Raw genomic sequence first — 114,666 nt, forward strand, 5'->3', positions numbered from 1 at the left:
TCAGGTCCTCTCCCGTTAGTTAAATTTTCACCTAATTGAAACTAAGCACAATAGAGCTTGAGGTATGATGGTTGGCGAATTGGGTGACATGTACAGTGTGTGTTTTTGTCCAGTGTGTGTGTGTTTAGGCAGAGTGGGGGTATCACAGAGAGGAGGTCACACTGGTTTCCATCTTTTACCTCAGCCAAAATACAGCTTACACCCATCAAAGATTCTAATACTCCTAGTTCTATTTGAGTCCACTCTTGCCTCACCTCAAAGACAATAACTCTGATTCTGATGCAGTATCTCTGACTACACTGAGTCAAGAAACTAAGCTATGCACTGATTTGAGAATATCGCATAATAAATATCGAGTACGTTCTTCTTAATACAGCATTGGCCCCAAACCAATTCCACATGGCTGAAGATATATTATAGCACCATAAAAGTGAAAATCCAAATCATACTTAAGTTATACTGTAATAGTTTAGATTTTTGAAGGTTTGCCCGACCTCTCAAACAGCAATTGTGTTACATTCATTTCACTATTGTGTAAAAATCAACTCAAACTTCACTGTATTACTACACTGCAACAATGTAACTGACTGATCTAGGACCATGATACAACATATCACAATCCTGCATCACTATCTCCTGGAACATGGACATTTCAGTCACTGAGTGGCTCATAAAATTTGTAAAGGAAGGAGTAAAAAAAAAGTTGGGTGCAAAGATAAAAGAAAACATAAATTTAATAATTTAATACAAATCATGTAAAAAATATCAATTTCTATATCTAATACATCAATATCTAATTTGAATTCTGATTTTTTCCACTTGTTGAACAGAAGCTATGTAAGGGAGAATGCCATTTTATTCTGCCACCAGTGATAGCACTGAGCTCACTGCTGAGCAGCACGGTTGGTTTTATATTGACTGTAATGGAAGACGCCTTTCTCTGTGAGGGCAAATCATATTAATCTAACCAAGAAAGGTTATGACGTTAAGAAAATTGCCCACCATCCAATAAGTTTGTATTTTTTACCAGAAATGTCCATGTTCCAGATGACAGTGATGAAGGTCCATGTAAGTAGTATCATGAGCATGCATCAGTACTACCATGTTTCAAGTCAGTGCATGTTGATTTTCACACTGTGTGAAATTAATAGAAACCAGCAACTTCTTAAAAGGTAAATACACATTCAAAAACCTGACACCATGCGGCATATTTTAGAAAATGGTCAGCAGTAAAGTTTGTGATCTGTAGTTCAAGGTCAGGCTTCAAAAAGAGCTGACTATGAGTGCAGGAACAGTCAGGGAGGGGCATAAAGTGAATTACCATCCAGCCCAACACTGTGTGTGTAAACCTTTTCTTGTCAAATGCCATTTGCTCTTTTAAAATCAAAGTATATGACTACAGCCATAGAGCTTCAAAAGCTTTAGCAGAAAAAATAAAGGGAAAATGTGGGCCCATCATGGCTTTCAAAGGAGCCAATCAGAAATCTGGAAAATTAAGGTGCCTGTCAAATGAGTTTTTGCCCCATGTTGCATAGTGAAAGACGTTTGTGTTGTAGGTAAGAGGGTGCATCCATTTACAGTATAAGACAAGAGTCAACAGAGAACCGTGAAATCGTCTACATTGGTAGATAAAGAAGGAAAGAAGAAGAGTGGTGTTTATAGGTTCAAATGATGGAAAGGGGGAAAAGGAAAGTGTACATTTGGGGAACAGCTGAGGGGTATATAGGGCAATATTTGCCAAGTCTGTATTCTGGACAGCCCCCAGACAAAAGATACTTATCTACTGACAGTTACAAATACTATCTGGCATAGCTGAGTCATTATTCACCCCACTGAAAGCAATCCAAGCCAAAAACAAATACATAAAAACCAGCATTCATAGCCTGAGGTGCAGGTGTGGAAAAGAAAGAAAAGCATATTAAAAAAAGCTTTTGTGTCCGGACAAAGACAATCAGCCAGAGCATGTACTTGTTATTAGGCTACACTGTGAAGGTATAATAGGTACTGTAAGGCACACACAGACACAGGGAATACGGTATCATGTGTGCTGAACTGGTAGGATTTCAGATACGCTGTTAGCCAAAAGTTAAAAGTAATGAAATAAATTTGCTGCCAGCTCAGATCAAATGAGATAATCAACATCAATTGTGAATCCAGTACAGAGGTATGGATATATTTGGGACTAGCTTGCTGTGTAACTACATATAACGGGTAAATAAACACTTCCTGGAAGATGTATTTTCAGTTTTACGGACCAACTCGGAATCATTCATATTGTAATTATAAGCTTCTGAGAGGGAAGAACTGATCATGTAAGCCTCCAAGTTGTAATTACAAGTGAAATGTATCAGGAATTCTGACAGCTACCATATCTCCCACCTAACAGATAGAACTACAAACTGATAGCAAAATGGCTGCAAAGCCACCATCATTGCCAGTTGCATCTAAATAAAATCCAATATCAATCCAGTGAATTAAAATGGAGCTATTAACTTTGCTAACAAACCGCTTCAAAAGTGGAACACAATAAAAATAGCTGGGGTTTTATATAGTGTGACTACAAGACAACTTATTTTGGAATAATGTGTGAAGGTTTTCCCGTTCCTCCCATTCTGTTGACACTGCATGAATGCAGCATAAACTAGCAGTTTCTCCATGCTTGCAGTGTTTGTGCTAAGCTAGACTTCACACACACTAGACCTGTCTTTGAACTGGACACCCAGTTGAAACTGATACTCATCTTAAGGTAAGATGTAAAACAAGCATATTTCTTAAACTTTAAGTCTATACCTTTAACTTTGATTTCAACTTAACTCTAACATTAGGTGCAGTCTAAACAAAGTGATCTGTTCTATCAGTCAAAACTATGTCATGATGCTAATAGTCAATCTGATTTTGGTTACTGACTCATTCCAGGTTGAATGAGGTGTGTCATGTTCCCTGAGTTTGGTGCAGTGCCATGAACAAGCCTTCACATAACCTGAATACATTCAGTCTGTGTTGCCGGACAAACCTCTGCAGATCGCTTCAGAGGCACAAGAGGGTGCTACATTGTTATTGTACCAGTATAACTGAAGTCAGCAATGATGGTGAGTCACAGTGGTCTTGAATCACTTCCTCTTTCTGCTAGTGAGTGAAAATTGGGATACTGAGTCATGTTGTTTTTCTACTTTACTTCAGATCACATGGTTTGTTGAGTAAATTCCTAATTTCATGATATGGTTACTCATCTCAAAAAACTGCTGAATTGTTTTCATTAGTTTTAAGAAAAAGATATATACTGATTTAAACTGATTAAAGGATTTAATCGCCCAAAACTATCAGTGTCCCTGCGAAGTGATCATCTTTTAGTAAGCTAATAGTCATACAGCAGTCTAGTTCAATGTCCAAACATGTTACAAAAATTAGGCTGCAAAAATAGCCCGCAAGAGTTGAGATCTTATGTTGCATGAGAACTGAATTTGGCATGGTGGCGCATGACCAAAAAGAATCAATTTTCAAATTATTGTGAGATTCATACCCTGCTTCAAAAAGCAGCTCATTTCATATTTGAAATTGTAACCAGTATAGCTGGTAGGGATTTGTATCTTACTCAAAGACACTTGCAGTTAAAAAAAATCTCTCAACTCACTATGTCACCCTGTTATATCAGGGACAGCAACTGACAGGTGATATGCTGGATAATTTTGGCTGGTTGAGGATTTCTTTTTAATAGTCAATCTATTTTTCTAATGTAAGTTATGCCTACGTTAAGTTATGCCTTTAATAGTTGATATACTTGAGGCAGGTCCAAATAAGGAGAAATGAAGAGAAAGCAACTTCATACTATTTAGAGACACCCCAGAGCTAACTCTAAGTCATATCACTTCTTTGTACAATGACTTTACTATGGGATTCAGCTGATTCTACACTGGTCATATGCCATGTTTGAGTGCTCTCCGCCTTCCTTCCTCCTTCTCATTCGTTCTTCTTTGTCACAACCTTCCATGAAGCCTGCACCTCTGTGAAGTCAATTTTTCATGTGGAAGGATAAGGAGTCTGCAGTATAAGAGCATCCAAATGTGAACATGCATAGCTGAGTACATGGCAACCTCTGGGTGGTGCTAGAGATGAACAAAATATGCTAAAGGTTGAACTGATGATGGTAACAACCCTGGACAAGAGATGAAGAACACTACTCACTGAGGTGCACTTATGGATTGCTTTTGGAAAGCAGTGCCCACCATGACAGAAAATATTCAATGCATACCAGTGACTGGTCAGTCATTCCTCATCCACGGTTGTCTCGTCATACAAGCTGTGTGTGTCTTGTGTAAGATTAGAGAGTGAAAGCTGAAACAATAAAGGAGTCAGTATGCTTCAAGTCTCTGTTGGATTGACGAGCAACATCTCAAATACCCTCCCCTCATACCTTTCCAAAGAAGGAACTGAAAAAATCCAATTTTTTTGTATCCGACAATGCAACAAGCATTCCAGCTTCACGCAGAGATTGGTCAGGTATGTGGAGGTGTAAAAGATTCCAGACTATCTCTGTTTTTGTTCTTCACAACTTCTACTGTCACTAGGGCAATGAATGCCTTTGAGGAGAAGGCATGCTGAACATGTGTGCTGTTATCCCCATTTCTTCAACTCCGTCTATGATGACAGGCTTTTATCTCTGCCATAGAGCATGGCCATTCATAACAGGTATAAACACCTTTGCGTTCAGACATGTTTGGATGAGACTTTGTACGACCTAGTTCATTTGAAGCATACTCATCCCTTAAGCATCCAAGTATTTCATCAACAAAGAAGAATCCTTGCGCTGAAAGATATTTGGTTTACAGTGTTCGTGTATACAGTATATGAGACTCACTACCATTTAAAACACAGTGGATATTACACTGAATATAGAGGGTATTTATTGTGTCATGGCACTCATTCGTACCTGTGAAAAGTGTCCGCCAAGTGTCCAGTCAATGTCTGAATGCCTCTGTGTTTTAATCGCTTCATGCATGTGTGGTCTCAACCTGAAGAACCTAAATGCTAAAAACTCTCATTAAAAAGTCTCTATTAACGTCCTCCTGGACCAATCAGCAGTCTCAGAATAAAAGCAAGGCGGGGCCGCTTGTGCTCCTTATGTCAAATCCCTGAGCAAAGTCACTGAACATTCAGAACCCATTGGCCAAAGCTTAGGCACAGGAAAACAGGAAATGGGAAAAAGGAAACCACTCTGTCCTCCTCTCTGTGAGCCCCCATTTTCTCAGGTGACGGAAAGAGAGGGATGATGGGAGTTGCAGTTTTATTGTCAATAAGGAGCCTGGTGGAACAATAAAGGTTTTAGGCTGTCAGTGTCGGGGCCGGTAGGAACTGTAGTATCTGGGGTAGAGGGGAGTGTAGTGGCTGGAGTGGCTGTAGGAGGTGGAGGTGCCTGAGGTGAGGTAGGAGCTAGAGGGGGTAAAAGCGGGAGAGGAGCTGTAGTAGGCAGATGAATAGCTGTGGGAGGAGGAAGAAGAGTGGGAGGAGGAGTAAGGGGAGGATGAGGAAGGGGTGTGGAGGACTGAGGAGCGTGTCAGGCTGGACAGGGGCCGAGTTCGGGGTGAGGGGCTCCACAGGGAGCGCCTGAGTCCCAGAATAGGGGAACGGTAGGGAGAGGAGGGGCCAGATCCTGGCTGGGCAGACCTGGTGGTGGTGGTGGTGGTAGAGGTTGACAGGGGAGAGGGTTGAGAGTCTGGGGTGTAGTGCCTGGAGAGTCCCGAGCTACGGGGCAGAGCGGGAGAGATATTGACACTGAAACTTTGGGAGTCAACCATAAACGTCCGCACCCCCAGGGTCCACTGGGAGTGAGCCAGCCTCAGAGGGGTTGAAGGCGGGGTCTGGGATGAGGAAGAGGAGGGGGCCTCCAGAGATGGGGGGCTCTCTGGCGCCACAGGGCCAACCGATGAGGTGACTGCTGATGATGACGGACTGCGAGGGGGTATATGTCTGGTAGGGGAGGTGAGAGCTGAGGCCAGAGCTGCAGCAGCTGCACTGACCATGGATGGGCTAAGGGGGACAGAGGGATCATCAGAAAATATTGATGTAGGACTAGTAAGGCTGGGAGGGGGGAGGCTACAGGGGGCCAAAGCTGAAGTGGAGCCATGGGCAAGGTTGGAGGCCGAAGCAGAGACTGGGGGACTTACTTTGGGGGTGCTGGTCTTCCCGCGGGTCAGCCTGCTCCCGCGGGTCCGGTGGGTCTGCTCTTGATCAAAGGCCAAATCCTCCAGGCGCTGGGTTAGGGCCAGTTTCTGCTGGATGGCCATCCGCAGGAGGGAGTTCAGCGTCTTCTTCTCATCCTCAGCTGCAGCCAGCTGCCTTTGCATCTCATCCAGCTGGGTCACATACTCATCACACCTGAAGAAAGCAACATTTCAGCAGATTAATACCAAATGAAAGAGGGATGGAAAGGACCAGGAACAAATGTGGAAGTGATCAAAAGCAAGGTGAAAAAAAGAGATCATGAAGCTAGAAATATTCAACATTTTTTGGAAAAACGCTCACTTTATTGCCAAGAGTTAGCAAAGAAGAACTATACTGTTTCCATTTTTTGGCTTGAGCTTTTGAATGGACTAAACAAACGAGGTGTAACATGTTAATCAGTGAACTTTGGAGATGTTAGTAGGCAGATTTTGTTACCTTCGGACAGGCTAACTGTTTTCCCATTTCCAGTCTTTGTGCTAAGCTAACCTTGATGGTGGCTGGCGGTAGCTTTATTGTCTCCGCCAGGTGTAAGCCTGGAGGGGATCATGCGTTTGGTTGTGTGTGTGTGTGTGTGTGTGTGTGTGTGTGTGTGCATATCTGTCCACAGCTACTCGCATACTACTGGACCCATCAGATTAATATTTTTGGTGCATAATTTATGATTGTATGCTTAAGGACCTCTTGTGGTTGTGGTGATTCACAATTTTTGAAAAAACTATTTTATAATGCCATTGACTTCTCTGTTTTATACTGCCATTGACAGACTCCTCACTCCTCTTAACCAGCCGGTAGGGGTCGCAAGTAAATCAACAACTGCTTCAGTTTGGAATCTTGTTTCCGATACGGACAATCAATTATGCCTTTTTGCCACATTAGATCAATCGGTGCCAAATTTCAGTACGTTAAGAGCGGCTTGTGTTGTGAATTCAAATACATATTGATAAGATTCCTTATGAGCCTATCGTTAAGCTTAGACTTTCGTCTTTTCAGTAACGCTTGCCATTTTACGATATGCGTTATGACATAGCCAAAGGCATTTCCAGCAATCAACTAGGCTTAAAACAAGGCTTACCTAATCTATTGCAGGCCACATTTTGGCCTTTGTTGTGGCTCAAAGACTGATATCCATAGATTCATATTGAACCGTGTATCAATGCAGATCAATTCCATACCCAACAGGGCTCCAACATTGGGAAGGCCTTCAAAGTTTGTTTTTTCTGCAGTTTTAAAATGATACATTATCAGCATTATAAGTAAGTTATTACTGTTGGCTGAACAAATTGTTTGATAGGTTACCACCATCTTCTTGTTACTGAGGATGTGAGACATGGTCATAAAGTAGATCCTAAAAGTCAATTCAAACTGTCATTTGGAACAGTTTACACTGTAACAAGATTTGAAACACTAACATTAAGTCATTGTTGATTTATAAGTATTATACAATTTTATAATAAGTATAATATTTTACAGTCTTAAGGTGCTTGTAATGTACAGTGTTTCCCAACTAATAACTTTTGAAATATGATCAGTTTTATGACTGTGTTTACAGACATTACTGATGCAATTAAATCTCTAGTAGCACCAGAAAAGACTTAGACTTCATAATTTTAACTTAGACTTAATAATTTTGAGTTATTATTTAACATTACTCCCTGTATTAAGACCAGTCAATCAGTTTGAGAGTGATGGCAGGTTCTAATCCTCCAATCCTAATCTAATCCCCAATACTGGGGACAATACTTTTTCTCAATATTTGGATTGTGCCTTTAAGTTTTTTTAATCTACTTTTATGTTGCAACAGACTGGGCTAACACTTGGAGACTAATGCAGCTTAATTCTACAAATAAACATGATTCCAGGGAAATCTTATTCTATTGTCTTTTATTGCAAAATATAGTCAGACAATCATTTCTCGAAATTAAATGGCTTTCCACTTTTGTCTTATGCCCAATTAATGAAGACATAAAAAAACATAATGGAAATAATGTTCTCTAATGTTCTGAAACCTTATGGTGAAAACTTCACACAGTAATTGCGACAAGGCTGAAATATGCTTAAACATGCAGACTTTATTTAATGTGTTATAAACACTTCATTATTGATTACCCTAATAGCCACCAGAGATGCATGTGTTTATGTGTGGCGTTGCTATGGTTTGCTTGTGGCAAACAGTCTGGCAAACAGGAGCAGATCGCCCAAGTGCCATCATTCCATGTGGTATGTGGGCCAGAAGAGGATATGGAATGTGGGCCCGATAAGGGCCAGACAAAAAATGAACTGTTGTCCAGATATGGGCCAGATCTGGTTTATTTTTTTAGTTTTTGGTTTACATGTGGCATTGCTATGGTTTGCTTGTGGCCCGGATCTGGCAAACAGGAGCGGACCGCCCAAGTGCCATCATTCCATGTGGTATGTGGCCCACATGAAAGTGTCGGGTGTGGGCCAGATATGGGCCACAGCAGTTTTGCCATCTGGGCTGTGTCGTATATTTGCCAGACCTCGCCTAGATATGTTTAAGATAAACGGGCCACATTTGCTGTATCATATGTGGGCCATTTCAGGCTCACATTCAGATAAGCCAGTACCAATTGTGCCACATCTTTACCTAAAGTGGCCCGCTAATGTTCAGCAATATTTGGGCCATATTTACTATTACAAATGTGGGCCACATTAGGCTCACACTATGACAGTCGGTGCTGACTGTGCCATACAATTGCCAAAAGTGGATTTGTTGTATAGTATTTAGGCCATATTTGCCATATCATATGTTGGCCACTTTAGGCTCACATCAAGTCAAGCCAGTGCTTACTGTGCCGTATCTTTGTCAGAACTGGCCTCGGTATGTTTTAAGATAAGATTATCGACTGGGCCAGATCTTTGCCAAAGGTGGCCCACATTTGTTTTGTGATATTTGGGCCATATTCATTATGTATCACATGGGCGACTTTAGGGTCACATCCAGTCTAGACATCGCTGAGAGCACTGCACCTTTGCCAAAATTGGCTCACATTTGTTTTGGGATATTTGGGCCATATTTGTTATTTTACATGTAGGCCACTTCAGGCACACATCCATTTTGTCCAGGCCAGAAGAAGGCCAGCAGTGCTGTATCATTGCCTGAAGTGGCCCACTTCTGTTTGCTATCTGGGTTGTGACCTTCACCAGTGCTGTCTCTGTGCTATGATGCGCTCTAAATCCTGACTGAAAATCCTCAAATAAACTATTGTTATGTAGAAAGCACTGGCTTGACTTGATGTGAACCTAAAGTGGCTGACATATGATATGGCAAATATGGCCTAAATACTATACAACAAATCTGGCCCACTTTTGGCAATTGTATGGCACAGTCAGCACTGGCTATCATATTGTGAGCCTAATGTGGCCCACATTTGAAATAGTAAATATGGCCCAAATATTGCTGAACATTAGCAGGCCACTTTAGATAAAGGTGGCAAAATTGGTACTGGCTAATCTGAATGTGAGCCTGAAATGGCCCACATATGATGCAGCAAATGTGGCCCATTTATCTTAAACATATCTGGGCCAGTTCTGGCAAATATCCAACACAGCCCAGATGGCAAAATTGCTGTGGCCCATATCTGGCCCACACCCGACACTTTCATGTGGGCCACATACCGCATGGAATGATGGCATTTGGGCAGTCCACCCCTGTTTGCCAGATCCGGGCCACAAGCAAACCATAGCAATGCCACATGTAAATCAAAAATTAAACAAATAAACCAGATCTGGCCCACATCTGGACCACAGTTCATTCTTATTGAACAAGCCCGGTTTGCTTATGGCCCAGATCTGGCAAACAGGAGCGGACTGCCCAAGTGCCATCATTCAATGCGGTATGTAGGCCACATGCAAGTGTCGGGTGTGGGCCGGATATGGGCCACAGCAATTTTGCTATCTGGGAAATTACCTCCTGACTGCATCGCACAAAGGACTTCTCTCTGTACTTTTCTTGTTAGATCTTTTGACACAATTGATCATCACATCCTATTACAGAGACTGGAACATTTATTTGGCATTAAAGGAACTACATTAAGCTGGTTTAAATCCTATTTATCAGATCAATTTCAGTTTGTACATGTTAATGATGAATCCTCCATGAAGGCAAAAGTTTGACACGGAGTTCCACAAGGTTCTGTACTTGGACCAATACTATTCACCTTGTATATGCTTCCTTTGGCCAATATTATTCTGAAACACTCATTGCTATGCAGATGATACCCAAATATATTTATCAATGAAGCCAGATGAAACCAATCGGTTAACTAAACTCCAAGCATGCCTTAAGGACATAAAGACCTGGATGATCTGCAATTTTCTGCTACTAAACTCAGACAAAACTGAAGTTATTGTGCTTGGCCCTAAACACCTTAGAAACACATTATCTAATGATATAGCAACTCTAGATGGCATTACCCTGGCCTCCAGCACCACTGTAAGAAATCTGGAAGTTATTTTTGATCAGGATATGTCCTTTGTCCTCCCACATAAAACAAATTTCAAGGACTGCCTTTTTTCACTTACGTAATATTGCAAAAATCAGACACATCCTTTCTCAAAAAGATGCAGAAAAAATAGTCTATGCATTTGTCACTTCCAGGCTGGATTCCTTATTATCAGGCTGCACTAACAAGTATCTAAAGACTCTCCAACTGGTCCAGAATGCTGCTGTACATGTACTGACAAAAACAAGAAAAAGAGATCATATTTCTCCCATCTTAGCTGTGCTGCATTGGCTTCCAGTAAAATCCAGAATTGAATTTAAAATCCTTCTCCTCACCTACAAAGCTCTTGATGGTCAGGCACCATCATATCTTAAAGAGCTCATAGTACCCTATTACCCCATTAGAACACTGCCCTCACAGAATGCAGGCTTACTTGTGGTTACTACAGTCTCCAAAGTAGAATGGGAGGCAGAGCCTTCAGCTATCAGGCTCCTCTCCTGTGGAACCATCCTCCAGATTCGGTCCGGGGGGCAGACACCCTCTCTACATTTAAGAGTAGGCTTAAAACTTTCCTTTTTGATAAAGCTTATAGTTAGGGCCAACCAAGCTTACCTTGGATCAGCCCTTAGTTATTCTGCTATAGACCTAGACTGCCAGGGAACTTCCCATTATGCACTGAGCTCCTCTCTCCTCCTCTCCATCAGTATGTATTCATATACCACTACTGCATGTTACTAACTTGACTTCTTCCAGCTGTTGCTGCTGTTTGTTGTTACTAGTCAAGTATCTATTGTTGTTGTTGTTGTTGTTGTTGCTGTTGTCATTATGCTTCTCTTTCTTTCTCTCTCAACCCAACCGATGGCCAAAGCAGATGGCCGCCACCTAGAGCCTGGTTCTGTTGAGGTTTCTTCCCGTTAAAGGGGAGTTTTTCCTTACTGCTGTCGCCAAGTGCTTGCTCATGGGGGAATTGTTGGGTCTCTGTAAACTAAAGAGTACTGTCTATACCTGCTCTATGTGAAAAGTGCCCTGAGATGACTTGTTGTGATTTGGCGCTATATACAGTACTGTGCAAAAGTTTTAGGCACCCTAGATGTTTAGATTCTTATCCATTATGCAATACCACCAGGAAGGTGTCTGATCGGTCCCAAATTTATTCATGACATGACAATGACCCCAAGCATACAGCTAGAGTCATAAAGAACTATTTTCAGCAACAAGAAGAATGATGAGTCCTGCAACAAATGGTATGGCCCCCACAGAGCCCTGATCTCAACATCATGGAGTCAATCTGGGATTACATGAAGAAGCACTTGAGATGGCCTAAATAATAAAACCACAGAAGAACATTCTTTCTCCAGGATGGTTAAAACAACCTACCTGCAAGTTACCATGAAAAACTGTGTTAAGGTGTACCAAGGAGAACTGCTGCTGTTTTAAAGGCAAAGCTGCTCACAGCAAATATTGATTTCATTTAGGTTTCTGCTGTTTACTCAACTTTGTAAGAAGTTAATTGATAAATTAAAACAATTTATAGCAATCTTTTTGTAGCATTCTCACTTTACTTTTAGTGCCTAAAACTTTTGCACACTACTGTAAATAAAATTGAGTTGAATTGAATATAAAGTGGCAGAAATTGAAAATACAGTACCTCAAATAGCACAGTACTTGAGAAAATGTACTTAGTTACATTGCACCAGGAGCTCCAAGTAGTGCTGTCTTTATAATATAAAGGTTGTGTTTTTATGAGTATCCTGTCTTTCAGGCATTTGGACACGTTGGTGCTGCCATGTACAGTCCAAATCCATGCAGGCCAGCTGTAGTATAGCGGCAGAACTCTAACCAGATCCCTCACAATGTAATTGCGCAGGGACTCAGACATGCCCTATACAAAGCCATCGGTGAAATGAAATCACTGACAGAGAAGGCTTCAGCACTGAGAGAGCAGACTACAGCACTGAATGAGGAGAATACAGCACTGAAAGAGGAGAACACAGCACTGAAAGAGCAGGCTTCAGCACTGAGAGAGCAGACTACTGCACTGAATGAAGAGAATACAGCACTGAGAGAGCAGACTACTGCACTGAAAGAGCAGACTACAGCACTGAGAGAGCAGACTACAGCACTGAATGAGGAGAATACAGCACTGTAGCTCAAACAAAAGGACAACCTCCTTAGCAGGGTCACCAAAAAAAGGAGGGCTTGAACCAAAGCCCTGGACCTGCTGGCATGCAATGAAAAAGAGATGAAGCTGAGAGACCAGCAGTGGAAGAGAGCATATGATGCTCTGGAGGTGAGCCTGAGAGAGGAGCTGGCTCAAAAAGAGGAGAGGTGGAGGAAAAAAGACCAGGAGATGGAGAGAGAGAAGGCCCTGTTCTGTCACACATTGTTCACAAAGGGGGAGGAATGGAAGAAGAAGATGAGCCAGTAGCCACTAGAAATAAATATTAAAAATAAATTAGATCGCCGACCAGCTTGAACGCCAGTTTAGCAGTTTACTAACATTGCATAGCAACTGCAGGCAGCTGGGAACTACTTTCTTGTAAATGACTCTTGTAATGTGGTTATTTTAAGGACCAGTGTGTAGAATTTAGTGGCATTTAGCGGTGAGGTTGCTGATTGCAACCAACTGAATACCCCTCCCCTTACCCTGCCCTTCCAAGTCTATAGAAGAACCTATGGTGGCCGTGAAACTCACAAAAAACATGTAAGGCCCTCTCTACAGCCAGTGTTTGGTTTGTCCTGTTTGAGGACCCGCTCCCTATGTAGATATAAAGGGCTCATTCTAAGCTAATGAAAACACAACGTTCCACTAGATGTCCGTTCCACTAGATGACACTAAATTCTACACACTGCACCTTAAAAAAAACTGTTTTTATTGGATTGTCTATAATTTCTATATTGTAATATTTGGTAACTGTTTTATAAAAGTAATATGTCAGTCCTGGCGGTGATATATTGTGATTATATCACAGCAAACGGGGTTGTCTGAACAACGCCCCTTAGCTGTGATATAATAAGGTATGGAAAAAGAGTCACAGTTTTCTAACTGTTTCATAAACTTTAACAGGGGAATCTTCCTCTCAAGTCCGTTTATGACTTATTTATGACTTATTTTGATATTGAGCTTAGTCTTTAAACCCCAGCAGAACATGCTCCAGCACTGATATCTGCTCCTTTGCCATCCTATATACCATGAAATACAGCCCTGTCCACACACTTAACTTGTGTCAAAACAATGCGGGGGGCTGCAATGAGTGGACACGTTGTTTAAAGGATAGGTTTAGGTTTTTTCACATCTGTCTTAATGCAATACTGATGTGCCATTATGTATTGTACATGGAAATGGGTCTTTGTTGCTATAACTATAACTCTACATACTGACTCTGAAGCTGTTCTCTTGGAACGTCACTACACTGTAAATGAAGAAATAAGGGACAAAATCCACAGCCCTCGTTCTGTTCAAAAGTGCATTCCAAAGTTCAGCTGAAGCTAATGTGATGCTTCAGCAGTCTCAGTTACCTAACTTGATTCAATATATAAAGGCAGGAGCAAGCCAAGGTGGTCTGGAGGACAAGAACAGCTGGAGATCGACCCCAAAACACTCAAAGAGTTTGTTACCAAAATATTAGCATCCAAAAACACAGACTGCTAAAAATACTCCAGCTATCAAATCTGCAAAGAAAACAGAATCACTTTAAAGTTCCTCATCTTCTTCTTCTTTGGGTTTTATTGGTGGTTGGCAACCAGTTTATTGGTGCATTCAAAGATTTCTCTGAGCACGGCCTTAGCAGTAAAAGCTGGATAACGTCAGCTTATCAGACTTAATCAGACTTATACACCACCATTACCAGAATGTATCCCTCCACCACAGCTCAGCAAGGCACTTCAGTCCTCAGAAAAAAAGGAGGGAATTTCATTCTAAATAGGCTGTAACTTTAGAATATATCCACTTAATTTAGCTAACTGAGGCTGCAACAGCCGCAATGCCAACGTATTATCTTGTGAGTGTATGATCTTTGGTAGACGCAATTGTAGCAGACAAACACAATACCGACGCATGCATCTTGTGCATGTATACTCTTTGGTAGAGGGGGTATGACGCCATTGACAGGCGACCAAATGAAACAGACCGTTATCTTGATTAAAATTGCAGATTTCTCTGAGTTTGAAAATTGTTGGAAACATTTGGGATAATGTAAGTACGCAACTCAACAAAATATATAACATAGGTCTAGTTGTTTTTAGACATTTTAATGTGGAATAGTTACATATTATAGCTTTGAGAAAGACTTGAAAAAGCCCAAACCTATCCTTTAAGGTTCCAGTGAGAGAATGACATACAATCAAGGGATCAATCCAGGAAGGAAGTGAAGTAACACATTTGAGCACTGCACAAAAACTATTCTATCTTTCATTGCTAAAATCACAAGGTAAACAACAAAAATACAGTGTTCATGTTACAATGTCAGGAATGTGCACATGAATGTGATTGGCAAATGCAGTGCCTTGCCAGATGACATTGTGTTAAGTCGCTGCACACTTATTTGAATGAAATTAATCAAATGAATGAGAGTTTTTTTTAATTGTTGGTCTTGAAGCGACTTTAGTATCAACTAAGGAAAATTCTAATTCTATGCTAGAGTAGTATCAATTTTCTCATCTAGCTCTCGGCAAGAAAGAGAACCAGCAAATATCCCAAAATGTCAAAGTATTCCTTTGAGATCAGAGAGTTTTTTGATTGTAGGTTTCAGGGAAAATGTAGCTGGCACAAATTGATACATGAAGAAATGAAAGAACTGATATAAGAAATGCAACTGTTCAGTGTTTTCTATAATAAAATTGGAGAGGGGTTGATATTTGCAACTTTAAAGCTACACACATTAATGGATTTTTTGGCCATTTGGAGGCAGAGTAACTCCCAAACAGATGGAACAGAATATTATAAATCTCATAATCTTATGAAGTTATTATGGCTAATGTATTAGCAAATACTTACTATACACATCCAGCTGACACAGAGGAACATGATTCATTGTTAATGTAAAGAAATAAATTAGGTAGTGGAGTTGTAATTTCTTGTATTGGGTCTCTGACCTGGTGGCGAACATTGCCCGTAGAGAGGAGAACGTGGCGGCATCCTCCTTCAGGGCCTTCAGCTCGTTCCTCAGCTTCATCATGGTGTCAGTCACCATGGACTTCTCCGCCTCATACTTACTCTTCAGGTTGCCCAGAGCCACCTCTGCCGTCTGGGTAAACACACACACACAGAAAATACACGGCTAAATTATTGTATTAGTGTTTTTGTCATTTCCTAGAGTATAGTTTGCACTGTGTGTAAGTCCAAATCAGAACAGGTGTCAGAGCTATTTTTTATCCAAAGGAAAACATTCTCTGAATGGACAGCAGCTCTAGCCTGTACACTGTATCACTGATGCACATATCTGTCTATGGAAAAGCCAAATAAAACAGGCAATATAAAGTAATAGCAATAGAGGAGAGGTTTGGGACAGCGAATCCAATCAAGCTTATTGATTGGTGTGTTTCGGAGAAGCACAGGCCAGTAAACACTTGGACTATTAACTGCTAGACTCATTCCCAAATGGCATTATTAAACCCAGTGTGAGTGGCTGCTTTCTTGTTACGGGAATTGGGTTGATTTCTTCTGTGTGACTGGTGGACAATAAAATGAGGATGGGGCTATCAACTAGACAGTGATACTGGGATACGGTTGTTTAAGCTGATACAAATACAAATGGGAAAACAACTTTTACAAAGACTTCATCTCCATCTCTAACAAACAGACCCCCCCTTTTTGTTTTTGTGTGGGGGGGTTCTTCTCTCTCTCTCTCTCTCTCTTTCTCTTCCTTTAAATCTGACTTAATTATTGACAATTAATGACTATTAATAATGCATAATAACAAATATAGATACAAAGTAAACAATGGTATTATGATAACAAGTAGGATGATAGTGGTGGTATAAATGATATTATAAATATTAAATAATACTGTGCCCAAGTCCTTCTAGTAACAACAAACAAACAACAATAATGACAACAATAAAAATGCATATTATAATTATATGTCTGGGTTGGACCTGTCCTCTGCTACCTGCCCTCTGGTGCGGGTGAACCCGCCTCTGGGTTGCTGGCCAGGGGGAACCTACAACCACTGTACCACTGTATGTTCTGACAGTCCCAACTGTCTTGTATGTTATGTTATATTGCACCAACCAATAAAGAAAGAAAAAAAAGACGGGGAAAAGGAGCATCAACAATAGTCTTTATTACAATGTCACTGTCATGCATCCTCATTACACTAGAATGTGATTAAGCTGATTAAAGCTTCCTGAACGCTGACATACAGTAAGGATTAATCAATCATATGCTAATATGATGGTCCATCTTATACTATCAAACACTATATGATAATATCACTTTTGCATTTTTGGGCAGTACATTAGATTATGACATATGATACTAAATGTATTATGGGAGTTACGTTATTGTAATGTTGTGATCCGTATTATTGCCTGTTCTTAAAAGCTGTGTTACAGTTAAGCTACTTTTCTTAACTTACAGTATCTGACTTAAAGGATAATTCTGGTTTATCACAACTTGCTCTTATTTTCATGGTTTGGTATTCAAACAGACAATAATATATAGGCCTGAATATAAGAAGATATATTTCTCTGGAAATTACATTTGAAAAAGTGGTCCTCTTATATTCAAGGACTAGGCAATAACATGTTCATAAGTTCAGATATTCTTTTTAAATGGAGAGAATACCAGTGTAACATCAGCCCCTTCAGAGAGTGTTGCATTATGGGTTGTTTGTAGTCTTACTGTTGGCTAGTGGGCTAGTGAGTGTCCAGTCCGCTGTTACTCATCAATAAAAGTGTTTAGTTTGCTCAGTTGCAGGAGTTTTTGAAGGTTCATGTAACATGTTTTTTCTGCTATGGAGAAAATAAAAAAATGATGAGTGAAAACAAGTCCAAAGCTTCTCTCAGTGTCTTTACTGCAGGAACAGACAGTGGACTGAGACATCTGGCAAGCAGCCAAGAATCGCTGCTGTCACAGATGATGAGGAGATCAAAAAGACAGACAGTTGAAAAGTGCTCACTGCTGGAGAAAATCATTTTGACCAAGAGCCTGATAGTGAGTATATGGCTAATAGAAAAATCTACACAAATGTGGCATTTACGTTCTGCTTTAATGGCATTATTTGACTTTTACAAGATAAAAGGTTTCAAGGATGAAGACTTTCTTCTCCATAGATTTAAGATATCTCAATAAACTTTCCCAACAATACTAGTGTGAAAGTGTGTTGTATCTTCAAAAAGTATTTTTCCAAAAACAGGTGTTGGAAAAGGGGTGACGTCTTATAATCACGGTCGTCTTATATTCAGGCAAATATAGTATTTGAGAAGGCAGTGACATCAGCAAGAGAAGTCAGATGAGTCAAGAAACATGAGTAGCCGGACAAGCCCTGCAGTTAGTCAATCTTAGAGGAGAAAACAAAGGTATTGTAACAGTATAATAATTACCTAATTATCCATTGTAAATATCCATTACTCTTCTTGGTTCAACTTTGACCTACCGTATTTAACATACCTATTTGCATACCAACATTTCAGGCGCACTCACTTTATAAATCACTTCCAAATAAAGTCGTTTAGATAATCTGGATAAACTGTTGGTTTGTTTCCAACCTGTCTGATTTGAAAGTTGTAATAAAATGATTGCGCATTTAATGATCATATACATATTGCACAAACCGTCATACATAAAAAATTCCTTATTATTGGCATTGTGCAAATACTCTGTGCTCCTATTGGTCAACATCATGGAACATGTTGAGTGCTCAGCAAAAGAAGGTAAATATATTGTAATTCTCACGAGTCCTTTTGTCAGGATGTTGTGAGGCGTCCCAGATGCAGCATCGGTTGCCGTCCACTGTGATACACTACATGAGATAAAACAATCAATTGTCGCGCCCAATGCCCATTTTCAGTCCCAACAGCTTACGTATGTCGGGTCTGGCTATTATCGGGCTGATACCGTGTATTCTGAACCTGGCATTACATGTCCTCTCACCTGTTTGTTAGCCTTGAGCACCAGTCTGAGGGTGGCTATCTGCTCTCTCTTGGTGCTGAGCAGAGACTTGAGCTTCAGGATCTCCTCCATGCAGCTCTCCTTGTCCTTGTCCAGCAGAGGAGCCAGTTCCCTGGCTGTAGCTCTCTGTCTGGACAGCTGCAGAGACCTGTCCACTGCCCGTTGGAGATGCTTCACCTGGGGGAGGGCAGCAGAGAAGTGGAGGAGAGAGGAGGATAGGACAAGAGGAAATAAGAGGATACACGGTGGTATAATTCATTTTGGAGGTGCTTCAGAGGAAAGGAGAGAGGAAGAAGGGAAGGAAGTTAGAGAGGGGTGGAAAGTGGAGAAGAGAGATAATGAGGAATTTGGATAAAAGAAGGGATTCCGTTTATGGGAGAGGAGAAGAGAGGACAGATGAATGGGAAGGAAGGAGAGGAATGATAATACACCACTGAAAAAGCAAGATAAGAAAAGAAAAAATAGACCTTAGTTTTCTAAAAGGTGTTACATCTAAGGGAAGAGAACCAATCAAGAGGAGAGCAGAGAGGAAGGAAAAGTAGAAAATAAAGGGGAGAAAAGGACAAACAGGACAAAGTGGGGGAAAGTGAAAGAGGTTTGCCTGGGTGAAAAAAAAGTGGTTCATTTGTGGTTGCTGAAGGTGATTCACCTGAGAAGGGGAGAGAGTTAGTGGACAGAAAAGTTTAAGAGAGGAGAGGAAAGGAGGAGGACGGGGAATTCCACTGACACTGTGTTCTACCTGGTCTCTGATGATAGCGTTGAGGTGGTAAATGTTCATTGGCTCCCTGCGCAGCTCGCCAGCTGGCTCAATGGCAGGTGATGACGATGATGACGATGATGAAGAGGCACTGATGCTGGGTGAGCGGGTCGGAGGTGTGCAGGGTGGCAGGCTCTGCTCAGACGGCACCTGGAGGCCCTCCCTGTCCCCCTCCTTCTCCTCTTTCCTCCCCTCCCCAGATAGGGGTTCTTTGGATGGAGACGCCGAAGGGCTCCGCGACTCCGCGGGAGTTGAAGTTGCCGAGGCGACAGTGGCCAGCCTCCTGGCGAGGCGTGGTGTGAGGAGCACTTTGCTGTTGTCCGAAGACATGGCTTTGAGACAGGCACTGAGGCCCCTGAGGCCCCTGCCTTGTCTAGAAGAGAGAATAAAATTCATTTGATTACTTAAACCTGTAGGACATGTATCTGATACAGACACTCACCAACTTTGGGGTTTGAGCCTACCTATTCCTGTTTAAAGACAGATTCTTTACTCGTTACACCACACTGTTGCAAGTGTGAAGAAACTGTCTAGCTTAGGGTTCTCAAAGGGTGGTCTGCTACCCAGTGGTTGCAAACATATTTTGTGTGGCCTGATAAAACTGAAATAATAAAGCGCTCTGTCTTTTCTCTTCAAACTTCCCCTTAGCTTGTGTTAAACATGGGGGCCTTGACAGTCTGGCCACCAGATTTGGAAACTGGCTGACACTTACAATGTCTCCTCTCTGGTGGGGAAGGAGTCAGACCAGGTAAACCCAAACATCTGATAAGGGTGAACTGGTCTGCAAGGTCCTTTTGCAAGGCTAGGAGCACTGCAGCTTCTGTGGTAGCAGAGACCAAAACATGGGTGTGGGAAGAGTTTGGTGAGGCAAAGAACTTTCAAGACAACTCAGGAGAGTTGAAGAAATGAAAGGAGCATTTTGAGTGGGTGTAACTGAAACATCCTTCAGAGAAGGTTCAGCCAGATAGCTCAGGCTAAACCTTACCCATCTCTATGGCAGTGGTAATGTTCTGCAAAGACAAAACTGGCAAGCTGAGTAATAGAAAGGATTCAGGAGTATATGAGACTCGCCCTGAAACTGAAGGCTCTGGGTGTTGTTGGGATTCCTGGGTGGTACATGACCGGCAAATATGCTCCAGTTATTACACAACTCAGCCCTTCTCATGCTTATGCTACAGCACTGGGACTGAGACTACAACTGATTGTAAAACCTCGAATCCTGAAGGACCAATATCTATTTTGTCCTGGTAGTGGAAGAGTGAACTATCTCTTTACTTCTGAGAGACAAGTGGGATGGTCATGTGTGTTTGCCATTCCATGAAGACTGGATAGGCAAAGCTTTCTATAGGCTTAAATACAACTCAGTCCATGCCCCTCAGAGTGTCTTATGGAGATGCTGTGGAAATATTGGATGCTAGGAGGATGGTATTAACTTCTTTAAGTAGTTAAGTGTTCTTCCAAAGTCCAACACCCTCCGATAATGTGAGAACAAGTAGTACTTGACCACATGTATCAAAGAAACTGAGCATCCCCTGGCTTGAAGACATGGAGTTCTGCATGTATAATAATAATAATAATAATAATAATAAGAAGAAGAAGAAGAAGAAGAAGAAGAAGAAGAAGAAGAAGAAGAAGAATGAATAAAATGTAGCATTTTCAAGGGTGTATTTTTGTCCCTCCACTTAAAATAGGCTCTCCAATTGTCTCAGTCACTGTAACTTTGAGCAACCGTGCTCAACCCTTTGATGTTGTATGTGTCCTATTAATAAAACAACAGTAAGACCTGTAGTAGTCCAGCATGACGCGGTTGGGTGTCTCGTTGCTGCACAGACAGACGTGGTGGTACAGCTGGGCAAGCTCCTCGCTCAGCGTCACCAGCTCGTCCTGAGCTGCGTTCAACGCGCTCTGACTCTCACTGGATGCTGACTGAGCTACCTGCAACTCCAACTCCAAGCTAGAAACCTGAGAGGAGAGAGGAGAGGAGAGGAGAGGAGATCAAATCCTTTATCCAAGTAAATATCTCTCATTCCATTCAAACAGACAGTCAGTATGAAGTGATTACCTTCTCCCTTCCCTCCCGGCAGCTCTTCTCCAGTGAGGCGACCTGCCTCTCCAGTCTGTGGAGCTGAGAGTTTCCCCTTAGCTTCTCCTGTGCTGCGCCCTCCCCACACTGAGCCAGCCTTTCCCGTAGGGTTTTCACCTCTGCCTTGAGCTCCACCACCTCTGTCACAGCCACACGATACTTGCACTGCATGATCTCCAGACCCGGCGTCTGGTATGAAAATACCTGACTTTTGTTTACTGTCCCACTCTTATCCTCATCATTTCCTTCTTCCTCTTCAGCTTCCTCCTCACACCTGTCCAGCTCAATCAGGGCCTCCGGGGTGAGCTGAGAGGCTTGGGCCTCCTGGGTGAAGCGGGCTCCTCGATGTAAGCGGCGGAGGGCAGTGACTCTCTTGCTAAGGCGGAGGGCCTTCTCATGCTGTTCAGTGAGGGCCCCCTGGGTATGTTGGAGCTGAGTCTGGGACTCCTGCAGGCTGGTCATCAATGCTACTTTATCACGTTCAACCTGAAGGGGGCAGCAACTCGATTAGGGAAAAACATCTTATATGGTACACAATGATCAGTATGGTGTTTAATATTATGTTTTTTTCATTTAAATGTTCAAATATTTTTGGCATCCCTCACTAAACAGCCAAAACAACTAGGGTCCCAATCACTTTCTGCACTTTCATCTCCAATACAATAATTCTAGATATTCTAGATATCAGTGTCTGCCAATATGAGCAGTTCATAGATAAACTCGATCCTTCCTAAGCTCCTGCAAGACTCATCAGGTCTGCCACAAGCACTTGAAACCTGTTTGATGTTCATAAAAACTAACCCACAACAGCCAGTAAGAGCAAAATCCACCAGAAGGATGAAGTACTTTTGAAATGGCAACCATTAAATGGTTCAGCCTTCAGGTTCAATGTACAGGAGAGACCAAAGTAAGGCTTAGAGAAATTCACCCAGAGCTAACATGTTCTCAATGATAAGTGTACCAACAAAGAGACCAGCTGAGGAGAGCTCATATCAGGTAAGAGACAAACATGTCAGAAAGAGAAAGATACATAAAGTGTGTAATTAAAGGACTCCTGTGGAGTTTTGGAGGGTTTACAATGTTTTAGTGAGCGGGTTCCCATTTTGTTTGAATCTCCTACTCTACTAGTGCTTGTATGAGGATGAGATGCAGAGGAGGATCACATCATTTGGAAAAAGGTGAAGCAGCAGTCAAAGCAAAGTGATGATAAATGACACCAGTATTTAAAGATTAGACATGAATATCAAATGATGTGATGTCCCTCATCAATATTTAGTGGCAGTAATGCACCACTAAACTTAGCAAAAATGGTGGGCCAGTAGAGCACCCATTTCACAGGGCATTTGGTTAAGATGTATACCATATGACTGTAACATCTCTGGTCTGATCTCAGGTCACTTTTGCACACATGAGCACATCTCTTACCAACTTTACAACTGGAAAGACTTTTAACATACACTGAGTCATGAAAAACTGTCTCAGATCTTTCAGACTGCATAATAACACAACATGGATGGGATGTCACTCCACTTTTTCCCTCAGGTGTAAAGAAACAACACAGTAGCACAAAAGTGGACTCATTAACATTTAAAAAGAGCAGCTTCGACAGCAATGAAACCCACCCATCTGCTGGAGAGTGGTCGATAGTGTAGTGTGTCAGCTGAGATATAAATAAGCTCTTCCTGCAGCCCAGCCTATCAAGAGAGACTGCAGACAGCAGGGAGAGATGGGATTACACCTACAGGAACTGAAGCATCCAGATGCACACACACATATGGATGTGCGTATACACACATGCTGGTGCTCTGAGCATGATTTGATGCACTAAATAATTGTAAGGTAATTGTAAGGTTGAGAAATACTACGGGTTTGGGAACATATAAGAGAAAGGTGTTTGGAAAGAAAACAAAAACAGATGTGTGACTGTGTGTGACCAGAGAAGACAAAGGGAGAAGGTGAGAGACAGAGTGCTTTACGCAGTGGGGATACTGTGTGTCAGTGTGGTTTACAGTAAATTATTCAAAAGCTTTGATTTTATAAAGAGGAGTTGGCTGCTGGGTTATCAACCCAGCAGACGCTGGTTTTGTGACTACTGCAGCCAAAATATGCACAAAATTCTAACTTTTTTGGTGTAATTTTACAGAATATTTAACATAATGTTTAAACATTGCAGGTAAGTGGGAAAAAAAATAAATAAGTAATACAACATGGTTCAACATTTTGGGAAATTCCAACCAAGAGTGAGATGAGAAGACAGATATCAATCTCACGTCTGTGTGTTAACTATGGAGCTGGAGTCAGGACATGGTTAGCCTAGCTTAGCATAAAGATTGAAGGCAGGGGGAAACAGGTAGCATGGCTCTGTCCAAAGTTCAAAACTACACCTACTAACACGTCTAAAGCTCACTGATTGACACATTGTTGGTTCAATCTGTTAAAAAACAGACATGTCAAAGACGTTTGTCAGGAAGACCCAAGCTGAAAAAAAGGTAAGAAATGGTAATAATAAGGATATAGTTACTTTTTTCGTTGTTGTCTGTGAGAAGCAAATTGGGAGCTAGCCTGATGGTATAGCAGCAAAAAATCTTTTTTGTGGAAGGTTGGGGTGGGTCGTTGGGTAGTGTGTGACTTTGATATGGGAGACTGTTGTTTCCTTCCTGTGTCCTACCAACTAATGACTTTGGTGTCTTTCAAACACAACCATGAATGTTCCCTGTGTTGATCAGTTTCAAACTGTGTTCTGTGCTCCTCTGTGACAGCCTTATAAATGCTGGCTGTCTCTGAGTTAATAATGTATAAGTGGATGATCTGAGATCAGACCCACCGTCAACAGCTGTTGCTTGAGCTTCTGGATCTCTGTCAGGTTCATCTCACTGAAGAGGTCTGATGTCGCCACCCCTTCAGCTTTTCGACCCGGGCCTCGGCACTCTCCGTTAGCCCTGGGCACCGACCCAGTAGGTGTCCCCGCTCCTGACCCGCCCAGCAGGTGACCATTACACCTAGAAGATCAGAGATGAGCATCTTATGCACTTTGTTTCCCTCATATCAGGTAGAAAAGTAGAATATGTATAACCAGCACAATAAAGAGAGTACAATGGTATAAGCCTTTTAAAACTTCATAAAATGAGGTATTATCAAATACCAAAGATACAGTCTACTTTTCAAAGGATGTTTACAAACATAGCACAAAAAGTAAGGAAATTTGTGTTTGGTAGATTATTTCTTTGTTGTAACGATGCTTCTTGGCAATAAATCTTATACCGTTGGAAAGCCTGTTTATTTCCCTTTTAAATGGTGCCACATTTGTAACGAACATGCATTTGTGGGATGAGCAGCAGAGCTGAGTATGTGGGTTGCGCCCATGAAAAATTTGCCAAATCTTCTCTGCCAGTGCCAAACAGCGTATTTTGCTGTTGCTATTGACTCTTGTTTTGAGCTTCTGGTACCCCCAGGTGCTGCCAGGAGGCCTGCCATGACTGCCCTTTACCATCAGGCCTGTTTGCGCAAGTGTCGGCAACAAGTGCACTCCAACCTGAACATGTGGAGGAACGTTATGTTCAGCGATACTTTGAAATGACACATTTAATACTGTTAAAGCTTTGAAAGTGTTCTGTATTGTGTTAATTTGAGAAGCTATTCAAAATTGACACATTATCCGACATAATAGGTTTATATGTATATATCCGGGCTCAGGTCGGGCCTCAATTTGAGGGCAGTGCACGGCTCTACTTGTGATCACTAGTAACATAAACATTACATATCCTTTCCATTTTGCCACAATGGTGTCATGTTTGTCATCCTGCAATATGCACCAGTTTCATAAGACAGACCACTTTAGAATAGTAAGTCTCCAGATTCTGTTCATGAAATATTAAAGCACCTCGTTGGCTCTTCTGTGCTAGGGGAGAGCAGAGTTGTTGGGGTGGCAGTGCCGCTGGGCGGGGCGGAGGTGAACATCAGGTGTGCACTGCCGGTGTAAGCCACGTCACACATGCTGAGGTGGTGAACCAGCTCCCTGCGCAGGTGCTTCTTCTGCTCACGCTCGCTCTTCAGAGACTCCAGCGCCTCCTCCAGCTGGGCGTCAGAGATGTCCTTCAATCGCAGCGCGTCCTGTAACTGACTGTTAAGGAGCTCTGTCTCCTCCTCCAGGACCTTGATCTCATGCTTCAGGCCTTCATACTCCACCTGAGCCAAGATACAGGGAAGGAGGACAGGTAGATTAATGAGACGATGTCAAGAGATTGGCTAGTCATTCTACTGGGCCTCTGGCATTGATGAATTGAGAAAGTTCATCTCTGGCTACAGCTGCATGAAAAGGAAGTTAGTTTTCTGTCTATAATTAATTTATTTTTAACATTTGTATAAATTTGATCTATGGTTAAAGGTTAAAATACTATGTGGTGTTGGTGCTGTATGCTGTAAAAAGAGTTTTTCAAAGTCAAAAATGTTCAAATTGTACACTTAAACTACAGTATCACTTAAACTTTGACACAAAAACAATATTTTGGGGGAAACACAAAAAATGTATTGTTAACATTAAAATGTCAAAACCAAAAAAACTGACTTTTTCTCTTCTCTCTACTCGCCTCTGGCTTTTGGCTGTCCTTTCTTCTCAGCTCAACCTTGATTCTAATCCATTTTGTTCTCCTTTTTTCCTCTCTCTCTCCTCTCCTCTCCTTTTGTCTCCGCACCTCACCTCTCCCCCCTCTCCTCTCCTCTCCTCTCTTCTCCCCCCTCTCCTCTCCTCTCCTCTCCTCTCTCCCCTCTCCTCTGCTCTCCTCTCCTCTCCTCTCCTCTGTCCCTCATTTCAGAGCTCAGGTGCTTTTACCAGGCATCCCAGGAGAACCTCAAAGTAATTTGTCACTCTCTGTCTGAGAAGGCCCATCTGTCCTCTGCTTGTGTGTGAATGTGTGTGAATGGTGTCTATACCCAAAGGTTATTCTGGACATCTGTTACCTGCTGATTTAATTTTGTTGAGTAGCTTGGTTACATTATCACAATTCATAAAAAATATAGCCTTTAGTTCAACTGAAGTCATAATTAATGCTCCCTTTTTGCAGTTAAAAATCATGCCAAAGAGATCTTTAAATGTATTGTTAACATTTTTATTACTGAAAGGCAGAAAAATGTACTTGGAGATATATATGACAGTATGTGACATGTGATTTGCAGTGTAGACATACATTCTTTAACAGAAAAAACATGAAATTTAGTTTATTTATTATCTAATATGCAATAATGTAGTTATAACTTAAATCAAAAGATTCACATTCCACTATTGGCCAAGTATAAACTTGTGATTCATTCTGTATGTGTATCTGAAGCATCCGTACCTGATTCTGTTTGAGTGTTGACACCAGTTTCTGCAGAGAGATGTTCTCCTCCTCCAGCTCCGTGTAGTCCTGGAGCAGCCGTGACTCTCGAAACTTGTACTCCCTGATCTCCTCTCGCATCCGGCTGCGCTGCAGCTCCAACATCTCATTACTCTGCTGAGACAGAGCAGGCAAACAGAGCTGAGGCTCAGCTTTCTACATTTCCTACCCTACAGACGGTCTTTGCTTTGAGTATGCTTTTAATATCAACTCACACTTAAAATTCAAAGTAAAGTTACTTTGCTTTTTTGCTTATTTTTAACTTTTTATATTATTTGCTATTAATTTTGTGTCATGTAATACTTTAGTTGATTGTTCATTCATTCATTCATTCATGCGTCAGCTGCTGAGTAGCAAACTTTTCAATTTAAGAAACCATTAAACTCACACTGTCAATTTCATAACATCCATGTTTTCTTATTGTTTGTTTTCTGGGTTTGATGTTGTAATTTCATAGCCCAACACTCTCTACAGGTTTCAGGGGTCAGAATCTTCATGAATGTATCAGCAGGGAAGAGTTTTCAAATACTCCCTACATCCAGCTGTTATTAGCGCATGACAATAATGTAATATTGACCAAAAATGCAGTATCAGTAACTCTTGTCGAGTGTACTGCAGTACTGTACCTCCCGCAGCTCCTGTAGCAGGGAGCTCAAGTGCTCGTTGTCAGTCTGTGTGTTGGCGGTGGTTGCCCGGCTGTGCTTCAGCTCCGACTGGAGCTCCATGAGACGACCCATGTAGTAGGCCTCCTTGGTAGCAGACTCCTGCAGCAGAGTCTCCTCATTGGTCTCCCCATCCTCTGCCACCTTACGCTGGGTGGAGTAGGCCTGGCCAAACGCCTGGATGGAGCAGGAGAGGAAAGAGTCTGAGTCATCTGGATAGGATGTGTTGTGTTTAACTGTTTCATATGCCTGTGTGAATAATGGTCTCTATGTGAAGAGCAACATCCAACATTCACCTTTGTTGAATGATACACATCTAAAAGGTTTTCTGTCATGTTATCATTTTCTGATCAATTTATAAATCATTTATTCTACAAGTTATCATAAAATATAATGGAGAAACAGAGAGCAACTTGCCATTTGTGAAGCTAAATAACAGTAGGAATTTTACCTGATTTTTCAAAGTTAGAACCCCTCAGTTGAAAAATATCATCAAATCATTTCTTGGTGTCACAAATCCACTTGCAGTCATGTAATATCCAGATATGTCTGCTGATGATGAGACAGATATATTGATATTTTATTTATGTTTAACCTCTTCAATCCCACTGTCTCACTCAAGGGTCAGTCACTACAAACTCAAGCTATGTGGCACCAAACAAAACATCATTTTCATGTGAAAACGACTTGTTTCCTCACTAGCATGTCAAGATCATTTTAGTAGAAACCTCTGTCCACCTGAATCGTCAGCGCTGTGTATTTGGCTATATTGACATTTAAAATGAGTGATCACTGAGAAGGTTTGAGGCAACAAGTCCTTCTTAACTTTCCTACGACACAGCCCCCAACCCTCACTGGGTAGCTTATGTCATTGTTTTTCAAAAGCTCCGTTTACCCCGTGCACACCGCCACATCGAGCCAGCATTTTAAGATTTACACACTCTGAGGCCATTGCAGAAAAGCTCATTTTTTTAAGGGAGAAAAACTCTGTTTTAGTCTGGATGGAGGGCTGAAACAGCTTGGAGGAAAGTCCAGTCAATGTGTGATTTTGCTTAGGCATGAGTGCAGGAATCACTGTGCATAGGCAGAATGTACACTGTATATTTTCCCACAGGAGCAGAGTGTAAGTACCATTAAACACAGTCAGCTGGGAGTCTCAACAGCCATTGCTGTTCTCTGTCCTTCTGCTCACCAGGCCAGACACGTTGAGGTCTGTTTACTCAAGATTAATGAGCCTCCACTCCAAACATGTAGTCTCCTACTAATTATGTTCATATGCAACAGTAATTGTGTTGACCAAAATGCAGGGAAAAGATTGACAGGTTTGTAGGTCAGATGGTGTAAACATGCTGGTCTGTTCATGTGCCAGCTCATACTAGAACTACCTTTAATTTTACTTTCACTAGAACTAACTAGAATGAAGTTGCAACACAGAGATACTGTGGGGATGACTGTACAAATATAAAAAAGGACGGGTTCACAATTTTTCAAGTATGTCTTAAAACAACAGTCAGGAGCCCAAATAAACATTGAAACCTGTTTTTCTTGCTTTAATCATTCCTCCTGTTCATACTGACCATTAGAAGATCCCTTCATAATGCACTTACAATGGAAGTGATGGGGGACAAAATCCACAGTCCTCCTTCTGTGTAAAAATGTGTTTAAAAATTTATCTGAAGCTGATATGAATCTTCAGAATCCAAATGAGTCAAATCAAGTAGATATCTTTCAATGTTACAGTCTTTTTGTTACTATACTTCCACCGCAGCTCAACAGGGAAACACTGTCTGAGGAAACACAAAGAGGGAATTTGATGCTAAAAAGACTGTAAATGTGTCAGATATCCACTTGATATGACTAACTCAAACTGATGAAGCCTCATAGAAGCTTCACAGAGACTTTTAAATGACTGTGTGGACACACTGTGGATTTTGGCCTCCATCACTTACATTGAAAGCACATTTGAAGGATCTTTTAATAGTCAGTATGAACAGGAGGAATGATTACAGTGAGGAAAATCTCTTTCACTGCTCATATGAACACCTGACTGCTGTTTAAAGACTTGAAAAATTGTGAACCTAAAAGAAAAACATAATGCAGGCAGCCACACATTTCAACAAGGAGTTGGTGGAAACCAAAACAGCTCTAAAAGGAGAGTGAATTCCGGACTGAAATTCATCAGGTGAACACAAACACTACTCCAAATTAATGACAATGTTGCTCTGTGACTGCTGGATGTGTAAACAGGCAGCTAACATGTTAGTCTTTTAAACTTTATAAGGTGATAATATGTCAATGTTGTGAGGGCAGCTTGTTGTGCTGCCCTCAAGTGGCCAAAAATCAATTAACCCAAATTTCAATTAACTGTAATGTGAGTTTAAAGCCCATATATGCATGATTTGAGCATTCCCTTGACTCCCTCAGTTGGGGTATCAAAACAGACAGTAGCAGTGGTTCACTCCTCCCACTGATCCAACCTGGGAACACTGAGATTAACTGAGAGCAACACATCAACTAGTTCGATTGCCATTGTCTGATTTACCCACAAACAAAACTGCTATGATCACATGAAAATTCTACACATGGTGGCTTTATATATATAAATGTGGATGCTTTTAGCTAATCAAAGTTGATTTGGTGTGTTCAAGCATCTGAAATGTGAAGCTGCAGCTTAAAATATTACTACAAATAGTACAATAAAACTGCACAATAATGCTGCAGGCAATAAGGATGAAGCTGTTCTTTCAATTTTTCTTCTGTTCTGTTTCAAGCTGTCATGACAGCTCAAAATTACAGCACACGTCTCCACTTGTCAGCTAACAGAAAATTTCCATTTCACAAGTTGTGATGGTGAAAAATATCTCATCTGAAGGCGCTGTAGGCATCCAACTGTAGACATTTTAAACCACGACAGGCAATGAAGCAGGAGTGGAACATCTGGGACAAGATATTGATTTTACCAATGAACTCCCTCAGTAACGTCCCAGCTCATAAAGCTGGAGAAGGGTCACTGGTAATGTACAGCATGCACAGTGCAACCAGCTGTTTCATGGCCACGGCTCTTCCAGACTAGTCATTATTTTGACACATCACACACAGAGCAACAATATGCACATGTCAATATATGGCACCATAACCACATCCATTCAATAAGCACAGCAATAACCTCAGGCTTCAACATGCCATCAGGATAAAATATGACTAACACACATTCAACTGCCGTACATCAGTATGGAACATAGAAGAAGGACATCACAGGAATCCAGCTACAGAGATTGGCTGGAGGCTTCATAAATAAAACCCGGGTACTAGACAGTATCCTCTGTGATTTCGCTAAAAAAAAAATAAACTAACTGAAATAATATTTCTTCCTTGGGGGCCGTTATGGGCTCTGGCAACGGCTGTAAGTGAGGGTGAAGGCTGCTCAGTCAATTTCTTGCTGGCATGGAGAGGAGAACACAAAGAGGGCCATTTTCCTCACACTACTGTAGACAACAGCTACAGTGATACAGGCACACACACATACACTGGAGCTGGTTTGAAGCCCAGAGTTGCTGGTTATGGTTGGCTCCATCTTTTCTGTTTGGAGCCAGGAACTTCCAAATACGGAGTGTGGGGTGTTCCCTTTCACACTCTGGAAACATGCCCCGCTACCTCGGACCCAAGCTAGCGCTAGCTCACCGGAAACACCGAGGAGTGCACACTTGGTCTAACATTAGCTACTTTAGCTAAAGCTGCAGACAGAGAGATGTTAGCAAACTACGATGGCTACTTTACTAGGAGGCAGGTAAACATACATCTGCACTTGAGCAGCTCCTTGTATACACTGACCACCCCAAAAAACCTTAGCACCACCTCCAGGCAATGGCAGATAAGAACGTAGTGCCCCAAAAAAGCACTGGTACAGTACATTCCTCTCATTATTAAGCATTTTTTATACACCACAGTGCAGGTATCATAATCAAGTAACGTTAAACTTAGTGAAATATTGTGACAATAATCTCAGTGTGAGTCCCAGACCCGGGGACAGCAGTAGGTGAACCAACTATCAATCACAGCTGTCAATCAACACCCACACCGCAGACATCAAAGTTATTATAAGTCTTCAAATCTTATTAATGGAGCAATAATTTCCAAAATGACCACCAGCACACTTATTAGAGGGCCTGAATTTAGATTTGACATTGAGATTTCCTGTCTCGCAGTGACAGTAGGACAAGTCATCGTTCATTGGCAACGAGAAGGCCAGTAAACCTGACAGTAAACATCTAATCAGAGTCACAAGGAGTCAGCACTTACCACAAACCACTCCACACCTCAATATCTGAGTGTGATTCAGCACACAGAGCATGTAAGAAAAACCACTGTCTATTTGAGAATCCACACAAATGTCACCCCCTCCTTCTTTAGATAAATAGAGGCTGTGCTTTATTGCCTGGAGTGAGTCAGCAATATTATTGGGAAGCAGAGAAACTCAGAGCTGTTCTAAACTCTGATGAACACACTTCAGACAAATTACTGCTCAAGATAAACTAAAAAAACAATTTTGAGCCTGTCTGGTCTTGTGTGTAAAGATCAACTGAACTGAAAAATGCAAACATCATCCCCATAATGACCCAGAGAAGACTAAACCAGACTTTAGAAAACATTTGCATGCTTTAATAACTCACTGGACCTGAGCTCAGACTGTGAGATGTATTCTCACAGGAGCCTGACATAGACTCTTTGATTGTGGACTGTGCCCAGTCTGCATCTTCAGGATCTATTTTAGAATATAAAGAGCTCTTTGAAGTGAACAGTAGACTGTTCTTGACATTCTCTGAGGCTGCAGAAACTGTCACATAATGTCAGGGAGCTTTCAAAACATACAGCATTAATATTGCTGTGGACATGACTTGTATTTGCTACGTCTTCTGTTTCAGTTTGTTCTGGTAAGACAGCTACAGCTTTATAGTCAATTTCATTTTGTGTGCCCATATTTCTACACCAACATTTTGCACCAGACTCAAATATCTCTGCTAATATTGGAAACACTGTCATGACATTTTGTACAGTCCCCAGGGTTCCACAGAGTATAAATACTGATGACATTGGTGATCCCATGAATTTTCCTCTATAGCGCTATCCTCATGTCAAAATTACATTTTTTCCAATACTTTGATTTGACATTCTCATCATCCTTGCTTTACTTTATGTTAAGTGCTAAGTGGCAAGCTAAACTTCAGTTTGTTAACATTGTCATTGTGAGCATGTTAGCATTCTGATGTTAGCATTTTCTGTAAAGATGATGTCAGACACAGCTACCACCATTGTTTTCTGAGTGATACACCTCCTCACTAGACGGATCAATAATGAGAAATGGTGTTGAAGCAGCGTTGGCTAGCTAGTTTGCAATACTAAATGTATCCAGTTATACTGCTAACAATTTACACTATTCTAAGTCACAACCTGCTCTATTTAGCTGTGTGATGAGGTTATACATGGTGGGTAGCAGCAGCTTGTTGTGTTGCCTATAGACTGGTAGAATTGGAGGGAGCTGGGAGTCGCGGGACAAGGCTGCCAAGTGGGAAGCAGCAACTGCTTGCTGTCTGGGAGCACCAAGGGATTACAGCAAAGATTCAGAGCCTATAGGTGCCATAGCTAAACCACAGCACCTCCTAAAAAACTAAACAGCAGGGTCACGAGACAAGACAACAAGAACTGTGATTGGTCAGCCTTGGCTACTTGTGTTTTCTCGAGACTGTCCTCCCAAGACAAACAACACAATAGGTTGTAATTTCAGTGGCCAAAAAAATGACATTTGAGTGACAGATGCCATGTGGCAGCCATAGTAATTATGACCTGGAGCAGTGGCACGGTTGAGATGGCGTATACATATGACAAATTTCCTCATTCCGAGTTGGTGGGTTGGGTGGATGTTATAATAACCCAACAATAACCCAAGAAAGAGAGAGAGAGAGTGAATGAAGAGAGCGAACAGCGCTGGTGAGAACAAAGCCAGGAATCAGATAAATAAAACATTATTTTTCTGAATGTTTCACAGCGGTTATGTTCTAAAGGACAAATAAACACACCCACACCTCCGCACAACCCTGCAGGAAGGTGCCGCATTGCTGGATTTTGTGTGAATGCAGAGCTTCTTCATCCTGTCCGCTGTGGCCTCTCTGCTCTGCGTGTGTGTAGCTCAGCCCCACCCTCGGTCAAGCAGACACACAGACCTGCAGCTCTTTATACATCCATGACACAGAGACAGAGAGCAGAGCGGAGCAGAGGAGAGAGACAGAGACAACGATATAACCTGGTTGCTACACTCACATCCTGCACGCTGTTATTGGCTGGAGGCTACACACCCATAAGTGATGATTGAGAGGGATTACTTTTGTATAAGTCTACATATTGTTTTTTAGGGAAATTCTGTATAGTATACATTTAGCCATAGCATTGTCACATCATAAAACGTTATATTTTAGCATTGATTTGTAACTGTTTTGGAAAGAACAGACAAATGATGTTGTCCTGCTGATTACTGCCGGTAGGAGCACCAGATTAGAAAACGCTCCTATGTATTGTTCAAGAGTCACATGGTCAAATTATGTATTTGGTCGTTTAATTTGGAGGACTTCTGGGTTGACTTCTACAAGTTTTGAAGTGAAGACAACATAAAGCAAGTAGAAGAAAGACTCAGTAATCTGCTGCTTTTCAGTAACACACATCTGACAAAGACATTTCCACTGCAAACTTTCTGCTCACTGTGATCACCACTTTCTAACATATGATAGAATTCAACAACAAATGCATGTTGGATTCTACTTATTTGTGAATTTACCCACCTGGGGAACAATAAAGTTTTATCTTATCTCAGTTGGGTTTGTGCTGTATTTCTTGAGTAGGGTTTTTTGCACCCAGTATGTAGTAGTCATTAGAGGAATTTTGTCTTTGGGCACTCAAGTATTGGGTTCAACACACAGCTGTGATGGCAAGTCAGGGCTGCATTCCTAGCCGAGAAAAGTAAGCAATTGTCAAAAGAGGCATGAATCTTATTTTTGCCCCAAGAAATTGAATCTGGCCCTGCATGCAGGTCAGGAGTGAAATAAGCACATTTATCTCAGCTGATAAAAAGTTAGAAGTGATTTGTAGGAGCTTTTAACTGGCCAGCGGTGATATTTTAATCTGCTGTTTGCCTCTAATGTCGCTCTGAGACCAGTGTCCTAGTTAGCTGATACAGTGCCTTACTGCCAACTCTGACTTCATCCTGTCTGGGACTGAAAGAGACAAGGACGAGGGCAAATCAGACAGCGAGGGAGAAGACAGGGACAGAGAACCAGAGTCAGAGAGGCAGAACGGTGTCCTACTAGCCCACTGTGACAGAGCACACTGGCCTCACAGGAGGAAAATGACAAAAACACACTTCATTTTTTCATCTCTCAAACCTTTGTCTCTCTCTGTTTCACCTCCCTCATTTGCTCAATCTATTGTACCCATATCCAAGTCTCCCCTGCGTCTTCAGTCAGCTGCTCTGTCAGCATACTAATGCAGCTGGACTGAAGATTTTCCCATAAAACCGTTCCTGGCTGAGTGACGCTGCAGGAACAGCTAAGACATCAGAGTGAGTTTATCATGCAGGGACTGGGAAAGAGTTTGGGTTTTAAAACCAGATATTCACCATGTGGGAAAAGGGAAAAGTGCTTAACTACTTAGTCAACTCCACAGTGTCCTGCTTTGACATCCGGGTATCATTTATCCAGCAAGTTTATCATCTGTTAGATCAATCATGTTTTAGTAGAAATTTGAAAGATCTGATGAGTTTAATGCCGGACACTGTTTGGTGCACATGAGGTTAGTTTGCTCATATATTTGACCCACAGTGACACTAAAGCTAAATATAGACTGGCGCATCATGCAGTCCCTGATTATAATTGAATCTGTGTAATTCGAGCCAGCACAGACAAAGGCAGCCTAGACATCTCTAGCCTCATCCTCCCAATTATCTTATTCACATTCTTGCTCTCTCACCATTTCTGTCTTTCTTTCGTTGTTCACAGTGTTACTCTTTAAGGTCCATGGTCTTATCAGCCTGCAGACAGACTCAAGTGGCACGCAAAGCCCTGACACACAAACATCACGTTACTTGTCCCTTTCCAAGCCACTCACAAACAATCTTTGTCTGAACATAGAAACCAGCTGCAGAGAACACATTAACCAGAGAACACACTAACTTTTTTATTTTAGCTGTTACAAATCAACATTAATTAGCTACAGCTGATCTAATCTGTTGCTTGTGAAGTAAAGTACAAGTGTACAAGTGTGCAATGGACAAGTGTACGCCAGGACCCTGTAACATCACTGTTGGGTGTGGTTACAGGTGCAACAGAACACATTTCTGACCAACATAGCTTCTGTAATTCTTTATGAAACAGCCTCAATCTATGGAGAGCATCACTGAGCACGCTCAGAACCAACTGAGTTGTTGTCATTGAAGGTAATCTGGGGTTTGTAGAGTCATCCAGTATCAATGTCCTGTCTGGCATTGGTGTTAGATCAGACAGAGCACTGAAATTGAGCTTGTATTATCTGATTAGCATCAGCTGTTTCATTCATGCTTCACAATCATTGGTTCATGCATCAGTTGCTTGGCTACCCCCTACCAAGGAACATCCAATCATCCAGTCATATTCCTGCAGATGCACAGCATGGCCATCATAACCTAACACTTCTCACTGTTATTCTTTTGATATCTTCATGCCAACATCATTGCTGCTGCAGTCTCTGTTTGCTATAAATGGTCAGTCTCTGGTGTTAGTGTCTCCAAATGAACTGTTCAATAGAGACTGTCTTCAGAAAAATGATACAGTAGGTCGTAATGCAAGTGGTCCAAAAACGACATATAGTTACGTTTGAGTGACAGATGCCATCTAGCGGCCATAGTCAATATGACCCCGAGCAGTGGCACAGTTCAGATGACATCTATATAGGTTGACAAATTTCCTCATTTCTTGGGTGGTGGATTGGGTGGATGGTATAACCCAACAGTGGATTCTGCCACATGGACCACTGTTCATTTCCTGTTTCCATCCACGAGTGTCACATTCTCAACTGTGACTTGGGACAGTGTTTTAAAAGTTGTAACTACATTGTTGTTGCCATGACAATGAAGGTGGTCTAACTTTAACCCACCCCACACGTTTCTCTTACCCTAACAAAGTGATCATTTTAACCCAAACCATGATCTTTCCCTAAACCTAACCACAGCATTGTCACATAATAAAACATTATTTTTTAACAGTGATGTATAACAGTTTTGGAAAGCACAGACAAATGATGTCCTGCTGATTACTGCTGATAGGGCACCAGGTTAGAAATCGCTCTGAAGTGCAGGGAAAAACAACATATTTTGTTGTTTAATTTCGAGGACTTGTTGGTTTAAAATGTTCTGTACACATTGTCTTATATTGCTGTAGTGTTTTAAATATGTTGGAGCACAGACACAGAGGGTCTATGTAAAGGGAGAGATTAGCTGAGTCACCCAAACATCTCTAATCATGATTTAATCAATAGAACTTTATATTCACCCCCAAATGCAAAAAAAACAAGGGAAATTACATATTAATCTACATAAGAATGTTATAGACATTAGCAAATGTATCATATTGTATGATGATAGCAAACAAAACACTTTTTTCCTTTTCAAGCCATCTTAAAGCCCTATGATAATGTTGCCATAATAACACCAGAAGCCACAGATCACTAAGCGTATGAATGACAATATGATTGTTGTTGCAGTCATTCCAGACTTTCTGACCACTGTAGATTTAATTTGGACATCAGTAAAAGCTTTAACCTTGGCACTGATGTGCAGACAAATGCAGGTGTTTTAGCTCAGTGTCTGCTGTGTCATTTCACTGTGATCCTCCCACCATGACGTCTGGTCAGATTGATAGGCAGCACATGTCGCTGCCAGGGCTGTGTCGATGCTAGTGTGTGTGTGTGTGTGTGTGTTGGACCCCTGCTGCATGAGTTGCCAGTATTGTGAATCAAGGTCAGTTCACTGCCAATTGTACTGCAATAGATGCAAGTCAAACACACACATTCACACACATGCACACATTATTATTTAAAGCCTTTGCTTCCATGCTGGGATTCTGATTTAAAAAGCATGCAGACAGCAGGTGTTCCCTGACCTTTCCAACCTCTTCCTGTCCTCTGAAGACCCTTCACAGTGTGCACACAGGAACTTGCTTTAAACAAGATTCCTGCCAGCATTTTTCTTAAAGTGTTTGTTCTAAAAGCTCTACTCTGGTAACCTGAAGTTAAAGGAAAACAAAAATATAATCCAAATGCAATTTTACCGGAGACTAGAGTTTGAAGATTGAATAAAAAAACCTTTATTTAGAAGCAAAGGCTTAATTTTTTTAGGCAGATAAGTGAATAATCGTATATCCACAGTAAATGTGATGACATTCTGCTTATTGAATTATGAGATATATGTGTGTAACATTGACTTTTTGGCCTCTAAAAAGCCTGGATGTGCTCAGTGAATTTCAACCCACTCAACCTCTTGAGCCACAGCCACCCACGCGGCTTACCCATGGTGAGATGCCACTTTTTACCATTCCTTCTACAACAATATTTCAATGCACCACCATATGTTCAATACCTAAGTTAGTTAATGATGATATGTTCAAGACTGATCTGGTGACAAAGTTAAGAGATGGTCTTGTAGCCTCATGGTTTAAGGTGCTAACCATGAACCACAACATCCTTGGTTCAAGTTCAGCTTTCTGCCCCTTGTTTCCTGTCATTTCTCTGCTGTCAGTCCTCTAATAAAGGCATAAAATTCCCCAAAAATACTTAACAAAGTTTCAGACTTTGTTCCATGGTTCTGCCAAAGGCACTGAACTACAGAGTACAACCATGACCTTGGAAAATCATTTTTGCTCTTGCAGTATCTGGAGCAGCTCCAGAGCGTCTCTCGATGACATCATAGTTTACACCATGCACTCAGTCAGAAAGCCTTCACAGCCAAACCATTGATTTAGGATTAATTCTTGCAGAACCAAATACTATGTGCATAATTCACAACTTTGCCAAGTTTATCTGCTCTCTTGAGCTGATTGTGTATAATACTAACACACTTTCTGTGTGTTAGGATTGAAATACCAAAACATCTATTCAGTTTTAGGGTGGATTTCTCCTTTTGACAAATTAATTTCTTGATCATTTGAGTGTTGTGGAATAAAAATAGGGAGCTGAAAATACTTTGCCATATCCTGCATAGCGGTAACTATTTAAAAATGATGAAACTAAAGCTGGTGTGATGTGATTTCTAAGTCAGCCCCTAAAGGAAATAATAAGAATTATGGCCTTCATTTGTAGGAGAGGACATTTATCTTCCTATTCTCTCTTTTTTCCACACTAGTTATCTGTGTGGACAGCTCAAAGACACATGGATCAATATAAACCCTGCAGGCGTGGGAGGCCAGTGTCCTCTTTAATCTGAGACCAAGAGACAGAGACAAACAAAGACAGCAGCAGAGAGGGAGAAGAGCGAAGGAGAGGAAATAATGTAGGAAAATCTTCATACTGTGACATTGTTTTTATTTAGATGTTCGGTCTCTTCATCATGCTAAATGCTTATTTTGGTTGTCCAAAATAAACCACAATACTGCTGGAAAAACCAACTGCAAACACTACCAGACAGTGTGTGCTTACAATAGTAATCATCATCAGGCTATAGGTTTAACTCACACATGTTAAAACTATCAATAACTAACTGAGATATCCATAATGTCTACCTCTGGCACAGAATGTCAAAAACGTCCAGGTTAGGTAATCTTATCTGAAATAACTATCAATACTGTATGTTCCATTATATTTTTCACAGCAAGATCTGTGGATTATCCAGAGTAACACAGACATTGTAAAACTTTTTCACAGTTTGACACGACAGTAGGAGAAGCACAGGTGTAAATAATCGAATGAATAGGGGCTGAATTCCATTTAACTGCTTCAGTTTCAGGGTCCTGGTATTATGCATGCTGACTCACTGTCACACTGTCAGAAGAATGGAGGCATTGTTAAAGTTATTAAGCAATGCTTGTGTGTTTCCTTTGACAAGTCAAAGTGTCTGCTGTGAAAAAGGTCTATTTCTGAAAATGTTGCTGTTTTAGCCATGCTAGCTGCATGCTTCTAGGGATATCTGTCAGTCAGTCAGTCAGTTGGTCCACTACTTTGGTCCAGACTGAAATATTAGAATTATCAGATGGATTTCCTTGAAATTGTCATGGATATTCCCCAGAGGATGAATCCTAGTGTCTTTGTTGACACCCTGACTTTTCCTCTAGCACCACTCTGAGGGTGACATTTGTGGTTCAGAGTGAAAATCTCAACAGCCTTATCGATGGTCATGATATTTACAACAGATTTTCAAGATCCCTAGAGGATACATTGTAACCACTTTGGTGATCCACTGTTTTTCCTCTAGCTCCACCATGAGGGTGACTTTTTAGATCTAATTAAATATCTCAACAACTATTGGATGGATTGCTGTGAAATTTGGTTCACATGTTCATGGTCCCTAGAGAATGAATTGTAATAATTTTGATCTCATGACTTTTTGTCTAACACCATCATCTGGTCAAAATTAAATTTTGTCTAACATTTTCATTTATGACTAATTATCCGCAATACTAATGACATTCCCATCATCCTCAGCTGTACTTTTTGTTTAGTGTGAATTAGAAAAGTTTGCATGCTAACAAGCTGAACCAACACAATGAGCATGGTAAACATTCTATCTGCTAAACATCAACATGCTAGCATTATCAATGTGAGCATTTAGCTCAAGTACAGCTTCACAGAGCTACATGCATGCTAGCATGGCTGATCATTTCAAGCAAGAAAATCTGTCAATGGGGTTCTTGAAACTAGCATAAAAATCTAGCCACTATCAAACACAATCAAACCTTAAAACTAGTGCTTCATATAGACAATGAACTGTCAGAAATTCAAGTTAAAGGACCAGTGTGTAGGATTTAGTGGCATCTAGCAGTGAGGTTGCAGATTGCAACCAACTGAATACCCCTACCCTCCCCCTCCCCTTCCAAGTGTGTAGGAGAACCTACGGTGGCCACGAAACTTGTGAGAAAAAATCCGTCTCTAGAGTCAGTGTTTGGTTTGTCTGTTCTGGGCTACTGTAGAAACATGGTGGTACAACATGGTAGGCTCTGTGGAAGAGGACCTGCTCCCTATCTATCTACTAAAGCAAGAAATGTTTGTCTGTATGTCTGTATGTCTATATGTCTGTGTGTCCTTCACATATCTCTTGAACCGCTCATCGGATCGACTTCACATTTGGCGAGTGCTTTGCTGGGGGAAAAAGGGGGTGCCATGTCGAATTTGGTGCAATTTGGACACGCAACAAGATAAATATTAATAAATTTAAACTCTGAATAAACAAGCCATCAGTCGCTCCGCTCTACAGCTGCAGGGCGGGGCTTCTGAGCTCTGCGGCTGCATGTTACCATCAGAGCTGTACAACCCTGCCATGAGAGAGAGGAGGGAGGATGTCTCTTCATTTAATAACATTTAAAGTGAGGCTTTGTTGTGGGTTTCCTGACTCATTTTTAAAAATACAAGAGAAAAAGAGAGAGAGGGTGTACACGTTGAGCTGAGTGATAGAGAGACAGGCTGAAAAGCTTTCCCTGAGAGAGAGAAAGCTCCTGAATGACAGATATACAACCTAATTTTCTGATTGTTTCACAGCAGTTACGTTCTAAAGCACAAATAAACAACCATGAAACACTCAACAGGTGATTTACTATGGAGACAGATGCTCTTTTGGTGTTATTTGGACGCACAACATGTTTAATATTAATAAGCCTTGAATAAACAAGCACAGCAAGCCCAGCTCTGTGTCTGAGTGTAGCGGGGGCTGTTTGATATAAACACCATCACATCACAGCGGGGCAGGGCTTCTGGGCTCTGACTTGCTGAGCGGGACAAAGTCTCAATTAAACTGCCCGAGAGAGAAGAACCAGTGCACACAAGAGAAAGAAACAGAGGCGGAGGGAGTAAAACTAGCCAATAGGAGCATAGACACATTTGATTGGCAGCAGAATCAACCAATGGAAGGCCATAAACTGCTTCTACGGTTCAACTTCAGTTTAGTCTCACTGGTGAGATCTGCCTGTTCCACACAGGTATGTTTTGAACGGGCACTGCACTAGTGTAGATATAAAGGCTCATTCTAACGAAAACACAACAACTCTTATTTTCAGGTGATTATATGCTAATTAAATATACTTATGAATATTATATTCCATTTCTTCCACATCCATTCCGTTACATGCTACTAAATCTTGCACACTGGTCCTTTAAAGATGGTTGTAACTAGACTATTTGTCTTTAAAGTCACCTCAGGTTATGAGTTTATGAGTTGTAGCATGCATCTTATGAGCATTAGGCTACCAGGGCCTGCCTTTTCATTCGGCTCAGTTTAGGAAGTGATATTTTCAAACACTTTAGATTCTTTCTAAAGATGATTATTGAAATAAGCAACACAATTGTTTTTTCTTTTAACAGAGATGTGGTATATCGTGTGACAACTGTGCAATCCACTTCTCAGGCTTGTTTCTTTTCAGCTCTAACTGAAAAACAGATTTAATACCGTCCTAAGATAAATTAAGTCCAGTTAACTTGAAACAAGTCTAATAACCTCATGCATATGGTGCTTGAAAAGATTATTTATCTTTGATAAGAAAAAATAAGTTTTAATCATCCTAAAATAAGAAATTATAACTTTCCTGAATTTCCTTTTTTTGCAGTGTAACAGATACATGAACGCAGCAGCACAGATTCAACATCTGCAAGTGGCTTTAATGCAGAACAGAGAACTATGAGTTGATATGGTAATGTCACAAATCCTAGCTGCATACAGATGAATCCTTGAAGCATCTGTACTAAATGTGCTGTATAGTGCAGATTCTGTGGCATGAAAAATATCAACATGCTGCATGACCATTTCCATAAATCAGACATTCAATACGTACTTCAGTTTATACTAAACACACTGGACATATCAGACTCAGTGATACATGTCATGTTGCGGTGAAGACGAAATGATGTACAAGCAAATGTCCCTTCAGTTCACTCTGCACCTCTTTGTTCTCATGTCATCGCAGCTGAGGTGAGAGTGTGTGCATGTCTGTGTGTGTGTGTGTGTGTGAGAGAGAGAGAGAGAGAGAGAGAGAGAGAGAGAGAGAGGGGGAATGTGATAGTGTGTATTGGTCTGCTGGGTGGGTAATGGCTGCATCTGTCTCATATCCAGTAAAGATTGTGTAATCCTTTTGGGAAGGAGGAGAGGAGAGGAGAGGAGAGGAGAGGAGAGGAGAGGAGAGGAGAGAGAGTGATGGAGGTAGGAGAGGAAGAAGAGGAAGGAGAAGGGGAGGGGATAGAGGAAGGGGAGGAGGGATAATCACATTTGATAGTGCTTCATACCACTCCCTTGGCATAGGGCCTTTGTTTTACTATCATCCCATCTTTTCATCCCTCTATTGTTCACCACACCACTCCTCCTTCTTGTTATTCAAGCTTTTCATCCAAAGCAACATGGAAGAAAGAAATGAACAAGAAAAGTATAACACGCATATAATCCAGTTTGTTTATATAAGAAATAAGACACTGTCTCCAGCAACCAGTTACCTCAGTTTGTAGTTTAACATTTTAGGTAATAACCTTATTCGCGTTCCTTCCAAGGGTGAGATGAGAAGAACAATAACAGTCTATGTCTCATCATATCAGAGTTAAAAGTTTCCAACTTGTTTATAGCACTATATGACGTTAGATAGTGATATCCAACTGGGCATTCATCACTAATACGTAAGTGTGTGAAAACACATGGAGGCCTAACTTTAGCCAAAGTTCACTGACAAATGTTAAAAGTACCCTCTGGAGTTTCTGACCGCTAGATGAGTGGGTCCCTATTTTGTTTGTCTCGTGCATGCACACAAGGACGTATGCATACCATGTATGTAAACAATGGTGGATTTACTAAAATCGGCTTTGCAAATGATTTAGTACAGATGATGATACATATACAGATGATACAGTAGGTCAAAGCTGAAGCAGGAAGTGGCTCTGTAAACTATGACGGATGTTTACCGCAGACAATTTAGGTAATAGTTTTACTTTTATCTCCCAAATAAATTTTTCTAACCTGTTTCCAACCTGTCTGATCAATGTTATTATTACAAGTGATGACCAAAACCACAAAAATAAGACCCAAGTTGTAGTAAAATGGACTTATCCTTAACTTAAAAAAAAACTAAAAAACCTAAAAACCTAATTCCACATACAGGAAACAATGAAAACTGGAGGTCGGTGTTCAGGAATCCCCATTAAATCATTATGACCTCATACTTACTGAATAATTCACCATGTCTCATCCGCTCTGTATATGTGTGTGTGTGTGTGTGTGTGTGTGTGTGTGTGTGCTCATGCGGACATATTTGCAGACATGCATCTTTCAGACATCCAGTCTGCTCTTAAGTGCTTCTGAGCATGTGGCTGCTTCACATTCATAACTAACAGAGAGCACAGCAGTAGAGACCAGAGATCAGAGTTTGTTTGAAGCTGACACACTACAGGAAGTGGAGAAAATACACGGTACAACCTGTACTATCAAATACAGTCCCACTACAAATTACAGCCTCAAAAATGACCATGATGTTGAATCAACCCTCTGTGATATGGGCTCAACAATATTTTAATCAGGCTTAATCCAGGCTTCTAATGTGTTATTTTCATTGCCATCATGTTTTTCCCCCACTATGGACAAACGAGCATCCATAAACCCACTACATCCTAAACCCTGGTGAAGGAGGTAAAGCGCTGACTGGGAGTCAGTGTCCGGTGACAACAAGCCAGGAAGGGAGGCGTCCCATTGGCTGTATGACGTCACAGAGGAGTAACAGAGCGTCCCCGTGGGTCACTCGCTCCTGTTCTGTTTTTAGCCTCCACTGATGCATTCGCTATATTTTTCATCAGCGCTCTGCTTACCACACCCGCAAATGCATCTCCTCCCACTTCCTCCTACAACCTTCCTCCTCCTCCACCAACTCCCAACCCTCCCAACCACACGCTGCCTTTTGAAAGACCTGTGAAGAACCCTTTAGCCATGAGCTATCACTGTGGCCAAACATCAGCAAAACAGGACATTTAAGCAATTACTCTAGAAAAACAGCTGTGATTTATATCAGACAGGACCTTTACTGACTAAACCTTTAACCCCACTTAACTCACAGCTCTGAGGATTCCTGCAAGCAAGTGCAAAGGCTTGTTTCCAGAATGAAGCAATGAAGTGAGAGCTTCTTCAACCCACAATGCTATTTTCTTCATTTGTATAAATGATCTAGCAAATGACAAATTATGATTACAGTGGTTATGATGCTTTCCATAATGATGGTAATATATAAATAACGCCACACAAATTGCTGCATTATAACACACTCACCCTAGAATCACCTAAATTTCCTTGATAAAGACCTGATACTTTATGATACTTATTTCTAGCATCCTTTAAGGAGAATTATCTGTAAGTAAAAACTTTTTTTTTTTATTTGAAAATGCATTAGATGCAGGACTTTTTCAACCCTGAGTAGTGTCTGCAGGTTTTCTCACAGGCAGCTTACAGCCCAAACAGAGCAGCATCCATGTTACCTTAAGGGTAAACCCCGGGGTAAAAAGTGTCAAAAATCACTGTGTTTTACCAAAATGCTCTTAAGTTTAATTGCTGTGAGCAGACTTAAAAACTGAAGGAGACTCAGATGAGCATATTAACATTTTGATCCACTCAAGAGATTCTCCCATCTGGATTTTGGCAGCTGGACAGTGACATCATGGTGTGGTACTTTAGTAAATGAAAAGTGAACCTGTAAAAGTGAGGGGGAATAAAATAGGATTTTTAAGAGTGAGCTGGACATGTCTCCCCTATTCCCAGTGGAAATAAGGCATTTGGCTGTGCCTGCTATGGATACTGTACTGCTGCTGGTTATAGTCTGTGGTAAGCACCAAGCTCTCAGCCAAGGGTCAGCTGAAGCACACTGACCCATTCAGATAGACCGCCATCGATCAGAATTTCCCTTCTTGTGGGAAAAGTTGGTCCTCATAAGCATAGAAAGAGAATAAGAAACTTGGTCTCAGTAGGACAGAGTCTCTGTCTCTGTCTCTGTGTGGATGTGTGGTGATCTGAAGTAAAGTGGAGAAGAAGCTCAAACTCAAGGCTTAACTGTGCGGGCAAATATTTGTATATTCTCAGTTTCACAAAATGATGAAAATGCATGTAAAAAGTATGTACATCTCAAATTCACCTAAAAAAAACAAAAATGAGGAATAATGAGGATGGGACAATGTCTATGTTGGTATGATTTATTATTAAAAAAAAAGGCAAAGATAAATCTGCCTCATACTCTATAATTGCTGTAGCTCCTTTGTGTTGCACACCTGAGCTGGCATTGAGCCCGAGCACAGAGTGGAGGAAGCTCACTGTACAAATCAATGGGATGGACTCCTGTTGAGCTAATTAGCAGCGAGCTGTAGCTAGCTCTTTACAGCTCACTAATGGAGCCATACGAGCATTCCACCTGCTGCGAGACCCAAGATTATTACATTAAAGCAGCCGGTGCGTGTCCCCCAATTAGCTAATGCACATGACAAGAACAAAATGATGTGATGGCTGAGAGTGACAGTTCATCCACTGTATGTTTTAATTGTGCTAACTCTGGTACAGTACATCAAATAGTAACATTTATGTTTAACACTGTACATGGTCCCAATAAATACATACATAATAATAATAATTGGCCTCAGTATCTTATCGCCAGAAGGGACTGTATGATAATTATTAGGGAGGAACCAACTGAATAGACTGCTGCACTGTCTGCAGCAGTCTCTCTGACTTTAACCATTTACTGACAGTGATTGACTTGTGACAGATAGTCAGATATGTGAGTTGCGGCGACACAATTTGCTGAGCTTAAGCTCCTCAGCTGCCTGTGAGATGCTGCCTCTGGCTACTGCGCTCATTCAGTGACTACTGAAGTACCTGTTCATGTAGAAAGTCTTGGTTAAAAAATAAGGAACAGCTGGAATATTCAGTGAGACACTTTACATTGTTTTTTTTATTATTCATTTCTGATGTGCAATTTGGTGAATGTGAAAATAGAATAAAAAGGTTTAAATTGAAGAATACCATCACAAATTCTATATGCAGTTTTAGTTATTAGTGGTGAAATAAATCATACTAATTCAATACTATTTTTTATTATTTTTGTTTATCCACTGTTTGATTTGTTTTAGTAATTGTTTTGGGAAATAAAAGCAAAATGCAGTCAACCAATGGGCCAATCTTATAAAAGATTTTTATAAAGATAAAGATAAAGATATTTTCACTTTTCAGTGAAAAAAACAAAAACCAACATTGGATTTTTTCCTGTGATGGTTTGCATGCCTGATGTTGCATGGCTACACTCTCTAAACCTTCTTGCCCAACTGAATACCACATAGTAATGTTATTATATTCCATATTACAATGGTATAAACATAAAAACCTATCAGGAAAACTAAGACATATGTTGTTTTAGGTGTTTGAGCTAAAAACTGATGACGCCTGGTCTAATATTTAGTCAGCTGTATGTACAGATAAATGCACAGAAACACAGATAGTAAAATATCTTGTGAATGGTATATGAGTTGCTCGCATGAGCCATGAAATAGTAATGATTCTGTGCTTGTGTGTTGAAAGTATGCTACAGTGAATCATTTATAGAAGAGGCTTTTTATATAAATGTAGATTTGCACTCAGTGGCCTTTATCTCAGCTATCTCCTGACTAGCTCTGACAGTGTCGCTGATGTGTCTGCTCTGTCTCCACTGTTCATGGAGACTTCACCCTCTGAGGTGGAGAAAATTATTTTTGGTCTCATATTTTTATTTCAAATGCAAAATCAAGGTGCAAAAACAACTGCTTCTGAAAAACACCTTAACAGTTTAAATTTTCCTCTAGTGCTACTGTGAGGTTCACATCTGTGATTTTGAGTGAAATGTCTCAACAACTATTGGATGGATTGCTCTGGAAATTTGGTTTCACATTCATGATATCCTCAGGATGAACTGTAATAACTTTGGTGATCCTTTGACTTTTCATAGTGCCATCATCATCGTAAGATCAATTTTAATCTGTCTAATACTTTAGTTTATAACCACATATCTAGCAAAACTAATGACATTCCCATCAGCCTTAGCTGTACCTTGTGTTCAGTGCTAAATAGCAGAAAACTAAGGCAGCAACCATTATAAACATTACCATAACATCAACCATGTTAACTTTTTGAACATGCTCACTGTCACTGCCACTATGTGTAGCCTCAGCAGCTAGCAACTGAAGGTGGATTTGTAATTGGATTCATGGTCAACGGCAAGAGATTAACAAGAGTCCCGCCAAAGCAACAACTACCAAGGCTTGAAGCTGAAACCAATGCTGAAGTACCTGCAGAGCCACTGACGGCTGCTAGATGTTCCAACTGACTCCCATTCAAAAAGCCTCAACTTCTTTGTAGAAAACTAAGTCAATCATTTTTTTCAACAACTTATTATGGTCTCTACTTTCAGGCCCTCTAATAAGTGTGCTGGTGGTCATTTTGGGAATAATTGCTCCGTTAATAAGATTTGAAGACTTATAGTAGCTTTGATGGCTGTCACATGTGTGTAGATTGAAAGCCGTGATTGGCAGTTGGTTCACCTGCTGCTCTCCTCGGCTCTGGGACTTGTGCTGAGTCAGACTATTGTCGTAATGTTTCACTAAGTTTAATGTGACTTGATTATGATACCTGTCCTGTTAGCACAATTTAGCTAAAGTAGCTAACATTAGCCCAAGTTCGCATCACTTGGTGTTCCCAGTAAGCTAGTATTAGCTGTAACTGTGTTTCCAGAGTGTGAAAGGCGACACCCAGCACTCCTTATTTGGAAGGTCTTGGCTCCAAATGGAAAAGATGGTGTCAATGATAAGCTGCAACTCTGGGCTTCAAACTGGCTTCATTGAAACCAACAGGTGACATCACACCTTGCTACGTCTGTCTTGATATACAGGCTATAGTCCCACCATAGTTACCTACAGCATACTTTTTGATTTATAGTGTAGTGTCAGATTTCTCCCTTTGATATCAACATCATTACACAAATCTATCATATGCGATCAGGTGTTTATATTCTCCATAATAACTGCGTTTACATTCTGTCATTCACTTTGTGATGAGGGTGGAAGGTCCACCTTGTTTCATTACTGAGTTTGAAAGTATTCATGTATGATTCACTGTGATAGAGAGTGGGGGTTGTGAGCAGAAATGGCTTCACTAGGTGTGTGTTACTAAAAAGAAGAATATTTTTTCAACTTGTTCATGTTGTATTAACTCTCAACAATCTCCACATCATGCAACATCAGAAAAAAATGATTAATTACAGTTCTTGCCCCTACGTCGTATAGCTGCCATAGCCCTGAAGCCTGACGAGTAATCCAATTTTTGCTGCAGCATACGTCAGCTACAGCATAACCTACAGCATAGTGTTGAAGCCTACACACATAGCTGTGGATGCTATGATGTAACCCCTTAACGCAAAATTATAAATAAAATTTAAGCAATGAGGAAGGCGCAGCAGCTGCTGAAATTCATGAGACTTTTTTTTTAAAGGCAAAAATCAAATGTGCAAGTGCCAGTTTAATTCAAGCAGTGGTTTCAAAGAACAAGGTTTTGCTTTTCCTTCTGCATGTAACGTTGATCCATTACAGACAAGCAAGAGAAAAGACTGGTTTGTGTCAGTCCACAAACTTGTCTGCATCATTAATCGAAAATATCGAAAGCGTTGTATTGACCATTTCACTTTTGAAGAAGCTGCAGTTTTGTTCACCGGGGGAAGCTATCCGTCAAACAAGCTGCTGTGCATAGTTACTTGCATCTTGGAGAAACTTCTTCAGTGTATTTAAAACAAGTTGAAAAATGCTGAAAAAAGATGGTGGTGTAGACACACAGAATGTGTATTTTTTTTTTAGCTTTTATAGGTAATAAAGCTGCTGTATGCTTTCCCATGTAATACCATTCAGCATTTCTTCCAATTCATTCTCAATGAGGGATGACATGACAGATGAGAAAGGAGACAGTGACTCAGGAAACAGTCACATGGCTTAACTTTAAAGGTGTTTGTCTTTCTGAGAAACTAATAACCTAATTTAGCGAGGTTTATTCTTCCCACATCAGCGTGACCATTTTCCCCGAGCAGCACGTCTTGCGACAGAGAGGATCAATAGCTGTCCAATGAACTGAAATGAGCTGAAATGAGAGGTATTGAGTTAGCGGGGCTGAAATGGAGACTAGATGAAGACAATGTGTGTATAGATGGGTTCAGCCCGTGGGAGAGTTTATAGAAAGTGAAGATGAAGGATGAAAATGGTTAAGGACAGAGAGAATCTTCTGAAAATTAAATTTTGCTCTGGGCGTCTTGTATTAGACCAAGGTGACCTCACTAACAACTCACATTATGAGGATGCAAAAGCAACAACAGCCTTATCTTAAAGTTCAAATGTCATGTTATATTATAACAACATACGTATCTGCTCTGTGAATCACACTTCTTGTGTTCTCCTTTGAGGAAAAATCAGGAACTAAAGGATAGATTTATTTTATTATTTGACAGAATACTGTTAGTTCTCTGTCTATGTAGATAGAGACCTTATCTCTGTATAGATAATCAAACATTTTTATAAAGCAATAACATGGTGTTAGGCAGGGCAGACAGTCACACTGAGCCTGATAGTATCCTGCTACACAACACAAGAGCCACAGACTGAACAACAATGCACATTCACTTTCCTGTCTCCTTCTTATATAACTTACAAACATAGACACACATCTTGTCCTGTACCTTACTTGTTGAACGAGCCACCAAACAAACATTCACCAGGGAAAAGTGTACTGCTAGCGTCAGTTAGCAGACTAGATAGCTCATTAGCTGCTCATCTGCAGCACATTAAATAGGATGTAAATATACCTGCAAAAGTCACTTCGGACCCGTTAGATGTTGGTGTGGTTCGTACTTTTCAACACTACTGCTTGTCCACTGCATTTTCTTGCCAAAGTTGCTACAGTGTTTGTTATTTGACAGATTTGTGTTTTTGTCTGAACTCTAGTCAAGAATCTCTGCTTGAGGCTAGCAGCTTCAGGCTACATTAGCTGCTAGTAGCATAACACAGCCGGATCTTAAACTGCATCACTTTTAATTCTTTTTCAACTGTCTGTCGTGAGGCTGATAATGTTATAGGAGTACAATGCTAAATCTCTGGAGTACTCTTTTATGTCAGTAAACTAACGAGTGGTCATTACAGGAACTGCAACCCCTGCACAGGCTCCAACATTTAGCCATGGTGCAGACTGCTTAGTGTGAATGAATAGTTTGACTGGTGGTATCTGGTTTTATGTTGTTTTCATAGGAACTAAGAATAGCCTTAGTAAAATGTGTTGACAGAGTCTCTGTTATTCTGGATAATCCACAGAACTGACTCTGTTTCTTGAAAGAAAAGTTACTGTTTATTTTTTCTCAGAAATCTCAGACAGAGACAGATATCTCAAAAAGAAAACTATCTGCATGGCTAGATACAATTAGAGGTAAGAGAGGTAAGTTGTTATTATAGATGTAGTGAACTGACCTTTAACAATTACATTATGTCACTCACTGAACCCCCAGCTGCTCCAGCTGAGCTGCCAAGAAGCCAACAGTGCAGTACTATGGTCGCACTGGGAAGCTTCCAAAAGTGAGTGTGTTCAAGCTTCACTTCCCTGGCTGGTATTTACTCCCACAGGCCACTGGTGTCATTAACAAAGTGTCCTTGTCTGTTTAAATAACTGTTAAAAATAACATACTGTTGACACGTCATATTCATGAACTGGTACTGTCGTCTGCTTCCTCTATGCCTCAATGCCATTTACACACACACACGCAGACACGACCTTCAGGATGTAACTGCACAGTCAGCTTCTGAGTTCAACCCCAATCTGTATTACAGATAACAAACTGGTGGATTAGTGTTGCCAGACATTACCCTACATGCTGGAAAATTCTGTTGCATATCGATCAGAAAAATGAGTTGATTGCAGGTCAGTCTGGCGTTGCTCATTAGCTGACATTGATTATCAGACTCAGTGGAGGTAAATCACCTCCTGAGGCCAGGGGGTGAAACAGAATACATGAACACGATCATCAGAAATTTTGCTATATATTTGGAAAAGATATATTTGAATGATGGTGGAGGTTTGACGAACTAGAAGTCGTAATTTTAGTGTTAAAACAAGAGTCAAGAGTGTCCCTACTGCCCTACTGGAAACACAAACTGACTGGGAAACAAACTTTGACACAACACCAACCTGTATTATTAACTAGCTAACATTTAACAAGCAGCTTGTATGCCCTCATGGTTTCTTCAATCCTTCTAACATACACATATAGTTTAAAAGTCCTTGAAGTCTTTTCCCTCGTCAAACTGAAAACACACTGTATGTTTGAAGACCATAGACTGTAAAAAACATATGAACATAGTCACCTATTGGTTTGTGGAATGCTGTTTTAATGCCTGGAGTTTAGCGATTTGGAGCCAGAAGTGACCATATTTGGACAAAAGGGTGGAGCTGACCCTAGCGCTAGCTACTGGCTTGGTTAGCACAGTTCATTTACAATGCCAATGTTTGCTAGCGAAAAACAGGCCTAAAATCATTAAAACTATGTTCTGACCAGAAAAACTGAACAGCCAACTCCTTAGAGGGTCTTTTAGTGCAACCAAACACTGAACAAGACTTTTGTAGATGACCAGAATGTTGCAATTAACTTTCATGAACTGAAAACACACTGTGAAATAGTGCGATGCCTATACCCTGTGAATCTGGGGTTACGCCATGGTTACGTTATCCTATCAACGTTGTTGCCATGGTAGCGACTTGTCAATCACAAGGTAGCTTTTATCGTGTATTTTACTCTAAATATGACCATAATTTAAGCGATTGAGACCATAAACTCATTAGGAAAGTGTTTACTGAGGTAATAAATCAAGTGAGAAGTAGGGTCATTTTCTCGTAGACTTCCACACAATCAGACTTCTTTTTGCAACCAGTGGAGTCTCCCCCTGCTCATTAGAAAGAATGCAGGTTTAAGGTACTTCCACGTTGGCTTCACTTTTCAAACCGGGAGCTACCCACTTCTTGAAGACAAATCTCACCTTTGTGTGGTTTGACCGCATTTTTGCCACATTCTGATGTGCCAAGCCAGGCTCATTACTGCCCTCTGTGGTAAATGGATGATGATGATGAAACATCCACTGTAAAACGGTTGGTAAGAAACAGTAGTTCGTATTTTTTCCCCCATCAGCCACAAGAGGCAGCAATAAGCCTACGAGTAGCAGACAATGAGTAGCAGACAGCAGCTTCCCTAAACTTTTCAACACTCTCTCAAACTAGTCTCCTAAGTCACAAGACCTTATAACTGTCTTATCATTTAAATTTAGTAAGTCCGACTAAGTGTCTCACAATTATAACTGTGGCTATTTCTGAGTCAGATGTTTGGGACAATATCTATCTCTTATGACTCAGTAAGGCAAAATGAAACCATAGTTGTGACTTAAAACTTAAAGGGTCACTCCATCAAGTTTCGTCGTTAAAAGGCGTGCTACTCAGCCTGTGGAAACAGTTGTATGATGCTTCTGTGGCTCTTTTTTAAAGGAAACCTATGTTACAAACTGGGGGCGTAGAATTTGAAAGACGTGTCATTACCAGGCAGTAGTGGTGTAATGGAACGTAGTTGATCCATGATCTGTACAGATCGCCCCCCACGATTTGGCACGCATGTGAACCGCGGAGTAAAATTGAATGTCTCATTGGAGACCAAGTAAACAAACTGCTGTAAGGACAAGTCATGGACAGACAGCATGTTGATAACAGGGATTTTGAAGTGCAATGACCGAACCAGCATCTAACGGGTCCATAGTGACATCTGCAGGTATATTTATACCTGCTCAATGTGCTGCAGTTGAGCAGCTAATTGGCTAACTAGCTGCTAACTGACGTTAGCGGTGCACTTTTCCCTGGTGAATGTTTGTTTGGGGGGTCGTTCAACAAGCTAAGCTGCAGGACAAGACGTGTTCATATTTGTAAGTTATCAACGAGTTTTGATGAAGTTTCATTCACTACCATGAGGACAGTATCATGTCTCATATTGCAATTTAATTTAACAATTGAGCTTTGAATATTTTATATATTTTAAGATTTTATTTAAACATTGGACAGCTTAAATGTTGTTTTCATTTAAGACCAAGGGCAAAAGTTCCTTGCTGTAAGTGTTTTACAGAATATATGGAGAGCAAAGTTTTCTTTTTCTTTTTTTTTCTTTTTGCTGATCTGAAAAATTATCTGATCCATGACTCAAATCTGTGATACAATCCGAACCATGATGTTTGTGATCCATTGCACCCCTACCAGGCAGAGAAGTAAGGCTGCAACTAACGATGATTTTCATTGTAATAGTGATTGATTAGTGATTGATCGATTAATTGTTTAGTCTATGAAATATCAAAAAGTAATGAAAAAACGTCCATTAATTTCCCAAAGCCCAAAATAACGTCTTAAAATATCTTGTTTTGTCCAAACAACAGTCCAAATTTCAGAGATATTCAGTTTATAATGATATATAACAGAGAAAAGAATTAAAATTCCTCACATTTGAACTGGAACCAATCACTGACATGATTATTCAATTCATTCAAATCATTGCAGATTATTTTTCTTCGATCTAAATCGTTTCAGCTCGACAAAGACGATCGAAGAAGAGACTCCACTGAGTTGCATCATGGGAAAGGTAGGATCATACCTTTTTGGAGACTAAAAGTCAGGATCACTCAGCCTCTGCTGCTTCGATTTTGATAATTCTTTAATTAATCTGTTTCTCAAGTCCCTATAACTTTATGAAAGTGCTGCAGTAAATTGCTGGTGAGTCCCTTTAAGAATGTTAATTTGATCGTTTAGGGCATTTTCCTGGCGGGAACGATCTTCCATAGACAGAAAAATATTTGACAAGTCATAGGCGACAACCCTCTTGAGCCTACTGGTCACAATCCATGTTATCTGGGCCTCTGTTGTTTGGTGTTCAGCAGGTGTAACAAAAGGTAATGAAGCGAATTAGAGCCCCCAGAGCCATAAGTCATCAAAATTAGTTGATTTATTCATATTAATAATAAATCAGCTTAAATCTCTTACAAATCTTTTTTTTTCTTTAACTTGTAAGTCTTCTATGCCTGAAGAGTGCAAGTGTAGTGTAATATCAGACTATTTGTGTAGCCTAACGAATTCTTCCTCCGAGGCGAAATTACTTATGAAATGGGTCATAACTAATAATCTAATGCTTTACTTTGTGAGTAATGAACCATACGAGCCCACCTCCTGCAGCTGCTCCAGCTCCAGCCTCAGCGCCTCCTGCTCGGCCTCCAGGTCGGCATACTGCTGCTTCAGGCTCTGGTTCTCCTCTAGGACCACTAACCCGCACTCCGCCGCCCGGATCTTCTCGCGGTTGGCCTCCGCCAACTCCCGGTTCAGGCGCTCCACCTCGGCCCGGCACTGCTCCACCGTGTCCCCGTATCCTGCTCCACCGGCAGCCATCGCCCCTCTCTCCCTCCCTCTGCCCTCTCCTCCCTGCGTCGGATGAGCAGAGAGCCCCGCCGGAGGGGGAAACAGCTGAGGTAGACAACAAACCCCCACCGCCTCCCCTCCGAGGACTCACACTGCTGTTTCAAATCTCATGTAATAAAGGACAATAAACATCCGCGAATATCCTCAAAGCTCTGTCATCATCTCCAGAGAAAGTCATCTTGTGCCTGTGATGCTCTGAGTGATGCAGCCTCTCATCATCCGCTGCCCGCATCCTTTTCCCCTCCCTCTGTTTTTCTGCTTATTCACCGGCTTCAGGTCGCCATCTCTGCCTGCAGCCGTGAAGCAAGGCACACTCCCCGCTCTCTGTCATCCTGCCGCAGGCTCACAGGTTTTGGATCCTCAATGAGAGGAATACAGCTCTGCCTCACCATCACACAGAATAACAGAGGCGACATGCGCCCGACGATCACACAGCACTACAGAGAAGTTTCTCTGCAGTTATAATGCCTACAACATTCTCCTACTCTGTTGGCAGGTTACTAATATAATAATACTGTATAGACTAATAATAATAATAATAATAATAATAATAATAATAATGCTTATCCATGAGTATGAGTAGCCTATCCAAAAGGAGACATTAGAAGGATGCAAACATCAAAAAGCGAAGAAAATACTATTTCTTAAAGAGGAATTAGTGGTGCAGTCATTCAAAAAGCACAAAAGAGGTGCTTATTCACGTCTATAAAAGTTATAATATTCTGGTATTCTTTCTGAGAAATTTCGGATATGGGTGCCCGAACAAATAACATTTTTATACTTAATATTTTATCTCTATAATATTGTATCACTTTGCAATAGCAAGCTACCATCCCTACAGTGAGATGCATTTCATTATTATATTTTATGGTATCTTTATAAACAGCATTTTGAGACAGAACACGGAAGAGGAAAACCTACAACTACCAACAGTTTATTGTGTAAATCAAATATGGTTTATTCGAGTATTTGGAGAACGTATGAGTCTCCTGCAGGGGGCAGCAGTATACCAGTGCTGCGTTTCTCCTCAGGTGGAACACTAGAAGAAGTCGGTGTCAAGCTTTCAAAATAAAAGCGCCAATAGATTTCTATTTCCCTGCATATTCACAGATAAAGCTTATATTAACAGTAAGTGTCATATAAATAATGGAATATGCTATACGGTATTGTGCAAATGGCTTAGGTGGCTTGGAAAAAAAGAACCACTGGAAATAAAAAAATGAACGTTTTGAAAAATACTGCAGGTCTGTCTGTAACTGTTATTGTCTACTAAGCTTTTTATTAGCTGTAATCCTACTAAAAGTGTAATTTTGCATGACCTGAAGTAATCAACATTAAATGAACAAATAATTTATTTTAAAATAAATAATCAGATGAATTGTAAAAGATAAAATACATAATATAACTATGAAATTGTGAAATAATCCCAAATTTCTGCATTTTTTCAGGTAATCTTTATTGTATTCCAATTTTCAAAATATCTTTTTTTTCCTCGAAGTCAGTTTTTAATGTATTTTTTTCCTCAAAGATTGTTTTATTTCATAATGTGAAATAATTTCACAATGACATAAATTTCATCACAAAATCAATCAGTCAAGACAAACAGGGCAGTGCCACTCATGTTGTTTAGCTCACCGTTCATACTGCAAAGCAAATGTCAGACATAGTACTACCCTGTTTGCTTGTTTAAAAAACACTATTCTGAAATCAAAACTGCTGGAATGAAACAAAAATAAGCAGCAATTAATTCTGTTATTGTGAAAAGAAGCAGGATGTAATAACATTTTATCATGATGAATGGATTATTCCACAATTTCCTGCAAATATATTTTGTGTTTACTCATATGATTAGTTTTTCATATTATTATTTATTTAAAGTCCCCCTCCACTCAAAAATATGTTTTTCTTCTTGTTAATACAGTTGGATGTTTGAGCTTCACTGTGCAGAATGATGTATGTGCAGAATTTGTTTTTACATTCATCTGCTGAAAGCAGAAAGTTTCTCTGTGCTCATTGAAAATCTGATTTTAAGGGCTGGGCCTATGAGCATGATTTATGACATCACAACTAGTTCGGAGCCAATTCTGGTCCATATTCAATTTACACCAGTGTGATGTAGAAACTTGAAGCCTCCAGTGCACATACACTGAGAATGGACTTTACAGTGAAGTAGGAGACTATTATGGGTGTCTAAAATGTAATTACAGATAGGGGTGTGATTCGATTAAATAGAGAAACACTTTCCATGTGAATTGGCCATGGCCTCTCTCTCTCCAGTTCATCAGACACACATTATTGCTCCAAGCAGAGTATTGTATATGTCTTGGTGCATGTGTGGAGGGGATCTTTGGTGCTGACATTTAAAACGTCTCTGAATCCATAGGCTTACGTTTGTTTTATTAATAGCTTTTATTCTGAAAATAAATTTACCGGAAGTGATACCCCCTGCTCGCGGAACGCTGGCTTATATCGCGTCAGCGGGAGTTGCTGCCTTGCACGTTGCTAGTTAGTTACAATGTTGTAGCTATTAGCACGATAGCCATTCCTTAGCTGGGAGGAAGACCCGCCGTTTAGTTTGACAAACATACAACAGAGTTAATTCTGACTCATTCACAACCAAACCAACCACCAACTGTCGGCCAACTGAAATTACTCAACAAATTTCCAGCAAGCTCGTTGTGTTGTCTTTCATTTAGCCCGCTAGCCTACCCAGCTAGCTAGCCACTAGCGTTGTACCCGGTGTTACCGTCTCCTCCCGTGCGAATCGTCTCCTGCCCGGCTGGAGGATCATGGCAATGAGACAGACTCCCCTCACCTGCTCCGGGCACACCCGGCCTGTGGTGGACCTCGCCTTCAGTGGAATCACTCCCTATGGTTACTTCCTCATCAGCGCCTGCAAAGGTGAGTCCATGAAGCATATAGGGTTTATTAAATGGATGAAAAAGGTCTTAACGTCTAACGTTAGACATTCAAAGCGGTTAACGTACAAGAAGTAAATCCTGACGGGTAAGGTTGTAACTACTTTACTCAGAATCCTGGCTGCTTTGTGTAACAAAGACCTGTAATGTTCATGTGTCAGTTGGTTTTATTGTAATATTCGGTGCCACATTTTTTTAATCGACTGTCATTGTTTTGTCTTTTAAATTAGTCACTCAATGTTTGAATGAAAGGGTTTTCTGGGAAGTCTTGAATTTGGCTCCCTGAAAGCAGCTTTCTCAAAGCTAAATCACACCTCTTCAAAGTGAGGCAGTCTGAGACACCTGTTGACTGCAGTATCCACATGTTTTGTCACAGCTGTCATCTGCTGGTACACAGTCTGGACATGATAGATTTGAACCCTCTCTGCTTTCCTTTTTTTTTTCAGATGGCAAGCCCATGTTGCGCCAGGGAGACACAGGGGACTGGATAGGAACGTTTCTGGGTCACAAAGGCGCTGTCTGGGGAGCCACTCTGAACACAGACGCCACCAAGGCAGCCACAGCTGCAGCTGACTTCACAGCGTGAGTGGAGAGTCCAGTCTTGTATGGGGCTAAAACACTCCTGCCTACATGCATGTCTGGAAAAAGATGTCTAATAATACACTCATCCGGGATACAGCTCTCTCTCCAAAGACATGCAAAGACACATCCGTGTGAACTGTTAGAGTTTTAGTAAAACGCAAAGTTTGCATGTGATGTGGTCAATACTCACATTTCCACCTAAACCCTTCCTACTAAATATATAGATGTTACATCATTTTCATAATTAATGTCAATTATAACAAAGTGATTAGTGGGTTATCCAGCTATTGTTGGGCTTAACTCATGTTTTTCAGCATCACAAAGTTGGATCACTTATAACTGGTAACCACGGTAACTTATACTGCACAGCTCAGCTGCTCCAGACCAGAGCTGATTAGAATCAGATCAAAATGTGGAAACTGACCAATCAGATCTCTGGAAAAATGGATCCTACAGTATCCTGACATGGATCAAGTACTGAGTTTACAATGAAGTGTCTAATAATAAAGAGCAGTAGAGAGTTTTAGATTAGTAGAATCACTTTGCTCACCATGATAATCATGCCAAAGATCAAATAAAGGTTTTTCCATTTTGTGTTAAAAACAGGACAAACAGGGAATATAACCTACCGTACTAACAGACTGAGTAATCAATGTATTTTCATATTAATAACTGCACCCAATTTCTTTTATTCCAGACAGGATTCCTGTCCAGGTAGTCATTGCATTAGTGTAAAATATAAAGTTGGTGTTCACTAGCAGAATAACATCACACTGATTGCCCTTATGTCCCGCATTTATATAGAGCCGCTCTAGTCTTCTGACCACTCAAAGCACTTTACATGACATGCCAACATTCACCCGTTCACACACACATTCACACACACATTCACACACTGATGGCACAGCCTGTGGGAGCAATTTGGGGTTCAGTATCTTGTCCAAGGACACTTTAACATGCGGTCTGTCGGAGTCGGGGATCTTCCGATTAGTGGACGCCCTGTTCTACCTCCTGAGCCACAGCCGCCTCAGTCATATAAGAGGACAAAACATATGCAATTAAACAAAAATGATCAACTAAATAAAGGGGTATGGACACCATGGCTGGTGCAACAGGCATGAATAAGTTGGCCCCATGTCCGGGTGCAGCAACACCATTTGCATCTCCTGATGGTCCACCAGTGCTGGTGTTATGTTTTATCTTTTTAATGACAGCAAACCAACAACAGATATGACATTCTGTGTAGCCACTTGTCTGTCCAAAAACTGAAAAACACATGAAAGAGCTGTACCATGTCATTGTGATCAACGTGAGAGAGGGAACTCAAAGACCTGTCTTCTCACTGTGGTGGCAGCTGCTCTCTAGCAGTGAGAAGGAAATCATGATATGAAGGAAGTTCCGTTACACGCTGATTCATTTTAAAACTTCTTTTGCAATTGAACGTTCATCTGTATGGCGTAATTAATGTGCATGGTCAGAGCCAGCCCGGCTTCTCAGTAAGCAACACTAAGTACAGTTCAGCAGAGCGTTAGATCTGGCATTAATAATCAGTCATTGGATTTAGATTTTTGCCATTGTTTGGATTCCTGTATTGTGTTTTGTGTATTTGCTTCTAAAGATGCTTGTTGCTTTGCTTTTTTTTTTGCTTTCAAACATACACGCAAAGACTGATATTATTAATGAAAAGATGACCGCTGTGCTTTTCAGAAAGGTGTGGGATGCAGTGAGTGGAGACGAGGTCCTCACACTGGCACACAAACACATCGTCAAGACTGTCACCTTTACTCAGGTCAGTGCAGCGTCTGAATGTGGAGGAAGTGTTCAAATCCTTTACAAATGCTATATGCATTGATGAAAGTGATGATGATGATGATGATGATATTGGGATGTTTCTGAAACTGTTATTGTCTCTCATTTACTTCTGCCTCTCAGGACAGCAACTGTCTGTTGACCGGAGGAAACGACAAGCTCCTGCGCATCTATGATCTCAGCAACCCTGAAGCAGGTGAGCGAGCACGTCAGAGAGGAAACGTGTTCATACAAAGATACATGTAGATTTATTTTGAAGGGTTGAACATGCCTCTATTTTGGGGGGGTTTCTTTATCATTTCCTGTAAGTTCTGCTCTGGTCAGAGCAACACTGACCCCTACTGGAGACATATCTCATTTAAAAACATGTGAAAAACTTGTCAGCTCAGTCAGTAATAAAAACATGTCATTGACTGTTACATGTTTGTGTCTCTTCAGCACCACAGGAGATTGCAGGTCACACCTCAGCCATCAAGAAAGCTCTGTGGTGCAACAACGACAAGCAGATCCTCTCCGCTGCCGACGACAAAACCATACGGTCAGTGAAAGTGCTGCTCATGGTTTTACTACTTCATCTCATCATCCTGCCAATGAAGCACATTAATGTTGTAGCCTGTGTGTGTGTGTGTGTGTGTGTGTGTGTGTGTGTGTGTGTGTGTGTGTGTGTGTGTGTGTGTGTGTGTGTGTGTGTGTGTCCAGGCTGTGGGACAGGACCTCCATGGAGGAGGTGAAGACGCTGGCGTTCGACACATCAGTGAGCAGCATGGAGTATGTGGCTGACGGAGAGATTCTCGTGATCACATACGGAAAGACGATCGCTTTCTACAATGCTCTGAGGTACACTGCAGTCTGACACACACCCTTTAACACACCCACACTAATGGGAATACAATGGTATTCTGTCCACACTATGTTTCCAAGATCCACATTTCCACATATTAGAACAGTTACATCTCTTATCTTTTTCTTCTTTTGGTTGTCAATCAACAAAACAGTGCATCACAGTCAAGGAGTGTGGCTGAATGAATAGAAGGTAGACTTCTTGTTATCGTAGCAGTGCTGCTACATGGAAACAAACAGCTGAGTCTGTTATGGTTGATAATCCACAGCTCTCTCTTTCCATCTACAACTTGAGTCTAGTGAATTTAAATGGATCCACTCTGAATAGAGTAAGAGACTGCTGCTTCTCCACAGTGACATAAACTGTTGATGTAACTTTGTTCACATTTTCCAGCCTGGACCTGATCAAGACTGTGGAGGCTCCAGCTCCCATCAACTCAGCCTCCCTCCACCCAGAGAAGGACTTCTTTGTCGCTGGTGGAGAAGACTTCAAGCTTTACAAATTTGACTACAGCACCAAGGAAGAGCTGGGTGAGGAGCAGTGATGAACTTTTACTCCAGATGTTTTGATGATTAAGTCAAAATCCAGAACAAAGTTCATTTAAAAGATTAAACAAAAAATATGTAAAGACCAGGATAGGTAAAACAGGATGTCCAAATGTCAAGTCACATTTTTTTACAAGTCCACCTAACACTGTTGCTGTTCTTCCTGTCTGTAGAGTCCTATAAGGGTCACTTTGGTCCAGTGCACTGTGTACGCTTCAGCCCTGATGGTGAGCTGTACGCCAGCGGCTCTGAGGACGGCACGCTGCGACTGTGGCAGACAGCGGTGGGGAAAACCTACGGCCTGTGGAAGTGTGTCCTTCCCGGTAACTCTCCAACTTCACTAGTTTAGTACTTAAGTAGTAGTTTAATGCTTTAAATAACAGGCCACCTGTATGGAAGTCATTGAGAAAAACTCCAACTTCTCAAGAAGTTCAAATATAATATGTGATTGCACTTCTTCTAATGTCCTGGTGGCAGTGATTGATATTGTTTCATTATTACTCCAGAGATTTAGTGTTGTACTTCTATAAAGTTGTGGGGCCAGAGACAGATTACAAACCAGACCTGCCAACCTGTACACATTTTGACATCAAAGTAAGCTGGTATAATTTGTCACTCTTAACTACACAAAAAGCTGCTGATGTCTGAGTTCAGTTGTGCACATGCAGTACTCAAGTCTAACAGCAGGAGGCAGCAGCATCTAGTCTGCTGAAAAGCAAAAGAAGAAGAAGAGTTCGACCAATCATAGCACCAGATTCATTCCCCCTGCCTTCATCCAAATATCAAGTGGGGATGAATCAAGATGACAAATGCATGATGTCATTTTAAGAGACTCTAATCATCATCAACATGACATGGATTTTATCCCTGTTGTTCCTCCTCCTCACTCCAGCTGCTTCTTTTAACTCCTTTGCAGATGTAAACGGACTGAGGAAGATGTGGAAAGTTGAAATTGTGAATTGAGTTAATTTAAGTTAAGGCAGACCTGCCACTCTCGGGAAAATATTTAATGTTAATAACGTTAGCCTAACGTTATGTCATTTTCAAGCTAGTGTGCTTGTTCACCAGGCATTTAAGTGTGTCGCAGATTGTTTAACCTGACTTTTCTTAGTGTGTATTCATAACTATTATTGCAGCCAAAGCTGTAACAGTAATGAGAGGAGCAGATCATGGCACAATGGGGGGGGGGAGGTGTGCCGTAGAAATAACGCTACCTAGAAAGTTAGCAGGAGGTGCACGTGTATGTAGAAGGCAGAATGGGCCTGTGGCCTGCTAGGTAGGTGTGTGTTCAAATTAGCTGAAAATCATATTTTCAAAAATCAAATTGGCTTAAACATTGATTATGGTGGAGGTGTGTATAATGTAAACTGTATAAATGCAGCAGTAGTGGGAGGTTAGTGTGTAGCCTGAGTGAAACTGTCTTCCTTGGTCATCTGTGTTTATGCAGGTGAAAGACGAATGGACAAACAAGCATAAATGATCAACTAACAGTGTTGGCATCTGCACATATTTTTGTAAACAAGCTGTTCTCGGTATCAAGAATTATCATATCAGTGTCTGTTTGACTGCTGCATCTATGCAAATTAAGTACAATAATTCATTGTGAGAACAACAGTGATTTGCATCTGACACATCCAGGTCACTGAAGTAAAACTCATAAAATTCATCCAGGGTTGGCAAGTGTGTTTGTCAGCTGTTCATGTGACATCTGTGTGGACAACCAGGACTGTATGCACCTAGATACACTGACTGCACATGTGTGGACATTGTACAGACACCCATGTAGTATGTACATCTACATGTGCCCTTTTTTGGAGGGATATCAGGGATGTAAGGCTGTAGGACATGTTTTTTTGGAAGATGTTTGCTTAACTGACATCTGTCATGTTATCATGTTTAACCTTGTTAGTTGCTACATGGTTATCCCACCTTAACTGTACATCAGTGGATTTGTGCAGCAGCAATATCGTGGCATTTCCAAATGCCAGGATGATTCTTCTAATTCTACCTTTTCTCTTTTTGTTTTTGCGTTTCTCCTCAGACGACTTGGGGACAGAGAACTCTGAGCAGCTGTACCCCTCGACCCCTGAGATCAAAGCCTGAGGACAGAGCGCTGCTGTTTGGGAAAACTGGATGAGAAGGAAAAGAGACGAGCGGAGGGGTGTTCCAGCGTGTTCTATCAGGCCCCAGCAAGGAGCAGAGTCCAGAGCATCTCCATCTATCAGGAACTGATGTGGATATTATGACTGGCCTGTCTGTCATAGAGCAACCATCTTACACACATACACACACACACACAGACACAGATTTCTGCAGTCACATGGACAGTGTGGGCTGCAGAGTAAAGCAGTAGAGCCGTGAGTGTCTCTGGCTCATCGCTGCCTGCTTTCTCTCTGATCAGCCCAGTCCTTTATGTCTGCTTCAACTTATTTTAAATTCACAATCCCCTAAACCACATGATGCTAAGATCAGTTTTGGTTTCATAATTAATGTATTTAATGAGCTGGACCAATGCCTTTTTGTTTTCAGTTCAGTTACAAGAATACTGGAGGTTGTTGCACAGTTTGTGCTAAAGATGAGGTGCTTTCATTTCTTCAGAAACATTGAATATTCACAGTTGTTGTACTGGTTGAGTATAAAAAGTTAAATGTCCAAATAAAAGTAAATATTGTTTTGTGACAAAGTGGAAAGGGAAGAAATGTCACTGGGTTTTTTTTCCATTTTGGTTTCTGTGTCATTATTTGTGTCCAGTGATTTAAATAAACAAATGCATTACTGTTTTATTTCAGTTATGCACAAAAAGCAAAGCACATTGTTGTTGGTCGTCTTAATTCTTCTCTGTTGTCACATGTGCCAGATGGGGTCATGTAATCATTCCATATCAAATCTGTAATATGCAAACAAAAGCACTTCTTTATAACAACATAAAGCAAATACATTTAAAATCATAGCACCACCATGAACATGTTCACTAGTATTATTCATTGTCTTGCTGCTTTTTTTTTTCTGCTTTATGCAATGATCAGTTACATATGTTCAGTGTCAAGTGATAAATATATAGAATCAATGATACATACACATTAAAAACATTCAATTATGAAATACTTATAAAATTGTCTAAAATAATACATGGTATAAATAAATCAATGCACTAGCAATAATAAGGAAACAGTTGATCATCATATGACTGTATGTTTACTGTTTGTCATTACTGTAACACTCATGTTACAAATGAATTCTATCAAACTAAGATCAGGAAACATGGAAAATGTATGGATATGAAATTTACCAGTTACAGTCAAAAGATGAACAATGAATACTTTTATTTTTGTGTCTGTCCATTTACACGATCCATCTCACAGAATTAGACAACAATGAAACCTAAATATTTCATATTCACATTTGGTTATTAAATCTTCAGGTACAATCATTGCAGTGTCTGGTTCTGTTGAAAATAAATTCCTTTATGTTGTTCCAAAACTTCCCCAGAAACACCTGCTGTTACTGCCTCTGGCTCTAGTTTACAAACTGTGCATTAATCATCAGTGTCAGGAAATTTGGAAATGATTTTTTACAGGGGAAAATGTTGTGTTGGGTTTAAGATGAACTTCCCCGACCTTGTTTGAAATACAGAACTGAAGGTGTAAAACCAGCTCTGATGCAAACTGTTCATTCCAGAGGATTTTTTTCTTTGGGTGAAACTTTATTGCGGTTACTGAAGTTCTTTCTACGTTTGTGCATTTTAGATCAACTTTGAAACCGGGCTCTGTTCTGATCACATGTTAATGTGAGTAGACTTAGTTACAGAAATAATTAGTTGTATTTTACTGGAAAGATCTAATTTTGAGGAAATCTTCACTAAAGAGATTACATCAAACATTTCAGTCCGAATTTCGTAATAAATGCTCTTATTATTATTGAATGCTCTTATATTGTAATGTTAGTGTTGTTCAACTTGTTTGGTGAAAAACTGTGAATATAATAATTTTTACGAGAATAAAGCCTGTTGATAGAACTTTGAAAGCTTTACTAGCAATTTGGGAAGACTAATCGCATCCCATCAGAAGCTGTAAACTACTTTATCTTTTGTTATGTGGTTTAAAAATTCCATAATGATTTTTTTCAATCATTAGATCTTAAATATGCTGATCAAATAAACAAAGTGTAACATTTCTATGGTGTTTTTTTAAATGAACCTTTCTGTAAGCGGTGATTTAAAAACACTGACTGAGAAGCGTGTCTCAAAGTTGTGACGTGCGGTTCATTTTCAATAGTTGCATGTTTGTCCCACCAATAAGAAAGACTTTTCAAACCACGTGTGACCAATAGCCGCCCGCCTCTACAGTTAGTCACGTCCGGTCCGGGTCATCCCCCGATGCACGTTTACCTGAACAGTCACTCAGCAGCTGCTATTTTCATTTCTCCTTTCTTCTGCGTAGAGGAGGAAGCGAGAGCAACGACAGCGACCCATATTCGTCCTCTTTTTTATTGCTTCTTTTTCCTTTGAGGCACACTCCTTTCTTCCGTAGTCAGTATTTTGCTTTGCGAGTTAATTCCGGTAAGAGGCGCTGGTTAGCCGCTCCGCTCAGACCAAACCTCCCCTGATTTTATAGCATTTCTTCCCTTCAGCGTAAGCTAGCTAACGTACCCCGGCGACTGTAAATCTGTCCCTCCATCCGCACGCCGACATGCCGGAGTATCTGGAAGACCCGTCTTCGCTCACCAAGGACAAGCTGAAGAGCGAGCTGCTGGCTCACAACGTGGAGCTTCCGAGCGGCAACCCGACCAAGGACGTGTACGTGCAGCTGTATCTGAAGAACCTGACCGCTCAGAACAAGCAGCGTGTTACGGCCGCGACTCTGGACGCCTTTTCCAGCGATGAGGAGCTGCCGCCGCCCGTCGTCTCCAGCAGAAGTCGCTCCTCCGGCAGAGTGAGTTCAGTCCCAGTTTGTTCCAGCACTTCTTTTATTTGCAGGATCTTACGTGGTTCCGAAGCAGGGTGGTCCAAGTTTCAGCAACTTGACTTAAAAGTTTAGTTTCTTTGTGTCTGGACCATCACGAACATGTAGCTTAAACACACCACATTAATTCTGCTACTAATCAGCATCTACTGATTACTTTTTAATTAATTAATTATCTGTAAAGCAGAGATATAATAATAATAATGCCCATAAAGTTATCAGATGCTTTAAACTACTTATAATCCCTGACTAACATGCAGTAAACTACTCAATCAATCATCTATTGTGTATTCAATATACATCTGCTCATCCTCTACCAGATGTTTTTTATCAGGGGCCCCCACCCAAAAAAAAAATCTCAGTTGTTTTCTTCACCAGGGCAGAGGGATATGTTAATATATGCTCTCAATGGTCACCATTCATTTTCTCCCTCAAGCAGATCATTTTAAAATTTACTGTCATTAATGTGACGCGGGTACCGTCTCTATATCCTTCCCAAGACCCCCCTGCTGGTTCACGGACTCTAGTTTGATATCCTTTGCTTTTAGATTTAAAAGCCTCGTCAATCGGTGGCCATACCCTGTTCAGCCCACAAACCGGATTATTTCAGCTTTCACTTCCCCTCCAAAAAGTTCCCGCTTTCTCCAGCTCTAGCCTGTTGGAGGAGTGTTTTCACTGCTGCTGATAATAACAAAACTACAGCTGCTGCAGATTTCTCAACTGATACAACCAGCTGCTTATCTGTTGGCATATCTGAAGCCTAGACCGGGTGGAGTTTCTCTCCTGTCTGTTCATCTGTGGCTCTTTGACATGATAATTGAATCAGTTTGTGTTTTGGGAGCATTTTGAGTTGATAAATGGAGTTGTTGCTGCTTTACTTGTTTTTACATGAGATTAAATCACACCCAGATACAGACACTGTGAAAGCACTGATGAAGAGGCTGATGGCTGTTTGTCATGAATGAATGAATGAATGAATGAAGTATCTGTTGTTGGAGTGAGAGTCTCATCTACAAGTTCAGGACTTTAACTGTTGTTCTGTTGAACGTGGGCGTCAGTTTCTCTGCAGTCCTCTGTTCTTTTATTATAATGATGATAATAATAATAATAATGATAGTAATAATAATAATGATAGTAATAATAATAATAATAATTGATAGAGTTATGAATCCCCTCCAGCCACAGACTGCCTGCATACTTCATGCTTGCTTCCTGCTGACTGTGTGTAAAGGATTGAACTTTACTGTACAGATGACATCAGGTTGACAGAGATTTTTTGTCATTCAAGTTTCTTTTTGTTTACTTTATTGTAAATAAAGTCAACAAATCAAAATGGATCATGGCAGGTTCAGTCAAGCACACGACTGGTCAATAAATGAAGTTGATTGATAGAAAATGAATTTGTTAATTTTGCCAATTAATCATTGAAGTCAGTGTCAAGTCTACACTCCAAACATTCTCTGCTGTCAGCCTATTATTATATGATAATAAACTGAATATCTTTGAGTTAGAGCCACAACCATTAGTCCATGAATCAGTTAGTTGACAACTATTAAATTAATCACCAACCATTTTGATAATCAATTAATTGTTCTGAGTCGTTTTTTTTTAAGAAAAAAAAGTCCAAATTCTCTGATTCCAGCATCTCAAATGTGAATATTTTCTGGTTTCTTTAGTCTCTATGACAGTAAACTGAATATCTTTAAGTTGTGGACAAAACAAGACATCATTTTCAACATTTTTCAACATTTTCTGACATTTTCTGGACCAAACAACTAATAGATTAATCAAGAAAATAATCGTCAGATTAATGGACAATGATAATAACAGTTAGCTGCAGCTCTTTGAGTTGTGGACCGTTGGACGTACAAAACAAGAAATCCAGAGACGTCACTTTGAACTCTGGGAAACTGTGATTAAAAATGAATCGTTTCATTATAATCTATAGATTAAAAGATAATCCAAACGATTGTTAGTCCTGCATCAGATGTCTGGTCATATACTTCCTGATCTTCAGCTAGTTTTAGTCTCTTTACAGAAACTCGGGTATCGGCACAAGAATCCAAACATTTCAAACGGTTTCACACTCAGAAATTTGTGAGTTCTGCACGAGTCCAATGTTGCAAACCCGCACCTGCAAGTGGCTCAGTAGTGAAACCAACCTGTTACCATTAAACACACACACACACACTCACTCACTTTAAAGTGCTTTATTTTTACTTGTTGCGCAATCATAACGTGCGTCTCTGCAAGAAGGGCAGAGCTGCACGTTCACTGACACTCACACATGCCAGAGCGCACACACACACGCACGCACGCACGCACACACACACACACACACACACACACACACACACACACACACAGATATGCAGTCATAGATACTGCAGCGGTTTCTCTCTCATAACATACAATTAAAAATAATTGCATACTAATTTTATAATGACTGCTCACTTGTGTGCCTTTTAACAGTGTGCAACAGACTCTGAAGAGTCATAGTGATCCACTGAGCTCTACACTAAAAAAAAACAACAACAACAACTGGCAGCTGATTAAAATATGAGCTCATTTAGGTGTTAAAAATACTGCAAATCATTTTCATTTCTTTATGTTAGGACTGTGTCAGAGGTCAACAGAGACTCATGTAATCTGTCACTGCTGCAGAACAGAGTTTTCATATATGACAGGGTGGGAATGTCAGGGTGTGTTACAGTGTGGATGTGGATTTAGAGTCAGACAAGTGTGAAGCAGGAGCTGTCTGGGCTTGTTTAGAGGGTGGTCTGGACATGATGTTTGAATGAAGGATGTGAGCAAAACAAAGGCGATGACTGAAAAACGACATGTCAAACAGCTTTTTACGGCTGCGTGTGGGAGGTGACGCTACGCCGTTTTGTGAGTACAGGTGGTTCGCTGCATATTTCCTACATCAGAGAGGATTTATATTCACGCTCTCTCCTCTCTGAGCTCACAGTCGACTTTATTCACAGATCTCAGGTAAAGGTCAGCTGACTGTTTGTTTTGCTGTGTAGCAGCACAGCAGCTCTTTGTGTGTGTGGTGAAGATGATCAATCTTTCATGAGTGTTTTTAGATGCTGAATAAACGCCGAGAGGGGAAGTTGTTCAGGGGGCTGACATCACAAGTCAGACGGGTCCCACCAGTTGATCAGGCACTGATTCCTGTGTGTGTGTGTCTCATAAAGGGAACTAAATTGTGAAGTATGTGATATCAGGTGAAGGTGTAGTATGATGAATGCTGGGAGCTGCTCTGATCCTCACAGTTTTTAAACAGCAGCTCCACCCAGCTTTACCTCATCTTAACATGGTGGCTTCTAGAATGTGATCTTCATGTGAAATACATCAACCAAACCACATAGTGCTGATTTTTCCAAAGTTTAAATTCTACTCAGTCACATGCTGAAGAAGTTATGTTGGAACCTCAGTTAAAGGACAGTTCTGTTTGAAACCAGCAGTCAGGAGCCCACATGAACATTAAACATGCTGTAATCATTCCTCCTGTTCATACTGACCATTACAAGATCCCTTCATAATGACCTCACAAAATCCACAGTCCTCCTTCTCTGCACAAATGTATTTAAAAGTTCATCTGAAGCTAATATGAAGCTTCAAGTAGATATCTTTCAACGTTACAGTCCCTCTTTTTGTTACTATACTTCCACCACAGCTCAACAGGGAAACACAAAGAGGGAATTTGATGCTAAAAAGACTGTAAATGTGTCAGATATCCACTTGATATGACTAAGCCAGACTGCTGAAGCCTCATAGAAGCTTCACATCAACTTTTAAATGACTGTGTGGACACAACCTGGCTCCATCACTTACCTTGAAAGCACATTTGAAGGATCTTTTAATATCCAGTATGAACAGGAGGAATGATTACAGCCAGGAAAACCTCTCTCACTGTTACTATGGACACCTGCAGACTTGAAAAATTGTGAACCTGTCCTTTAGTTATTCCAGATTATCATAAGTTGACCTAAATATGACTTGTTTCCTTATGAACCAGAGGTAACTGTTTCATTCAGTTTGAAGGACTTCATTACCCAGAAGTCACTAAGGTGTTAGCCAAGTACATATTCCACTAGCTAAGGAAAAATTTTCAGGTTCAGCTACTGTTGACCAGTCCTTTATACCTCTTGTATGTGGAAGACACATTGCCAGCAGCCGTGCCATGTGGGTAAACAAACAAACCAACCATTTGTAAAGTCAGAGTGATGAACTTGTGCTCATTGTGATGTAAGGTGATAGCAGTATGTTTGAACCTCATGCAGCAGTCAGGGCTGAACGGCTGCTGCTGTTATCTTATTGGGTTTGGCTTCTTCATTGAGGAAATACTTTTCTCAGGAAAAGGAATCCGTGGTTAGACTGTCACCATGTGTCTATCTGTGTGTGTGTGTGTGTGTGTGTGTGTGTGTGTGTGTGTGTGTGTGTGTGTGTGTGTGTGTGTGTGTGTGTGTGTGTGTGTGTGTGTGTGTGTGTGTGTGTGTGTGTGGAGAAAAGTCAAGCTTGTGGAAAGACGCAGCTCGTGTGTAATTAGTGTGTGCTTACGGTTCTGTGGTCTTGTAGTGTTGAGCTTGTTTGTCTTGTGAAACTCACATGTCTGACTGATTATAGTGTGCAGGTAAAGAGCTGGAGGTGGGTGCGCAGCACAGAAATGCATTCCTCACATTGTTGAAATAGTTTGCTGAAGTCTCCGAGGCTTTTCAAAGAAAACCTTTAAGGCTCAAATACTTTCTGTCGTGCTTGGAGAGTTTTCGCTCTTTTTTTACGCAGCTGTGTTGATGAGATTTAGAAGAATTAGCGGTACAGTTAGAAGAATAAACACCTAGCAGAGTAAATAACGGCCGACCACACATACTCCGTTGTTACTCAGCCAGGCAAAACAAGAAAACAAAAAGTGTCTCCAGCGAGTGGAGAGTTACATCATCAGCCACACGTCCTGGCATGTCTCAGCCTCACACTACTCTGCTTTAGTAAGCAGTTGTAAAGGAAAGTGTGACAGCGTTTCGTAGTGAGTTTACTCCACAGAGCTGTGAGCTCAGGGCTCAGTTATGCCTTTAAAGGCCAGGGTGTGGTCTGCCCTCCTCTTCCTCTTCCTCCTCCTCCTCCTCCTCTTCTCCCGCGCTCCTCGCTCAGACTGCTGTGATTATGAAACAGTCTGGCTCGCATCCAGACCAAACCCTGCCCAGGGCCCGCTGAAGGCCAGACGCATAGTAAGACAACCTCTCTCTCTCTTTCTCTCCTTCTCTCTCTCTCCTTCTCTCTCTCTCTCTGTCTCTCTCTCTCTCTCTCTTTCTCTCCTTCTCTCTCTCTCTCTCTCTGTCTCTCTCTCTCTCTCTCTCTCTCATTTATTACATGCTGTGAACCATGGCAGCAGCTCACCACTGAAGTCGAGCATATCGTCTCTTTGCATTCCTCACATTTTCCGTTGATTTGCCGCCAGCTGAATGAGCTGCAGAGTCTCTGAGTCCCAGATGTTCATTTAAAGCACACGGTCACTTTGAGACCTTTTTTATGCGGTGAGGCAAAGAATCCCAATAAGCAGTTTTTAGTTTGGTGTTTTTGTGGGAAGGTGCTGCTCCACCTTCACACACTCTGCTTCAGCTCAGTGTAACAGCAGAGGGTCTGTACTGACATCACAACAGCTAGCTGCAGGCTGTAATATGCTTCTCATTGTCACTACATCTGTTTCTGTATGCATACATTCCACAGACATGCACTGCCTCACCCACTAAGAGCACACTGTTTGCTTATTACATCTACATGTGTTTGTGTGCACCAGAAGAAGCTGCACGTTTTCACAAATACATTAACTGGATACTTTTTAAAGGGAAATTGTCCATATAAAGTGTATTGGGGAGTACTATTGCAGTATGTGAAAAAAGTTGTTTAAAGTCTCTAGAGGGAGGTGTGCAAAGTCAGATAAATGACCTCAAGTGATGTCACTTGAGTCGTGGGTTGGGGGCTGTGGAGGTAGAGAGGAGTGAGGTTAGGCTACAACTAGCATACTGGCACACACCCCGATCTGTACAGTCGAGTTAATCGAGTCGGGTTGCATCGTGGGTAATGTAGGCACAGCTTTGGACAAGGAAGAAGAATGTGTGGAATAATGCTGTATCGATTTCAATCCTTTTCTTTAAAAAAAACTGTCCGTCTGAGTCAGACGTTGTTACAGGAGTGTCAGGCCGCGTTCAGACTGAATCAGGCGCTGTGGTGCTCCGCCGCAAGGTTGAGCAGAGGTGTGTGGGCGTGTTTATTTGCGCTCCAGAACGTAACCACTGTGAAACAATCAGAAAATAACATTTTATTGATCTGATTTACCAGGTTGCTGGCTACCACTGCTCCCTCTCTTCATTCACTCTCTAGCTCGCTCCACCAGAGCTGCTCTCTCTTTTTTTTTTTTCTCTCGTCTTTTTGAAAACGAGTCGGAAAGCCGACAGCAAAGTTTAACTTTACTTTTAACGTTATCAAACGAAGAGAAATGTCCTCGTCCTCCTAGTAACGTCTTTGTCCTCCTTCATGGCAGAGTTTACCACTCCCATCAGTCTGATCGCTGGGCTGTGATTGGCCACCTCAGCTTGACGTCGGGTTGAGTTTCTCCAGAAGTTGATTCTGGATTAAATCTCTCATTGCAGGCCGCTGCTGCACCGCTGCAGGCTAAAGCACTACATCCATTCACTGCCTGATATGATCTGAATACAAACTAATGCTTGATCGGTGGAGTACTTTATTTTAATGTCAATTTCATTAAATGTGCACCAATGAAAGAGCTACAAACACAATAATGGTAATATTTGTCCTTACTGCAGGCTTCAACAACAGAGTGTCAGCCATACTCAGAATGTGCTAAATATTTCAGTGTGACAGCACAGAATAATATTTGTTTAGATGTGTTTTAAATAAAGAGAGGAGGCAGTGACTCGGGGAATAATATCTCTGATATTTTCAACTGTGTGTGTGTGTGTGTATTATAGTCTGTGTGCCTAGAAAATAAAAGCAAAACTATTGTGTAACCTCAGCTCACCTTCTGCTGGAATCAGTGAGCAGCGTTAGCTTGTATGGAGTGAACGTATGGTCCCAGAGGGAATTGTCAATGTGAGGCCACATTCTGAAGGAAATGAAGTCCAAATGCCACATTCTTCAGTCGCCACATAATCTTAAGCCGTACTGCTGGGTGTGGTGTTGCAGGGTGACTGCTGGAGCCATATTTGGAGGTTAGAACCCCTGAAACACCACGCAGACAGCAGGTGGAAACGACGTAGGTGCTAACGCTAGCTTAACACTACCTGCAGCCGCTTCACAATAAAAGCCTTCCACCAATGAGACGACACTTCACTCCCTCACAGACTGAAAGAGGCAGACAGTGTCGGAGCTAGCGGACGTTTCTGTTTTTTAAGCTAATAATTTACATACTCTGTTCTGATTGGCCGGTTGTGCTCTCACATTGCCACTACACTGGCACACAACAAAGGAGTTCACACAGCTGGACGCTGACCGATGTTTGTTTCTTCAATGTAGCCATAAGATGTTTCATACATTGCATCCCACAGTGGTATGCTCACATTGTGCTCCAGCAAAACATTACATGCATGCATGCTTTATCTACTCAGAGCCTCCTTTTGGCTGTGATCCGAGGAGAAGAGGCCGCTGGCTTCAAACACAGTGTAATTTCCTGTAGGCTGGTGTGTGAGGGGACGGCTTCATCCCAGCAGGTTGTTTACTATCAGTCATCAAACGCCTGCAGCATCTTTTTCATCCCCTCTTTCTCCCTCTCTCTCTCTCTCTCTCTCTCTCTCCCTGTCTCTCTCTCTAGTAGGAAATTGAAGGAAACTTCTCGAGATAGTCACCTGTGCGTGATTTGTAAGCGTGCGTGTGTATGAGACATGTGCCTCCGCATATCTCCTCATAGGTCATGCATGTGATGAAGCAGTTGTGGAATTTATTTTTTTTTCTCAATGTTGAATCCACTCACATACTTTTTTTCCCGCATTTTTCTAAGCAGCCACTCAGTGATGCTCATTGATAGTAATCTCCTGTATAATGACCAACCTGATGAACAGGTTTCTGTAACTATCCGGATGCTCCACAAACACTTTTCCTCTGTTTGAAGTGAGTCGACTAAAGCAGAAGTTCACAGGAGGGTGTTTGGAGGTGAAACGGTGGGCAGGGTGGGATAGTTTGGACTTGAGTGTGAACTGAGCAGCTGTTGTGTCCTTGGCTGTTTTTTTTTTTTTTCACATTGCTTGAAATTGGCATCATTCCAACATCCCTGGGAAGACAAAAAGCCTCAGAGGTGGACAGAAAGGTTCTGTTGGACCTGTGTAAGCGAGTGCAGAGAGTTTGACATGAGAACATTGTTTTAACTTCAGCAGGCAGCACACCAGTCACTCTTTGATGTCATTATGTGCTGATTACACAGCCTCAGGACTGAAAAAATAAACCCATGACCTTCCCTGACCTACAAGGGCAGGAGTTGACTTTTAGCGCTTCATTACCAACCGAGCTGCCTTGTCCTCCCTTTTTTCACAGAAAGCCACCAGGAAAACAGACAAGGTTCGGCCAGATGAGCTGGACGTGACTCTGCTGAGCGACGAGGGCCTGAGGGACGAGCTGTTCAAGCACGGGGTGGACGTAGGGCCCATTGTTGGTGAGTCCACACATACACACGCACACACACATGAGGAGGGATGTGTTGTGTCGGTGCTACTCACTCCACACAGGTGATGGAATTCACAAGTGGCTTTGACATGTTGGTGAATAGCACGCCATGAGGAGCTTAGAGCTGGAACAATCAGTTGATAACTATGAAATAATTTGAGCTGTTTGGCTCATTTTTTAAATAAAAAACACGCCCAAGTTCTCTGATTCCAGCTTGTTGTTTGGAATGCTTTTAGAGTGAAGTATTGAGTATATTGACCAGCAGCCTGAAGCCAACGTCACTAACTGTTTTAAGGGGAAGATCGAAAGTAAAAACATTAAAGATGAAAGGAAGCTCTCTACGGATGAGCGTCATGGACGTATATATCTTATCTTGTCCGGTGTAACCGGTAACACTGGTGTTGTCACAGCTTTATGAACTGGTGGGGAAATATTTTCTCACCGTGGCATCCCTGATGAGATGATTTAATGAAACTTAAGTTAGTAATAAACGTCTGACTCTCTGCAGTCGAGGTTAGTTAAGGTATGTGAAGTATTTCCTCCTTTTGGCTGAAGGTTTGTGGCATGCAGGCTTCCACACAAGTCAATGAGCTTCCAGAGGTCTGTCACCACCACCACCGCTGCTGGTGCATCAGTGCTCATATCACACTCTACAGCTTTGCTTCAGGGACCCACCCGCACTTTTTAGTCATTTCTGCTGTAAAGCTGGTGAAGCCAAGTGTAAGTGTGTGTTCTTGAAGTCTTATGAAACAAAAAGCATCTATTTGGTTCTTTGCTGGTTCAGCTGGTTGTAACTGGTTGGACCTGGACTTTTGAAAAACATGAAGTTGCCCCCTTAATAAACTATTTCTAAATAAATTACGTTTAGTTTATGTCCCCCTTATGTATCCTGCTCAGTGCTCTGAACCGTTGTGTATATACTTAACTAAGTGGGAATTTTGGAAAAGAAAGTTAAAAGTTTACTTCATCCTGATACCTTTGCTTGCTATTGGACTACGTTTCCCAGATTCCATCACTGTAGCATGTGAGTTAGGCTATGTCCTTCAGTGAGTGAGTCTGTTGACTGCTAAACACACACTGAGCTGCTGCTGGAGTGCAACAAAGCAAATAGTGCACCAGCGGCTCTGTAAGGTCCCCAAGGTTAGCAACAACCTGACCAGGTTCACTTAAGGCGGACTGATCTTTAAGGTGGACCAGCTATTCTCATGTTGTTGACAGTTCCCTGGTGCTGAAATAAGTTGCACATTATACAGACTAACTACATGCTGCTTTTCTGCTTACTGTAGAACTCCCCACAGTCTCAACAGTCTGTCTCCACCTGATGAGTGTCAGCTGGCCTTCCACCCGTCTGTCTGACAACACACACACACACTACCACTGGAGATAATACAGCTGGCTACACCAGCCGTGTTTTCTCTTAAATGTGAACATGACTGCGTATCGGGCTGAGTGGATGTGTGGATAAACAGATGCAGAGTGCACTGTGAGAGTGGACTGCAGCTGTTGTGCTGCTCACATGCTGCTTTTGTTGCACAGGCACTACAGACCAGCTGTAACAGATGCAACACTGATGATTATAAACAACAACAAGCTTCATTATACATTTGTACTGTATCACCACCCAGCCCAACACATTAGAGTTAAACTGGTGTGAGAGTTTGCAGCTTATCTTATGTTTTGGGATTTTGGACTGTTGGTTGGATGAAAGATGTAGGAAATCACAGGTCTGTCAGACACCAGTAGTTGATTAATCTGCAAATATTTTGATAATTAATCAATTCAGCCACTTGTCAGCTTCTTAAATGTGAGGATTTGCTGTTTTTCTTTGTTTTTATATATATATATATATATATATATATATATATATATATATATATATATATATATATATATATATATATATATATATATATAAATAATAGTAATAGAAATATCTTTGTGTTTTGGACTGTTGGTTGCATAAACCAAAGAATCTGAAGACCTCAACTTGACATTTTTCAAAATAATAATTGACAGACGGATAATGAAAATAATTACTAGTTGCATATTTCTATATTTATCGTGCAGTTTCCCTCTAACATGCCAAGACCTCCTGTGCAGCTTTAATTAAATTTCTCCCCCTGCTGCTCGTCCTCCAGCATCCACCCGAAAACTGTACGAGAAGAAACTGCAGAAGCTGCTGGATGACGGTCCCGCACAGCCAGCAAAGCCACTGCTGGTCGTCACGGAGATTCAAGTCAACCACAACGGCAACTCTGAATCAGACCTGTACAGTGACAAGGAGGACGGTAAGAGCAGTCCATCAGAACACAACATCCATACTGATTATATGCACAGGAATAGTGTATACTAGTGATATGATTAGCTAAAATATGCACTTTAAAATTGTTTATATTCAACCAGCTATGTGTCAAAGTAAACCTAAAAGACTGAAGTGTTTTTCCGTGAAAAGAACTGCACAGACAAGTCAGACTGTCACTGCCTGCAATACAGAGAGACAGTGCATCTTTGAAAACAAAAATGTAGCTTCAAGTCTCTGCAAGTAGATTTTCACTGTTCATAGATGAGCTGAAACTGACGATGTGAGTGTAAGTAATGAAAATAAAAGCATGTGCTACACCTTGGAGCCCGGCCGGCGCTCATGTACATATAAACTTTGTTGTCGTCCTCTTGTCTGCTCAGAGGTGACAGCAGCACCAGAACCAGAACCCGTGGCAGAACCTGAACCGGCTCCGGTGGTGGAGAGACCAGTGAGGAGCCGAGGGAAGACTCCCGTCACCACCCGCACCCGCAGCAGCCAGCACAACACGGTGAGTCAGTCCTCATCCCCAGTCACTCAGTGAAAGCCTTTCCCTGTGGAAGAGCGTTTGATGGAAAGGTTTCTTATCTAATGCACTACGTGTGATGATAGTGATCGCAATATCTTTTGTGGTTATGTGAAATGTAACTTCTCTGCAGATTTGATGGGGTCAGAGAAGGTGAGATGTGTTGATGCAGATCTGTGCAGGAGACAAGCAGCAGCCTCGCTCTCTGATAGCAGTAGTTTGGATGTTGACAGGGTGTCATTTATGTCCCCGGCTAACTATAAAGCAGAATGTATGGGAGCTGTGTATTTCCTGGTGAAATGACAGGGTTGGAAGCCTTGTGCTTGAAAGCAAAGCTCTAATGTTTGCAGTGTGGGCCGTTTGCAGTTTGCCACTTTTGAATGTTTTTTTTCTGTACTACAGTAATCTGAGATCCACTATTATCAGATAGGCCAGCGTCTGTCAGAGGACAGTATTATTTAATAATACCACAAGACACATACCCATGTGTCTTTAAAAACGCTCAAAACATACGCCTGCTTTTTTTATACCTTACCTGATATGTTAGGTATAAAGTTTAGGCTTCTGTGAAAGCTGTCAATCAAACTGGGACTAAAAGACTGGACCGAGACCAGTTGGAAAGGAGGGTCTGGGTCTGGAATTTTCTGGCTTCAGTTCTTCGGGGGTTTGAATTGGATTAGAACTGCAATCATTAACACAAAATTAATCTGCAACTATTTTGATAATCGATCATTTTTCATTTTCATTTCATTTTTTGAAGCACAAATACAAAAAAAAATAGCTTTTAAAGCTTTTCTGTGTGATCACTAATTTTTAATTTAATAGCCAAAGAAATTAATCTGCAGATGAATCTATAACTAAATGAATAGTTAGTTGCAGTCCTAGTTTGGATGTTATGTGAAAGCAAAGTAAGTTATGATTTTAGCATCAAGTCATATGCAAGTCATATGTTGGGTCCATCTGGTGTTTGTGTGAGTCGTCATAAATCTCTTTAGCAATCTAAGTAATATTGCAAACATCATTTAGTAACTATGCTAACCTGTCCTATGTGTGAGGATCGTCTCCATCAATCACAAAATGCAAAACGTTTAAAGCAGAAATGTGTTGTGTTTTGGTGGATTTTGGTAGTTTCTCTTTGAAAACAGAGAGAAACGTAGCGACAACACATGTTTCTATGTGCTGCACGGTGCTGCATGACCCGCTGTCAGCTGCCAGGATCAGATTTCCCTCTGGGTTGTTGTACTGCTGATGATTCAGGATGATATCACCAAAAGTGTGCAATGAATTCCCTACCTGTCAGTCTGTATGAGCTCATGTTATAATAAGTCAGCGTGAAACAGATCAGAACTAAAAAGGCATCAATGCTTTATCTTCTTGACGACAGCTGTGGAGGTGAGCTGTGGTCTTTCTCAGCAAGAGCATATTTTGAATGAAGATGTTCTTCTTTTCTACCATCAGAACTTTAAACCACCAGTTATTTGCAAACGCACGCTGTGATTGGAGGAGAGCTGATGGGTGAATGTTGAAAAGAGCAGCTGCTATGTGACTTGAGGAGCAGTCTTATCCTGTTGCTTTCCACTTAATTAACCACATTCCTGCACTGCATACTCTGTTATTACAGCAGACAACATAGATTCCCTTTGTCTTATTGAGTCCTAATGGTGATGGCAGCATGTGTGAATCTCTGCCAACAGTTTCTTTAGTTGTCTTTAGTTTAATAAATGGATCAAAACTCGCAAAGAAAGCCAGATAATGTAAACATTTTGATGTGTTTTTCTGGTGCGAGCGCACACTGAAGCAGGTAGGATGGGATACCCTGCAGCTGGATTTAATTATACAGCTTCCTCTTGACACAGGCAGAGGAAGCTGCTTTTTTCTGTTTTATTGGAGCGCAGTCACACCCAGCTCAGCGCGAGCCTGCAGGTTGAGCGTCCGTGCTGCTCGCTGTATGTCAGACTGGAAGCACATGATGCGGATTAGCTGCTGCCATGCCATGTCGGATACCCAGACTCCTTCACACGCCGCTCTTTCTCTTCAACCCTCCAACCCCTCGACGTCTGCTCCTCATTTCCATCCCTTATTTTGTTTTTTTCCTCTGATAATTGGCGTCCATGTTTCAAAGTTATTGTAATCATTAAAACTTGGACGACCTACTCCTTAAAAAATCTGCTCCTTTATCCTGTTTCAACCTTCACCCGCTCTATTAGTTTGTGCACTATTAAATCAGTACAAAATGTTATCAAAGTATGGCCTCTTTTAGGAAATAGCAGAGTGAACTGATTTCCCATGTGTGTAGGGTGGAATCCAGCAGTGAATGTGACTGAGCAGCTCCTCCTGCTGTCCACATGGTGAACGTGCACCCGGTGAGCCGAGGCCTCCAGGAATGAGAGGCACGTGGGAACCAGTGGACCGCCAACAATAATCTGATATGAGCTGTGCAGGAGGGGCTGGAGTGCTGTGTGTGTGTGTGTGTGTGTGTGTGTGTGTGTGTGTGTGTGTGTGTGTGTGTGTGTGTGTGTGTGTGTGTTAGGGTTAGGCAAGTAGTCCCCAGGGGTGTGTAAGTGTAGGTGGTTCTCTCCTAGTTTTTTTTGTTTGTTTTGGTTCTTTTTTGATGAGGTTTCCAGTAACAGCAGTGGCAGCATTATGTAATCTATACAGTGTGCATGTTTCTCATAGACAGTGTTAATGACGTACAGTCTGAGCTCTTGTATGGTTTGGATGGACATGAAACTCTCCTGGTTAAATCATCAGTACAAAAGATGAACAACTGTTAGAACATATCTGCTTTATTAGTTAGACTGTGGACAATTCGGGGCAGAGGATAACTACAACTCCCAATGTGCATTTCAGCAAGAATTAGCTAATCACCAAGCTTAAAATTCGGTCACGTGCGTCTCTGAGGGCAGAAGCTAAAGATTACGGTGTTGAGAAACCTGATTTTACAATCTCTGTTTGCTTTTAGTTTCTGGGTCACTTCTGAGTGAATTCAGCAACTACAACTTTTAAATTCATTACAATCCGATTCACGCACATAGCTTCTTCTCCACAGCAACAAAGGCATGGAAAGGAAGTGTGAGTAATGTAAACTGCTGGTCAGAATATAAACCTGTAGGATGGTTACATCATCCAGGAGAGTCCTGAGTTTCTATGTTCACTAATATTGAAGAGCTCGTTTAAATAAATATCTGAAATGGGAATACAGAACCAGCAACCCCTCACACTTTGTAACTCTGTACAGTTGTAGATATTCCAATGTTCACATTGATCCAATCAGAAGAAGTTATGGTAATGAAACATCTGGCCTGTAGTGTAGCAGTCAGTTCATTTTCCCTCTCCTCTTGTTAAAGAAAGTCACGTATTTTAGTTCCTTTTCTTATATGAATTTCATGTTCTTTCTTCCTCCTGCTGTGTGCACAATGCAAACATGGTTAGATACTCCATCAAGACCTTCAGTTCAGAAGAAGAGTTTTGCTGCTTGTTCAATATAATGTTCTGTTTATGCTACATTTTGCTAGAACATGAAGTCCTCATTCAGTTGGTGTTGTCAGTGCTCCTGGTATGTGTTTCACATCAGTAGTGCACATTTAGGGCTATAAGTCAAACTAAGGTATTTTCATTGTCTACTGGTATGCGCATACCGTGTGTGTGTGTGTGTGTGTGTGTGTGTGTGTGTGTGTGTGTGTGTGTGTGTGTGTGTGTGTGTGTGTGTGTGTGTGTGTAGAGAGAGCAGTTGATGGATGAGGAAGATGATGATGATGAAGACCCTGTCCTGATAGTAAAGCGCAGATCCAGGAGGTTATCCCATAGAACGGTGAACACTGTCATTACTAATTAAACCCACTGGTGAACACTTTCACACCCACTGTACACTGAGGGTCAGATTTACTGAGATAAGAACTTTTCTTACAGAAGTGATGTTAGTAAATCCAGCAGTCTACATGTCACAGTCCTCCCTTCCATACATATGCAGTGAGGAGAGAAAGACTCCAGCCTGAGTGTGTTTGGGACTGAATACGTCACATCTGCACCTGAAAAACTGGGGCAGAAGCTACAGTAAACCTGGCCCAGAGTGTCTGATAAGAACACAGAAGGAAACTTTCTCCTCTAGTCAGGAATCTTTGTCCACCTGCACTACACCTGGCTTCAAAGGGCTGTTTGGCACATGCAGCTTCTTCTGTTCTGCATCATTCTTCCATGTCTGTTCTAACTGTTGGAAAGTTGCCCACAGTGCAAGAGAATATAGCTATTAAAATATGTATGTCCAAATATGAGTGTATGCCCCACATAGACATATGGTTAACCTACACTAGCAGTGTTTTTTTAATGTTACTTAGCACAACTGCAGTAGAGTTATATAATTACATAAGAAAAAAACTATGTAGATCACTCTGACCTTTGCTTTACGCTATGATTAGATGAACACATGCTTTCAGATGGTTGTGTAGTTGAAACATTGTCCTTGAATACCATTGTATAGTTTCCATAGAAGAACCATGCATGGCTGCTCAGGTATCCCTGTTAAACACTGTCTACATTTACATTACACATGACTGCTCTAGTAGATAATCATGCTCATATGTGGCTGATTTAACTTTTTATGAATCCTTCTCTAAGATGTATCTACACGTTTATTCCTTTAAGACCTGGAACAAAAAAAGACGTTCAAACCCACCTGACCAATCACTGCATCAAGATGTCAGATTGTTGGTTCCAGAAAGGTCCAGAAATTGTCAGACACAGTTCCCCAAATTGTGACATCAGAAAGGTGTAGAGGAGTGGAGTTTCAGATGCTGCTGAACATCTGACAAACAGCTTAACACTTCTGTCTATTCCTCAACACTGATAAATATGTTCAGACTGCAGGAGAGTATGATCTGTTTGTAGAGCTGGGTAGCAAACCTCATTACGTCTTTGGTACACCCTGAAATGTGCCTGTTGCACAGAGTATCAAAAGCCCTAACTATAGAAAGTTGGTGCTGAGTGTCTGGTCAGGCTTGTAGTCTCAGATAGTTCTTTCTAATTTTAGACTGTATGACTTGATCATGACTTGTTTTTTGTAGGAAACATACACAGCCCTGTATTAATATCCAATCTTTATTACATACTACTCATTTAGTCATTGTGTTGCTTTACAGAGATCATGTCTGCACTTGTTAGAGTTTCATTCCAATCCAGCCACCTAATAAATTTCCTCTGGATGAGAAGTCAGCATTCAGTGTTTCACTGTGCAAGAGCTATAAAGGAATGAAACCCAGCCTGAGACACTTTTTTAATTTCAAACCAACAATTTACTAATCAGGTTCAAACTGACTGCAAAGATCAGTTTCCTCAAAGCAATCCAGTTCAATCAAAACTGTCAAAAAACTGAACTTGAGTTTATTTTCCAGCTTTTTATTGTCACTGTCAATCTCAGCTTATTTCAACCCCTCATTTCCCTTCTTCTTCCCTGTCCTCTCTCTCTGTGTAATTGTCACTTTCTGTCCTGATCATGCAGTGTTTCTCTCCCAGCAGATAGTGCCTGAGGATCTCAGGTTTGTATTGACAGATCAGGTTCAGTTGGAGTCTAACAGAGAAGTTCACCACAGGCTGGAGCGTCCAGCTCGGGCTGAACCACCCTCCACCTCGTCCAGACCTGCTCAGGTAGCTCTGGGCTGCTCACTCACTTGATACTGCATGGACTCCCTGGTCTGTTGCTGATCTGTTGAGGAGATACAGGGATATGCAGTCTCCTGTTATCTTGTCACAAACTGCACCTAAGGGTGGGGCATGTGTATGCAGATATGTATATCGTAGACAAAGCTGATGGTCACAAATGAGTCACTTGCTTCTTTATGATCAAGAACTATCACATGGGCTGTTTTAGTGTTTAGCTTATTTATTTTCCTGAGTCACTCAACTGTACCATTCAGTAAAAATCACACCAAGTTTGTTTCACTCACTGACACAGCTGCCTCAGAGTCCAGCAGGAGAATCTCTGACCCGTAGTGTGAGAGAGAGGAGTGTGGGCAGCAAACCCAGGCTCGACCAACCAGAGAAGGTCTGCAGAGCTCCTGGGAGCCCCCGCCTGAAGGTGCCCTCACTTATTCAGGAAGATGTAGGCCGTAGCGTCTCACGTCTCAGCTCTGACTATCACTTACATTGATTCAAATCCAGCTAAATTCCTATCAAGCATTGACAGACTGAAACCAATACAGTGAACTGAGCTTGAGGGTTGAGTCAGATGGAATCGCCTGTGTGGTGACAATGTTCCTTGTCAAACAGTTAAGTGAAATTAGTCCTCAAGACTAAAGGCCTCTGTATGCTTCAAATGAACTAACATATACAATCCATTCCACTGTCACTTCAACCTCTCCAATAACTGTCTTTATAGTTTCAACATGATGGATAGCTCCATTCCTGACCTCAGCACTCTGACTACTACACTACACGACTCCATGATTCAGTAGCATTCTCTACTCAGACCTCAGGGGAAGAGTCAAAACACTTTAACAGCAGGCTCTATGTTCAAAGGTATTGTCGTGATCCCCCAGTTTATCCAGAAAGATCAAATGTTTGATGACGACACCATCATTTAAATCATATTTCCACAGACTATGTCAAAAGGCCCGAGGTGACGTCCTTAAATGTTTTGTTTTGTCCACAACACAGAGATATTCAGTTTACTGTCATAGAGGACTAAAGAAACCAGAAAATATCCAATCAGAGAATTTGGACATTTTCTTTCTTAGAAAAATGACTCCAAACAATTGAAAGTATCAGAATAGTTGACAGTTTCTGTCGATCGACTAATCGTTGCAGCTCTAATCTTAAACGCTGGTTTTTGCTCAGGGCAAACTTCTTATTTTTCCTGGCAGAACGTAGACATATGTGAGATTACACAACCTGCTGCTGGGTGATGGGTAACATTTTAACTTTCCCTAAATATTTGCACTTGGAACACTGTGACTGAATCCACACAGTAACATACACAGTGCTGCAGTCACAGATGAGGCTAAAAATTGGATCATACAAACAGTGCCAATGTTTAGACAGTCTCTCCTTGGAGACATTCATATTGTTGCACTCATTTGTATATGAAAATTGAGAGAGAAGTAACAACCCCACCTACTTTCACACATCCACACACCTGGCCAATCAGTGTGTAGAGTGAGTGTGCCTGTTGAAGTTACACACATTGTCAGCCACAGTCCCCCCTAACCTGCCATCAGAAAGGAGTTTCAGATGCCTGACAAGCATGAAGCATACTGGGGTCTTAACCAGCTTTGACTTGTGGATACAGTCAGTCAGTGGCTGCTGTGGTTTGAGCTGGAAGTTCAGTTAATTATTAGAATCCTAAAAAAAATGTTCTGCCCAACCAAACCTTCTGTTTAAAACCTGTAGCTTCATGAGGAAGAAATGAGGCTGCATCTTCCCAAATCTAGCAAGGATTCTCCTCACAGGCCAGCCGCTCTTCTCAACACCGCTCTACTCGAGGTTAGCTTTGTGTCGTTGCATCATCTGTCTGAGCAGCAATATGTTTTGCACACATTCAGATTTTGCATGTCCACAATAGATGAACTGCTCTCAAATAACTTTTGAATGTCTATGACGAGGTCTGTTCACTCAACATCACAGTTTTGCAATCACCTTGTCTACACTGGCCACACACTATAAGCGGTGAGCAGCACAATGCTACACTTACACACCTCAGTCCAAAAAAAATAGACTTGAACCTTAAAAAATGAGCGATGCTCAAATCTGCTGGACATGTTTCATAATGTCCTTATAAAGCAAATCTGGCACAGTGTGACATTAGATACAGTTTTTTGTTCTGCTTTGTTTATTTGCAGCTGTAAACTAATTTTGAGCTTTGTTTGTTGATGAAGCCAACAATATGACAACAGTTAGACTGGATGACTATGCTCAACATAGTTGAAGCATCTGGTACTGACATTCCACAGCTGTTTAGGATAAGCTGTAGTTTTTTTAAAAATGCATAACAATGACAGCCTTGCGAGTGGTGTAGGTCTTTAAATATTTTTGCTAAACTGTCTTGCACATGATGTCCTAAGAAATATGTTTTCCAGCATTTTGCAGGAAAAATAAATAGATTACAATCATAAATCATCACCAGGCTTGAAAAAAATCTAGATTTTATTTTTTGCTATCAGCTTAGATCAGGTATTAGGGTCACTGTGAGATTGGAGCATCATTGTTGTATTTGCGTGACCAATTTAGACGGCTGCATTGATAAAAAAAACTGAAGCAAATCTGTTCTATCAGATGCATGTGAGATGGAAAACTACACTGACATATGCAGCGTGAGTGTGGGCTGTGTAGACAGGGTATCATATTTCAGTTTGAATTGTGATTTCATTGTGTGTGTGTGTGTTTCTGTGGGTATCTCAGGAACCTGAGCCAGCAGTAGAACACTGTGTCACACCTCTGAGACCAGCAGCTAGGGTGCGTTGATTTGTGTCACACTAGAATTAATCTGTGAACACATTTATATCCTGTATATTGATTGTAATAGTAAATTCTACCTTGTTTTGCCTCATTTTAGTGTATTTCTGATCTTGTATTCTCTAATAATCCAGTCTGCTTTCTACAAGTCAAAGAGCCTGACTGAAGAGCACAGTCCACAGCTGGCTGCCAAGCCATCCAGGCCTTCATCTCCTTTGGTTCAACTCACCAAAATTGACCCAGTGACGTTTAGCCCAATGTGTAACATCTCACCCATTAAGAACCAGGAGTCCCACTGGTCTGTGTCAGAGCAGTTTGGATGTCAGGCTGGCGGTGGCTCTGCAGCAGGGGTACAGCTCAGCTCATACGTCTGGTGGCAACACCTTTTTTTTTCTTTTTTTCCCCTCCACACTTTATTGACTGAATGGTGTGTTATTTTCAGCCGGGGTGGTGAAACATGAAGGGTAAAAACCGTCACATCCTATATTTCAGTGTATGGCTGTTAATGATGAATGTGTCAGTTGTGTGTTTGCACGTGTGCAGCTGCTGAGGGTTTTGTGCAGGGGGACAGTTGTGTGACAGCTGAACTGTCGGTCGGTTCAAATTCACAATCACACACATTGTTTGGGAGCAGGAGGAGTGTGTCCCTCCAGATGTCCCGCTGCATAAAAGGAGGCAGCAGAAAATCTCCAGCTTCCTGTCCACGTGCAGCCCCGTGAAGACGCCCAGCTGCACGTCCGCTCTGTCCAAGCAGCAGCTAGTCAGACAGGTAGATCTACCTGTGCAGTGTTCACAGGGCAGAGACTGTGTTCTGTCACACTCACAAGGTGGTTCAATAGTAAACATGGTGGTTGACCCAGCCTTTTTGTTTGAAGTGGTCACATGGTGAGAGGTGTCCAGTGTCAGGCGGGGGCCCTCTGCTGGTCCAAACATGCACCTGCAGGTGATTATAGTGGGGTCATGGTGAACTCTTTGCCTTCACACCAGAATCCATTAAAAGTCCTTTTGGAACAAGAAGTGTGAAGCTTGCTGAAGCTGGTGAAACGTATCCTGCGTGAATCACTGATGTTAACTAACCTGGTTGTGTTTGTCTGCAGGTGGAGAAGATCGCAGCCAGCGACCAAACCCCTAAAGTGGAAGAGAATGATGTTCTGAAAGAGCTGTTCACCAACAACATCAACAGTCCCACAGGAATCAGGTAAATACTCTAACTCATCATTGTTTCCATCATCACATGTGTTTTTAATAGTGTGTGAAGTAGTAGAAAAAGACCAGAGTCTGACCAGCATTTCAAAATAGGTTTTATATGTTTTATGTATTGTTTTTGTTTTATATATACATTTATGATCATTTATAAAAGCAGACCAAATCCTCACATTTGTTATTCCGAACATGTAAAAATAAAAAAACCTGATAAAAACCAAATAAGAATAATAGTAAAATAAACAATAAACCTAAACAGCAACCTCAATAAACAAATTCTCATAAACAACGCAAATTAAATATTACATGTTCAAGAAGGAGTAGGAAGAAGTATCCACCCAGTGTCAATAAAATCAAACTTCAACAGTTAACACAACCCTTCCTCATGCATACACCTCTTCAAAATCATTATATGTATATCTTCTTGAACTGATTTATGTTTTAGCTCATGCTATCCTTATGGCTCTTATTTGCAGTATGCATAACAGCTGTAGGTTGCTTTTTATAGGTGTAACCTCCACACAGTAACTCAGATACAGTAATACAAGTGAACAATACAGAGTGAACAAGGCTTTGTCATCCAGAATGTTACTTGTTTTTATTAGTATTGCACCGCTCCTTGCCAGCTTCACTCACACATATCTTATATGAGGTTTCCAGCAGATCTTGTGGTCTAATATCAAACCTAGAGATGTATTTTCATACACTCTTTCTATATTGACATTGTCTATCATCTTCATATTGTAATCAGCTAATGTGTGGTATTTCATTATATTTATTTGAGTCAAGCCAGTAATCCCATAATGCAACCAACAGCTCCACACCTCCGGATGTCTGACATCACTACATGAACCGCACAGTCATCATCTTTCTACATCTCTGACTTTATTTCATGTTAACGGCAGCAATTACATTACAACAGGACATACAACTGATAATAAATGCAAAATCACACGTCACAATTATCAAACTGCTGATCAGTGCAATGACGTGTCCAACCGTTGATTACATCTGATTATACTCTCCACCTGTAAAACAAGCTGACTGACTCAGTTCATTGGTTGTGATTACAGTTTAATCATTCAGCTGGTCAACAGTGAAACTATATCATCCTTCCAACACTGTACCATGTTTTACAATATAAACTTTTTTATTATGACGTTTAAAATCATAAAGGGTAATGATTAATGTTGTTGCAGTTGGATGTGTCCTGTCAATTGTTATACAGTCTCTTATAATCATATCAGTAATGTTTTACTATAATAATGATAATAAACTTTATTATAGCTCTTTCCAAAGCAATGATACAATACAAACAAAGATATGAATGTAATCAGTGTTACAAAATGCTTTATGTAAAACTGAGATGAAGATAAACATCTAAAATAAGCAGTGTATAAAATATTGATAGGATAATTGATAAGAATTAGTTTTAAGAGGTGATTTAAAATAAAAATAATGATGGAGACTTTTTGGTACATGTGAGATTTTTTTGTAGTTGCAGCAATGACTCTCCTCACACATTCATACTGTTATCAGTTCATACCATCTCAAATCAATGCTAATCATGTTCCCGTTACAGCTCTGTATAACATGTGGATGCTGTGCTGTCAGTGTTTAGGAATAAAAGATGACACTGAACTCCTTCTCTCTTTTTAGCGCCACCTGTCGACGACCCATCCGAGGAGCCGCCGGTCGCCCGGTGAAGTCCAGCGACCTCTGGAACGATGAAAACTACTACTTCTCTCCAAAAACCACCAAGACCAGCAGCAACTCCTGCTCCTACACCGAGAGCCGCACCCTCAACAGAGTCAGCAGCCTGCCCCCCTCCACCTCCTCTACCTCCTCCTCCTCCTCCATCTCCTCTTTCTCCACCTCCTCCAGGCTCCTGTCCGCAGCGCCTCCCGCAGGTCAGACCAAAGCGGCGCGTCGCAGCGTGTCTCTGTGGATAAAGCTCTTCCTGCTGGCCATCGTGGCTGCTTTCCTCTTCCTGGTTTACCAAGCCATGGAGACCAATACTATCAACCCGTTCGCAGGCTCAGAAACAGAAGTGACCAGTGAGAGCACAGCGTAGAGAGTTTCAGGAAGTGTTGTGAGGTGGGGGAGGGGGGGGGGGGGGGGGGGAGAAGCCTGCCTGCTTCTACTTTTTCATTTTTAAGTGTGAATCTGAATTGTAGCCATTTGTGTTCACAAGCGCTGTGAAATGATCTCTGACATCATCAGCCCTTGTTTCCTCATGTTTTGTCTTTTTTTTTTCCTTTTATTTCTAAATAAGTTTTCTGTGAATCCATAAAGAGAAGCGATGTAGCCGCTTCAGTGACACTTCAAGGATCTCCATGACACATCGTGAAAGGACAGTACCGCCTCTGCTGTTTGTTGTTTTGGTCCATCCTTGACCTTTGACCTCACAGTCTGCGAGGTTACAACAAAGCCAGCCACTAATCAACTGTCAGAAACACAAATAGAAGCAGTAGCTTTGATAGAAGTATGTGGACTCACTACTATTGCCGTATTTTTATTATTTTTATGTCATACTTGCATGGTGCGTTTATATGTGTGTGTGTGTGTGTGTGTGTGTGTGAGAGAGAGAGAGAGTTGAATGTGTGTGTGGTTGAGAGATTTCTGCTCACACTTTGCCTTAGTGTCTGTCTGTTAGTCATTAACAGCCTTGAAGATGGAGTTTGAAACTAATTTTGTTTTGTACTCGACCATCTTTGTTAATGAGACAGGGAGGCTTGTTATAATCCAAATACTTCTAAATCTTGTTAAACCCTACGATATTTTCTTAAATGTTCTCTTATAATGAAATAAAAATGTTCCATTGTATTCTACTTAATTATGTATTCACTGTCACAAATATTGAATATCCACTCAATAAACTATTATGTTGTTAATGTGTCTGTTAGAGCATTTTATTCATGAGTAAACAATGTGTGTGTACACTGTAAAAAATTACCACAAAAGATTTCACAGTCCTCCTTCTGTACAAAAATGTATTTAAAAGTTTATCTGAAGCTAATATGAAGCTTCAGCGTCCAAATGAGTCAAATCAAGTAGATATCTTTCAACGTTCCAGTCTTTTTGTTACTATACTTCCACCTGCAGCTCAACAAGGAAACACTGTCTGAGGAAACACAAAGAGGGAATTTGATGCTAAAAAGACTGTAAATGTGTCAGATATCCACTTGATATGACTAACTCAGACTGATGAAGACTCATAGAAGCTTCACAGAGACTTTTAAATGACTGTGTGGACACACTGTGGATTTTGGCCTCTATCACTTCCATTGAAAACACATTTGAATTTTATTAGCCAGTATGAACAGGAGGAATGATTACAGCGAGGAAAACCTCTCTCACTGTTCATATAGACACCTGACTGTTGTTTTAAGACCCATTTTAACAATTGTGAACTTGTCCTTTTAAGGTAACTTCTAATTTTACTCAGTCACAACTGTGATATTTTTGTAGCTCTAAGTTACTTATGTTTCTCTGAGTTCGAGTAACTTTTAGTTTTGTCCTATCCTTGATTTAGTCTAAGTTAAAGAAACTCAACATTTTACCCACTTAGATTTAAGAACTTGAAGTAGTAGTAAAACACTATATGTCTTATCTCTAGTGAGCTCCCTCACAGCGGAGGTTATAAAACTAGGGGTTAGGACCCCCATGCAATCCAAGGATAAATCTGAGGGGTCACAAGATGATTAAAGGTATAACAAAGAAAAAAAAAATCTTTTCTTAATTTGAAATACTGTATACTTTCAGGTTTACATACATTCAGGACTTTGTAAACTGGCTCGTGAGGGTTTTTATCCAAGCATACTTGCACTTGCAGAGTCAGACTAAATTTAAAAGACAATACCAGTGGCTGTTGCATAATAGCCCTAAAACACATGTAGTCTAGTAGTTCTATCACAGTGTTTAGCTTTGTGAATGTGTTTTTCCTCACTGACAGCTGTTACTTTATAATTATTTCATTATAAAAACCTAAGGCAACACTTTTTGTTTGCAAATCCATCACAGTCACACTATCATGTCTGCTTTTACTGTCACAGTACTCACTACACTGCAGTAATGTAACTGACAGAACTGAAACAAATGGTTCCTTGGAAGATAAGAAAAACATATACTTTGATTAACTGTAACAAGTGCGATAAAACAAAAAATGCAAACAGCAAACCTGGGACCAGATTTTACTCTTCCATAGGAACACTGCACATAATACATAAAGAGTGACAGAAATACTAATATGTTTTCATGCCAGCAACACTGGCTGCTTGTGAAGGACTCAGTCTTCACATGTAACCAAACACACCCACCCCAACGTGCTTCCAACCACAACTCAGGTGTGCGGTGACGTCACTAAGTGATCATCTCTTGAGGGGGCTTTAAGCAGTATTACAAAGAACAAGAGTAGAAGCAGCTGTCAACAGGTAATCCACTTAGGGTTCCCCTCATGTTTGTCATAAGGAGTCAAACTCTGTCACACACATAATAATAATAATAATACATTTAATTTGTACCGCACTATTCATTCACAGTGAAACCGTGAGTGCTACAGTATTAATGAAAAGAACACACAACAGCGAGGAGGAACCATATGAACAGAATTCAGGCTGAAGTTCCTGTGAAGCACCGCCTTAGTTTATGATGGGCCAATTTTGTGATTGGACCAGAAGTGTTGATTGGCAGCTCTGCGGCGTTTTCTTACGGGACAGAGAAGCAAATGAACCCGCCCATTCTCCCCAATGACGTAACGAAAGGACAAATGGATTTACCGCGAGGTCATTCGGCCTCTCCGAGCCGCCGGTTGCAACTCATCGGAGCCGCCATCTTAAGACACTGAGAGAGTGAGTGAGATTATTCATTTACACTTGTTATAATTATTACAATACTACTTTGGAAGTTATATGTAGAGGAAGTATTCTTAATGAGCAGCAACATCTAGCAGCCGTTTTGTTAATGCGTCCTCTGCCTGTCCTGTAAGGGGGACCCTTCCAAATGGCAGCGGTCAAGTTAGCTTAGCATAGCAAGGTAGCATCCGCTAGTAAAAAAAGGGGGAACATGTTACATCGCTGGGTAGGAATACTGCTTTGGCATTTTTGGAGGTCCACTGATTTTACAAATGGCTAAGTAACTTATATAACGTTTGGTGATTATTTGTGTAGCTTAGCATTGCGTGTTTGTTCAATAGCTTAGTATCTCCCGTTCACGGTCATTAAGACGTCAGAAGAAGCTAACCAGCACGTGACCCAGTGTATCAGCTCAGGTGCCTGCCAGTTAGCTCGAGCTAACGCAGAGTTAACATTTTTCTCATTGCAGCGCAGCTCCGGCAGCAGGTAGGACGCCACCATGTACCCGACTGCTTTGACGCAGCTGGCCCGGGCCAACCCGTTCAGCGCTCCCCTTTTCACGCTCCAGAAAGTGGAAGAACCCCAGCAGAGCCTCAATAATGGACAGAGGACCCGCAGACTGGCAGCAGCCGCCACTGCACAAGGTAACCCCGGGCCGGCTACAGAGCTAGCGTTGCTGCGTTAGCTTAGCTCACCCGATTTGCCCGATTGTGGCAACTTTTTCAGCGTAATTCAGCATATGGATATTTATTCTTACATACAATTGCCTGTGTACGGACTCCGCGTCATCGTTAAACGCTTTAATAGTTTTGTGATATACGAGATACGAGTGTTGAGGCAGTTGGCTGCTAGGCCTTTGCAGCAGCCCAGCTGCCTGTGGAGGACACAGAAGGGCAAAGTGGGATCTTGTCTTCGCACTGCAGCATACTGCATTTGCGGTGTCTAGCACATTTTGATGAATGAAACCGTTTTAATGGAGAAGCAGTAATTTATTTGTTACACAATTGCAAACCATCCTAGAAATGGGACCCCTAAGTTTGAGCTGCTCAGCGGTTGGCAAGAACAAATTGTCCTAGCTTGGAGTATTTATGTCAGGTTGTAAAATAGGAAGTTGCCCGAAATTACATTAACATAATATGACAGTAATGCCGCAAAGTGATTAAAAATGTCAAACTGTCCCCTCTACATCCACAAGGTTTCTGCCAACTGGTTTGCAATGCCCAGCATGTTTCACAACTGCTGAACGGCTTCACTTCCACTGATGAAGTCAGTCTACAGCCAACCATATCTTTGAGAGATGTTGATATATTTTAGGTGCCAAGAGAGGTTTTAAGTGTATCTACCCATTTCTAAATTCACTTCCACTCTCCCTTGCATTTACAAGTTTAGCCTAACAGTTCAGCTAGCTCATATCAGTAGTGATGCATTTCATTTGCGTCTAATTTCAGAGTGGATCGAGTTTGTTAAGACTAGGTTGGTTTGTAGGACTTAAATGGCTTTGTTTTCAGACTAAACAATTGCTGGCAGGCAAGTTAAACCACTGTCTTTGCATAAGGGCAAGACTGGTCAAATGAACCTCCAAGTGCTCTCGTCTCCCTATTACAGCTTACAGATTTGTCAGACATATCGTTGGACTGATGGCACAGATAACATTTCTTGAACCAGTTGAATTCTTCAGAATTTCTGATATCCAGTGACTGAGAAGAGAACTATTCTTCTAAGCTTTGGAGATGCCCTATTCATCAAGTCTCACCTGTGTTTCTTCAGAGGGAGACAGTTGTGAGTTCGGCTCTCAGAAGTATTTCATCCTGTGTGGCTTTGGTGGGATTCTGAGCTGTGGCACCACACACACAGCTGTCGTTCCCCTCGACTTGGTCAAATGCAGAATGCAGGTCTGTCTCTGTGGCTCGGTGCCAGTTTCCTAACGTCACACACCCCCCCGCATCCATGACCGTGTTTTTTTTTTTTTTTTTTTTTTTTTTTTTGAAAATACACTAAATCTGCATGAGAGCAACTGACTGTTGTGAAGTTGGTTTTGGTCATCGTGTTTTGATTCCCATGATTTTAATGTGTTGGAGTGATCATAACATGGCTGCATGATTCTGCACCAGTGTTCCTCGTGTTTTAATGACTTCACCCGCCGTGCCAACCCCTCCCCCACTCAGTCCACATTAGAGGACTGGTGTAGGTGAAGGTCAGGAGAGCCAGACCTGAGAGAAACTATGTCCTGAATGTTGACCACGGTATTCGACACCATCGGGTGTGTCTGTCTGTCACGACTGCCTCAATATATAGATGAACTATGAGATATGAACACATTATTGCAGGCAGCCGTTGATTGTTCATTAACATGCTGACTGATTAACCTTCTACTGCCAGGTAAGAATGTCTAGTAGAAAGTCAAAAGTACATTTGATAAGACACAAGTGTTATGGTCAAAATGATAAAAGAATTATGTGTTATGAGTAAAAGAAATTATGCCTTTTTATTGTTAATAATTTTAGCTGATGCTTACGTTTATTCCTTAAGAATTGATTTTAATCACAACCTGGTTGGACCAGACGGATGTTTTGCATTTTTTACCTAATAAACAAAAATCCCATACACGTCGGCAACCTGATGGTATGCTTTGGGAAAGTGATAGCAGTGACTAAATGATTTGGTACTGAATGGTAGAACTTGCAAAACACCTCTGTGGTCCTTCGAAGTTCATACTGAAATCACATGTGTGCAATGATTTTTATCAACCGTTGGTGTGTGATCCTAATAAACGGTGGCATGTTAGTGTCAGAGTCACATATAGTGGAAGAGTCCAGGAACTAAATCAAACCGTCCACAGGTGTGACATAGAGCGGGAACTCTTCCATTATATGGCTCTGGTCTGGTATTGATTTTTTTGTCCTGTGCTGCATGTGACCCTGCATGTTGCATGTATGTTGTGTCCCCTCCCTTCTACTACAGACGATTTCAGCTGTGAGTTTGGCTCCTCAAAGTACTATGCCCTGTGTGGCTTTGGGGGTATCCTGAGCTGCGGCCTCACACACACAGCAGTGGTACCCCTCGACCTTGTCAAGTGCCGTCTGCAGGTTTGTATGGAAACTGAACCTCATGGCAGCAACGAATAGCCAGAAGCTCCTCCAATCTCTCAGCCCCAACTCCAGCTCCATGTCAGCATAAGATATCCAGTATTGTAAATGTCTACCAAATTTAGGTGACCCTGACCCATAAATACCATCAATAGCCTGTAAAATGTAGCTTACAAAGTGTGGTATAAGAGACACCCTATTCATGTTAAATGAGCAAACAAAAGCTCAACATTTTCTATGTTGTTCCTGTGCTTTATTCAGGAAGTATGTAGTCTGAATGTTTTCCCATAAACTACCTATGACTGTAAAAAGACATGTGCTTCACACAGTTAGAAGTTGTTGCTGGATAGTGTATAGGATGGCAGATTGTAAATGTGTAGAGAGGCTGTTGAATTTTTCATCCTTGGTTTAATTTAAGTTATTAGTGACCTAGTTGTTTAAAGGGGACATAATGCTTTTTTCTGGTCTTCTACTAGTGCTATAACAGTACACAAAATTCACGGTTCGGTATGTACCTTGGTGGTTGGATACGTTATCTGTACAGCAGAGAAAATAGAAAGGTAGAAAATTACACTTCCTTTCTGGAAAATTGTAAACATCCAACAGTTTTGTGATGCTTCTCCCCCCGCACCTTTCCAAGAGTGAATAAGGTGGGGCTGTACATGGCCACATCTGTAACTTTCCGAAACGGACAAGCTGACATTCACACCCACTTGATGCAGTGATTGGCCAGCTGTACGGACATCAGAACAGCCGAGTGCAACACTATCCTAGAATTGAAATGATATCACGTCTCTGGTCCTCCTCCCCTCTCTGTGACAGTTGGCTTTTCACTCTGCTTTTGAGTTAAGCTGTTATGAGGAACTATAAACATTTGACTTCCAACGTGGTTGGACCACAAGTCATAAGAACCAGTTTTGAGCAGCCATAAATCAAGTTTCACCATAACGCTCCCATACAGTACATCTCAGTGTAATGGGAGGATCGTCCAGCTTGAGTGTGTCATTTGTCATTCTGATGGCAGCAACACTACATGAGCATGGGGCAACCAGGCTAACTTGGCAAAGCCGACTAGCATATACCCATGAGCATACTAGAGCTAAGTGGTGCACTGCCAAAACGTTCCGGGTGGAACACACGCTCCCAAGGTTACTGTTCCGCATGCTGGAGTAAGTGGATTATAAACCTATTTTTACAGTAACTGTTTGGGTCATGGAGCATACGAACATCCTGTACAGAATAGTTCGGGGTGAATACACGTACCGTTATATCCTTATTATAATATAGCGTTATGATGTCATGTCTGTCAAACATGGTCAAAGTTCCAAAACTTAAGTTTAACATGTAGAAATGCTCCCTGCAAGTCAAAAGCCAGGGCTTCAGCCTTCTCTGAACGCTACCTTGCATACCTCTGCATTTCATCTTCGTCGTTGTGTGTTCCCATAAACTGCCATCTATTCTGTAGCCTTTGTTGCTAAGGTTTTTCCATGTGCTGTTTGCGTTGTCCACTCATATTTCGGCTCAAACATGTAGAGATGTATTTGAGAAGATGACATTTTTGAGTAAAGAACAAGAGTATTAAGTGTGTTTCTATAGTTTGGCGGATCACTGCTGAGGGGTAGCTTCCGAGAGCTGGCCAATCAGAACAGAGTGGGCTCCTTGGGGAGGGGCCTTACTGTGCACTCACACCCAAAGTTTCATAGGCGACAAAAGCAGCTGGCAGTCTTTCATTTTCAATGAAAGCTGGTGACGAATGGCTTCAGATGCCTTGGAAGCAGCATGATACCAAGTTGAGCAGAGTTTAACTTTATGCAAATGAGCAGCGGCGTCGCTGAATCAGCAGTCATTTGCAGATTGGGGTTTGATTTTCAACAACCACTATACTTTAGTTCCTAGAAAACATCTGTTCCATTCCATATTGAAATGAAAGAGAAATTGATCATTGCAGTCTCAAGTTTCCCAGAGCTGTTTGTTTACGTGACATAAACAAAACTAGCCCATAATGATTTATTCTATAGGCTACTCGACTAACATTGTGATTTTTGAAAGTAAAACGGCATTTTTATTTTTTAAATGACAGAAATATAGACTAGACAATTTTTTCTTATTAAATAATACAATGTAAACACGAAAAGTTGTATATTTTATCATCCTTGTGAAGTTCTCAGCCAGCCTGTCGAATAGCTCTACTACAAACTTGATATTGGCCACAACCAAACGTGATGTCTGCAACGCTGCTTTGAACAACCTGCCCCCTGCTGACGACTGCTAGAGGGCTGTCAGTGAGCAGCCAGCGACCACAGCGCCAGCTGCTGCTCATGAATCTTTTGCTGTGAGTGCCCAGTTAAAGACAGACAGGAGCTGAGATGACCTGTCAGACAGAGGCTGAACTGAGGGCCTTTTTTAAAGGGCCAGTAAGATGAATAAGGAGGTTTTTTTTTTGTTTGTTTGTGTTTTGTAAATCATGCAAAGATATTCCAGTAGAGCTTCGGATTAAAATGTAGACCTGGAAATGTGCAGAATATGTCCTCTTTTAACATTCCTCAGGAGTAGTCTGAAACATGAGTACAGCACTCTGTACTGTTAAATCATTTCTGAAGCAGCCACAGAAAATGTCTATTTAGTTGACTGCAACTAAATATTCACTCTTGTACCACAATTTGTAAGCATGACTTTTAGTGTCATAAGCCATAGTGAAAAGTAGCGGTGTGCACACCTTCAAATTCTGAACACTGTATTGGGTGCACAGTTGTGGTAGGAACAAAACAAACAGAACGTCGGCACTCACAGATCAATCATCTTATTTATTATAGGCAAAAAAAATGACAAGGCAATACAAAAGACTATTGATCTGTTTGTTGTTTTGGACTTACATGTCGTTCTAAGTTATTACTTATGGTGCTGGATTTTTCTTCTACAATGACATGACTTTTTAAATAAATAGAACTATTCACATTGAAACAAGTTATAGGCTAGGAAAAGGTTCCTCCAACACAAGTTAGTTACAAGAAATGTATTTCCTTAAGCAAAAACAATTGGCCCAAAGCACATGAACACATACACACTGATGACTAGTCATCCAACAAGCTTGTAGATGACTCCTTATTGTAGTGTTTGTATTCCTCAGGTGAACCCAGATAAATACAAGAGCATTGGCAACGGTTTCTCAGTGACAGTGAGGGAAGATGGAGTCAGAGGTCTGGCAAAGGGCTGGGCTCCCACCTTCATCGGCTACTCCATGCAGGGACTGTGCAAGTTTGGCTTCTATGAAGTGTTCAAGATCTTCTACAGTGACTTGCTGGGAGAGGTGAGGTCACACACAACTCTGCTCTGATAGGTAGGAATATGTCTGTTCATCTGCTAGCTTTAAACTGTCTAAAAGAACCAACTGCAACCAAATATAGACATAGTATGTCAGTTTTTGTTCGAGGGAGATCTGACCTAGTGTAACTTCAATCTGTCTGACCATTTGTTTACTTGTGTCACCCAACAGGAGAACACCTACCTGTGGAGGACATCGCTGTACTTGGCAGCCTCAGCCAGTGCAGAGTTCTTTGCTGACATCGCCCTGGCTCCCATGGAGGCTTGCAAAGTTCGTATCCAGACCCAGCCCGGCTACGCCAACACCCTCAGAGAGTGTGCCCCCAAGATGTTTGCAGAGGAGGGGCTCTGGGCGTAAGTGTCTTACAACAGTTATCTATCAGTGTCAGGAAGCTATATGAAATAGCTACCAGGTTATGGGAATGGATACATTAGTGATTGAATAATGAATCAATAGAAAATCAATTTCAGATGACAACACGCTCCTTAGATCCACCTCTGGAGGTGCTGTGCTCTGAGCAGAGCTCCTCAGCAGCTTTCTGGCTGTACAGTTGGAGGTGCTTGAGTCATTGGCGTGTGAGAGCAGTCTACCTGTCCCCCGGCTCACCTGCACCACTGGCAACCCTGTCCTCAACAGACAGGGAGCTCCCAGTGTTGCCAGCCTGGGGGGCGGACATGCAGCTGACAAATGTTATCAAAGTTTGGTTGTGGCCTCAAGAGTTGATTCTTTTTTTTTTCTCCTGAGATTTTAATTACATTACGATTGTTTACAGAATTAGATTTCATTCTTTTTTTTGAATATGCAGTGAAAACTGACCTTGTTCTAATATGGTCATCTCATCCCAACTGTCACATCATTTTCACCACTAGATATAGTGTAATAGCATTCAGGAAACTAGATTAAGAACAGTGTGAGGACACAAATGTAAAATGTATAAAAACTATTGACTGTTCAGGGCTCTACAATGAGTATTTCACTCACATTTACCCTTAAAGATAGATGTGTGCAAACATTCATCTGCTACAGACGTAATCTTTTATTACAAACGTAACATCGACTGAATACAAGACAACTTATTAAACATGAGTGGAACGTTACCTCAAGCCTGCAGCACAGCCACTTGACCACCACGTTGATTAAAACTACCTGTTTTTACTGGCATACAAACACCTAGCATTTCCTGTAACTGCTTCACAATAAAAGCCTGACGCTGGTTTGCCAGTGGAAACCTTTCAATATGAAACAGCAGCCATTGCATCTAGTAGGCATGGGCCAATGTGTGATATTGGTGGTCCCGTAGTACACACACACACACAGTATTGCACAACTAACTAACTAGGGTCTTTCACTAACATAGTCCTCCACTGTTTGTTTTACATAATTGTGTACAAGGAGCAGGAACACACACATGCAGTTTAAAAGATTAGTAGTGGACATCCATTCTTGTCCTGTGGTTTGACACATGCATGTATCTGTAAAAGAATTGATTGCTGTCTAAATGTTTTCATCACTTGATGCCTCTTTGAACTCCCGTCTCGTCTCCTCTCTAGTTTCTATAAGGGTGTGGTACCACTGTGGATGAGACAGATCCCCTACACCATGATGAAGTTTGCCTGCTTCGAGCGCACCGTTGAGATGCTCTACAAGTATGTTGTTCCTAAGCCCCGCAGTGAGTGCAGCAAAGCCGAGCAGCTGGTGGTCACCTTCGTGGCTGGTTACATTGGTGAGTAACTAAATGTCTCAACTCACGTCAACACACAAAACACTCATTTATCAAGAACCAAATGAAAACATGCATTTATGTAGGATGGGTTTATGTGCCTCCACCTATTGATACAAGAGCACTACAAAAGCTGGGCTCTTCCAGAATTGAGGGATCGTTGCAAAAAATGTGTTAATGGAGATATTCTGTGTGTGTATATATAAGATTATCAGCTGATATATCAATGCCAGAATTTTTATTCCCTAATATCTGTATCGGTCAGAGCCTACTCTCTAGCTCGTTCCACCACTGCTGTCTAACTTTACTTTTAACATTCTCAGATAAGTGTATGAGTAAAGATTCATTTGTTACCTACCGTAATCTTTTGTTACCAATGTAATGTATCAGCTGAAACGTGAGCAGCATGTCTAATGATGATGTTACCTCAAGCCTGCAATACAGCCACTTGCCGGTGGTTGCAGATCTCCTCGTCCTAGTAATGCTTTATTACTCCCTCATGCTACAAAGCTACATGGAATGGAAACAAAGGCTCTTGTGCTGTGCATGCCGCTAAAAGTTCCATCTGATTTCATAGGAATGTGACCTGGTGGCAGGCATTTAGAATAACTGTATAGAAATAGTCAGTCTTCTTGCTGACAGTCTTGTTTGCTTTTGTAGGTCATAGAGGCATCATGAGACTGTTTCATAAGCAGTTAAAAGTTCTTAACAGTAACTTTAACTCTGGGTCAGCTACTGTGATGATTTACTGTGTGAACCTAACCTGCTTGCTGTCAGCCTCTCTTCAATAAATGCACAGTTTCTTTGTCCTCCATAAACAATCAATGAACCTGTCAACATTCAAATGTTAACATTTCCAGCAATATTAGTAATAGTATTTCTCAGTGCGTGTAGCTACAGAGTGACAGTAATATCAGTTTTATCTGGTTCCAGGAATAATGCATCATTCCTTTTTGAACTGTTTCTATCAGATATGTATTGGTGTACACAGTGAAGTCACTCAGCTGAGTCCAGTTTCCTGATGTGTGTTTTTGTCTCTGTGTGCAGCTGGTGTGTTCTGTGCCATCGTGTCCCACCCTGCTGACTCTGTGGTGTCTGTGCTGAACAAGGAGAAGGGCAGCACCGCTGTCGGGGTCCTCAAGAAGCTGGGACCCAAAGGTCTGTATCAACAGTGGTCCCCAGTATTGCAGTGAAAGAATAGTGTGTGTGTGTGTGTGTGTGAAGATTTTATCAACACGCTCCTTAGATCCACCTCTGGAGGTGCTGTGCTCTGAGCAGAGCTCCTCAGCAGCTTTCTGGCTGTACAGTTGGAGGTGCTTGAGTCATTGGCGTGTGAGAGCAGTCTACCTGTCCCCCGGCTCACCTGCACCACTGGCAACTCTGTCCTCTACAGACAGGGAGCTCCCAGTGCTGCCAGCCTGGGGGACGGACATGCAGCTGATCCCAGACAGCTGACTGACTTAACTCAACTGCTGTTTTGATGTCACCCTGAAGGAAACAGTTGTATAGAGATGCTACTATTAACAGGATCAACCACTTGATCTACACCTACCATTATTCATGCTCCTAGTGCTGTGCAGTCAGATCTAATCTGATGTGTGTGTGTGTGTGTGTGTGTCGTCCTCAGGTGTGTGGAAGGGTCTGGTTGCCCGTATCATCATGATCGGTACTCTGACCGCCCTGCAGTGGTTCATCTATGATTCAGTCAAGGTCTACTTCCGCCTGCCCCGCCCCCCTCCCCCTGAGATGCCAGAGTCTCTGAAGAAGAAGCTCGGCCTCACAGAGTAAAGCCCCCTGCACTCCTCCACATCCAAACATCGAGCCGCAGTCTCCAGCTGACAACACCTAAACCCCCCAAATTCCACAGCACACACAGCAGTTTTCTATATTTATGACCCCAGCTTCTGCTGCTCTGCACAGAGCAGAGGGCTGCTGCTACTACTCATGTATATTTTAAAAACAAGCGAGGAGAGAAGATGGAGCTGTCACTCTTGGTTTACCAAGCGTCAGGCAGAAAATATTCCTCTGTAGAAACACCTGTCTGGTTTTATCATTTCCTGTCATTAGAAAATGTGGAAATTCTAATAAAAGTAATAAGACCCTGGAAAACATCTGTCCCTTTCCTTCCTTTTGAAACTTTGATGGTTTTTAAATTTATTTTGCATTTAATTGGTTCAATAGATTACAAACACTTGAGGAATTATCCAGGTGATGATGTAATGATGTAAAGGACTTAAAACAGTTCAGCACTTCAAACCAAAATCAGCAGAAGACTCAGTATGTTTATCTATACAGATATAACATCTGATCTGATATGGAGGTATTAAGGAAACATAGCAGCGGTTTTTGAATGTTTTGGCCCATTTTCTACAAATCACATTTGTTTTGCAAGGTGACTTTTCAGTGTACTCTACCGTTCCAGTCAGCCAGCGTGTGAAAATCAGTTAGTGAAACTTGCTTTATAATCAGTGAATGAAGTCTGTATTCATTTTTGCTCCATGACTGTAATGAGGTGACAGTTCACATCAGTCTGCACTTTAAATACATTATCAAGTAACATGTAACACTGTCAGAAGCAGTAAAGACTGTTTGCTGTCTAGGATGCTGTCATGAACAGAGAGGAAAATGCATCCAAACAAAAGTAAAGTGAGTAGTTAAGAGTTAAAACATTGTGCACATAAAGTGTCAGTATGTGAAAGTTGTACTTCAATACAGACTAACTTTCCACCATGTGGCTCGGCTTTCCAGGTTCTTGTTTTCTACCACTAGAGGGCGAGCTTACTCCACTGTTGATCTATGGATGACTGTATAGATCAGATAGACTTTATTAATCCCAAAGAGAAACTAGTGTTACAGCAGCCACATGACAGAAATCAAAATATAAAAACAAAGAGGTCTGTAAAAGAAACAAATACAATTAAAGGCTAAAATATATTCAATAACTAAATAGACTAACTCAAATATAAGAAAAATAAAACTAGAATAGAGATGTAACCATAACTATGAATGTACATTGTTCAATGATGTTAATATGCTACAGTATATTACTGATGTTAGTGCAAGTCAGCTTGATATTGCTGGTAGTAAGCTGGAGTATTGTCCATTGATGTTAGAATAAAGTATACATTGATACATGGATAATTTCTACAATGTATATACATATGTAACAGTATATACAGAAAGTACTTTAAAGATACTCTGAATGAATCTGATGATGTAATAATGTCTTCACTGTCAGAGGAGTTCCCTCTCCTGACACAGAGGAGAGTCATTGTACAGTCTGATGACTTCCTGTAGCGTTCTTTGTCCCAGCGGAGCTGAAGAAGTCTGACTGAAAGTGCTCCACTGTTAGACCAGCAGGTCATGGACGGGATGCAGGATGTTCTCCATGATGTTATGATGCTCTGGTGTATCCAGAGGAGAGTCCCCCGCACAGAGTGAACAGGAGCTGCAGTTTGGTGGAAGAGTTACTTTATCTTGCAGTTATTGAGCAGGGATGCAAGAAGTTTTCACATCTTTTACTTACTACTTGGTAAAAGTAGCAGTCATGTAAAAACACATGAATAAAGTACAGACTTATGTACTTATTAAGTATTTAAAATATGTGTTGAAAGAACAAACAGCTGCCCAAGAAACATTTAGAATCCAAGTTTCCAATTACGTTTGAGACCCTGAACTTTGGGTTCTATGTGTTAAAGAGACTATATCTCCTACACAATTCTCTCTATGTTGATGTAAACCTACTCAGATGAAAGCAGAGACTTGGCACTTTAATATAACATGTTATCCATTATTTTATTTCAAACTGAAAGTGCTGAAGCACAGAGCCCCACAAACGAAAAATATGACTATATAGGATATTATATTGACAGTGATGGAAAAAGTACTCAGATCCTTTACTGAAAGGTCCAGTGTGTAGAATTTGATGGCATCTAGTGGAACGGACCTGGCAGGAATGGAATATAATGCAGCTAAAATCATCATGATGTGTTTAGTGTCGTAAACAATCTCTCTGTTTGTTAGAAGCTCTGTTTTAAAACCAGAGTGGAAATAGAAAGCCTGGAACAATAACATGTTTCTACTGACCTATAAAAATATATATTGCTCTTTTTTACTTGTCACTTTGTTGTTGTTAAAAGAATTTCTTCTTAATGACCTTTAAATGATGGAGACCGGATCCAAAGTATCAAAGTTTAAGTTGAATTGATTTTCTTGTACAAGAAGGAGTGTTTCACAGTGCAACACACTAACAGGGTTACAGAGAAAAAGGCTGGTCATGGAGCATTCACAGTTGGTTTAGCATCTCAGTTTCTCCTGATGTTTACAGACATATTCCACAGAAAACATGACATTCATGACATTTTCTCACTTCTCTAATTGGTGGCCAGCTGAAGATCCTTGAATCAAGATGACACCCTTCTGACCCGTTGTTGACCTTTATTTCCTCCTGACTTCCTCTAACATATATACTACTGGCCTCCCGTTGTCAGTCTTAGCTGCTGTGTTTGCTGTTTCTGCAACTTTGCTGAGCAAAACAAGAACATTCATCATGACTTGTAAAAACAGGAACACACATATAGTATGAGTTTAAGACATCTAATCACAGTATAATCCTAATTTTTATAACAGTTGTAACTCAGGACTTTTGTCCATGTAGGGATCCTGTTGGATGATGACTCTTTATTTCCAGTGATCTGATAGGTCAGTGGTTGCAGTGTTGACAGGTTGTGATCTGATCCTCTCTGGAGCAGGTTAACTGTCCAGCATAAGTTACCATGGTGATGTACATCGGTAAGAAGTGAACCATCGTCGTAGGACTGAAAACCCAGAATTAAACCTGAAGTTACATCGCTAACTGCAATTCCTGCTTCGTAGTACAGGCCGCTCTGTCTCTGTCTCTGTCTCTGTGTCATGGATGTATAAAGATCTGCAGGGTTGTGCAGAGGTGTGACGTGTTTATTTGTGCTGTGACACAATCAGGGAACATTTATTGAAATGAAAGCATGTGAGAAGTTTAGAGGGAAAAATCACTATTTGGTGGAGCTGTTAACAACTCATAGACATGTGAAATGTGACCCCGACTACACACTGCTTTTTGTAAGACGTCAAAAGACAAAAAGGTTGGAAACCACTGGTTTCATCTTTAACAATGTGTTGTATTTTAAAAGCTTGTTATATTATCCATTGTGTCAAATCTTCATCTGAAAAGTAACTAAAGCTGTCAAATAAATGTAGTGGAGTAGAAAGTACAATATTTCCCTCTGAAATGTAGAAAGTAGCATCACATGGAAATACTCGAGTAAAGTACAAGTACCTCAAAACTGTACTTCAGTAAGGTACTACAGTATCACTGATGTTGGGGTTATTACTGACTCATTAATGCATTTGGTTATAGCTGGTTGAGGTGGATCCAACTTGATTTACTTTATAAAGTTGTCAGTGCAGTTTTTAATTAAAATCAACTTGTTTGTTCTAGAAATAAGTGTCTGTATATTAAAAAAAGAAAGAATACGGTACAGTTAGTACAAATAAAGTTTGATTTTAGGAAATATTTGAAATTAAATGACTGACTTTGACAGTTGTCAGTTTTTATCACAGACTGAACCAACCCTTAAGATTTCACTATGTTTAATTTGCATCTGTTGTACCTGCCAGTTTGTCTTGTATTACTCTACCACTTCCTCATGATGCTGTTAGCACTGAGCTCTCTGTAAATTCGGGTGTGTGTGTGGGGGGGGGGGGGGTTGGGGTGGGGGGGTGAGGGGGGTGAGCTAGAAAAGTAGCTAATGTGTGTGTTGAGCGTAATGTGTCACATGTGGAAAGAGATGCTACATGCTGAGATCTGCATCATCTAATGGGCCTGAGCCTGGCCTGGGTCACACACACACACACACACACACACACACACACACACACACACACACACTGCTGCTGCCATTAAAATCCATTTGTTCGCTGTCTTTGGTTGGAAACAGGGTGCATCTCAGTGCGTGCGTTTCCGCCTAACAGGGCCTACCGACGAGGGAAGGTTGCAAGGGGTCATGGGAAATGGAGTCCATTTATGTGTTCCCTGTTTGTGAGATCATAATGTCACATTGAATAAAACATCAAGCCTTGGAGAGAGAAAAAAAAAAGGTTTCCCAGGGTAACAATTTGCACATATTCTCTTTTTAGCAGTAATTTGCACACTTAGTGATAACCTGTAAATATATGAAGTCCAGTGATTTATTCCACATATGCTGTCTGTTCTCTCATTAGCATCGTTCTTGCTGCTGACTTCCAGCTTGCACAGTATCTGGGCTCTATTTTAGGGCTCCATCTCCAGCACATCCGACTGCTGACGGAAACAACTGTGGGCACCATCAGTGACAGTTAGGCTTCAACCTTTGTTATCAGGTCTAATGCAAACTATGTTTCCATCACACTCTGCCAAGTCCCCCGCCCACCTCCAGCTTCAACACTTTTCAACTGGGTTTTTTGTACATTCGCTGGCTTCTGAGGCATCATCATTTTCAACATTTTGACATGCGTCGCGGTCATGATTATTATTATTTTTGATCATCACACTGCAATTTCAGCTATAATACAGACATTTCTCTCTAGCATTTAAAGTCAGGCGATGCACACTATTTTTATTGTTAATGATAGTAGGCACTAAAATTGCGAGTTTCCCCCTGATGAGTCACAGTTACTAATGTTTCCTCCTGCTGCTGCGTTCCCGTTTCATACTAAGAAAACTTAGAGTTTCCATGAGATTTGGAAATCTGTGGTTTTAAACATTTCTTAGAATGAATAGGCCTCTTTAGAAGTCAGGCGAGGTCAGATGAATTTATTTGTACATGTTTCAAACACAAAGGTAATTTGAAAAGGCATATAATGGATTAAAACAACATTTACAAGACAGCAGCATGTAAAATACTCTGCTTTGACTGTTTGTCTTATATTCCACAAAAACCTTCAATTATCTAATTAAAAAATCTTTAAATCACATTAATTTTCATCCCCTTGTTTAGAAATCCAGAATTTATGAATATAGAAATTAATTTCAGAAGTTCAACTGTTGGACACAAGATGTCTCCAACATCACTGTAAAGTCTATTCTCAGTGTTTGTGCACTGAGACACACACAGTTCATGGAATCTTCTTTGCCTTTAGACTTTGTATGAATTAGTTTGAAGCGTACTGAACCTTCTGTCGGGAAGGTCGTCTGACTGATAACAAGTGATGGTCGGTGCATCAGTTAGTCTGCATGCAGATATAAGTGACGTTCAAAAAATAGAAAATATATAAACAGGTTTCATATCATTTTACTAAAGCAGATTCAAAGAACAGAGACATATTGACCTGTTCATGAGCCTAAAGTTACTAGTGTGACCCTGTTGACCCCCTTAACTCTATATTTTCAGTTTGTAGTATTTTTATCAAACAAAACTTTACTTTGGAAAATGCACCACATGAGCACAATATACACAACAAAATATTGAAGATTGTGAAACTATATTTTGACACAATGCTCCTCTTCAAGACAGAGACACAGTATTAGCTAATAATGCCTGACCTGCACTCCAACAGACATGCAGTGAACCTGAGACTGTTGGGACTCCTGAGGTACTTTTAATTGACATAATAATAATAAGAAGAAGAACAACAACAAATTTTATTTTATTATTACAAAAGTGTAACATAAAAGGTAAGACATCAATCAAGGAGTATGGAGAGAAAGAACATGAGACCTGCATCCAGACAAAGCAGCTGTGCAAAGTAAACTATGGAGTTAGCGATAGGAAAAACTGAGATATGTGTTTGCATATGTCTGTGTGCACAGAGGCATGCTATGTTAAGCTTACTGATATGCATGAAAGCAGGTGTATGACAGAATGAAAGCTGAGCTGTACATACACACTGAGTATTTTTTCTTTAAATAAAACCCTGAAAGTGTCTCAGTGAGAGAGGGAGCTGTTGCCTGTTGCTGTGTGGCTCTTACAGTGAGGAGGGAAAGAGTTAACTCTGTCTCCACTCTTCAGAGAGAAAGAGAAGGAGGGCGGAGGAGACCGCGTCGGCGCATGTGCGAATGCATTCATGCATCTACCCATTGTCCTTCCAGCCCTATGTTGAGTTTTGGAGGTCAGCCTGGAATAGCAGACAGTGCTCCTGGTCACATGAATGAGGGGGCCTGGCTGGCTGAGAGGTATTTGCAGTGGGAGGAATCCACTCCACAGCAGCAGGCCTAAGTCTCTGCAGCACTGAGGAGAAGTCAGCTGGGCTACTTCATGATGAGGAGAAGCATGTTCTACATCCATGATACATCTGTCACTGCATGCAGCTGGGCTCCTGCAGTCTCACAACCAAGATGTGTGAATCTTTGCAAAGTCTTCAATAAACTGTCGCAAGTGAGTTTCATTAGTAAAGCTCTGAATCACAGTTTCAGCCTCTGCCCTCATTATGTAACAAAAACTGAAAATGACACATCCTGACCTGACCTTTGACCTTCAGTGAGAGGGTCAGAGACTGTTACATAAGCTATTAAAAGTAGGTGCAACATGTTTAATTGCATGATATATGTCGATAAAGGTTATTAAACCCTAAATCTCTCATATTGCATCATTAAAGGTAAAGGTGGGGACAGCTATGAAGCTGCAAAGTGATCTTTATACAGGCTTATGGGAAGAGAACTTGGAATATAGTGACTTTATATATGATGCTGATAAGCTACAAGCTATGACAATGCTCAACCATGAGGATTTTTAAAATTACAAGCAGCTTTTTTTACATCATTTATATATTTCACGATGATAATCCACGTAGTATCAATACTGCTTTCCAGGGAGGAAACATAAGTACTGAGAGGTAGTTTGGTACTAGTATGAGTATGACATGATGCCAACTGTCACACAACCAAAATTAGTTGCATAATCTTTAAAACAAGCAGCAGTCACCACAGCTGGCAGCTGAGGCCGAGCCCGCGTGATGGCTTAGAGTCTGGTGAAAGTTTTGGCAAAGTAGCCGCAGTTAGAATCGCAGGTCACATGACACGCAAAAGAAGATTTAGAGCAGTGAATGTAATAAACGTGGAGGCCTGAAAAACCTTTGCTCCATATCTGCCTTGTAAGGAGCTTTCATTTAATCTCGTAAACAACATTTAAGTAGGGATGATACGAAGCAAAAAAAAAAGTAAAAAAGTTGAAAAGAAAAAATAAATAAAAGACAGCCAATCATGTACATCCAGACATATATCAGCCAATGGGACACCTACAAAGATGGGTTGGTACATGGTCATGTGGCTTCTGGCCAATCGTTGTCCTAGACTGGCAGAGAGGCAAGGGGAGTGTCCAATGAGGGACATGCATAACACCATATTTGGTCCACTAACTGGAAAAGTACAACTAAGGCGTGGTGTTTGAGTTTATACAGAAGAGAGCTTCCTTCAAAATGTGCCTCCTTGTGAGGTAGCACCACAGTCAGTGAAGCAGTAACTTCACACTCAAAGTTCCGGTTGCAGACATCACTTTACACCAATGGACTTGTTCTGTTGGACCCTGTCGGCCCCACAGCCTGACAAACTTTATCCTTGCCTTGCAAGAATACAACAGGTGCTTTTGTCCAGATGCTGCTCTGTCATTGGTGCCTCCTGCTGTGTCGGAGCTGCGTGAATCCTGATTGGTCAGAGGCTTTAGCATTGCCACTGGAGGTCAGCAGGCTGACTGACCTTGCATAGTGAAGAGTGAAGTGGAAACACTGGCACACACACTATATGTCACCTCCATGTTTACAGTAATAACTGACTGACTGCAGCTTGTTTTACTTAATAACTGAGCACACATGAAGCAGCTTCCCTCTGTGTGATTCTGCTGTTTTCACATGTCAGCATTCACTCTGTACTGTCACACTGCTGGTGACCTTGCTGGTATAGCTCACTGAGGAGGTCACAAGTGGCTGGAATATAATGCTTACCTGGTTGTTCACATGAAAAAACTAACAAACAAAAGGAAAATCCACTGTCAGCAAGTCACACTTATAATATGTGTGTTTTTAATCAATGATTGATTGTTATTAATATTTTGGCAAAAGAGCTCAATAAGAGAGCAAAAAAAGTTCTTCGGCTGTTAATGTTCCACTTTGATTTGGATGAAATAAAAACAAATATACATGCTTTATTCTGCACACTGAATAATGTACACTAATACACTGCAGTATTCAGTAATCTCAATCACATGTCTGTGTGTTTAGGATGGAGAAAGGTTGTATCATACATAAATAAAGTCAGTGCTCATGGTGTAAATATTGACTAAAAAACCCCTCTAGCATCTCATCTAACCTTCATGCTGACATCAGTTAATAACTAAACCTGCCTGGATAAGGTGAGCTCTATAATAGGTCTATGTCATAAGTAAATCACCATTTGAACTCAATAGGTGATGCAACAGTGGTTAGGCTAGCTTAGCATAAAGACTGGAAGCAGAAGTAAACAGCTCATAACAGCGCAGACAAGAAGTGAAACACAGAATAATATTCAAAACAGATACTAAAATATTACACTGGCCAAGCCAAAGTCAAGCAAGCCATCTGCATCACCACTGAGTAAACTCCATCCACTGATGAAGACTGTGAGATGCAGTTGAAAGCTCAGCAAGAAACTTGTAAGTTGGACCTTGAGTTAAGATTATTTTGTCAAATGACAAATAAAGAGATTAATACAATGTCAGGCAATATTTCCTTGACCTTAATTGCTTTCAAAGAATCCTTGTAATGAGATATTCTAACATGTTACCATGAATTTTTTCAGCAATATTGTCTAATTAATTCAAGTTTGACTTACAGCCCAAAATCACACATCTCAAATCTGCTTGAAAGACTTTACAGTCTGTACAACACAGAGAAGCCTCTATTAAGTACATATAAGGAAAAACTCATTAGTCCTGTCTTTCAGAATGGGTGGCTGTAATGAGGTCAGTGTCTTTGTTGTATCATGTATCCTAAATCACCTGAATATTCCTCTGAATCTCTCAAAACATCAGTGAAGCTTTACAGAATAAATGACTTTTCTTCTTCATCCCTCTATTTGAACTCTCTCTGCATCTACCTTATACAAGTCTTCCAAACGAATGACAAAATGCTAAAAAATCTGTTCATTTCTGAGTCAGACACTGAATCCATCATGTGTAGATGACAGTCATGGTCTCCTAACTGGTACAGACTAGAGATCAACTCACAGAATGCAGCAGCTAAGATACTAAAACCAAGAACAGAGATCATATTACTCTCCTCTCAATGTCTTTACACTGACCACCAGTTTGTTAAAGAATCAATTTTAGGATTTTACACATTACCATTAAAGCACACCATGGTCTGGTCCCAGAGTATATCTGTGAATTACTGCACACGGTCTGAGGTCATCAGTCAGGAAGCTGATAGCGGTTCACATGTTGAGGTGTAAGACCTAAACCCAGGCTTGCAAAACTTTTATCTGCTTCTCAACTTCCTTCTCAAAAACTACATTTTAAATGGACTTTTCTCTTTAAAATTGATTCTGAACATATAGTAAGCCTTTTTAAAACCCTTATTCAGTTTGAGTACATTTGTACAGTCTGCATGTGTGTGTAGGCAGGTTGGTTTATGTATGTATGAAGTAAATCTGTGATTGTTGATTATGTCTGATTATGCACAGGTTTTGATAAGTGTTATATAAATAAACTTCATTATTATTATTATTGTTCATCACAAATGTACAGCTATAATTGATTTTAGCTTGTACAGCAGTGCTGTGCAGCAGCTTTTAGGGGTATGTTTTATACGAATATTTGTTTCATACAAATATTTTAAGAATTATTTGTTTTTGGGAAGAAAAAAAAAAAAGTCAAATACCAGCGCGCAGGTCGGTTACATCACTATCTCAGTCTCTCTCCTCTGCTCCGCTGTTACGACTATCAACAGGTCTCAATGAAGGGAGTCACATCCACCTGCTACATGACGCACATCACTCCCAGAGTTGGGGGTGTTCCCCAGAGATAAAGCTGTGCTCCCAAGGGACTCTCCATAACATGTTGTTCCCATTCTCCTTTCTACAAAGTTAGGTTGTAAAAAATAGGCAATAAATGTGCAAGTGCAAAGCGATAATCGCCTTTGAAGTTCCTCCCTACATGTTACACGGTGAGCTGTCTGTGTGTTATGGGTGTATAAATAGGTACAGGTCTGTCTGTATTGAGGCGATGAGTAAAGTTTTACCTCAGTAGTCAGCACAGTCGTCTATGATCTCACAGACTCCAGTTCGAGACCCAGTGTTGGGACCTCCTTTCTAAGATAGTTTATTCATGAACACTTATTGTAACACTTTAACTTTGTGTGTAATAAGTGTAATAAAAAGAAAAACAGGATTTTTAAGCCTCTTTCCACTTTTATTCAAATTCAAATACAAATACAAATAATTTTGCTGCCTCAACAAATACAGATACAAATACAAATACTGGGCGTTCTGCACATCCCTAGTTGCTTTGTTCATCTTGAACTTCAGCATCCAGTTTCACTGGACCTACTCTCCACTCTTTCATTAAATCAGTTTTTGGCCTTTGATCTGTAAGGAGCACATGATAAGTTAATGAACAAGTCCAAGGTTGCATGTATCGGGACAGACAGTTAATAAACAAACTTGATAGACTGATAGTCTATCAAGTCTATCAGTTTGCCTTTTGTTTGGGCTGATATCAGCCTCATGTATACTGATCACTATTATTCATCAGGAATAGTTGATTAGTCTTCAAACAAGAGAAACCAACAAGACAGCCAGGATTCATTTCTTTTGTACATTTCAGGGAACAATGGTTCAAATATTTCAGCCCAGTATCACGAATCATGTCTAATAATTCTGCACCGCATGACTTACATCCTGTGCCAACAATCAGTGCCAAAACAGGAAGTAGTGCACACTCATGATTGTGTGGTGAGGCTGAGAGTAAGGAGGTGGTGGAGGGCAGTGTAGCACGTCTTACTTCTATGCAGGAGAAAATCACTGACCTGCAGTCCAGGTTTATTTATTCATTACCAAGATCTTTCCTTAACCTTAACCATGCTGTAATTGTAATCCTTTCACTGTAATTCTTCCAGTGAAAGAAGACAATGGTGTATACAGCATACTGTTATACAACAGGGAGGTTATGATTTCTTTGATAGGAAAGTGACCTCAGAGAAAGTTGGAAACAAACAGACTAGTTGATCTGAGGTGACACTAGAAGAGAAGAGAAATGCCCTGGCTGTGGTAATAATCATGGAAAAAGAAGGAAATGTATTATTGATGAGGAATAACATGAGGACAAATGTGGAATAAATTGATTAGATAAAAGGTTATGGATAAATATTAGGTGTGTGTGTGTGTGGTGTGTGTGTGTGGTCCAGGTATTCCTTACATTGTGGGGACTCGCCTCCCTTATGGGGACAAAAAGCCTCTTAACATAAAT

The 114,666-nt window shown here is 41.0% G+C and overlaps 4 protein-coding genes, 1 long non-coding RNA gene and 2 other non-coding genes across 18 annotated transcripts; 5 read left to right on the forward strand and 2 right to left on the reverse strand.

The window, feature by feature from the left end:
* Positions 1–799: 799 nt before the first annotated feature.
* Positions 800–56,003, reverse strand: LOC121891157 (protein bicaudal D homolog 1-like). The gene is made up of 11 exons (XM_042403929.1): positions 55,187–56,003; positions 27,634–27,846; positions 26,969–27,124; positions 25,516–25,820; positions 24,460–24,634; positions 21,615–22,121; positions 21,336–21,514; positions 19,535–19,925; positions 18,778–18,972; positions 15,777–15,928; positions 800–6,372 (listed from the first exon to the last, which is right to left on the reverse strand). The coding sequence occupies exons 1-11, from the start codon at positions 55,403–55,405 to the stop codon at positions 5,328–5,330; spliced, it is 3,537 nt and encodes a 1,178-aa protein (XP_042259863.1). The 5' UTR covers positions 55,406–56,003; the 3' UTR covers positions 800–5,327.
* A 1,891-nt stretch (positions 56,004–57,894) lies between these two features.
* Positions 57,895–64,937, forward strand: LOC121890513 (serine/threonine kinase receptor associated protein). Its single transcript, XM_042402841.1, has 9 exons — positions 57,895–58,336; positions 58,800–58,935; positions 60,643–60,724; positions 60,868–60,940; positions 61,183–61,282; positions 61,444–61,581; positions 61,979–62,115; positions 62,304–62,453; positions 64,172–64,937. Exons 1-9 carry the CDS (start codon positions 58,225–58,227, stop codon positions 64,231–64,233), a joined length of 990 nt encoding a protein of 329 aa, XP_042258775.1. The 5' UTR covers positions 57,895–58,224; the 3' UTR covers positions 64,234–64,937.
* LOC121890514 lies at positions 64,792–66,601 on the reverse strand. Its single transcript, XR_006093821.1, has 2 exons — positions 66,518–66,601; positions 64,792–65,017 (listed from the first exon to the last, which is right to left on the reverse strand). It is a non-coding gene; the product is annotated as an uncharacterized LOC121890514 (long non-coding RNA).
* Positions 65,266–91,131, forward strand: tmpoa (thymopoietin a). 10 transcript variants are annotated; one of them, XM_042402830.1, is made up of 13 exons: positions 65,266–67,061; positions 75,639–75,756; positions 77,906–78,055; positions 78,450–78,577; positions 82,314–82,403; positions 84,101–84,232; positions 84,540–84,662; positions 85,973–86,065; positions 86,981–87,034; positions 87,169–87,384; positions 87,669–87,803; positions 88,132–88,232; positions 89,897–91,131. In XM_042402830.1, exons 1-13 carry the CDS (start codon positions 66,819–66,821, stop codon positions 90,309–90,311), a joined length of 1,998 nt encoding a protein of 665 aa, XP_042258764.1. In that variant the 5' UTR covers positions 65,266–66,818; the 3' UTR covers positions 90,312–91,131. The 10 variants fall into 10 exon arrangements, with proteins under 10 accessions (XP_042258764.1, XP_042258765.1, XP_042258767.1 ...); XM_042402831.1 differs by having other exon boundaries at positions 66,186–67,061; positions 84,104–84,232; XM_042402833.1 differs by lacking the exon at positions 82,314–82,403 and having other exon boundaries at positions 66,190–67,061; positions 84,104–84,232.
* Positions 91,132–92,979: 1,848 nt separating this feature from the next.
* On the forward strand, positions 92,980–103,327 carry slc25a3a (solute carrier family 25 member 3a). Of its 3 annotated transcripts, none has more exons than XM_042403436.1 (8): positions 92,980–93,087; positions 93,560–93,734; positions 94,858–94,982; positions 99,304–99,483; positions 99,670–99,851; positions 101,049–101,221; positions 102,266–102,376; positions 102,846–103,327. In XM_042403436.1, exons 2-8 carry the CDS (start codon positions 93,590–93,592, stop codon positions 103,004–103,006), a joined length of 1,077 nt encoding a protein of 358 aa, XP_042259370.1. In that variant the 5' UTR covers positions 92,980–93,087; positions 93,560–93,589; the 3' UTR covers positions 103,007–103,327. The 3 variants fall into 3 exon arrangements, with proteins under 3 accessions (XP_042259370.1, XP_042259369.1, XP_042259371.1); XM_042403435.1 differs by lacking the exon at positions 94,858–94,982 and adding an exon at positions 96,052–96,176; XM_042403437.1 differs by lacking the exon at positions 94,858–94,982 and adding an exon at positions 96,052–96,176 and having other exon boundaries at positions 92,988–93,087; positions 93,565–93,734.
* Positions 99,974–100,175, forward strand: LOC121891275. Its single transcript, XR_006094076.1, has one exon. It is a non-coding gene; the product is annotated as a small nucleolar RNA SNORA53 (small nucleolar RNA).
* LOC121891278 lies at positions 102,451–102,652 on the forward strand. Its single transcript, XR_006094079.1, has one exon. It is a non-coding gene; the product is annotated as a small nucleolar RNA SNORA53 (small nucleolar RNA).
* Positions 103,328–114,666: the final 11,339 nt, after the last annotated feature.

Source organism: Thunnus maccoyii, chromosome 23, assembly GCF_910596095.1.
Source record: "Thunnus maccoyii chromosome 23, fThuMac1.1, whole genome shotgun sequence".
Taxonomy (NCBI): domain Eukaryota; kingdom Metazoa; phylum Chordata; class Actinopteri; order Scombriformes; family Scombridae; genus Thunnus; species Thunnus maccoyii.

What these genes read in the sequence shown, in the direction of transcription:
- LOC121891157 (XM_042403929.1), bottom strand. Translation starts at nt 55,405, where the DNA reads ATGGCTGCCGGTGGAGCAGGATACGGGGACACGGTGGAGCAGTGCCGG. An exon ending in GTCATGCTGGACTACTACAG is followed by an intron (nt 19,926 to 21,335) that starts GTCTTACTGTTG and finishes TCTCTCTTCTAG; the next exon opens with ACAAGGCAGGGGCCTCAGGG. An exon ending in CGGGCAATGTTCGCCACCAG is followed by an intron (nt 6,373 to 15,776) that starts GTCAGAGACCCA and finishes TGCTTTCTTCAG; the next exon opens with GTGTGATGAGTATGTGACCC.
- LOC121890513 (XM_042402841.1), top strand. Translation starts at nt 58,225, where the DNA reads ATGGCAATGAGACAGACTCCCCTCACCTGCTCCGGGCACACCCGGCCT. An exon ending in CAGCACCAAGGAAGAGCTGG is followed by an intron (nt 62,116 to 62,303) that starts GTGAGGAGCAGT and finishes TCCTGTCTGTAG; the next exon opens with AGTCCTATAAGGGTCACTTT. An exon ending in GTGGAAGTGTGTCCTTCCCG is followed by an intron (nt 62,454 to 64,171) that starts GTAACTCTCCAA and finishes GTTTCTCCTCAG; the next exon opens with ACGACTTGGGGACAGAGAAC.
- tmpoa (XM_042402830.1), top strand. Translation starts at nt 66,819, where the DNA reads ATGCCGGAGTATCTGGAAGACCCGTCTTCGCTCACCAAGGACAAGCTG. An exon ending in GCAGCAGCCAGCACAACACG is followed by an intron (nt 78,578 to 82,313) that starts GTGAGTCAGTCC and finishes GTGTGTGTGTAG; the next exon opens with AGAGAGCAGTTGATGGATGA. An exon ending in CTCTGAGACCAGCAGCTAGG is followed by an intron (nt 87,035 to 87,168) that starts GTGCGTTGATTT and finishes CTAATAATCCAG; the next exon opens with TCTGCTTTCTACAAGTCAAA.
- slc25a3a (XM_042403436.1), top strand. Translation starts at nt 93,590, where the DNA reads ATGTACCCGACTGCTTTGACGCAGCTGGCCCGGGCCAACCCGTTCAGC. An exon ending in ACAGTGACTTGCTGGGAGAG is followed by an intron (nt 99,484 to 99,669) that starts GTGAGGTCACAC and finishes GTCACCCAACAG; the next exon opens with GAGAACACCTACCTGTGGAG. An exon ending in CAAGAAGCTGGGACCCAAAG is followed by an intron (nt 102,377 to 102,845) that starts GTCTGTATCAAC and finishes TGTCGTCCTCAG; the next exon opens with GTGTGTGGAAGGGTCTGGTT.